The 116,074-nt window shown below is 39.5% G+C and overlaps 19 protein-coding genes across 19 annotated transcripts; 9 read left to right on the top strand and 10 right to left on the bottom strand.

The window, feature by feature from the left end:
• Window positions 1-2,988: 2,988 nt before the first annotated feature.
• Window positions 2,989-3,633, top strand: GCK72_011083 (uncharacterized protein; the record flags this gene model as incomplete). Its single annotated transcript, XM_053728202.1, has 2 exons — window positions 2,989-3,039; window positions 3,433-3,633. The coding sequence occupies 2 exons, from the start codon at window positions 2,989-2,991 to the stop codon at window positions 3,631-3,633; spliced, it is 252 nt and encodes an 83-aa protein (XP_053587779.1).
• A 3,654-nt stretch (window positions 3,634-7,287) lies between these two features.
• On the top strand, window positions 7,288-8,761 carry GCK72_011082 (uncharacterized protein; the record flags this gene model as incomplete). The annotated part of the gene is made up of 4 exons (XM_053728201.1): window positions 7,288-7,397; window positions 7,455-7,579; window positions 7,634-8,131; window positions 8,175-8,761. The coding sequence occupies 4 exons, from the start codon at window positions 7,288-7,290 to the stop codon at window positions 8,759-8,761; spliced, it is 1,320 nt and encodes a 439-aa protein (XP_053587778.1).
• A 2,023-nt stretch (window positions 8,762-10,784) lies between these two features.
• GCK72_011081 (uncharacterized protein) lies at window positions 10,785-11,559 on the top strand (the record flags this gene model as incomplete). The annotated part of the gene is made up of 3 exons (XM_003097179.2): window positions 10,785-10,835; window positions 10,945-11,397; window positions 11,476-11,559. The coding sequence occupies 3 exons, from the start codon at window positions 10,785-10,787 to the stop codon at window positions 11,557-11,559; spliced, it is 588 nt and encodes a 195-aa protein (XP_003097227.2).
• Window positions 11,560-29,128: 17,569 nt separating this feature from the next.
• GCK72_011080 (uncharacterized protein) lies at window positions 29,129-29,416 on the top strand (the record flags this gene model as incomplete). Its single annotated transcript, XM_053728200.1, has 1 exon — window positions 29,129-29,416. The coding sequence occupies one exon, from the start codon at window positions 29,129-29,131 to the stop codon at window positions 29,414-29,416; it is 288 nt and encodes a 95-aa protein (XP_053587777.1).
• Window positions 29,417-29,722: 306 nt separating this feature from the next.
• On the top strand, window positions 29,723-31,642 carry GCK72_011079 (uncharacterized protein; the record flags this gene model as incomplete). Its single annotated transcript, XM_053728199.1, has 3 exons — window positions 29,723-29,920; window positions 31,125-31,204; window positions 31,249-31,642. 3 exons carry the CDS (start codon window positions 29,723-29,725, stop codon window positions 31,640-31,642), a joined length of 672 nt encoding a protein of 223 aa, XP_053587776.1.
• Window positions 31,643-31,847: 205 nt separating this feature from the next.
• On the bottom strand, window positions 31,848-32,379 carry GCK72_011078 (uncharacterized protein; the record flags this gene model as incomplete). The annotated part of the gene is made up of 2 exons (XM_003097193.2): window positions 31,848-32,064; window positions 32,324-32,379. The coding sequence occupies 2 exons, from the start codon at window positions 32,377-32,379 to the stop codon at window positions 31,848-31,850; spliced, it is 273 nt and encodes a 90-aa protein (XP_003097241.1).
• Window positions 32,380-33,253: 874 nt separating this feature from the next.
• On the top strand, window positions 33,254-35,872 carry GCK72_011077 (uncharacterized protein; the record flags this gene model as incomplete). Its single annotated transcript, XM_003097174.2, has 4 exons — window positions 33,254-33,424; window positions 34,064-34,188; window positions 34,240-34,422; window positions 35,308-35,872. The coding sequence occupies 4 exons, from the start codon at window positions 33,254-33,256 to the stop codon at window positions 35,870-35,872; spliced, it is 1,044 nt and encodes a 347-aa protein (XP_003097222.2).
• Window positions 35,873-41,881: 6,009 nt separating this feature from the next.
• On the bottom strand, window positions 41,882-45,139 carry GCK72_011076 (uncharacterized protein; the record flags this gene model as incomplete). Its single annotated transcript, XM_003097187.2, has 5 exons — window positions 41,882-42,007; window positions 42,531-42,965; window positions 43,531-43,620; window positions 43,856-44,299; window positions 45,035-45,139. The coding sequence occupies 5 exons, from the start codon at window positions 45,137-45,139 to the stop codon at window positions 41,882-41,884; spliced, it is 1,200 nt and encodes a 399-aa protein (XP_003097235.1).
• Window positions 45,140-45,454: 315 nt separating this feature from the next.
• On the bottom strand, window positions 45,455-53,605 carry GCK72_011075 (uncharacterized protein; the record flags this gene model as incomplete). Its single annotated transcript, XM_053728198.1, has 14 exons — window positions 45,455-45,556; window positions 46,370-46,525; window positions 47,242-47,268; window positions 47,325-47,394; window positions 47,452-47,657; window positions 48,069-48,310; window positions 48,870-49,071; window positions 50,175-50,609; window positions 50,957-51,049; window positions 51,474-51,758; window positions 52,541-52,706; window positions 52,768-52,848; window positions 53,376-53,524; window positions 53,567-53,605. 14 exons carry the CDS (start codon window positions 53,603-53,605, stop codon window positions 45,455-45,457), a joined length of 2,253 nt encoding a protein of 750 aa, XP_053587775.1.
• A 3,223-nt stretch (window positions 53,606-56,828) lies between these two features.
• Window positions 56,829-57,908, bottom strand: GCK72_011074 (uncharacterized protein; the record flags this gene model as incomplete). The annotated part of the gene is made up of 5 exons (XM_053728197.1): window positions 56,829-57,012; window positions 57,059-57,206; window positions 57,255-57,481; window positions 57,556-57,786; window positions 57,832-57,908. The coding sequence occupies 5 exons, from the start codon at window positions 57,906-57,908 to the stop codon at window positions 56,829-56,831; spliced, it is 867 nt and encodes a 288-aa protein (XP_053587774.1).
• A 5,462-nt stretch (window positions 57,909-63,370) lies between these two features.
• On the bottom strand, window positions 63,371-68,307 carry GCK72_011073 (uncharacterized protein; the record flags this gene model as incomplete). Its single annotated transcript, XM_003097177.2, has 9 exons — window positions 63,371-63,625; window positions 63,674-64,081; window positions 64,408-64,747; window positions 64,793-66,108; window positions 66,207-66,362; window positions 66,436-66,624; window positions 66,705-67,035; window positions 67,744-68,128; window positions 68,190-68,307. 9 exons carry the CDS (start codon window positions 68,305-68,307, stop codon window positions 63,371-63,373), a joined length of 3,498 nt encoding a protein of 1,165 aa, XP_003097225.2.
• A 586-nt stretch (window positions 68,308-68,893) lies between these two features.
• On the bottom strand, window positions 68,894-77,485 carry GCK72_011072 (uncharacterized protein; the record flags this gene model as incomplete). The annotated part of the gene is made up of 8 exons (XM_003097185.2): window positions 68,894-68,986; window positions 69,037-69,232; window positions 71,770-72,013; window positions 72,872-73,253; window positions 74,315-74,443; window positions 74,486-74,735; window positions 76,220-76,407; window positions 77,357-77,485. The coding sequence occupies 8 exons, from the start codon at window positions 77,483-77,485 to the stop codon at window positions 68,894-68,896; spliced, it is 1,611 nt and encodes a 536-aa protein (XP_003097233.2).
• Window positions 77,486-78,643: 1,158 nt separating this feature from the next.
• On the top strand, window positions 78,644-85,308 carry GCK72_011071 (uncharacterized protein; the record flags this gene model as incomplete). The annotated part of the gene is made up of 7 exons (XM_053728196.1): window positions 78,644-78,718; window positions 79,119-79,369; window positions 80,389-81,007; window positions 82,111-82,248; window positions 82,296-82,649; window positions 83,896-84,209; window positions 84,975-85,308. 7 exons carry the CDS (start codon window positions 78,644-78,646, stop codon window positions 85,306-85,308), a joined length of 2,085 nt encoding a protein of 694 aa, XP_053587773.1.
• Window positions 85,309-86,109: 801 nt separating this feature from the next.
• Window positions 86,110-88,090, top strand: GCK72_011070 (uncharacterized protein; the record flags this gene model as incomplete). The annotated part of the gene is made up of 2 exons (XM_003097196.2): window positions 86,110-86,667; window positions 87,878-88,090. 2 exons carry the CDS (start codon window positions 86,110-86,112, stop codon window positions 88,088-88,090), a joined length of 771 nt encoding a protein of 256 aa, XP_003097244.2.
• A 32-nt stretch (window positions 88,091-88,122) lies between these two features.
• GCK72_011069 (uncharacterized protein) lies at window positions 88,123-91,118 on the bottom strand (the record flags this gene model as incomplete). The annotated part of the gene is made up of 7 exons (XM_053728195.1): window positions 88,123-88,279; window positions 88,986-89,372; window positions 90,217-90,331; window positions 90,376-90,440; window positions 90,485-90,606; window positions 90,655-90,709; window positions 91,081-91,118. The coding sequence occupies 7 exons, from the start codon at window positions 91,116-91,118 to the stop codon at window positions 88,123-88,125; spliced, it is 939 nt and encodes a 312-aa protein (XP_053587772.1).
• Window positions 91,119-92,050: 932 nt separating this feature from the next.
• On the bottom strand, window positions 92,051-92,410 carry GCK72_011068 (uncharacterized protein; the record flags this gene model as incomplete). The annotated part of the gene is made up of 1 exon (XM_053728194.1): window positions 92,051-92,410. The coding sequence occupies one exon, from the start codon at window positions 92,408-92,410 to the stop codon at window positions 92,051-92,053; it is 360 nt and encodes a 119-aa protein (XP_053587771.1).
• An 8,962-nt stretch (window positions 92,411-101,372) lies between these two features.
• Window positions 101,373-105,592, bottom strand: GCK72_011067 (uncharacterized protein; the record flags this gene model as incomplete). Its single annotated transcript, XM_053728193.1, has 18 exons — window positions 101,373-101,520; window positions 101,719-101,920; window positions 102,500-103,135; window positions 103,319-103,390; window positions 103,451-103,531; window positions 103,598-103,663; window positions 103,744-103,791; window positions 103,862-103,930; window positions 104,008-104,091; window positions 104,166-104,222; window positions 104,288-104,356; window positions 104,432-104,509; window positions 104,558-104,623; window positions 104,703-104,780; window positions 104,828-104,893; window positions 104,970-105,035; window positions 105,093-105,215; window positions 105,523-105,592. The coding sequence occupies 18 exons, from the start codon at window positions 105,590-105,592 to the stop codon at window positions 101,373-101,375; spliced, it is 2,079 nt and encodes a 692-aa protein (XP_053587770.1).
• Window positions 105,593-107,388: 1,796 nt separating this feature from the next.
• Window positions 107,389-110,210, top strand: GCK72_011066 (uncharacterized protein; the record flags this gene model as incomplete). The annotated part of the gene is made up of 4 exons (XM_053728192.1): window positions 107,389-107,518; window positions 107,724-108,917; window positions 109,335-109,506; window positions 110,000-110,210. 4 exons carry the CDS (start codon window positions 107,389-107,391, stop codon window positions 110,208-110,210), a joined length of 1,707 nt encoding a protein of 568 aa, XP_053587769.1.
• A 481-nt stretch (window positions 110,211-110,691) lies between these two features.
• GCK72_011065 (uncharacterized protein) lies at window positions 110,692-113,177 on the bottom strand (the record flags this gene model as incomplete). Its single annotated transcript, XM_053728191.1, has 4 exons — window positions 110,692-110,785; window positions 112,000-112,103; window positions 112,152-112,316; window positions 112,956-113,177. The coding sequence occupies 4 exons, from the start codon at window positions 113,175-113,177 to the stop codon at window positions 110,692-110,694; spliced, it is 585 nt and encodes a 194-aa protein (XP_053587768.1).
• Window positions 113,178-116,074: the final 2,897 nt, after the last annotated feature.

Here is a 116,074-nt window from a genome sequence, read left to right as displayed (position 1 = left end):
TTTTATTAAAAAATTAAATGGTATTTATGAAAAAAGTTTCAACAAAAGAATTCTGATATATCTGTAGAAGTTCCTTATTAAACTCCTCTTCCAACTCCTTCTCCTTGATATATACATCTAGATTGAAATTGAATTGATTCTCAGCGTGTTCTACCTGAAATCTCCTACCAATCCATTTATTGTCAAGGAATACTTCCGGACCATGCTCTGCATTGAACGGTGAAGATTTTTTGAAGCAGTGGAATCGATTTTCTTGTAGAACATATCCCGGAGCAATACCTAACAATTCTTCTTTATTCGTCTCCTCATTGAACTTTTTGACACTTCCTGATTTCACGAAAAACTTCATGTCTAAATTCAATTTTTGCGGTTTTTCTATGGTGACCACTTGCAATATTGTTGAACTTTTAGTGCAAAATTTTTTCAGGAGGCGTTTTTTTGAAAAATTTAGTACTTTGGGGAGGGCTTCTGGACCTGCACTGAAAAATTTTTCCACTAAAAATGTTTTGTTTTTTTGATATGTTGGTCAACTTGGAATCATCTAATGGCATATATACGTTTCAGCCAAATCGGTCCGGTGGGATCTGCTGTGAAGAAAACAGCTTTTGCACTGAGTTTTCGGGCTGGGGCGCGTTTGGCGCTTTTTTCTCACATTCGTTTGAAGACCCGGAAATTATAATTGACATGGGGAAACAGGGTCGAAGGCCCTGAATTCTTGAAAACCTATGAGAACAGGGCCGGCCCTGAAACTCACGAAGACCCTGAAACCATGAAAGCACCTGCGGTCCTTTGAATTCAGTTGAATGAAATTAGATTATTACCATGACGTCACATGTGTGCCCACAGGGTGATAGATTTACAGTTTAGCCGTGGTGGGTTTCAGATGTGTCCCCACAGGGTGATAACCCACTGATAAACTTCAGAAGCTTCGCACCTTGCTGCGCCCCAGCCTCAAAACTTTAAAACTGAATAACTCGGCTCACACTTGTCGTAGAACCTTTATCTTACTACCATTCGAAAGCTAATTAAATTCTGTTTGCTTCGGTTACATAACATAGAAAATCGCTCATAACTTGCTTCAAAATGGTCGTAGAACAAAAATTCAAAGCTTGCTTAGCACTACGCGTGGGGCGAAGCCCCACCAGAGCCCGCCGCCAGGCGGGGGACGCTAGTTCACCACCTTTTTTCCCAATGGGTAGCAGGATGGCTGGGCCAAAAGAAGTGGGCGGGGCTTAAGCGCGTGTAGATAATTTTGTTTTCTGCTTTGCCGTTTGTAACTTTGTTCAAACATTATATTTTTCAATAATTCTTTTTTAGCTGCTTAGCTAATAACTTTTTTTTGCTTTTTGCTAAGTTCTATATTTCTGGAGCCGAAAAGAGCAGAGTTGTACTCAAAATTCGGCGAAAAAAATGTCTCAAAATGTACAAATTTTGTCCCCCCTTTTGAACCATTAATAACTATCCCAATTCTCAGTTGCCCACGTATGAATACGGGGTGGTCGGGTTTCTTATCAATACGAGGACAAAACACGATTTATTACAATAAAATAATATTCTCTTTCCTCTACGCTCCGAGAGAATACGTTTTTCTGTTTCATCACTTCGAAAAAAGGGTTTATATCAGAGATGTTGGGAAGTGAAAATTTTCTTATCCGGAAGTCGGAAGTCGGAAGTTGGAAGTGATTTTTCTTATCAGGAAGTCGGAAGTCGGAAGTCGGAAGTAAAATTCCTTATCCGGAAGTCGGAAGTCGGAAGTCGGAAGTGAAATTTCTTATCCGGAAGTCGGAAGTCGGAAGTTGGAAGTGAAAAAAACCGGAAGTCGGAAGTCGGAAGTCGGAATTCCCAACAACACTGGTTTATATTACAGCTTTTATTCAACAAATAGCTTTAACGTCGTATAAGTAGGTCGTTTGTTAACACACCCTCATACTGAATTGTACACTTGTACGTAACCAAACACTAGAATGAAACATGATAGGAGAGAAATTTGGGGAGAAAACGGTCTGTAGGGATCCGTAGAGAGAAATGATACAGATGTAGAAAACGATAGAAATGATACAGATGTTCCAACGAAAACAACTAAATAAAAATAAATAAATAAATAAATAACTAACAAATTATTTATTATACTCGAATTCTTCGTCGTCCTCAACTTGATCTTCGAGCATCTCTTGGGGATGTGAACATCTTTGTGCCCGCGGCACATCTCTGATATATCTCTGTAGTCCGGCCAGCGACCTCCACCTTCCTCTTGTCTGAATCTGAAGTCTTTGCTTAAATTTATCTTTCAACATCCATAGTTTTCTTGTTGTAATTTTTCGAACTTTCACACCAACAGCAGTATTCAGGAAGCTGAAAAACAATCAATATAATAGAATTTAGTATAAAATACTTACATAAAATACTTACATAAAATATGGCAGCACATCCTGTTGACTGATTTTCCGATAATTGATATAAATATAATTCTTCTTTAGTTTAATTACATCGTCTGTGTTGTAAGCGTACTCTATCTTCATTGTTCGATGATTTCTTCTGATAAGCCGTAGAAATGTGTTATTGATTGATTTATTCACCAATCTAACATCCAAATTCTTGCTGAAGTCATCGGACAGATAACTGAGAATGTTTTCAAGAAGATGTTGATTTGTGAATACTTTTGTATACAGTATTTCAGTTACAGAGTTTTTCTTGACAGACATTTTGACAGAGAAGAAGGGGAGCAATACAGAACGAGAAAAAAGAGAAGGAGGAATGAGGGATTCCCCAAAATCGATTATATTTTAACAGGGTGTGCGTGTGTGTGGTGGGACCCAATTTGCACCAAATGTGTTCATGATTATACTCAATAGAACCGTTTCCCACTGTCCCCCCAATGTGGCTTTTCCGCAACGTGGCCACCGCCCATCCAATAAAAAGAATATCGTCTCTTCCCATATTTATTCTTACCTGTAATCGATTCAAATAAAAAAGAAAAGAGAATAGAAGATGGCTCGATATGGCCTAGAAGATATTGGAATGGATGATGAACTGGGACAGGTATGTATCAGAAAGTACAGTAATCCGATCGTGCCGAGACCAATTTAGTTAGATTCGGGGAGTTGAGAGCTTTCAGAAAAATATAGGCATGCCCCTATTCGGTGTTACTTGAGTCCCATTACGAAGCCATGTTCCTTTAATCAGGGTTACTGTAGTTTTCGTGATGAGACCCAATTTGCTCCAAATGAGGTCATGGTTATACTCATTCAATCCGTCTTGACGAGTTGAATCCAAACATTTTCGTTTTGAACGTTTTTGAGCACAGTCTGAAAGCTCGGAGCTCATTTTGAGTTTTCGAAGATTTTCGAAAATCGAAATTTCAACAAATTCTCAATGGATTTTCAGTTCAAAAATCATGAAATCTTCTGAAAAATTAACTAAAATTATTTCCAGATACCTCCCACACCACGTCGTGTCACGATCGACGAGGACCGCATCCGCCGCAATCGTCGGGATTCTGATGACACCTCACCATCAGCCACGGAACTTATCAATATTCCTAGGAGGTTGTTGGTTCAGATGAAAGTTCGGAGGAAGAGTCGGAAGATTCTGAAAATGAAGAAAGAGAAGGCAGTGAAGGGGAATCGTCAGTAGGGGAAGAGTTCAACGAGCACCAAATGACACTTCGTACGACGACAGGAATCAATGAATATTTTGAGAAGGAGGATTTCAAAGAAAATGGTCATAGAGATGCTGAAAGATAACAATGTAAGAGACAATCTCTGACTGGGGCCTACATGCCATGTTACACATGTACCAAGTTGATCCGTTTCGGCTGATTTTTTGATATGTTAGTACCCTGGGAATTCTCAGAATTTTATACCATACCAGACTAGGCTCCGCCCCCTTTTACCTACCGAAACGATCGATTGAAGTTGAAAAATAAACATTTTTATTTCGAAAGATAGAACCAAAATTCTTTTAGAAATGGATTGCCAGCCTCATTTTGTGCATTTTACAAGATAACTACTTTTTTCCAACTCTCCTGCATCATCTTTACTATTAACAAACGCAAACGGCTGCATGTTTGTCTGTCTGTCGCCGATCCTACCGCCCTCCCTACTGAACCGATTTTCTTCGAACTTGGACCAAAAGATCAGAAATTTCCACCACTCAATGCCCGTCTTTTTCTTTTTCAAAAATATCAAATTTGACGTCTTCTGGAGACGATGCCGATTTCAACAGTAAAAAGCGTTGAGAAAAGGTGTGTCCCGACAGGGTGGTAGAAAACTCATCAACCCTAATACTACTGATTCGGTGTTTCTTAACTGCACTCTCGAGAGCGCCCGGCCGCGCTCATTTTGTGTAGCGGTCTACGTAGATGACTCTTACGCATGGGGTGATGAGTTCGTTCCCGCCAGGTCAGAAATGTTTTTTGGTTTTTTGTTTTGAAAAGAACATAGACAATCAGTATATGAAAGTTGTATATAACTTCTTTACAGTCTAGATTTCGTAGATCAAAAGGGCTAACAGTGGCTGTAAGTGATTATCTGCATCAATCTTTTGACACTGTTCACACCGCTACGACTCCATCATAATGGGTTATAGAGTTCCAACTTTGACGGTGCTCAAAAATTAAAATCTCACAAAAACCGTGTCAGAAGCTGATGGTAGTTTACAATAAAACTTTTGTCCGCAGCTTCATATCAAAAACTTAAAAAATACAGTAAGAGCATTTTTTGAAGAAGAGAATAGGAAATCCGAATTTCTAAAAGGGGAATTGACTTCCCGTGTGTCTTGAGAATTCTCTATAAATTTACACCCCGATAGTTTCGAATCTGCTCTTTTGAATGATAACAGTCAAAAAATGCAAAACTCCCGGAAAGCTGGACATTTTGCTCCGGGGGGAGGGGGTCTAAAACTTGAAAGTAATACTTTAAATGGATTATATTTCTGGAGGTTTGAATAGGAAAGCATCCAAATTCCTGAGCTTCAGTAAAACCATGTTCAAACAGAGGAAAATATAGAAGAACAAATTCCAGCAAAATTATTTCGGTAAAGGTTTCTCGGTCTCAAGCCAAAAAAGGCATTCCCCGTATTTTGCTCAATTAAGCCTGAGACCTCGGATGTCCCACTAAAAAAGCGCCGTTGGCGCTGTTACACCCAGAAGCTTAGGAGTTTACGAAATGGAAGAATACTACTCAAGAAGTGGTGGTAATTTGTGAATAAGGAAATTTGTCGTAACTCGGTTATCTACAAAAAAGTGATCAATGATCCCTTCCCCTTTCGAGAAGTTACCAATATTCAGTTTTCTGTAAGAGTATTTTAAAATAGTTCCGGCAGAGGTGAAGTAAAAAATCGCTCATCCTAAAATCCAAATTCCTTCAGGATAGAAAAATTACTGAAAATCTGAATGATCACTCGCTTTTGAGAAGGGAAAAAGAAAACTTATAAGGAAATCAAAGGAAGAAAATCCCGATTATTAAATTCAAAAACCGTTCTTTCTAACTTCTATATTCCATCAGGATAGAACAGGTAATTGAGAAATTTTGTAGAATTGTAATCTGAAAAGATTTTGCAATTGTTCTCTCCCGGAACGGACAGCTCAGCTTACAAAATCTACCACCAAGTGAAGAGAAGTTTACGATCCAGATGTCGGTGACCTTTTAAATGCCCCGACTGTCTGAATTATTTAGGAAGCGCCGCAGGCGCTGTAAAACTGAGAAGGGTGGTGTAGGAAAGGAGGTTGAGCAGCCGTAGGCTGCGCCAACCGACTGGTATAGAAAAAATCACTGTTTTGAAAATTTTCTCATTTTTTTCATGTTTTTTGAATTTTTCGACTGGTCGAAGTACTGCGGTCCGAAGTAAGTTTATAATGATAAGATACATGTTTGTGTTGGCTATTTGAAGATGTAAAGATTTTCCAAAAGGAAAACTCTGCAATAAATATTTTCCCAAAGTTTCAGGTCAATCCGATCAATTTGAAAGAAATTATGACCGAAAAACCAAAACTTCATATCCTATTGAGCGGTACTGTAGATATCATGATAATTCGCTCTCCTTCCTATACCGGCAAATTATTGATTGCAATCGACCTCTAGTGTATCCCAGCCGATGGAATCACGACGAAGTCTCCGCTGAGAGACAATATAAATACAATCTCTGTTATGATTCTGGAATTTTTCCGCCCTACTTCTTGATATTTATTTATTTATTCTTGTTAAAACATTAGCAGACTTCCAGCTAATTTATAATTTCCGCTCGCACACCTTCCCCATGTTATTCTCTTCATTCTATTCACTTCAATATTCTTTAAAATATACCCATATCCCTCCGCTATAACCAGCCCGCCTCTACAACTACAACTGAATTAACTCATTACTGTTCTCATTATAAATAAATTCTTCTCTGCTTCAATTATAGAGTATTTTATCATTTTAATTCTATCTGACTTTATTTCCCTCTCCCCAGAACATGCTTCAATTTTAAAAAAAATTCAAAAGAAGAAAGTGGAGCAAAAGTTTTCTGGCATTCCAGACTAAAAAAACATCTATGTAGTTTGTAGTTTAGAGATACTGTGGTTCAGTATTAGATACTGTCGGTTGGCTAGGGGTACTGTAGCAATGGATAGAAATGTGGTCACAATCGCTTCTGCTGAATCCGTCCTAAAATCTTTTAATACGTCTTCTGACGTCATCTAGAATGTCGCAGCGCCAGAGCAGCACACCAGCATCCTTTCCGCAACACTTACGCTACAGTACCGCAACATACTGTTCGCGCATCGCAAATCTTAATGTGTCCTTTCGATTTTTCCACAATTGATGTCAATTTTTTTTTCAGTTTTTATTGATTTTTTTCAACATCAAACGAGGTTTTCGGTAAATAAGAAATGAGCGACTCAACCAATACATGAATAAGGGATCACCACACAGTAATAAGGATTGGATTTGGTGATGGAGGAGGATGAGAGTAATTAGGGTGTGAAAGGGTCATTCAAATATCCATCTGTACCCTGGGAAACTGGCCGTGTTGAGATAGAATCGATTGCGGACAATCCCTGATCGCCTCATTCCTCCTCCTCTCTCTTTTTCTCATTCTGTAATGCTCCCCTTCTTCTCTGTTTTAATGTCTGTCAAGAAAAACTCTGTAACTGAAATACTGTATGCAAAAGTATTCACAAATCAACATCTTCTTGAAAACATTCTCAGTTATCTATCCGATGACTTCAGCAAGAATTTGGATGTTAGATTGGTGAATAAATCAATCAATAACACATTTCTACGGCTAATCAAAAGAAATCATCGGACAATGAAGATAGAGTACGCTTACAACACAGACGATATAATTAAACTAAAGAAGAATTATATTTATATCAATTATCGGAAAATCAGTCAACAGGATGTGCTGCCATATTTTATGTAAGTATTTTATGTAAGGGTTGGTGTACTATTTCTGTGATATTGATTCTTCTTCAGCTTCCTGAATACTGCTGTTGGTGTGAAAGTTCGAAAAATTACAACAAGAAAACTGTGGATGTTGAAAGATAAATTTAAGCAAAGACTTCACGACCTCATTCATTCTCAACTGATTGGAACTAATGGTGAGTTTACATCTAAAACTAAGAACTGTTGTATATTCACTTTCTACATTACAGGTACACACATCCAAACATTGATTGGACTGGAGGAAGCATGTGATGGGTGTGAGAAATGTTCTAATATTGCTCAGAAGTGTCTAGAGTATGGTCCATTGCGATTTAGTACACTACAAACTATGATTTATTCAAAGAACTACAAAAAACTGCATGTGACAGATAAACTGTTCGAAGACATTGCAGAGTACTGTTTCGCTAAGTCAAAAAACAAAGAAGAATGTTACAAAGAGCTGGATGAAACTATTCTCTCAACCATCTCTTGTGATAAACTTGCTATTTGGATTAATGAGACCAGAGTACTCCCAAATGATGAAGAGAACCACATGCATATGCCTCGAGAGGTTATAGATATCATTCTAAGAAAATGGAATGTGAAATCGATAAAACTCAGTATGTTGCACAAAACGAATGAATACGTGTGTCGTGATGAATGGCTACGGTATGACTACTTTACTCGAGTCAGATTGAATGATCCATATTCGAAAACTAAGCAATCAGGTATAGCTGTTAGCTCTAACTTGATTGAATTCATAATTTTCAGATTTGAAATTCAACCATGTCGAAGTGAGTTTGTCCTATTCACAAGAGTGTGTAAGAGGCTTGGGAAACCTCCCTCCGGAATCGGAACCTCCGGGAGGATACGACAATTTTATTCCGAATATCAGAAGAATATTCCCAACGGATAGAATAACGATGGATCTGTCACATTGGTTTGCTGTAGCCAGAAAGGATATTGAGAAGAAAATGTCAACTATATTGCAAGTGGTCACTATGGAAAAGCCGCAGAATTTGAGTTTAGACATGAAGTTTTTCGTGCAATCAGGAACTGTCAAAAAGCTCAATGAGGAGACAAATAAGGAAGAATTGTTAGGTATCGCTTCGGGATATGTTCTACAAGAAAATCGATTACACTGCTTCAAAAAATCTTCACCGTTCATTGGTGGAAAGGGTCCTAAAGTTTTCCTTGACAATAAATGGATTGGAAGAAGATTTCACATTGAGGATACTGTCAATCAATTCAATTTCAATTTGGATGTGTATATCAAGGAGAAGGAGTTGGAAGAGGAGTTTAATGAAGAACTTCTACAGGAATACCCGAATTCGTTTGTCAGACACTTTTTTGCTTGAAATAATAAAATTTAATCATTCTTATATATGAAAAGCGTTTGGGCTAGTCAAATATATATACAAAAACTAATACTCGCTGTAATTGGAATCTTCTTGAGAAGTTCAAATCCATGTTCTTAAACTACTGCGCTTTCACTATGCAAAAAATGAAAGCTATACGCAAGTCTTCAGTTTCAAACGATCAAAAAGTCCACCACCTCCATTATGTTGCTTATCCGCATGTTGCATAACCGACGGCGAATATTCTCACCTAATTTTCCAAATTAGTTTTCGCTTACATAAATTACAGTTCTAACCTCCCTTTAACCGATTTTTATATGTTCGGGGTATTTGAGTGCGCTACCGCTGTACAGGACTTCGAAACATGAAATCAAATAAAAAAATGGGTCAAAGTTGATTTTGGCTTGAAAACTTGACTTATCGGTGTCGATCAATCTGGAAAAAAATGAAGCGTTTTTAATCCTCTTTTTTCTGAATCCGAAAATAACAAGAAATCTTTCTCTTCATCCACGTTCGGAAACTTCTATTTTTCAGAACCAAACTACAAAAAAAAATTAAAAACCTTTCTCGTCGCCCGCGGCACGAACCAACTAACTGCAGTCAACGACGCATAACTTGCCAGATCGGACGCGGCGACACACCGACATCAACCACACAGGTAAAGCGCGATGGATCCATTATGGATGAAACGCGGATCGCGCGCGGATGCTGTGGGTATGTCAGATGGATCCATTATGGATCCATATGGATCCACGCGCGGGCGGCATCCATTTTGCACCCACGCGCGATCCGTGGTTTCTTTGATTCGATTGGGTTCATACCACCACATATTGTGGCTGTTTCGCATACTAGAGACTTATTCTTTTGCAACTATAAGTTTCTTAAGGTGTGTATTGTGTTCTATCTATTGTTTTTTTCAAGTTCCGTTTTCAGATCTCGTCCAACTCTGTTCGTCTACAAACTTTTCTCCGTTTCCACTCACTTTTCATCAAAAACAAATTATGGTTTCACTTTTATGTAATTTCAGTATACTAAATATTCAATTTTTGTTTTTCAATTGCCAAAATAGTCTGTAGGTTTTTTAAATCCAGTTTACACAAAATGAGTTCAAGTAATACCCGGAAAGAAGAACACTTCTACAGAGAAAAAGTCCCGTTTTTTTCTTTTCGGAACGACAGAGACTTACCAATTTACCTTTTATTCCACCTGCAAATGTATTTTATCATGTCGTTCCGAAAAGAAAAATAGTGGAAACCTTTAACTTTTCTCATGAAAATAACCATAAATTTCCAAAAAATTTCTCAATGACATTACCGAGTTTTGGTGAAAAATAACAGAAATTTGTTTCGGCAATAGCTTAATTATTTTTTATTCAGTGAACCATAATTTATTTTCAACAAAAACTGTCAAAAAATTGGTGAAAACTCTGGAAAACGGAGAAAATTTCGACAAACTCCTAAAAAATAATTCGCCTCGATTTATTATAAACAACACGCAAAGCGGAATATCGGATTATCGTTGGAAAGTCAGATCGGGCGTGGATTGAATATGGATCCTATATGGATGCACGCGCGATCCACGGAAATCCGAGGACGACCGACATCCTCCCATCCATATTCCATCCGCGCGCGATCCGCGTTTTATTTGTGGACGCATTATGGATCCTATGTGGATCCATATTCGATATGGACGCATATGGACCCACAATGGATCCATCGCGCTTTACCTGTGCACGCGGCCCACCGAAAATGTAAGCCGGCGCGAGGAAAGATAAGACGATGGTTCGCCGACTGTCTCTCCCTCTTCTCCATCTTTCGATTCTCACGTGCTTTTTCATTCTTTTTTAAAATTCAAAAATGTTCTTAATTTCATAATTTTCTTAATTCTTAAAAACGTGACCCCCCAGCTCTATCCCCATTTCTCCCTACGTGGCCTCCCCCACCAATAAATCCTCGATTTTCCACCTCCACAATTATTCCTACCCGTTATCGATTCAAAAAAGAACGGAAAAGCAAACAAAAGGATGAATCGAGTTGAGCCAAACGATTCAGGATTGGGAGCGGATGAAGAACAGGTATGTTTCTGAAAGTACAGTAACCCGATGGTGGTAAAATCCAACGGTTTTCTGTAATTTTTAGCTCAAAAAATATAAAATCTTCTGAAAAATCAAAAAATACTTCCAGACACCACGTGTCCGTATCGCTGAAGACCGTCTCCACCGTAGTCGTCGTGGTCCGAATGGAACGATGTCCCCGGTCACTGATGTCATCGATGTCCCAATTGGTCACGCCCACTCGCCAGTGGATAGCGAAGAAGATGATGACGATTCAATGGATTACGATGATTCGGAGGAAGGTTCCGAGGATTCTGAATCATCAGAATCTGAAGGTGAAGAATGCAATGATCATGGCATGAAACTTCGCTCGACGCGTGTTGTGAACGGATGTATTGACAAGGCGGAGTTCAAGGAACTCGTGAAGGAAATAATAGGAGAGGAAGTGCGCGAGGATGGAGGAAAGTTTAAAATCCGTTTGGATGCACTCGACGTGCTGCAGAAGGCCTCCGAGGACATGTTGGCGGAGTTGTTCGGAAAGGCGAACGAAGTGGCGAAGATTGGGAAAAGAGAGAAAATTAAGGTGAGTTTTTAGGACTGCCTGCGTTAAAACTCACTAGGGAGTAGCCTCGCTGCAAACAAATTTTCATTTTTGTTCCAGGCCACCGACATTCAAGCTGTCCGCCTCTGCGAGTACATCGCGAAGCAGTCAGGAAGTGAGCGGAACCCTCCGAGAATCGAATAAAACTCCGTTTTCTTACAATAAAATGTTCAATCAATACTATGTTTTTTAAAAAGAATTCACAGGAAGGCACACACACAATGCTAAAAGACATGTATCAAATGTACAAAAAAGAAGTGAATTACGTTGTTTTAGGGGGGAAAGGAGGCGGGGTTTCGTTGAAATTTCAGAGGTTTTTTTTGGAATTGAGCAAGTATAAAATAATTTGATTTAAACAAGAAAAAGGGGGAGCACTTATATATTCTGCCCGTAATACAATCAATCATCGGCAGAAGGGATTTGGAAGAGGATATTCTGAGAGGGAAATGAAATAAGATCAAAGGAAAGAAATTTTGGCAAAAACAAATCATTTGAAAAACTACCGTAATCTACTCGTTTTGGGTCTCGACACGAATTTAAAACAAGAAAGAATTAAAAATAGGGAAAAATTTACAAAAAAATCATCGTCCAGTCGGTTTCTCCCGCGTCGAATCCACATTTCGTATGAGTTCGGTTTGGGCGACACCGGAAGTTTCGTCCTGCGAGAAGGCGAATCCATCTGAAAATATATGTCTAGAATCCCAAAAAATGGTCTAAAAATGGCCTAGAAACCTTCAAAAACCCCTCCCGATGCGAAATTAAGAAAGCAAAAAACGATAGGTTCCACCGAGATTTGAACTCGGGTCGCAGGATTCAAAGTCCTGAGTGCTAACCGCTACACCATGGAACCAACCGGGAGACACGGTGCGTTAAGTGCGTAGAGGAGAGTGCGGGCGGGCGGCCGGCGGCGAGAGGAAATGGGAAGGAGGACGAGGAATTTTTAGGGTTCTTAGGCTCATTTTAGGCCGTTCTAGGCTCATTTTAGGCCCCTCCAAACTCACATCTGGTCTGTTCGGCGAGAGCCAGCGACGCTTCTGAAGCGGTCCTCGATCGAGATCCGCCAGTGGTGCTTCCACGTAGTGATGACGTCAGAAGTCGCATGTTTTCGAGAACGTTCGATGAGTAGCTGAAATTTTTTAAATTTCAGATATTTATAAGAAAAACCCAAAAATTAGAAAGTGTAGTAGTAGCTATTAGCTGCTATTAGTTCAATTGGTGCTGGAAAGTGCGCTCCATTGATAATTTATCAATAGAGCGCACTTTCTGAGAGAACTGAAAAACTAGTAGCTGTGCAAGGGATTGAAACTTAAAAGGAAATCGATGGGAGAAGTTGGGGGATATATGGACAAACAGACACACAGACAGACGCCTTTTTTTCTGAAAAACTCAACGCACAACGGCTAAAGCTCACACTATAGGCATAGAAAATAATGAATTTGCCTATTTTGAGTCTTAAAATCCTATTTTTTGGCTTAAAAATCGTAAAAACTACGAAAAACGTGGTTATGGTGGTGTAAAATGTCGTAATAGCCCTAAGAAGGGCCTGAAAATTCTAGAAAAGACCTGAAAAGCCTAAGAAAGGTCTAAAGAGCCTAAGAAGTGTCTGAAAAGCCTAAGACGGGCCAAAAAAAGCCTAAGAAAGGCCTAAAAACTCTAAAATGGGCTTGAATCGCCAAAGAAAGACCTGAATCGCTCGAAAAGGACATAAAAGCCTAAAACGAGCCTGAAAAGCCTATGACCGCCCAAAAGCATACTTGCAACGGGCCGGGCCGGGCCGGGCCGATTTGAGAATTTTCACCGGCCCGGCCCGGCCCGGCCCGGTCGGCCCGGGTCACAGTACAAAAATTTGAAAATTTGAATTTTTTTGAAAATTTTTTGATTTTTTCGCAAAAAAGTCGAATTTTCGACTATGTTTTTACATATCGATAAAACTCAAGTGTACATAGGATTTTTGACTATTTTTGATGAAAATTTCAAAAAATTTTGTGAAAAAATTGTGCTCATTTTTTGACTCCGGGCCGACGGGCCGAGCCGGGCCGGGCCGATATTTTGCAAGTATGCCCAAAAGAGTTATCGACAGCTTGATGAGCCTAAAATGGGCCTGAAACGCCTATGAAGCGCCTGAACCGCCTGAAACGGAGGCACGAAAAGCCTAGTTGGTTGGAGCTTAAAAATGACTCAGAAACAGTCTAAAATTTGCAATTTTCAGCCCAAAAGCCTAGTTGAGCCTAAAATCCTTTTTGTGCATGAAAAAAGCCTATTTGAGCCAAAAAGGACCTATTTAAGCCTAAAAAAGTCATATTTCAGCCTAAGGAAGGCCTATTTGAGCCTGAAAAAGGCCTACTTGAGCCTGAAAAAAGCCTATTTGGGCCTGAAAAAAGTCTATTTGAGTCTAAAAAAGACCTAGTTGAGACTGAAAAAAACCTATTTGAGCCTAAAAAAGGCCTATTTGAGCCTGAAAAAAGCCTATTTGGGCCTGGAAAAGGCCTATTGGAGCCTGAAAATCGCAGTTTCGCAGCCTAAAACCCTCAAAATTGGTCCTGAAAACTCCAAAATCTTGATTTTAGAATCAGTGTGGGTGTGTTAGAAATCAGTGGAAGGGGGACATTCGGACACACAGACACACAGACACACACATGCGACACACAAAAACGTACACATTGAGACGAGAGAGAATACGGTAGTTTTGGCAAATGAGATGTATGGCATACTGTAGATTACTGTAGATTTATGCGGGTTACTGTAGAATATGGGGGACCAATGTAGTCACTGTCATAATCGTGTCGTTCCACCACGTGGATCATCTGAATCCTCGTTGACGACGATTCGAGTGACGTTTCTCGTCTCTCCACCGTCGAATCCTCGATTCGTATACGATGGATTCTTCGAAGGGATTCTGAATTCCACGTCATCAGAATTCTGATGACGTGGAGGATTCTGAGACCACGTCGACATTTCAGTACTACCGTAGTCTGGAGACCGGCGGCCACGCCCATTCGACTTCTTCTTCTCATTGCTTCTATCACTTGAATTCGTCAACGACGAGTTCTCAAAAGCGGCACGCGCCGGTGGCACGCCAGCCGACGTCGGCTGAATCCGTTTTCGAAGGCTGAATCGATTGGAAAACACGTGAGCACCCTCTTTTGTCGGCTCTTTATTTGCAGCCCAGTTGCTAGAAAAATTCTAGATTTTTTTGAGATTTTTGGAATTTTTGAAAAAAAATTGAAAATTTTGAGAAAGAGAGAAGAGGAAAATGGAAAAGAGAAACCACCTGGACACAACAGTCACAACGAGAAAAAACAGAAATTGGGAGACAAAAACACGACGTGATATAAGATACGATACACATTTACAGTACACGCTGACGACAAGGTGGCAAAACGGGGAAAATTGGTTTTTGGCGAAATTTAGGCTCGTTTTAGGCCTTTTTGGATTTATTTTAGACTAGATTAGGCGGATTTCTGGTCAGCTTAGGCTAAAATTAGGCTATTTTAAGGCATTTCTGGCGTATAACTCGCTTAAAACTCAATTATATGAGCTGAAAAATATACCAAAATGTAGATCTCGACGAGTTCTATGTCCGTGATCTAATACGGGACGGATATCCAATTGTTAATGAGCAGCGGGCGGGATGGTTTTTGGACCATTAAGGCGGTTTTGAAACTTTTTCAATAATTGGGAAATCTTGGCCAGGTCCGCAATTTTTTGAAATTTTTATCAAAAATTGTCAAACGCCTTATGTACTTTCCAAAAAATGTTCGAAAAACTTTTTTTTCTAACATTTTTGCTGAAAAACCCGAAAAAATCGAAAAATGTCAAGAAACCTGTCTGAAAAATGAGTTTTTCGGAGGCAAAAAACTTGAATTTCTGTAGAAACTGTAAGTTAGACTTGCAACGAGCCAGGGCCATTTGAAAAGTTTCACATTTTGAATTTGTTTTGAAAAATTTTCCGATTTTTTGAAAAAACTCGAATTTTCGACTAATTTCAGACCGTTTTCAGCTCATTTTCTATCAGTTTCAAGCTCATTTAGACCTAATTTAACGATAATTTCGATATTTCTTCTAGACTACATTTTCAGTTGAAAATATCAACCTGATTAGCCTCATCTGAAAATGTAAATGAGCATTTAAACGACAAATCGTTAAATCTATACAAAAAATAGAAAATTTCAGGTCTTTTCCGGTCTAATTCAGGCTCTTTTGAAGCATTTTGAGTCTAGAAAAACAGAATTCCAGATGATTTTTATGCGGTTTTCAGGCTCCAAAATCTCACCCTTATCACCATAATTAAGGAAACTCAAGATCTCTTCTCTCTTTCTTCTTCTATCTAACTACAAACTACAAAATACAGTAACCAAGTGCAGAAACAAAACATCACACACATCACACACACACACGCATACACATTCACAATGCATTTCACACACAATAAAATATTCGAGTCCAAAACAAGCTCCGCCCCTTAAATGGGCGGAGTTTATTGATAGATAGGATTACTGTACTATACGTTACACTATTCAAGTCACAGAGAAGGAGGCGGAGTCAGATGCAAGTGCGCTCCATCGACAACTTCAGTCGCTTTACAACTGCGCTCTATCGAAACCCAAGAAAATTGTGTGCGAAATTGAGAGACTCAGAGAGAAAGAGACATTTTCCAAGGGAATTTCGGTGGAGCGTATTTTCAGCTAGATTCTCAATAGAGCGCACTTGTACAGACTCCGCCTCCAGAAAACGATACCTAAACCCATTCGCATGCGGCTTTTAACCTGCGTTCAATGGCTACTAGTATTGTATGAAGGTAGACGGGTTTTCTGTAATTAATTAATTGAGCAATTAACTAATTAACTAATTAATTAATTTTAAGAAGAAGTGAGAACTGAAAAGTGATTGGTGTGTTTGTGTGTCTGTTTGTCCAGGTGTGTTCAAATGAGAGAAAATGAATTGGGTTAAACGTCTCCGTAATATCGGAGTATCGTATTGAGACAAAGAGAAAGATGACGTCAACAAGTGCGCTCCATCGAGAGTCCGATAGAGCGCACTTTCTACAGGTTTTTGTTCGTTTTCTGTCGATTAAAAAGGTAAAAAAGAAGAAGCGCAAGCCAACCTGGCTAACCGTTCGAATCCGTTGAACGACGTGTTCCGTTTATTATACATTACTGCCAGTTCACGTGGTGTCGGCATCGCGATTGTGAAGAGACTGAAATGAGGGGAAATTTGAAAAAAATGAAACTTTTTGATAGCATTTTTGAGCTAAAATTGGTAAATTTCAGCCAAAAAATGATGTTTTTGAGCTGAAAATTGATGAAATCAGCCAAAAATGATGATTTTGAGCTAAAAATCGGCCGTTTTGGATTTCTCTTGTCTGAAAATGGTCGATTTTCAGCATTTTCAGCCAAAAATAGGTCGTTTCGTTTTTTGTGCAATTTCAGTCTATTTCAGCCAATTTTCAGTCATAAAATATGGGATTTTTCACAACATTTTATTGAAATCAAGACTTTTCTCGAATTTATCAAAACTCAATTTTCGATTAAAAAATTAGGCTCCGCCCACTTTTAGTTTGCAAACTTGCGGCACAGTTTATCACCAAATCCACTCGAAGCTCCGCCCCCTTTTAAGATAAAAAATCAGAAGTGGACGGAGCTCAGAATTCTGCTATATTTTCGTTAAACGAGTTTAGGCTCCGCCCATTTTTATAGTTTTTGAAACACCTAAAGTCTTGTGGGCGGGGCTTAGATTTTTATTAGCTCCGCCCCTTCTCCAAAGTGGGCGGGGCTTACACTTCAGCAACGTGTTTAAAAATCGATCTTAAACTCCGCCCCTTTTCTGAAATCTAGCAGAAAAGTTGCAGAAGTAGGCGGAGTTTCATTCAGTACGGAAAAAGTTCAATTTTTAGTTTTTTCGGAAAAAAACTTTTTAAGGCTGATTTTTTGTAAATTTTGAAGGTTTTTAAGGAATATACTTGAGAAAAATTAAGAAATTTTTTAGAATTTTCATGCGGCAATATAGTAGGCGTGTCCTCTCACCTCTTGATGACTAAATCCCACATGAGAGTAGCGAGGGGAATGAATAGAAGAGCCAACCAGAATGTCCATGAAGACATCATAATATATGCCATTCCAGCCATATCCGCACCGATTCCACCGACATGAGGGAATACTTGAGCATAGACGATTACGAAGATAATCCATAAACCGATTGAACCGAGACACGCGACGACGACTGGCCATGTCCATGAATCACATTCCAAAAGGGCTTTCAGACAGACTGTCGCCACGACGAACTGAAAATGAAATGAAGAAATTAGAGAGAGAAAGGGGGCGGGGCTATTACCGTATATGCACAATTACCAAGCATCAACCATCCACCAGTGAGTCCATTATCCCAAACGACTTGATGTTCCATTGTTGCGTATGTTAAGAAGAATAGAGACAGTGAGTGAATGATGGCCATCCCGATCCACAGGGAGAAATTCTGGAAATTAGAAACGAAATAAATTTCTATTGTTTTTAAATCACGTTTTCAGTCAAAAATCAACCAAACCTATTTCTAAAAAACTAAAAAATTAGAGCAATTCTCGGCGAGAATGATGCTGTTTTTCCAGTTCTGTTTGTCCGGATTTCCAAATGTCCAGACGAGGAAATACAAAAATTGTGTGATTTTTCTTTCGAAAAATCAGGAAAAATCAGTTTTAGCCTAAAATTTCCTGGAATGTCTCTCTGTGTTTCTATTTTTTCTATTTTCATAAAAAATGTGAAATTTTTGATGATTATTCATAATTTCTTCTAATTCTGAATTCTAGCTAAACTTTTGACTTTTTCGTTAAAAATTCAAAAAACATTTGACGCCAAACTACCCGGTTTTTAGTCGGAGATCTCACTTACTCCAATACTGAATGCTCGATTCTGGAAACTGGCATATAATGCGGGATATTTCATAATTTGATCAGCTGGAACTGGATGATCGAATAGTCCGAGGACGACGGGCGGCCACGCTGTGAATATCACATTGAACATTCCTGAAATAACCATAAGTTGTTGTAGTTTGTAGTTTGTAGGTTGCATATGCGCTCTATCGCATTTTCAATTAAGCCACGCCCCTTTTACATTATCACTGGTCAAAAATTAGTTTAAAAATGATTTTTTCTAAAAATTTGGTAAATCAGGCTCCGCCCATTTTCGTAATTTTCTAAAAAATCGTCTTAAAATAGGCGTAGCTTAGAATGTCTATTGGAATTTTTGTCAAAACAGAAGCTCCACCCACAATTAAGCCATGCCCACTTTTTGGAAATTCTGTATAGAGCATCCAATTTTTCTGTATTTTTTTGTTTGCTAAAAGTGGGCGGAGCCCAATAAATTGTGCGATAAACTTGCTAAAAGTGGGCGGAGCCTACTAAATTGTGCGTCACTTTTGCTAAAAGTGGGCGGATCCTAAATGTTGGAGAGCTTTGAAATTTAATTTCTAAAATTTTTGTAATATATTTTCTAAAATTGAATTCTTTTGGCTTCGCCCATTTTTATGTTTAAAAAACTAAAACAGTTAGAAGTGGGCGTGGCCTAATTCAATTTTTCTGAAAATCTGTACCTCTAGGTTTTCAGACCTTCTGATTCTTCTGAATCTACTCTTACCTATAGTCCATCTCTCAAAAATGGTCTGTCCAGACCATGCAGAGAAGATAGCAAACCATAACTCAATAATATAAAGACAAATGTTTTTATAGAATGAGTATAGTATCACTTTGACACTTCTATCATGATTCCATGCTCCATGAACCAGCAGAAGACGTCGAAGAAAATGGAATCTGGGAATCGCGTAGTCAGAAGCCGACGCCGCTTGAAGTCCCTCCTCTCCAGATATTCCGACACCTACATTGGCCGCCTGAATCATTGCGACGTCGTTGGCTCCGTCTCCGATGGCCAGGACGACGTGGCGAGCGAGTTTTCTGACCATTTCAACGACTTCCGCCTTCTGCATTGGACTCATTCGACAGCAAACGACTGCATGACATCTCAATGCGAGATCTCCGAAATGTTTTCTGGATTCTCCAGTCAATGCGTGAAGAAGAGACTTCCCATCGATTACCAATGCAAACTCTTTTTCTTGTTTCTCTAATTCTTGAGATCTCGTTGAGAATTGTTCCAATTTCTGATATGTTTCCTCATACGTCGTCTTATCAACTATCAACAATTCAGTATTCTGATGGACGAGAGCACACGAATGAGCAATATTAATTGCCGTCTCTCGTTTGTCTCCTGTCAACATCCACACTCGGATATCGGCTGCCATTAGGGCTTGAATCGTTTCGGGGACCCACTGAAAAATGCAAAATTTTTGACTGAAAATGATCGATTTTTGACTGAAAATGATCGATTTTAGACTAAAAGTGATCGGTTTTAGACTAAAAGTGATCGGTTTTTAACTGAAAATTGTCAATTTTTGACTGAAAATAATCAAATTTTGACTGAAAATTATCGATTTTTGACTGAAAATGATCGATTTTTGACTGAAAATGATCGATTTTAGACTAAAAGTGATCGGTTTTAGACTAAAAGTGATCGGTTTTTAACTGAAAATTGTCAATTTTTGACTGAAAATAATCAAATTTTGACTGAAAATTATCGATTTTTGACTTAAAATAACCTTTTTTTTAACTGAAAATGGTCGATTTTTGACTAAAAGTGATCGGTTTTTAACTGAAAGTTGTCGATTTTTAGCTGAAAATGATTGATTTTCCACAAAAAATAACCGTATTTTGGCTGAAAATAGTCAATTTTTGACTGAAAATTAAATTTGAGTCTCTTTTTTTTTAAATACAAAACCTGGAAGTTCGGACATCCGGAAATACAGACAGAAGTATATCCGGACAAACTTCACAGCTCAGCGGACATCTGGATGGACAGATACACTTCCGTACATAATAAATTTTTGGAGTAAAATTGGAATTTTAGTCGAAAAACTCCAATTTTTGTCTGAATTTCAGAGTTTTCAGTTGAAAAGTCAAAAATCGACCGTTTTCACTCAAAAATGTATAATTTTCAGGTAAAAATTTACCATTTTCAGTCAAAAATCGGTAATTTTTTGCTCACCTCCTGCAACTTATCCTCTATCGCCGTGGCTCCCACCAGAACCATATCCCTCTCCAACTTCTCCGCCGCCTCCGCCAACAATTTCGCCCTATTCTCAATAGCCAACACCGCCTTCTTATACTCCGGTGCCCATTGTCCATACTCCTCATTCGACAGTTTTCTCACTGCAAAACAAAGAGTACGGTATCCAAACGACGCATAATCCTCCAAGTGTTCAGTACAGTAATCGATCATCTGTTGGGATTCAGGAGTCTCTCGGAGCCGTTCAAATATTACAGTATCGGCTCCTTTGGTGTATAGTTTGATCTCATCTTGATCCCTCACAATCACACTCATTCTTTTACGATCCGAAGTGAAATCAATCACATCCAGGATCTCAATTGTCTCATCCTCTCCAAACACCTTCACAATCACTTTCTGTGGTTGTCTGGTATGGAAAGTGACCTTCTGGGAAGCGGCTCCTCTCACCAGAGCAGCCTCATCAGGACTAGAACTCTGATAAATGAGTTCATCACTCCCATCTTCCTTCTTCTCTGGAACTACAGTATGACATACTGCCATCATCTTCAACACTTCCACAATACTCTCCGAATGCTCATCTCCTCTCTCCACGTCTTCCATTAATTTCGGATCATTAAACTCATCATCTTCATTATTTCCGTAGTTTTTCGATCCAATCGATACTCTCTTAAACTTCATCACATTCCGTGTCAATGTCCCTGTCTTATCCGACATTATATACTTGACTTGTCCCAATTCCTCATTCAGATTCGATGTCCTCGCAATGGCACACGAATCACTGTTCACATCGTACATTTCAATGTCATTATTGATATAAATCGCTTGGAAGAAACGGACGATTTCCAGGGTCACTTGAAGAGAGATTGGAATCAAATTGTTGTAGAGAATGAAGAATGTCAGCACACCCCACAGGAAGGATCCCTTTGGATCGTGTTCTGTAAATTATAGTGTGAAAATTGCAAAAGTGGGCGGGGCCTAATTGTGGATTTTTCAGTTTTTATCGAAAATTTGACATGTTTACGAAAGGTTTTCAAAATTTCACAAAATTCGAAAAATTTTGAATTTCGGCGCCAATTATCCGGGAATTTTGATAGACTTTTTGACTGGAAATTTGAAATTGTCTCGAAGAAGCTCCGCCCATTTTCAAAATGTGATTTTTTTTTTGTTCTAAAAAAACAAAAAACTCGCTATTTCATTTCTCGAGAGATTCTTATTCAAAATTTGTCATTTTTTTTCAATTTTTCTGAAACTCTTGTGTTCAAACATTATCAAAAAATGGGCAGTGCCTATGAACCTTGTCAAGCTCCGCCCACTTTTAGCTGAAGCTTTCAAAAAGTAGGCGGAGTCTTGTAATTCTATTTTGAAAATTTGTGTATTATATTGTATAAAATTGTATTCTTGTAGGCTCCGCCCATTTTTTATGTTTAAAAAAAGAAATGTCTGAAATGGGGCGGAGCCTAACCTATTTTTCCATCATCGTAACAGGCTCCGCCCACTTTTCGGAAAATGTGGGTTCCTCCGTGTCAAGCCCCGCCCAATTTCTTCCCAGCAACAGAAATCAGAAATAAGCCCCGCCCCTCACTCTCGGAAAGCTACGTTGTTTTCATGATTTTCAGAAAATATCAATTTTCGTCGGAAAACTACATTTTTGGAGATTTTCGGTCCAAAAGTCTATTTTTCAATCAAAAAAATTGGAAATTTGACATTGTCTCTAACAATTAAACAATCAAATTTAAATCAATTTCTCTTCAAAATCTCCATAGTTGTCAAGGCCCGAAGGCAAAAAATGACCCTTTTTTTCCAATTTTTTCAATTTTTCATCGAAAATGTGACCATTTTCGAATATTTCTCAGAATTTCTTCTAATTCAGAATGACAGTCAAAAATTTGACTTTTTCGCGAAAAAATTTGAACATTTGACTTTCGCGCCAATTTGCCTTTATGATGAGAAAATCTAAAGTTTTCGGTGTGAAAACCCGTAAAAATATGTTTAAAATTCAAATTTTTATCCATTTCTCTTCTTCTTCTCACCTAAAAACGAGAGATACCAAGCCTGTGGAATATTGTGTCGTCTCCATACTTCCGATCCAGCCGCTGATATCAAAGCGAGTGCGACGAGAACAAAAAATAGAAAAATGATACGGTAATTCGTCTGCACATCGATCGTTCCACTCTTCAACGGTGCTCTTTTCGAGTTCATCAGCAGTTTCGAATCGTGTCCCGTGTAGATCACAGCACCAAATATCCACGCAGTATTCTTCAAACGGGCGCCTCTTAACAGTAGTTGATCGATACCGAAATGTCTCGTTTCTCCATTAATTTCAATATTTCCATTGAATTCATTCACATGTCTCGATGGGGATTCACATGTTATATCGGACTGAAAATGGCTCAATTGGTCAGATGACGTCATTGATGCAGTTATATCGAGTGCTTGTTTGATTTTCAGATTAGTTTCTCCATCTAGATTCGATGTCTCAATGTATGCCATTCCTTGTTGTTCTGAAGAGGAGAGAAGCAACAAATCCGCTGGGAACAGGCTATCGTTGTCGATTCGAATGAAATCACCCACTTTTACCTGCAAATTGAAGAGAAAATCAAGTGAAATGAGATGAAATTTGAAGTGCTTCAGTTTTTTGGAGAAAAAGTGATTTTCAGACAAATAGCAAAAAAATCTTCCGAGAAATTTATTGAAATTCTCAAAAATTAAATCAAAAAAATAGTGATTTTTCCATTTTTTTCTAGTTTTCTACTCAAAAGCAGGAATCTGAGCTCTTCCTTGAAATACTTACAGTTTTCATACAAATTCAAGATTTTTGCTCCAAAAAAATCCTTTTTTCAGACAGTTTTCTTGATTTTTTTCTCGATTTTTTCGGTCAAAAATTCTCGAAAATATTTTAGGTTTCTCTGTACGCTTTTTTTTTAAAAGTGATTTTCGAGCAAATTTGACTGAAAATTGGCACTTTGTATTACAATCATTGAAAAATGCTATCTGCCTGTTTGTCCAGATGTCCGGAGGTTGCAAACATAATTTTTTGATCAAAACAGAAAGAAAATGAGAAAATTGTTCCTTTTTTCCTAGAAAAATGCGATTTTGTCGGTGACTTTTTAACCTAAAATTACCTCAAAAACTGAAAATTGGTGTATTTTTACTGCAAAATTCTTAAAGTTTTCCATCTGTCTGTGTGTCTGGACTTCTGGATGTCCACATTTTTCGTTAAAAAAATCAAAAAAATTGTCTGCACCTCTGGATGTCCACTTAGGCAATATTTCAGTAAAGAATCGATATTCTGAATACATTTTTGTGCATTTATCTGTCTGTGGGTCCCTGTATCCACATGTCTGTTCGTATGTCTGTCAATCCGGATGTCTTTAGCTTGAAAAAACTTTAAATTTGAAATTACAGACATTTTTGTGCTGAAATTTTGAAGATCTCTATTTTCTGTCTGTCTGTCTGTCAGGTCGAATGTCCACAAAAAAAGAAAATCGAGAAAACATTGTGTTTATACTGCCAAAAATCAAGGGAAAACATGAAATTTTTAATATTTTGACTGTCTGTGCATCCAAATGTCCGGATGTCCGGAAGCGCAGTTTTCGGTTTAGTACGAAAGTTTTCATTTTTTCAGATTTTTAGAACAAACTCGAAAATTTCAATATTTTGACACTAAAGACCGTCTTTTCTTTCATTTTTACAAAACTTTTTTCCGATTTATTCTCTTTTTCCCATCTATTTCCAATAGAAACTCACATCCTTCCACTGTTTCTCAACCCATTGTCCATCGACTAGAATCTCGACAGGAAATGCATTGACTTTATTATCACTCCGCCGTCTTTTCACATCTTCAAATATCTCTTTTAGTGCAGAAACTGACAGAATTATGAGAAATGGGACGGCCGTCGTGTATCGACCAGTCGGACTCACATCCGGAATTTGCTGGAATTAACAAGAGAATTAATTATGAAGAAAACCGCGCGGCAAAACTGCAAAATGTGGGCGGAGCCTTGATTGACTCACCTGTAACAATGCGATGGCCAAGAAGAAAATGTTATTGTATCGACGGAATTGTTCATAGAGAAATCGAGGGAGAAATGAGAATCCATTGTATTTGCATGTACTGAAAATATGAATATATTGGCCAAATTTTTAGCAAAAAACCTGTTTTTTATGATTTCTCACCTAATCCTATTACTACAAAATCTGTGTGCATGATGTGGATGATCGTGTGTTCTCAATTCACCAAGATGAATATGTCGATTATTGTCACGTGATGCCTCTGTGGGCATTGTCGGAGAAACGAGTGATCTCCGATGCTGATTGATTTTTTCTAGAGGTTTGTCTGAAAATCGTGAAATTATTAGCATGTTTGGCCCGACCCGGGAAGACCAGACTTCAAAAAATGAATCAATTTTTTGAAATTTTTTCAATTTTTCATCGAAAATGTGAGCATTTTTGATGATTTTTCAGATTAAAAAAAAATTATTTTTCGTTAAATGTGGCTTTCCTGCTATTTTTTATTTTTAGAAAATTATTATTAAAATGGTTATTTTGACAAAAAATTGGAGGTTTTTCCAGCTGAAAACCCGTTTTTAGCAGAATTTTTCGATTTTAGAAAGAGAAAAAATAATGAAATTGGAATTTTCTCACAGAAAATACATTTTTAATGAAAAATTTCGTAATTTTCATGAGAATGTCGATATTTTTGGCGTTTATTTTCGAAATGTTTAGAATTCAAATCGATGTTTTTCCTAAAATGTCTAAAAATTGCGAAAATAAATAAATTTTTGTCAAAAATCGAAATTCCGCTTTAAATTAACAAATTTTTCATTAAAATGTAATTTTTGTCAAATTTCTCAGTAAATTAGAGGTTTTTACTCCTAAAATTCTGTTAAAAACTAGTTTTTCACCTCCAAAATAATCAATTTTCGCATATTTTCTAACAATTTTTAATCATTTCACCTCGAAAAAATCACAAAAACAATTCTCATGATTTGATGAAAATTCGTAATTTTCATTATAATTTCGATATTTTTTAGATTATAAATCAATCTTTCAAGCCAATTTTCACAAATTTTTAATCAATTTTAATCACAAAAACACATTTTTCTCGTGATTTGTTCTCTAACTAACCAGTTTTCTAATATATTTACTCTGAAAAAGTCAATAAACTCACTCAAAAAAAAGCGAATCCTATCGATTATCGATCATAAATGACGTGTATTGAGAGGAAGAGAGACACGGCTTCCTGTCAAAACGAACTTTTGTTTATTTTCACATTTATATTTTTTTAGTTTTTAGTGCAAAAACATAAAATATTTATTAAAAGAACACAAAAATTGTTGAAAATCGTTGAAAAAAGTGGAAAAAGTGAAAAAAATGAACCCGGAAACTCATTTTCTTCGTCGGGGAAGGGGGGACAAACCTATACAAATAATGTTCGATGAGAGACGAGAGAGTGTGTGAAAATGAGAGACGCAGACATTCTCTCTTTGATTCTGACTCATCGATTTTCGCTTTTTCAGATAAAAAAGGACCGCCCGTTCCCTCAAGAAATGAAGAAGAAGAAGCTTCTCAATTTTCCAGAGAGGAGGCGAGAGAGTGTGTGGAGAGAGGAGGGTGGGCGAGAGAAAAAGAGAAAAAAGGGGATTACGTAGAAGAAAAGAGGAGGAGAAGGGACGTATGTCGTGTGTGTGCATCTGGACATGAATAGAAGAAAAAGAAAAAAGAAGAAGATATATGTCAGAGGTTTTTTTTCGAAAAGTCAGGAGAGGGGTGTTTAGATGACGTATGGGCTGAGCGGAAATTGGCGGAAAATAGCATTTTTGAAATTTTTTTTGAAGTTTTCCAATTTTTCTTTTAAAATGTAGAAATTTCAAATGATTTTTCAGAATTTCTTCTAATTCTGAATAATATTCGAAAATTTGACTTTTTCACGAAAAAAAATTCAAAATTTTGAATTTTGGCGCCAATTATCGGGTCCCTAATTTTGCTGAAAAGGCTCGGTGTATGTATGAAAAAAATTGGACGGAAATGACACAAAATTGAGTTGGTACGGGATGAAATGAACCAGATTTCAACTTAATACACCGAAAAATCTACTTTTTCATATCGTGGCCTAGAAAACTCAATCTGGAAATCTAGGCCACTTTCACGATCTCAAAATTGAGAACTTTTAACTCGAATGTGGTTGACACTGACTAAAACGTTTTCAGAAACGAAGATTTTTGTTAAAAATCGAGTCATTTTGGACCACAACTCGTCAAAATTAAGATAAGAACGGATTCTGAACTAATATTTTCACAGTGTGGCCTAGAAAATCTTTGTTGAAAAACTAGGCCACAATCTCTCATTCAAAAAACCGAAACCTTATTGAAGTTTCTATTCTAGAAAATTCTATAATCCAGTGGCCTAGAAACCCGGAGCAAAAACTAGGCCATACTTTATTCTCTTTGTTTCCGGAACCTTCCTATCTATATGTGTCCCGTAGTCACACAAGTCACAAAACACGCTGATACCTACATAATAATATCAGAGCGAACATAAACCATACACACAACATAAATACCTTATGGTGGTGCCATTGATAGACTAGATAGTAGTACTATAATGATAAGAAGAGACGACTCTCTGATGATAGAGAACTTTGATAATATAAACACTCAAATCAAAAATTATGAGAGAGACATAGACAGTTAGAGGTATCAGATTACTACAAATACAAAAAAACACTTTTTTTTGGAAATTGGAAGAGAAATTTAATTTCTGGGGTTTCTAATAACACGGCAGGCTTCTCACAACCGCGCTCTACCGAAACCGAAGAAAATTGTGTGCGAAATTGAGAGACTCAGAGAAAAAGAGACATTTTTCAAGGGCATTTCGGTGGAGCGCAGTTGTATGAACAGTGCTGAGGTAATAGGTTAGATAGTGGACTAGAAACCTCCGAAGTAAGTTTCTCTTCCATATTTCCCTTTCAATCGGGGACAAAAAATGTTTTTTTTTAATACGAAAACATGTCTAATAAGACGAAAAGGAGAAGGGGGGTGGGACATGTTTTTGACAGGTGTGTCTACTCATTTCTCTAATTTTCGATTTCTGATGAATCAGAGGGGGCGGGGAGAGATTATTAGGCGAACGAGAAGGCCGAGGTTTGGGGTTCTAGGCCACCGGTACTGGAGGCCTAAGTTTTCAATTTCTGGATTTCTAGGCCACATTTTCTCAAATCGCTATGTGACTGATCAGATATGGTGGCCTAGCTTTTCACAGTGGACGTTTCTCGGTCATTATCCAGAAAATCGGTAGCCTAACTCTCCGAAATTGAATCTCTTGGCCATGGTGGCCTAGAAATCACAAATTCCGTCACAATGAAACATGAGCAGTTGGGTCGATGAGAATGATTCATCGGCGGAACTTCCTGAATCGTGATGGCCTAGAAATCCGAATGGAAATTTCTAGACCATAAGATGAATTGCCGAAAAGTGGAAAAAACAAAAAAAGATGATGGCCTAGAAAACCAAAATCTTGGATTTCTAGGCCTCTAAATGAAAAAAGCTATAAAAATTTCGCAATTGATTCTTTTTCAACTTGATGTAAGAGGTAACCTGTGTGTGTGTGTCTGTGATCGGGTGACTGTCTGTTTCTTTCTCTGCTTCTCTGCGTCTCTTCGTCTCTTTGTATATATTTACACAGCGCCAATAGTCTATTCTCTCTCTTTATTCTCAACACGTATTTTGTTTTGAGAAGAAGGGGGAACTTTTCGAGAGGAAATGACGAACAAGTACTGGAAAAGGGGCGGGGCTTAGCAAGATTCAGCAAAAGTGCCGCACTGGAGTTGTGGACATCTGGACAAACAGACAAACCGACAGACTTTTTGGATTTTTTGGTAATTTTCGACCAAAAATCTAACGAAAAGAAACAAAATCAGCGACCAAAACGACGTATTCTTTGTGTATCTCTTCTCACAATATAGACGATTAAAAAGGGGAGAAAAAACGGGTTTTTATGGTGTTTCTTTCGTTGAAAACGGGCGGACTGATAGGGTTAAACAGGGGGAGAAAAAGTGAAAATTAGTACTCGATTTGAACTTGGCACCGTGCCAAATCGACTGAGAAATTGGTCGAAAACGGATGACCTTCAGATGAGAGAGGCGATTGGAGTGAACAAATGGGAAAAAGAATAGAGGAAATCGAAGGAAAATGAAGGAATTCGGAGGGAAATTCGGATGAGAACGGAAAAATAGGGGAAAAACGAGGATTTTAGAGAGATTTTATAAGAAATTCGATGGATTTTTCGAAATTTAAACGATATTTTGAACCTAGAACGCAAAAAAAGCTATGAAAAACTTAACATTTTATAAAAATTGGAAAAAAATAATTAAAAAACTAAATTTAAAATTCCGCCATGAGGGTCTCGACACGAAGAACTGAAAAACTCTAAAAACTCCATGCGCCTTTAAATTCTACAGTAGTATTTTACGGCGGGAGTTTCAAATTTTAACCGCGAAACGTTAAATTTTGTGATTTTTATCTCAATTTTCGACTATTTTTTCTAGTTTTTTTGTTGTTTTTCCGTTTTTTCTGCAAAAAACTCGAATAATTCCCAATTTTCCAGCTAAAATGGCTCATCCGAAGCCAATTGGCGAGCAAATGGCCGCTCTCAACACCTCCGACGACACATCTTTCGCCGCCGATCGATCAAACGGCGTTTTGAATGCGACGTGTCCGGCGAGAATTCAGAATACATCATTCGGACGGAACAACATGTCACTCAACGAGTCAACGGCATCGTCTTCCGGTGGAAAATGGTTGAAACCGAAGCGTGAGGCACTCAAATCACTCCATTGGCACAAATTGATGAGAATCCGCCAGTCACAAGGAAATACGTGGCGCCGAGGGAGAAAGTAAGGCGACTTTGAAAGTTTTTGAGTGGAAAATTCGAAAAATTGAGAATTTTTTGACTGAAAACAGTGAATTTTTCATAAAAATCGCTTCCCAGAGACCATTTTTGAGCGAAAAATTCGAAAAAAATGCGAATTTTTCATAAAAATCGGCCCCTAGAGACCACTTTTGCTGCGAAGTTTTTGGGATTTTTTGACTAAAATTTTTCAGCGTTCCGACTACAAAACGCGTCTGTGTGATGCATTCCGCCGTCACGGATATTGTCCATACAACAATAATTGTACATATGCACACGGAGATCACGAACTTCAGATGCCTGTTATGAGAAGACCTTTGATGGAATATTCTGGAAGAGACAGTAGTCGACAGAATCGAAGAGACAGTAGAGAACGACGGGGAGAGAGAAGAGGCGATTCACGGTCGAGACGGGGTGGAGATGAGAGAGATGGAGAGACGTCGTTCAGTAGAAGAGGAGAAGATAGAAGAGGAGACAGATATCATCGAGATGATGTATGAAATTTCGACAGGGACGGGGAATTCAGGGGGAAAACTGAAACATCCCGGTTTTCTAAAAAAAATAATTTTTTTGAAATTCTCAATAAAAATGATATACCGAATAATTGGTGCCAAAGTTAAAAATTTAATTTTTTTGAATTTTTCCGCCAAAACGTCAAATTTTCTACTATCGTTCAGAATTCGGATAAATCCTGGCGTGACTTTGACGCGTTTTTATTTAAAATTGACAAATTTCAGAATTTTTAAGGAACAATGCACAACTTTTGGCTATTTTCAAATGTCTGGCGTGCCTCTGGCGCGCTTTCGTTTCACAATGTCTAAAAACTTCAAGATTTTAACTGTTTTCGAATCAATTTCATGAATTTTCGAATTTCGAATTTTTAAGCTGGCGTGCCTCAGGCGCGATTCGGAAGTTCCCAAATTTCTTTTTTTTATAAAGCAATTTTTGCCTTATTCTGTTGTAAAAAGCGGCTAAAAATGGTTAAATTTCGTTCTTTTTGGTAAAAACTGATATCTTTGCCGCAAAAAATTTCTGAATTCGAGAGTTTATGAGAAAAATGTGCCAAAAATTGCATTTTTAAGTTCAAAACGCCTTTTTGACTGAAAAATCGCAATTTTCATAGAAATAATTTTAAATTTTGGCTGTTTTTATGTGTCTGGCGTGCCTTTGACGCGTTTTTCAGAACGTTTTTTGAAGAACTTAAAGATAAAAATCAGTTTTCCGAACGATCCGAATTTCGGCTAAAAAGACGCAAATGTTCAGGTAAAAAACGTAAAAAAGAAAGAAATTTTGTGAAAAAAAAGTCAGAATTTCAGATTTCCGTCATTTTTCGCCTTTTTTACCTCTAATTTCAACAAAAAAACCAATTTCAGGGATTTCTTCAAAAAACTTGCCAATTTTCTAAATTCCCACCAAAGATAATGCAATTTTTCGAGCACATTTTCGCTATTTTGCCAAATTTTCGATTTTCGACATTGAAAATTTGACGAAATAGCGAAAACAATCTGGAAAAATTGCATTTTTTCAGGAGAAAATGGAATTTGGCAAGTTTTATTTTTGAGAAATTCCTGAACTTGGTGTATTTGTTGAAATTAGTCAGGATTTCACGGAATTTGACTTTTTTTCTTTTTTTGAAAATTTGCGTCTTTTTAGTCTGTTTTTGCAATCCTCCCGCCCTAAATCCCTCCAATTTTCCAGCAGAATTGGAGACCATCATCATCGTCGAGTCGCCAAATTTGCCACGCATTTCAGCGAGGAAATTGCAGATTCGGCCCGAGGTGGGTGACTCCGCCCCCTCATCTCCCCTTATTTCCATTTCCAGATGCCGCTACATTCATCAGGAACAAATGCAACAATTCAATGCGAATGCGACAATGTTCGCCGCTCCTCCGTCGTCCGATTCGATCGCCTTCTATCATCATAATACCACTCAAACCTATATGATGCCATATTTCATCGCCCCGCCCTCTTCTCAAGCTCCGCCCCCTCAATTCATGCAACCATGTGATCTGAATCAATCGATTCCCGTCTATCTATCGGCTCCGCCCCCTCATCAAATGGGAACCACCTACTATTGCGCCCCGCCCCCAATGTCACAGACGCCAGTTATGGATCAGAGCATGATGATGATGGATCAAAGTATGATGATGGGTCCCGCAACGACGACTACAGTATTCCCAGATTTCTCATTGCCACCGCCACAACTTATGTCATAATTGTATTTTCTATATTGTATTATTCTCAGATACTAACCTGCTCGTTTCCTGCTTTTCGCCTTCCTGTAAATGAAATTGATTCGAAACATAATAATTTACTTATTTTGGTGGGAGCGAGAAAAAAAAAACATGAGAAAGTGGGAAAAGGAAACAGGTGAAAAAGAGAAGGGAGAGATCAATATCACACTGATATGTATACACGAATTTATGCTTCTTGTTGAGCGGCGTGGATCAGAGTGATATTGTCGCCTTTGAGCAGAATCCGGCCGATCTTGTTGCGTCCTTTGGTCTTCATGTTGACCTCTTCGGCCTCGTCGAAGACGACGTTCATGAATTCGTCGAATCCGATGATGTATCCCTCAAGACGGTGGGTGATGTCCTCGTAGAGCCAGATTTGGACGCGTGTGCGGTTTTGGAGATATCTGGAATGGGAAATCGGTGGTTGGTGAAGAGAAAAAGGCGGTTTTCATTCAAAATTCGAGCGAAAATCCTCATTTTACTGTTATGAAGAGCTGAAGATCGCCGAACTAGTGAAATTGAGTACTAACTGCAATTTCTACGATAGAAAATCGATAACAAAGCAATACCACAGGTTTATGTACAGATAAACTGCCACAAGGGCATCAGAACCCAATTTTCTGTGTAAAAACCTGTCTTCCAGGAATTTGCCTTGCTACTCACCTGAAGATGAGGTTCACTGGCTGAACCATGACCTTCTGAAGCTTTCTTTGCGACATTTTTGGTGTTTGAGGTCTGAAAATTGAGAGAATTTGGGGGAAACATAGACAAAGAGTAAAAATCAAAAAAGGATGATAAGAAATCATGAAAATGAACTTAAACAAACGCGAATTAAGATTTAGGAAGCTCAATGACAACGAGACAATCAATAAATGGGATTTGCTGTGCAGAAATGAAAAAATGTCAAAAATTATTTGAAAAATGTTGAATTTTCGTGATTTTTGGTGATTTATCGGTTTCATCAAAGTCTGAAAGTGCAGTGAACTGATCAAAACAACCGAGAACTTGAAAATTTCCAAGAAAAATAATTTTCTGGCCAAAAATTCAAAACTTACGATTTCCCACCTAATTTTTCACAATTTTCAACAAAAAAACAGCTTATTACGATTCTGAAACGTCGATTTGTGCTATTTTTCAATTATTATCCACAAAAAATTGGCATAAAACCATAAAAAACAACAAAAGCGATCTCGATTAATGCCCACAAATTTCGAAAATAAATCCGCGTTTTCTGGTACGTAAACACCGCGACGCACAAATGCACACATTGCTTACCGTACCCCTCATGAAAAAATGCATTTGAAGAGCAACAAATAGTGCAACGAAGGGCAAAAACTAATCAGAAAAGTTTGATTCAGACTGAAAAAATGTCGAAAAATTGATAAGAAATCGTTATTTTTAGTGTTTTGACTCAAAAAATCATCAAAATGACCCATTTGGACTGTCAGGGTGTCTCCAGATGGAATTCCACCGTACCACGTGCTGAAAACGTACTATTATCTTAAACTTCCACTCTAAAACCACACTAAAAATGGAAGTGAAAATTCGGTATAAAAGTTAAAGGCGCATGACTGGAAATAGGTCATTTCAGTCATGAAAAATTGTATTATTTTGCTATTCTTCTCACTTCTCGGCTCGGTTTCCACTGGAGTCATTGCTAAAACTGATGAGAATTGCTTAAATTGTGTGTCACGTGGCAAGGAATGGTGTAGTTCGATGAAATCTTGCGATGTGTTATGGTGCCCTTCGGAACACTCAGTTTTTGTAAGTTTTGAGGGAGAAAAGTTAGGCCACGACAGTCGAAAATAAGAAATTCGGATTCAGTGTGAGGAGAGCTTTCAGAAAAGTATAATCATGCCCTGGTTTGAGCCAAGTTGGATCTCACCACGAAACTACGGTATGCGCCTTTAAATTCGGTTACTGTAGTTTTCGCGGTGAGACCCAACTAGGGCATGATTATACTTTTCTAAAAGCTCTTGAAACGGTGATTTCAATGCTTTACGTTTCATGAAAATTGGAGTAAATCTTACCTAGTTACATCACAAAACATGTTCGAAATATCTTAATTTTACAAAAACTACCATAACTTCAACAGTTTTACATCAAAATTGAAGATACTTATATATTTGAAATCAGCTCATCGAGACGATTAAAATGAGTATAATCATGCCCGACTTTGGATAAAGGTGGGTCCCACCACGAAACTACGATGTGCGCCTTTAAATTTGGTTACTGTAGTTTTCGTGATGGGACCCAATTGAAAGCAAGAATAGGCATGATTATACTTTTCTGAAAGCTCTCGTCACGCTGAATTCCAAATTTGCACTTTTAAAGAGGCTAGAGATCTTCTCATAAAATTAGGACAAATTTTTAAATTTTCAAATTATTTTTCTTTTTTTCCAGAACAAAATCAACTGTCCACAGGAGGAGCGTGACTCGAAATTTGAATACGATGATGATTTTGTGAGGAAGAAGGTGCTGATTACAACGGCAGCAGTGAATTCGAACGATCCGCAGTTTTGTTTTGAGTAAGTGTTCAGTAGAGCGCGTTTGCATCACTCCAAAATTCAAATTTCCAGCAACCAAATGCCCACTATGAGAGTATTCAACACATATGACGTCAATTGTTCTTCCCTTCCACCGGCAGTCCCCTGTTTCGCTTATACTGCTGTGGATCACACTCAAAAAGTCATTGCATTGTCGTTTAGAGGGACTCAAAATAATCTTCAACTGGCTGAAGAGCTGATAACCTACTTTTACAAGTAAGTTTCATTTTGGTGGCCCTAGAAAGTAGGAAATTCGGATTCAGCGTGACGAGAGCTTTTAGAAAAGTATAATCATGCCCTGATTCGGTGGAAGTTGGGTCTCACCACGAAAACTGCAAATTTGGGTTACTGTAGTTTTCTTGGTGAGACCCAATTTGCACCGAATCGGGGCATGATTATACTTTTCTGAAAGCTCTCAATGAGCTGAATCTGAATTTTCAAATTTTATCCGTTTTGAAACATGAATAAGTGGGTTACAACAGTTTTAGGGAATTTCGGATTTTAACAAATTTAGAAAGAACATGTTTTGTGTTGTAACTCGGTCAGATATGCTCCGATATTCATCAAATATGTGGTATTGGAATCAGTTTGATGAGAGCTTTCAGAAAAGTATAATCATGGCCCTATTCGGTGCAAGTTGGGTCCCACCACGAAGGCTGCAAACTTGGATTACTGTAGTTTTCGCGGTGAGACCCAACTTGCACCGAATCGGGGCATGATTATACTTACATCAATCGTTTCAATGAGCTTATTTCGAAAAAATAGATATCATCCGTTTTGAAGCAAAACTGTCGGAGTTACGGTGGTTTTTGTGAAATTAGGATATTTCGACCATGTTTTGGGCTGTAACTCGGTCAGATTTACTCCGATTTTATAGAAAGTTGTAGTTTTGGACTCAGCGTGACGAGAGCTCTTAGAAAAGTGTAATCTTGTCCATGTTTGAGCGCAGTTGGGTCCCACCATGAAAACTACAGTAATCCTGTTTAGACCGATTTCGTGGTGAGACCCAACTTTCACCGAATCGGGGCATGATTATACTTTTCTGAAAGCTCTCGACAAGCTGAACACAATGACATCAATCAAAATGTGTTATTTTTCCAGTTCCCAACGGAAATTCTCCACGCACGGCGCCATCTTCTCCTTCTTCTACGACGCCTTCTTCTTCATCTGGGACGGCGGTCTCCACGTGGATATTCTGAATCTTCAGAAGACGTATCCAAACTACGAGCTATGGATAAACGGACACTCTCTGGGCGGTGCATTGGCATCAGTCGCAGCGAGTCATTTGGTAGATCAAAAAATATTCCGAGCAGAAAATATCAAGCTGGTGACAATGGGACAACCACGGACAGGCGACTACGACTACGCTCTCTGGCATGATCAAACATTTCCGTATTCCTTCCGAATCGTCCATAACAGAGACATCGTCCCCCATATTCCTCCTCAATTGGGTCCCGGATACAGTCTATTTCATCATCGGACTGAAATCTGGTATCCGAATGATATGGAAATGGGCGCCCCGTTCCAGAAATGTGAATCTGCCGATGGGTATTACTGTAGTGCCACGTTGGATTTCAATTTGAGTTATGAGGATCATGGATTTTATTTTGTGAAGGAAATGCCGGCGTGGGGCGGGGCGGGGTGTCCTACTTTGTGGTTAAAGTAGACTGTATTTATGATATTTAATTTGAAATCAGGCACCTTTTTTGTACTTTGTGATCTCATGTGTCCTTTGAAATAAATGTTTGTAATGAAAAATTCTGCACATTTTGAGCTAAAAATCATGAAAAATTATTGGAAAATTACAAAGTTACAGAATTTCGAAACATTTCGTAAATTCGAAAAATCACAAAAACTATCTTAACCCGGTCAGTTTTGATTCAATCTCAACGAAACTTATATATTCGAATTCAGCTCGTTAAGACGCTTCGAATGAGTATAATCATGATCAGGTCGGGTCCCATCACGAAACTACGGTAGGCGCATTTAACCGGGGGTACTGTAGTTTTTGTGGTGGGACCCAACTGAAGCCAAATCTGGGCATGAGTATACTTTTCTGAAAGCTCTTGACACGCTGAGTTTGAAACTACAACTTTCTTAAAAATCGGAGTGAATCTGACCAAGTTACAACAGAAAACGTGTTCGAAATATCTTAATTTCACAAAAACAACCGTATCTCCGACAGTTTTGCTTCAAAACGGATCTTACCTATTTATTCGAATTCAACTCATTGAGACAATTAAAATAAGTATAATCATGCCCTATTTCGGTGCAAGTTGGGTTCCACCACGAAACTACGGTACGCGCCTTTAAGTTGGGCTACTGTAGTTTTCGTGGTGAGACCCAACTTTCAGCAAATCAGGACATGATTATACTTTTCTGAAAGCTCTTATCAAACTGATTCCAAAACTACCGATTTAATGAAAATTGAAGTTAATCTGATCGAGTTACAACACAAAACATGTTTTTAACATCTAAAGTTTACAAAAAGTTATGCAACTTTGTCCCTTTTGTTTCAAAATTTATTAAATGTATTGTTTTAAAATCAACTTGTCGAGAGCTTTCAGAAAAGTATACTCATGCCCTTATTTACTCCAAATTGGGTCCCACCACGAAAACTACAGTAACCCTGTTTAAAGGCGCATACCGTAGGGTCCACTTCAAAATTTACGTGCATTATTGAGAATCAGACTGCATAGAATCGAAACATGTGTGCTCTTCTAGATTTATATTTTGTATACCTTCAAGTCAACTGATATAAAATCAAGATGTTTGTAGGACAACAAAAAACATACAATTTTAGGATTCCAGTCTTCTCATTTTCTCATCATTTTTTTCTTAGACTCCGAGAATTTTTATTTTATTTTTTATTTCATCGATTGTGTCTGGAGTGTGTAGATCACAAGTAGACCTTCATTTTTGTAGTTAACAACTTTTTGTTAGCTCCGCCCACTTATAAGATATGCGCCTTTGAAACCGGCAGTGAGAAACATCGTGTTTCAAGGACTTACAATCTTTAAATGCGCATATCTCAAAAGTGGGCGGAGCTAACAAAAAGTTGTCAACTACAAAAATGAAGGTCTAGGTTTGATATGTATGACTGAAAAATTGAAATATGACATATTTTTGGCCGGTAATACAAAGATTTTATGGTTTATAAGAACAGTTGCTTTTTCCCACTCCAACTACATTATGTCAGAACGTCACTTCTCTTTCCAAGACACCCCAAAAAACCAATATCCTTTCTTTCTTCTGCCTCCTTGCTCCCCATTCATTTGACATCCGAACCTAATTCGTCTTCTCACTCTTCATTCTTCTTTTTCTTTCGTTTAATTCCATTTCTGACACGTGGATTCCCAAATGTATACGTCAATCATTTGTCCCTTTTTTTAATATCCGATTTTTTAATTTTTTTGTTATTTGCCTATTCGAGGAAATCTAATTGCACGGCACGCTTGTTACAACCGCGCTCTACCGAAACCGAAGAAAATTGTGTGCGAAATTGAGAGACTCGAAGAAAAAGAGGCATTTTTCAAGGGGATTTCGGTAGAGCGCAGTTGTAATAACTGTGACGAGCCAATTTGGATAAGAATAGAAGTTGTCTTACTGTAAAAACTAATGTTCGTAGTTTATTTTTCTATTTTTCCGATATGTTGGAAACCACAATGTTTTAAAAAGTGAGAAAACGAGTAATTGAGCAAAAATCTTGTCCGAGAGGAGTACACGGCCTCCCGGAAAAACTCTTCCAGCAACGAGACGGTATGTGAAAGCGTCAGTAACCCATTAGCTTCTTTTCCGAACTCTATTAGCTCAGCACAGTTCTTACAACTGCGCTCCACCGAAATCCCCTTGAAAAATGTCTCTTTTTCTCTGAGAGTCTGAGTTTCGGTAGAGCGCGGCTGTAAGAAGCGTGCCGTGCTAATAAATGTCAAGATTTCCCGAAATAGACTTTAACTCTATTCCCCCACCCATTACAAAATACCATTCATTCCTTTCTCTCTCTCCATTTTATGAGCTCTTCCTTTTTGTTCTGACAATTGCTGTACAACTTTAATGTGATTTCATTTTCTCACTTTCCCATTTCTTCCCTTCTTTAATGAATTGTCCCAGAGGGGCGTGTTTATTAGCAGCAGTTTTTGTTTGAACTGATGTGAGCCACTTTCCTTTTTTTGTTCTATTCAGGAGGACATTGAATACAATTCTTACACCTTTTTGTGGGTCTGCAACAGACTTTGGAACTGTTTTTCGTGCGGTCGTGTAGTCTCGGACAAGATTTTTTGGATTTTCAAGGATTATTGATTTTTCAGTTAAAAAATCACATTTTTGGCCGAAAAATCGGTTAAAAACAAAAAAAAAAGCACCCAAATTTAGCCAAAATCTGAAAAATGCAAATGCGCTCCATTGATAATCCGCATAAAAATTTGAATTCTCCGCGGGAATTCAAATATTTTTAGCTTTTTTTGGTGGTTTTCGATGAGATTCTTTCTCAAATGGAGCACTTCTTCTGACACTTTTTGAATCAATAATGCAAGTGTGCTCTATTGAGAATCAGTGGAAGGTTGGGCGGAAATTCGAATTTTAGAGCGATTTTTTTTTAAATTTTGGTAGATCACGGATTTTTCTACTCGTTTTCAATTGAAAACTAACTGTAAATATCCCGATCTCTATGTCCAGTACTGTATCCCTTGATTACCGTGGGAAAAAGAAATCTGCGTACATATTATTTTCTTCTTTTTTTACTGAACATGCATCTTGATATACATCTCGGCAGAAACCCGCATCAGGCACGCAACATTTACACGTTGAGCATCAGGCGCGCAACACTGCAGCATCAGGACTGCATCATTTACACGCGTTTCGTTTTCGGAAACGCGTCGGCAGCACGTGTGTCGCAACTAGGATGAGGCCGCATATCCGCAACACTGCAGCAGCAGATCCGCTACTCTTCAGCAGCACCTAGGCAACATTCAGCAAGTACGCTCCATTTTTTTTCAGTTCCGAAAACTTATGTTTTTATTCACTTTTCTCCTATTTTCCTGTTTTTCATACCAATGTTTTCTCTGGATTTATTTTATGAAAATAACTTTACCCGCTTATTGGAAGAAAAATATATGTGCCTATAGAAACAAAAAAATCATATTTCAGCTCTCAACTACTAAAAAGACAACATCACCGCCAGTCAAGCCAAATAGGATTTCAGGAAAAATTAAAAGGTGAGATTTTCTCAATACTCTAAATAAGTCTTACGTCTTTCTTTCAGAAATTTGAACGGTAGGAAACGACGAGGATTTCGAAGCAAGCTGAATGCAACATCATTGAAAAATAATTCATAAATTGTACTGTTTTTTCACATTTCCGTGAATTGTACTATGTTCAGATTTAGATATATGTAGTTGTATTTAAGGTTTGTAAATAAATTTAATTTAATAACACACTGTTTTCGTTGCAATAAAATATAGCAAAGGCGGCAGCGGCCTCATTTTAGCAGCGCCAGAGCAGCACAACAGCGACCTTTCCGCAACACGTACGCTACAGTACCGCAACACCACAGCATCAGGCACGCACTCTACGCTTGCCTGCTGCTGGACTGCTGCGCGCCTGATGCGGGTTTCTGCCGAGCATGTCAATAACAAAATTATGGGTACCTCTCTCTGGGGGTCACTGTGACCAGAAATTTTTTGGTGATGATTTTGTTGTTTGTATTATTCTTTTTTGTACATGTAGTCGCTGTAGTCTCTATGCTGGTGCGCCTTGGACTCCTTTTTTTTCGGCGCAGTTCTTACAACTGCGCTCCACCGAAATCCCCTCGAAAAAATGTCTCTTTTTCTCTGAGTCTCTCAATATCGCACACAATTTTCTTCTGTTTCGGTAGAGTGCGGTTGTAAGAAGTGTGTCGAGCTAATAGTACACTTATTTTCCAGAAAATATGTCTGCTCCTCCAACTGAGACACCTGAAAAGGATCAACTAAAAACCTATTGCAAAACAACAGCCGCATACATCAACAAATTGGATTTGACTGAAACAATGTCACGTGAACAAATGCTTGGCGAGGGGATGACTACTCAAGTCTCACCGTACTCTTACCGTGTTGGCAGGTGAGAAGCTATGTCCAAAATTAGACACTTTTTGATGAAAATCATGATCAGAAAGGAAAAATTCAAAAACAAAAAAGGAAAACCTCAATACGCTGCGAGCAGGATTTGAACCTACGCGGGCAATGCCCATTGGATTTCAAGTCCAACTCCTTAACCACTCGGACATCGCAGCACGATTCTCTCTACTCTCTCAATGTCAACACATAATCGCTAGTTTCTTGTTTTTTTGGTTCATTCATATCTCCGCAGGAAGAAGAGATATCAAAAAACTGTCAACTAGTAAAATGATCTACTTGAAATTTTACATATTTTGTTAGTTGACAACTTTTTGATAGCTTTGCTGGTTTTAGAGATGTGCGCCTTTAAAAAATTGTAGTAGATGGTGGGAGGATAGAGCCTTCAAAGACTTGTAACTTTGTAGGGAGTGGAGATATAAAAAAATTGTCAACTAGTAAAATGATCTGCTTGAAATTTTACATATTTTATTGGTTGACACCTTTTTTCTTTCTTTCCAATTAGCAGAGTTATAGCAGTTTTAAGATTATAAAATTTCCAGCCTCGCCCTAGCCATGGACCACGCGGCGTTCTGCACAAATCGTCGGTGCTGCCGTGGATTCTGTTTCAGTCTAAAAGGGATTCTGAAACATTACGCAGACTGTTTCCACTTGGATTGTCTGGAATGTCATCGATTCAATCCAGTAGTTTTTGAGCATGTTTTGTTTTGTGAGGACAATCGGAATTGTCGGATTCCGGGCTGTTTATCGATTGCAAGAGCGACTGGAAGGATTATGGAGACTGCTAGTGAGTTATTGCAAGTTTTTGTAGGTTTTGAAGGGGAGAAGTTAGGCCACGGATAAAAAATTCGGATTCAGCGTGACGAGAGCTTTCAGAAAAGTATAATCATGCTCTGGTTTGAGGCAAGTTGGGTCCCACCACGAAAGTAAGGTATGCACCTTTAAATTGGGTTACTGTAGTTTTCGTGGCGGGACCCAAATAAAAGCAAACCAGGGCATGATTATACTTTTCTGAAAGCTCTCGACGAGCTGATTTCAAAACAACAACATTCTTAATAATCAGAATAAAGCTGACCAAATTACAACACAATACATGCTCGAAACACCAAAGTTTACAAAAACCACCGTAACTCCGACAGTTTTGATTCAACACTAATGACACTTATTTATTGAAATTCAGCTCATCGAGACGCTTCAGAAAAGTATAATCAAGACTTGGTTTGAGGCAAATTGAGTCCCATCACGAAAATACGGTATGCGTCTTTAAATTGGGTTACTGTAGTTTTCGTGGCGAGACCCAACTTACGTCAAACCCTTACATGATTATACTTTTCTAAAAGCTCTCAACAAGGTGAGTTTGAATATCTCATCCATTTTCCAGTCGAACCCTGTTCATCCGAATCCGAGGAAGCCGAAACCAGTGTCTGATTTTCTTCTAATTTGTATATACTTAATTTCCTTCCACTGTCGCTGAATAGCTTTAATTTCTTTTCATAATTAAATAGAACATCATTCTTTCCAATAAATGTATTTATATTTCCATAGGAAACATTAATAGAATTAGTTCAATCATCATCCGACAATGAATCTATTGGCGGTAGTTGTAGATCAGTGAGACTCGGTGGCTCGTCAGCGTCTTCATCTCGAGACCGCCCGTATTTCGGGTAGTAGACGTATTTGGGCGTGAGTTTCTGGAAGAAGAAAAATTCTGCATCTTTTGAACCAAAAATAATCAAAAATTATTGGAAAATAACAAAGTTACAGAATTTTGAAACATTTCGAAACTTCGAAAATTCACAAAAACCACCGTAACCCGGTCAGTTTCGTTTCAATCTCAATGAAACTAAGATATTCGTATTCAGCTCGTCAAGACGCTTCGAATGAGTATAATCATGACATGATTCGAGGCAAGTTGGGTCCCACCACGAAACTACGGTATGCGCCTTTAAATTTGGTTACTGTAGTTTTCGTGGTAGGACCCAACTGAAAGCAAACATAGGCATGATTATACTTTTATGAAAGCTCTTTTCACGCTGAATCTGAATTTTTAAATTTCATCAATTTTGAAGCATGAATAAGTGAGTTACGACAGTTTTAGAGATTTCAAGGGTTTTCGAAAACTTTCGAAAATCTGTAGCTTTGTTCGCTTTTGACGATTTGTGTTGATTTTTCATTCAAAATACCCAGAATTTTATGAATGTTCAAAACACTCACCTCATCCACCGACATCATACTTCTATGAGTCAACGCTGAGAACGTGGCGACCTCCTGATAAGTGGGTGTTCTCGGAGACACGTTCTCATCTGCCAAAGGCTTTGAACCGATAATAATGGGACACTCGGCCTTTACAGTATTCCTGATTCGACATTTCACTTGTAGTTTGACGACTACAAAATACTCCACATGGATGAGAGTACTGTCGAATGTTGGACACGTGCATGGGATCTTCAGACGCATTTTCGATTTATGTTCAGTTCTGGGATCGATTTGCATTTCATGGATTACTGAGACTATTTTGATTTCGTCTCTCTTCCTCGACAGATATCTATCGTTTTCCGAGAGAGAAGAGGATCGACGTCCATCTGTTGGTCCAGCGATACCATAGCGATAGGCAAGGAAACGACATTGTTGGATTAGGTAGCATTCCGCCTGGAAAATACATAAAATTTGAGTAAAAAATGTTTCTGGAGCGAACAATGACGTCAAAAATCTAAAGAAAAAAAGAGAATCCTCAATCCGCTGCGAGCAGGATTTGAACCTACGCGGGCAATGCCCATTGGATTTCAAGTCCAACTCCTTAACCACTCGGACATCGCAGAACGACTTTCACACCTCTCTCAATGCCTACAGATACTCGCTAGTTTCTTGTTTTTTTAGGTCATTCTCTGGGGGGAGTTGAGATATCAAAAAACTGTCAACTAGTAAAATGATCTACTTGAAATTTTACATATTTTGTTAGTTGACAACTTTTTGATATCTTTGCTGGTTTTAGAGATATGCGTATTTGAAGAAATGGTAGTAGATTTTGGGAGGAAAGAGTCGGAAAACGCTTGTAACTTTGGAAGGAATGGAGATATCAAAAAGTTGTTAACTAGTAAAATTATCTAATTAAAATTTTACATATTTTTTCAGTTAACAACATTTTTCTATCTTTCCAATTAACTGAGTTATAGAAGTTTTAAGAAAACGAAAACGAATTGTAGAGCTCCCTTACCTTCAAAATCGGGCGTGAAGACGCGTTGTCAATGTTCGTCTCGATGTAGATAGTCTCTCCAGGCACATAGCCTTTCTTCGGGATTCGAATCTGAAATGTTTTTAAATTTCGAAAAAAAAAATGGAATGAAGCTCTTTTACAATATCCACCAAGCTCCCTCAAAACCTGCAAAAACCGCCGCCTCCTCACCACCCTCGAGGTTCATCTAGACTTGTGGTGGTGTGGCGCAGGCGGTAGCGCTTCCGCTTTTGGTGCGACCACACCAAAGTTCGGTTCCTTCTCCCGTCAAATATTTTTTGTCTCATTTTTACATCCCTTAACTCACTTGCAAATTAACTTTCCCATATCGGAAAAGAAAGAATCCGACTTTTTTCGACTTCCAACTGCTCGTCTCCTCCCCAGCGGTCACTTCCTTATTCAAATCTTTCGCCGGTAAGACACTCAAATATCTCGTCACTGATCGATTGGTTTTCCACGGTCTCTCTACAGTAGCCTTCAGATGATACCGTATATTTCCGTGATCTCCTTCGAAACTCGGCGGCACTCCGGCGGGAATTTGAAATTTGAATGGATACACGTGGATTCCGGGGAAAACGGAGGATTTCGAGTGACCCTCCGAAGGTTTCCATACCATTTGATCTTCGTCGAGATACGTCACTTTCGCGGAATACGAGACTTCTCGAGACCGCCCGTGAGAGGATTTTGAACTTTCAGAGAGAAGCCATTTGGTCGTGGCAAGGCCTTCGGCAGAGATACGGATCGCTTTTACCTGTAACTTTTCGAATTCTGCTTTAATTTCAACAAAACCAATTACACTAGAATCAGAGTGTCAAGAGCTTTCAAATGAGTATAATCATGCCCTGGTTTGCTTCTAATTGGGTCCCACCACGAAAACTACAGTAACCCAAGTTTGCAGTATTCGTGGTGGGACCCAACTTCCTTCGAATATGGGCGTTATTATACTTTTCTGAAAGCTCTCGACGAGCTGAATTCAATGCGCAGAGTTGTTTTGTCGGAAAATTGGATTTGGTGCTAATTTTGAACTTTTTAAAGAAACAATTTATAAAGGCTAGAAACTTATCTTGAAATTTAGTCACACTTAATTTTCCTGAAAAATTCAAGAAATTTGCGCATTTTGACCAAAAAATCAACCCAAATCGTCAAAAGCGGACAAAGTTACAGATTTTCGAAATTTTTCGAAATTTGTTCAAATCAGAAATTCCCTAAAACTGTCGTAACTCACTTATTCATGTTTCAAAACGGATAAAATTTAAAAATGCAGATTCAGCTCATTGAGAGCTTTCAGAAAAGTATAATCATGCCCCGATTCGGAGGAACTTGGGTCTCACCACGAAAACTACAGTAACCCAATTTTGCCGTTTTCGTGGTGGGACCCAACTTGCTTCAAATCGGGGCATGATTATACTTTCCTGAAAGCTAAAAACGAGCTGAATCTGAGTATGCAACTCATTTCTAATTCATACTTCATTTTTGATCTACATACCTTAATACTCTCCCTCAAATCAAACGTCACATATCCCTCAATGGTGCCGCCCGGTTCGAAGATTTGTTCACAATTCGACAAGCCGACGGCCAAGTGGAAAGGCATCAAGAATTCAGAAGGGGGGGAGACACCGGAAAAGTAACTTCTCGAAATAAAATTCCCGGCGGCGGAATGAAATTCGAAATGTGAATCGAAGCGAGAGATAATTTGAAAATGGACCGAATAGAGGGGAGGGTGGGCGTGGCTTGGGGGACCCCAGGTGTCGCCGAGTTAGTCACTTTTATTTCCATTTTATTGGGATATGACAAATTTGGTGTGGAAAACAGAGAGAAAATTTGAAAATAAATGGGAAAAAAGGCACGAGGAGAGGGGAGACAATTAATCTCAATAATTATATAATTAACTGCAATTAAGATCCAATTAAGATTGTTCCTGAGATTGTGGACGGACTTGTGATAAGCAGAGTAGTCGGTTCTCACGCGAGAGACGAGTGTTGTCGGCGGTGAGTGTGTCCACGGTGCTCTGCAAGGTCAACATTTTCAAAACGAAAAATGGTACAAAAATTCAAAATCAGCGTGTTGAGTGCTTTCAGAAAAGTATAATCATGCCTATATTTGGAGCAAATTGGGTCCCACCACGAAAACTACAGTAACCCAGTTGGCGCATACCGTATTTTCGTGGTGGGACCCAACTTTCACCTAATCGGGGCATGATTATACTCATTTGAAGCGTCTTCACGAGCTGAATTCAAATAACTAAGTTTCGTCGCGTTTGAAACGAAATTTACCAGGTTACGGTACTTTGTGATTTTTCGAATTTCGAAATGTTTCGAAATTCTGTATCGTTGTTATTTTCCAATAGTTTTTAATGAATTTTGACTCAGCATTTGCAGAAGTTTAGAATTTTTTCTAGAAAAATGAATTTACCCAAAAATCACTGGGCTAGAGACGCAGAGTGTCTGGCTTCTCTGGATTCTACCCTCCCATACTAGAACTACCGTAAACCGGTCGGATTTGCTCCAATTGGCAAGAGAAACAGATATTTGGAATCAGGAGAATTAGAGCTTTCAGAAAAGTATAAGAATGCCACTATTCGAAGCAAGTTGGGTCTCACCACGAAACTACGGTATGCGCCTTTAAACCGGGTTACTGTAGTTTTCGTGGTGAGACCCAAATTTTTTCGAATAGAGGCATGATTATACTTTTATGAAAGCCCTTGATGTGAGGAAACCAAAAAATGCAGTGGCAAACATCTTCTGACAGAGTTACGGTAGTTTTTGTAATTCCAGATTTTCCTAACTTTGAATCATCATTTTCTCAACTTTCCGTAACGTACCCTCATACAAATATTCCGTTGAATGACGTCTTCTAGAACGGCCTGAAGACGTGAATTCACTTCCGTCAATATTTGAGTCTGCTTCTTCTCACTGCCGGAAAGAGTGAACATGGCACCCATTAGAGCGTAAGCACTACTCTTTCGTAGCACTGGAACCTGAAAATGAAATCGAATTGAAAGGAAAGAGAAGAGAGAAAAGAGAGAGTTTTCGGAAATGTCATGTCTGGTCTTTGGTGGTCTAGAATAGGTGGGTTCAGGGAGATCAAGGTGTTGGTGGTCGAGAAATTATTTTCAGGAAGAAAAGTATACAATGAAATATAGTTAGTTGGATTCACCGTGACGAGAGCTGTCAGAAAAGTATGAACATGCCCCGATTCGGTAAAAGTTGAGTCTCACCACGAAAGTTACAGTGACCCAATTTAAAGGCGCATACCGTAGTTTTCGTGGTGGGACCCAATTGGAAGCAAACATAGGCATGATTATATTTTTCTGAAAGCTCTCGACGAGGTGAGCTTGAAAATAAAAATTTCGTCAGGATTGGACAACATTTGAACGAGATATCTGACAAATTAGGCTGAAAATGCAAAATCTGTAGTAACATGTCAACTCAAACTTCAGTAATCACGAATTATTTTTCTCAGTGTTTATCTCGTTTTTAGCTTTCAGAAAAGTATAAACACGCCTATGTTTGCTTCCAATTGAGTCCCACCACGAAAACTACAGTAACCCAATTTAAAGGCACATACCGTAGTTTCGTGGTGGGACCCAACTTGCCTCAAATCAATGCATGATTACACTTTTCTGAAAGCTCTCGATGAGCTGAATCTGAATCTGACGCTTATCAAATCACATCACAACATTATCCAACTTACTTGCACAAATTCGCAACTAGCGAATAGCTGAAATGGATCATTTTAAATTAAAATCAAATCAAAACAAAAAAAAACCGACAAACCTTCTCCATAGACTCTTCAGAAGGCATCAGAAGAGAGGCTTCCTCACGCAAAGCATAATGTTGGATTATTCTGGAAAATTTCAAAAAAATTCAACTTGAAATTCCAAAACCTGATTCAAAAACTCACTTTGTCTTCTTCTGTAACTCCTCCAGACACTGTCTGACATGCTCTTCCAAAAACTCGCATTTCTCTGTTCTTCGTGCCAATTTCCTCTGGAGAATCACTATTTTATCAATCATGACCTGTTGAATATTCTGTTTCTGCTCTTCGTTCTCCTGTCGTCTCGCTTCTTCGCCGGCTGCCGAGCTGGCATCTTCCTCGCGTGAGTTACTCTGAAAAAATGGGATTAGAAGAAAAATTATTAACTGTAAAGTTGTAGAAAATGAAATTTGGCCCATTTTTGTTGTTAAAATTTTTACGATAGCTATTTTAAGTCCGGAGATATAGCGACTGAAAGTCAAGAGTAGGTAGAAAAACTGAAAACGTCTGTAGCTCAAAAACGTGAAAAGCTATGAAAAAGTTGATCACTACAAAATTATAGCTTTTAACATTTTCTACATTTTTGCAGTTGAAAACTTTTTTGTAGCATTTTTAGTTTTTGAGATATAACGATTCAAAGTTGGAGTCCCCCACGGATACGAGAGAGAGAGAGAAGAGAGAGCGCGCAGAGAAGCTAGACGGTCTCGTTTCTCTGCGCCCTCTCACCTTTCCCTTCTCCCTCGTCGTCCGTCTATTCCACTTACCGTAACCCGATCAATACTAGTAATCGAACTATTCCTCGATCTCGACGACATCGATGGATCAGAAGACGTCGGTGGCACCAGACCCCCTCCGCCGTGACCCCCATTTCCAGAATCTCCATGTCCATTCGTCTTACGGTACCCGGATAACTCGGATTTCAACTCTTTTAGTGATGCATTTGCTTTCTTTTTATACGCGGAGAAGTTGTTCTTCTCCTCGGCAAGTTTGGCTTCAATTTCTTCTACTGAAAAATTGAGAAATTGAGGGATTGTGGGATCGGGCTTGATTTTTATAAGTTGAAAATATGATTTTTGAATTTAGCGTGTCAAGACGGCTCAGAAAAGTATAATCATGCCTTGTTTCGGGAAAAACTGGGTCCCACCACGAAAACTGCAAACTTGGGTTACTGTAGTTTTCATGGTGGGACCCAACTTTCGCCGAATGGGGGCATGATTATACTTTTCTGACAGCTCTCAACAAGCTGATTTCGATAAACTAAGCTTCGAAAAGTTTACGAAACAGTGAAAAAAATTACGACTTCCTTTGTGCTCTGAAACTTTTTGTGAACAGTGAAACTGCCCTACTTAAAAATATTCGAATTCATCTCGTTAAGTGCTTTTAAAAAAGTATAATCATGCCCCGATTCGGTGAAGGTTGGGTCCCACCACGAAAACTACAGTAACCCAACTTTGCCATTTTCGCGGCGGGACCCAACTTGCACCGAATGGGGGCATGATTATACTTTTCTGAAAGCTCTCAACGCGCTGAATTCAAAAATCACACTCATTTCTTTAAAAACTCACATTTTTTGGCGCATTCTTCGTATTTATCCCGATAGAAGTTCTCTTCCAAACTTTCTAAAGTGACCGGTTTTGACACTTCCAATTTTAAATTCTCTAATTCTTCCATAAATTTTTGGCTTTTTTCTTCAAATGATTTGCACGTTTCATAGCTTTCGGTGAGTTCAGCGGTGAGCTTTTCGATAGTGGAGTTGGAGGTGGTCACCTGGAAATGGAAGGAAAGATTTATTATTCAAATAGTTTCATTATCTGGTAAAGTGATTAGGATAAAGCAACGCTAAAAAGCAAAAAGAGGAGAAGAGAGAGCGCAGAGAAACGAGACAGTCTGGCTTCTCTGCGCTCTCTCTCTTCTCTCACTCTCTCTCTCTCTCTCTCTCAGTAAACTTTGAATCGTTATATCTCAAAAACTTGAAATGCTACAAAAATGATTTCAACTGCAAAAATGTAGAAACATTTAAGAGCTATAATTTTGTAGTGAACAACTTTTTAATAGCTTTTTAGATTTTTGAGTTACAGACGTTTTTAGTTCTTCTACCGACTCTTAACTTTAAGTCGTTATATCTCCGGACTTGAAAGAGCTACCGTGAAATTTTATTCTATGAAAATATAGCAAATTTTATTTTTTACAACTTCACAATTATTAATTTTTTCTATCAGCCTTCTCCCTACCTAATCCTAGTTTTTCAGGCAGTCAGCTCAATAATATATCCATTTTGCACTGAAAAACGGTCAACTTTGCAAGTGTATCACGGCTTTACTTTTAGCCACACAATATTGATTGTTCATAAAATGTGTAGATCAAAAGAAAAACTTTATTTTTGCAGTTGACAACTTTTTGTTAGCTCCGCCCACTTTTGAGATATGCGTATTTGAAACCGACAATGAGGTTTTCTTGCTTCACGGACTTGCCATCTTTAAAGGCGCATATCCGAAAAGTGCGCAGAGCTAATAAAAAGTTGTCAACTACAAAAATAGAGCTCTATTTGTGATCTATACACTCCATAAATAATTAATATTGTGAAACCATCAGGAAAGCCGTCTCACACTCTCAAGGTTAACCATTTTCCGTCAGTATTGCATGTCACAGAACTACGCTAAATAGTTCGAAACTTTGTTTAACGAAATCAGCTTGTTGATTGCTTTCAGAAAAATATAATTATGCCGTGGTTTGCTTTTATTTGGGTCCCACCACGAAAACTACAGTAACCCATGTTTTCAGTTTTCGTGGTGGGACCCGATTGGAATCAAACTAGGGCATGATTATACTTTTCTGAAAGCTCTCGACGAGCTGAATTCGAATTCACTCACCTTATCCTCTTCCAGTTTCAGCTTCATGTGCAATTCCATATTTCTCTCCGTCAGCTCCTGTGTCAGTTTCAGCATGTTCTCCACTTGACTCCTCATTTCAGACGCTTCCAACTCTGCCTGCTCCTTCTCCTCCTCCGCTGTCATCTTCTCTTTTTCGGTCTCTTCGATTCGATGACTACTACTTTCCACAAAACTCTCGACACCTTTTAATCGCTCTATCTGCTCCTCACACAATTTCCGTCTATCCTCTTCTAGACTCAGCTGATCCTGAAGAATATCGATTTTTGACAAAAGATCCGTGTTCTCTCTCGAAGATTCTTCAAACTTCGTTGCCATATCCAATTGAGAAGTACGCAATTTCTCCAAGTGTTGATCGGACTCTTGGAGACGTCGTTCCAAGTCAGCGGTGCTTGTTTGCAGTTTTGTTTCGTATTGCTGAAGAAATTTCATGAGAGTTTATAGGGAAATGAGTAAGATATTCTAATTCATCTCATCGAGACGCTTCGAATGAGTATAATCATGCCCAGATTCGGTGAAAGTTGGTCTCACCACGAAAACTACTGTAGCTGTGGTTACTGTAGTTTTCGTGGTGAGACCCAATTGAAAGCAAACCTGGGTATGATTATGTTTTTCTGAAAGCTCTCGACAAGCTGAATTCAAATTTGTAACTATCAAAAGATTTGGAGCAAATTTGAAATAGTTACGATATTTTAGAAGGAGTCAAAGTCTTCAAAGAAAATTCAAAATGTTTCTCGATTTTATACATTTTTCAACCGTCTTACCTGAATCAAATGCTTATCATCTTTTGCATTTATCAATTGCTTTCTTAAGACGTCTCCTTGTTGCTTGGTTTCGGTAAGCGTCGCTGTGAGAGTCTGAAAAAAGCTTATTTTTGAAAAATTTATGAATGTGATACTCTTTGAGTAAAAATTTTTTTAAAAACCAGTTTTAAAAATGAAAAATGTTTTGATTTGAGGGGTCTTCTTTTTTCATCGAAAACGACGACGTAAAACTTTTTCTCCATAAAAATTCCGTTGATTTGAAACCCATATTGATAGGTTTCGAAAAATTTCGGTGGATTCTGGATTCTGAATTCCAGAATTCTGAATCTTTTGGAATATAGTCAACATGGGTGTCAAATTAACGGAAATTTTGAAAGGAAGAAGTTTGACGTCGGCATTTTCCAAATTTTCCATAGTTTCGGCCAGAAATTTAGGAATTCTGGATTCAGAAGACGTCAGAATATCTAATTCAGAAAAATGTCTCATATCAAAGGATTTTTCATGGTGAATATCTCACCTCCACTCTCTTCTCCGCAATTTTCATCCGATTCTCGAAATCGAACCGTTCATGTTTCAACTTTTCCATTTCCACTTTCAAATTCTGCACCGTTTTCTCCAATTGATCCAAATTCTCTTGACTCTGCGCCCGTTTCGCTGCTTCCAGTTCCAGTTTACACGCTTTCAGATGTCCATCTTTTGTCTTGATCTCCTCTTTTAACTTCATCATTTCTCCTTCTCTCATCGCATATTTCACCACTGCCTCGTTCTTCTCCTTCTCACTTTGATCCGCTTTTTTTGTCGCCTGGAAGAGGGGAAAATTTTGCACATTTAAGTCAAAAATCAGTTAAAATTATCGGAAAACATCAAAGTTACAGAATTTCGAAAAATTTCGAAATTTCAAAAAATCACAAAAACTACCGTAACCCGGTCAGCTTTGTTTCAATCTAAATGAAACTAAAATATTCGAATTCTGCTCGTCAAGACGCTTCGAATAAGTATAATCATAACCAGGTTGGGTCTCGCCACGAAACTACGGTATGCGCCTTTAACCTGGGTTACTGTAGTTTTCGTGGTGGGACCCAATTTGATCCGAATAGGGGCATGATTATACTTTTCTGAAAGCTCTTGACAAGCTGAATTCAAAATTGTAATTTTCAAAAGATTTGGGTCTGATTTGAGATAGTTACGATAGATGGAAGTCAAATTCTTTGAGAAAAATTCTCGATTTGATACAAAAATCCCAAAAAAATTCCACCATCTAATTTAATTCGATTTTTATCATTTTAAATGGTTGGAAAGAGCAAATTTTGGAATATATTTTTGTAGTTAACAACAGTTTCCGCCCACTTTTGAGATACTCGTCTTTGCAGTGAGACAGTGCGCGTTAATCTTTAAAGGCGCATATCTCAAGAGAGGGCGGAGCTACAGAAAAATGGTCAACTACGAAAATGTAGCCCTTGATTTGATCTACAGCATTCCATTAAACATTTTTGAAAAAAAAACCATTCCTGGCACTACACTACGCTCTCAAAGTTACAGAAGTTGATTTTTTAAGCCTTTTTCCAAAATCTCTCCCAAACCAACCTGCTGAAGTGCACTTGTATATTTCTGTGTCATTTCTTTAGTGGTTACATTAAAATGTGCCTCTTGAGCCAACGATTTATCCGTATTTGATTTCAGTTGAACTTCCAGTTCTCGAATTCGTCGTGTCTGCGTCTCCAACTCTTTTTTGTGCTGGTTTTGGACATTTCTGGAAAATTTAAAAAGTCTGTGTGTCGGTTTGTCCAGAGAGCATTGCCCAGTGAACTTACTTGAGCAGTTCCTCATTAAGATCTCGTTCTCGGATGGTTCGCAGTAGTTTCTCACGGTATTCAGCGTTTTGGGTTTCTAGTCTGGAAGAAATGTAAATTTTCAGATTCAGCTCGTCGAGAGCTTTCAGAAAAGTATAATCATGCCCCATTTTTGATGAAGTTGGATCTCGCCACGAAAACTGAAAACTTGGGTTACTGTAGTTTTCGTGGTGGAACCCAATTAGCTCCGAATATAGGCATGATTATATTTTTCCAAAAGCTCACAACACGCCGTTTCCATAACTACAATTTTTTAAAAACTAGGAGTAAATCTAGCCAAATTACAACACGAAACATGTTTTCATAAACTGGCATTTACAAAAACTACCGTAACTCTTTCAGAACTGTTTTCAAAAGTTATGAAATTCTAATATTCGGTTTCAGCTTAACAAGAGCTTTCAGAAAAGTATAATCATGCCCTGGTTCAATCTATGTTGGGTCCCACCCTGAAAACTACAGTAACCCAATTTTGCAGTTTTCGGGGTGGGACCCAACATAGATTGAACCAGGGCATGATTATACTTTTCTGAAAGCCCTTTTCCTCCTGAATCCAAAAATCGTATTCTCACCTCTCCATTTCCTTCTCCTGCACCACCGCATTACACTTGGAGTATAATGAATTCTCGACGGTTGTCGTTCCACAAATGACGTCATCTATGACATCACTATGAGCGCTCGGAGACGCCACACGAACAGGCGTCCCATAGGTTGAATTTGTCTGCAAATTTCAGAGAATTTAAGAAAAAGGGGCGGAGCTTACTGGTGTCTGCTCACAAGAGTTCGCCACGTCTTCTTCCATTGTTTGAGAATTTATGGAGAGAAGATTCTGGAAAATGAAAAAATAAGAGGATTCTGAATCATCAGAATTCTGACACTTCAGAATCCGTCTCATATTGTGAATATGAGAAGAATCTGAGATTCTGGGAAAAAACGGATTTCCAGAGCAGAAAAATAGAAAAAAGTTAAAGAAGAAAGAGACTCCTAAATTTTGAATTTCTAGTAGGGAATCAGAAGGGGGTACGAAAAGTAGAAAGACTACAAAAAAAGAATTGGAGCTACCAGAGGAAAACGGAGAAAAAGTAAATAGGAGAATAGGAAGAGGAAGAAAAAAGGGCGGTTTGGAAAAGGAAAAAAAGGAGAAAAAGTAGGGAAAATGAACAGGAAATGGAAAACGAAACAAATAAAGAAAAATAACATTTATTCTCACACAGAGCTGAGGAAAATGCGGTTTTTGAAATGGCGGTATGAAAAAAAGAGCCAAAAAGCAAACGACAGAATGATACAGTACCGCTCAAAAATATATCATATTTTTCCTTTTTCAATTGAAAATGGTCAACTTTGAGAGTGCGTCATGGTAAAACTAACTGTCCCACAAAATTACTTTTTATGGGATCAAATAGACCAAAAGTTGAACTTCATTTTTATAGTTGACAACTTTTTTGTACGGGCACATCCTAAGAAGTTATCAATCGTCAAAGTAAACAGCTCCAAAATTTCTCTTTTTTGCACTGAAAAAGGGCGAAAATTGCGAGAAATTTCTTTGACGATTGTTAACTTTTTAGGATGTGCCCGTACAAAAAAGTTGTCAACTACAAGAATGAAGCTCTATTTGTGATCTACACACTCCATAATCAACCAATATTGTGAGACTATCAAGGAGGCCGTGTCATACTCACAAAGTTGACCATTTTCAACTAAAAACTGCATGTGTCGCATTCTTTATGGCCAGTACTGTAGGTAGTTTTGTTGCAAAAAAACTTTTTTTTGAATATCAGTAAATTCGAGTAGGCGAACAAATTTCTCAAACTGATATCCTCTAGGAGGAATTCCGCTCAAACATATTTCTCACATTATTCATTTTTCTTAATTTCGGTAGAGCGCTGTTGGAAAACCGTCTGATAGGACAATCTGAAAGAGAATTTCAAGGGGGACTTTGATTTTTCAGTGCTCTAAGCTCAGACACCGATTTTTGTTGAATTTTTCGAATTTCCAATTAAAGAACTTGCATTTTTATTTGAAAATGATGAAATTTGAAGGTTTTCGTTTGAAAACGCAAAAAAGTCACTATCATTCTAGAACCCCAAGACTTTCCAATTAAATTTATCGGTCATACACCAGAAAACCAATTCCAGAAATTCTATAACTCTCTTTAAAAGTAATCAAGTTATTCATAATTCATGACATGTAAAAGTCTAATTTCATACATTTTTCCTTATACACTAACGTCGAAACAATATTTTTTACAAATCTCAGCTTTTTTTGCATTTTCCGACATGCTTATATAGAAAAAACTGTTCAAAAAGGGGGATAAGTGTAGAAAAATGGAAAAAAGCAGACTTGTCACGGGCCGGGCCGAAACCAGGAAAAATTTTGGACCGGCCCGGCTCGGCTCTTTTGAAGCATTTTGAGTTTTTTTTTTTTGGAAATTTTTTGAAATTTTAGAATAAATGTGAATGTGTATGATAATTTAAGCATTTTTACTCTATTTTTTCGAAAAATTTCGAATAAAATTTGGTAAAAACGGGTTCCCATTTTTTGAAATCAGGAAAAATTTTGGCCTGGGCCGAACTCAAGATTTTTGACAAGTCTGGAAAAAAGAAATACATTTTGTCATAAATACCACATAAGAAAAAAAGAAAACGGTAAAATAAGAAAAAAATAGAAAAAATAGGAATTTCTCATCTAAAAACTCATTATTTCAACATTTCGGGGAATAAAAACACCATATTTTCAACAAAAACCGGCAATATTCTTAAATCCACTTAAAATTAAAGCTGCTCTCCATGAGCCGAGCACATGCTCTCTCCGTGAAAAGAGCCATGACGTTTCTGAGTGTCTGCGTCTCTCATTCCATCGATTTTTCTCTTTTTGGAGAGAAGAAGAGGGAGAAAAGAGCCGTCTCTTTCCCCCCACCCGACTCATTTCCTTTTCAGTCAATGTGCTCTATGCCTGAAGGCAATAAAGAGAAAAGGGAGGGAGGGGGGGGGGGGGGGGGGGGGAGGATGTTTTAAAGTCTCATTATGCAAAGAAGAAGGGAAAATAAGGAATTGCTGGAAAACAGAAAAACAAAGTAAAAAGGAAAATGAAATAATGAAGTCAGAGAGAGGAATTGTTGGGTTTAACATAAAATACCAATAAAAAGAGCAATTTGGATACCTGACTCGAGTAAATTGAATATGAACAACTTGATTACTTTCATAGAAAAGTTATTGAATTTCTGGAATAGGTTTTTAATTTTTTGGCAGTCGTGTTTTCATTCATGTCTTCTTCTTCTGATTTCAGAAAAAATGAGATTTTTTTCGATTTTTTCTGAAATTGTTTCTAATTTTGTACTGAAAAACAGGTTACTGGAGGTCTATATTTACAGTTTTCAGACAAATTCAAGATTTATGCGTCCGAAGACTTTTTTTTTGAATTATTTTCGAATTTTAGTCAGACCGCTTCACTGAACCACTGAGATATATGAATTTTAAGACATTTTCATCTCAAAAATTGCATTTGTCAAGAGACTAAAAATCAATTTAAAACCAGAGATGTGGGAGAAATTTTCGTACAGTTTTCGAAAAAAACGTTCGAGAAATTTAGATAATTTCTCCTGAAATTTTCAAAAACTAGGAAACAAAAGTAGTGATTTTTCGATTTTTCCTAATTTTTTTTAATAATTTTGTACTCAAAAACAGGTTTCTGGGGGGTCTCTAATTACAGTTTTCACCCAGATTCAAGAGTTTTGCCTCTGAAAAACTCAATTTTTCAGACAGTTTTCTTGAATTTTAATTTATTTTCAATTTTTCGCCCAGGCCTGTTTCTGGAACTTTGGATTCAGAAGACGTCGGGATTTTGGATGTATTCGAAGTTTGACAATACGAGTATGAGAAGCTTGGGGAAAAATTATGTTATATGTAGTTGAACAACAAAAACAATCAAAAATTCCAAAAGATTTATTCAAAAAGTAAATCAACTGAAATAATTATAAAGCTAGTTACCTGAATATAGGAAGAGTCTGAAACTAAAAGTAATGGGACTTACCTGGGGAGGAGATATGTCTTCATTCGAGTGACTCTCCAAATTCTTTGAAACAAGAGATTCTTTGGATTGGAGAACAGTTTGGAGACACATTGAAGTGCTTGAACCATCTCGTTCCCACGGACACTTCTCGCTGGATTCCTGGTGTCAAAAACGTCTTGAATAAAGATTGGAGCATTGTCTCTGTAATTAGGAAGTAGTTAATTAATGACCAATTAACTTCAATTACCTTTCTCCTCTTGTCTCCAACATTCCCGAACCCATATCCAATTTGCAGCAATTGATGATGATATTGTTCGAGTATTGAGTTGAGAAGATGTGCAGCAATTGGGCAACACTTAGGGTATTGGTACTCCGTTGTTGGTGGGCGATAACATCTAAAAATGAATGAATAGGTTTCATTTCTAAGATATTTTGTAACTTACCAGTCCATTCCAAAGGGTACATTGATTCCTCCTTCCATTCAAAGTCGAATAGATGTGGGTGTGTCTCGTGAAGATTCGGCATGATTCCATGCCATTGCAACACGTGAATGAGCATCAGTATGAGGGAGTACGAGTTGGGAAAGTCTCGCATAAAGTCCGTGTTGCTCAGCTCCGATTTCATCCACGACTTGAGGAAGATGACCAAAATTGTGAATCGCTCATCCAACCTGGAAAAATGGAAAATTTAGGGATGAAAGAATATTGGAGAGGTATCTCAAGAGTCTGACCATAAGAAACTTACTGGCAATATGCATTGATGAGACGGGCGGCCAGGACACTTTTAGGTGGGGAGATGATGTCGAAACTGACACTCATGTCCACTTCGACTCCATTCATCTTGAATTTCAGAATTGGGACTTTTGCCGTCGAAATGAAGACGAGATCCGAGACTCCTTCCAATCCAAAGTACTCCTTTGCATGGTGGTTGTGTTGGAGGTCTTCATAGATAGCTTGGAGGATGAAGGCAGGAGATCTGGATGAATAAACTATAATTTGAAATAGAGAATTCGTGACTTACGATTGATAAGGACCAGAATAAGAAGCACAGATACAGATGTCCATATCGCTTTCTCTGGTGGCACAATGGGTTGCCATACTTCCATAGAGACCCAAATGATTGATTTCATACTTGTCACGGGCCGGGCCGGGCCGGGCCGATTTCCAAATTTTCACCGGCCCGGCCCGGGTTGGCCCGGTCGGCCCGGGTGAAGCGACTTTTTTTTCGAAAAACATGTTTTTTCAGCAGTAATTTTTGAAAAAGTGGTTTTGGGGGCATTTTCTGCAAAAATTCGACTGAATTGATGATTTTATAAGTTCTACAGTGAATTTAGTGATAAAAAAAACACTTGAAAATTATTTTTGGGGTGCAAAAATTGTAAAAAATTTTCCACCCGGGCCGACCGGGCCGGGCCGGGCCGGCAAAATTTTTCCTCGGCCCGGCCCTGGCCCGGCCCGGCCCGGCCCGCGGGCCGGGCCACCCGGGCGGGGCCGGCCCGTCAAATGACAAGTATGATTGATTTGAATCCCATTTCCATGCAAGTATGCCGTCAACTCATTGTCCGATGTGAGGTACACTTGGAGCAATTGGATATAAGTTTGACGTTCGGACATCATCTCGGGAGTCTGAAAATACAGATTGAAGATTCAAAAGGTGTTCGTGTCTAAACTTCCTAAATACCCTATCCAGATACTCACCAATCTCATTTTTTGATAAAACTTGACGAGATCCTCATCCAGTTTCTTGAAATCCGGGTACTCCATCGGTACCTGCTCCACAATCTTGGCGAGGTGTTCGGCAGCTGGCTTGGTGAAGATAATTGGCATTTTCTAGTCTGAAAAGTTTGGAATAATTATTAAGAAACACTGCTAGAGCTGGAATAAAAATTGAGAGTAAGGAGGAGAAAGAGATAAAAAGACACCAGTTGGGGAGGAGTGTGACAGTATGATTGACCCAGAATCCATGTACAGGTGCATCCGGTGGGCGGAGCGTTCCAATTTACACCCAAACTGTCAAATGTGAAGATAGTGTACGGTAACGTGAGAATCTGAGAAACACGGGAAATTGCTCTGGGAAGAAATGGGAAAAAAGAACAATGGATCAGCCATATTCCCACAGTGTGTCACTCCCCACCCATCTGAAGTATTTCCCGTGTTTCTCAGATTCTCACGTTACCGTACTCTATCTTCACATTTGACAGTTTGGGTGTAAATTGGAACGCTCCGCCCACCGGATGCACCTGTACATGGATTCTGGGTCAATCATACTGTCACACTCCTCCCCAACTGGTGTCTTTTTATCTCTTTCTCCTCATGACTCTCAATTATTATTCCAGCTCTGGTAGTGTCTCTTAATAATTTGAATAATTTCAGACTAAATCATGCCAATTATCTTCACCAAGCCATCTGCCGAACACCTCGATAAGATTGTGGAGCAGGTACCGATGGAGTATCCGGATTTCAAGAGACTGGATGAGGATCTCGTCAAGTTCTATCAAAAAATGAAATTGGTGAGTATCGGGATACGGGTCTTTTGGAAGTTTAGACATGAACACCTTTTGAATGCTCAATCCTTGAAAAGGCTACCTTAATAGACACGACAACCTCCCTAATATGCATTTTCAGACTCCCGAGATGATCGCCGAAAGAGAGGAATATGTGCAACGGCTCCAATGTTACCTCACTTCGGAAACTGCTCTGTCTCATTATCTTGGTGAGAACGGCGTCTGGATCAGGAGCATCGTCAAGTATGGGAGCATGGGCACCAGGGCTGTGCGGCAACAGTTTTTTTCGGCAACTCGGCAACTCGGCAACTAGCCAATTCATGCTTCGGCAACTTTCGGCAACTCGGCAATTTGCCAAAATTTGAACTCGGCAACATTCGGCAACTTTCGGCAACTTTCGGCAACAGTAGTATTTTTTTTACTAAAGTCTCATAAAAAGTTATGTTCACTCAAACCTAATAACAAAAATCTACAAATGAGACAAGAAATCATAAAGAGAACTTGTGAAAACACTAAACATTCTTAAAATCAACTATTTTCCATTAATTCTATGGTTTTTGTCAAAATCAGGACTTTTTTGAAGTTACCGCCGAAATTCGACTACAGTATGTTAAATTTGCATGGCTAGTTTTTTTTCCGCGGGTCTTGCCCAGATTAAGTCTTTTCACTGATTTTTTCTGTAAAATTGCAAAAATTTATCACGAAAAGAAAATTTAACGTTGTTGCCGAGTTGCCGAAAAACTGTTGCCGAAATTCGGCAACCTCAAACTGTTGCCGAAACATGAGTTGCCGAATTCGGCAACGGCAACTCGGCAACTAAAACTTCGGCAATTTCGGCAATTTCGGCAACCGGCAACTTGTTGCCGCACAGCCCTGATGGGCACACACTGTGCCACCAGAGAAAGCGATATGGATATCTGTATCTGCGCGTCTTATTCTGGAGCATACCAACCGTAAGTCTATCATTCAAATTCATACATATATTTTCTTCTTCCAGATCTCCGACCATCATCCTCCAGGCTGTTTATGAAGACCTCCAACACAACTACCATGCAAAGGAGTACTTTGGATTGGAAGGAGTCTCCGATTTGATCTTCATTTCGACTGCAAAAGTGCCGATTCTGAAGTTCAAGATAAATGGAGTTGAAGTGGACATGAGTGTCAGTTTCGACATCATCTCCCCACCTAAAAGTGTCCTGGCCGCCCGTCTCATCAATGCATATTGCCAGTAAGTTTATTATGGTCTGACTCTTGAGATACCTTTCCAATATTCTTTCATCCCTAAATTTTCCATTTTTCCAGGTTGGATGAGCGCTTCACAATCTTGGTCATCTTCCTTAAGTCGTGGATGAAATCGGAGCTCAGCAACACGGACTTTATGCGAGACTTTCCCAACTCGTACTCCCTCATCTTAATGCTTATCCACGTACTCCAATGGCATGGAATCATGCCGAATCTTCACGAGACACGCCCACATCTATTCAACTTGGAATGGAAGGAGGAATCAATGTACCCTTTGGAATGGACTGGTAAGTTTACAGATAGCTGAGAAATGAAACCTATTCATTCATTTTTAGATGTTATCGCCCACCAACAACGGAGTACCAATACCCTGAGTGTAGCCCAGTTGCTGCACATCTTCTCCACTCAATACTCGAATAATATCATCATCAATTGCTGCAAATTGGATATTCGTTCTGGAATGTTGGAGACAAGAGGAGAAAGGTAATTGAAGTTAATTGGTCATTAATTAACAACTTCCTAATTATAGAGACAATGCTCCAATCGTCATCAAAGACGTCTTTGACACCAGGAATCCAGCGAGAAGTGTCCGTGGGAACGAGATGGTTCAAGCACTTCAATGTGTCTCCAAACTGTTCTCCAATCCAAAGAATCTCTTATTTCAAAGGATTCTTCGAGTCAGTCGAATGAAGACATATCTCCTCCCCAGGTACAGTGCTGGCCATAATTCTATCCCCTTCTGGTTTTTTCAGCATAACTTTTTTATTAGTTATCCGATTGATCTGAAACTTGGCAGCAATGTGTATAAAGGTAAAAAATATGTAAAAACAAATTGGTTTTAAAATATTTTTAAAAATTTTAAAAATTTCATCTTTTTTCAAAAAACCAAGAAAATCAACAAAAATAAGAGATCGGCTAAATAGAGTCACGGAAATGAAAAATAAAAAAGAAAATGACCAGAAACAAAATTTATAAGTTCAATACTTCGTTGCGTATCCACGAGAATCAATAACGGCTTGGCAACGTCTCGGCATCGAGTCCAGAAGCTTGTCGATCACCGACTTCGGGATTGCCATCCAGGCGGCTTCGAGTTGCGCGAATTTTTGGTCCGCATTTGTGGCTCTAACTCCAGATAGTCGACGTTCGAGCTCTTCCCACATATGTTCAATCGGATTCAAGTCCGGACTTTGGCTTGGCCACTCCAGAAGATCCACACGACGACGTTGAAACCACGAGCGAACATGGAGAGAAGTATGCTTCGGATCGTTGTCTTGCTGGAAGACGTAAGCTCTGCCGACATTTTGAAGTGCCCATGGTCTCATCGTATTCTCCAAAATATCTTCATACTGGAATCGATCCATGATACCAACGATTCTTCGTAGAGGACCCATGCCTTGGCTGGAAAAACATCCCCAAACCATGCACGATCCACCCCCATGTTTGACTGTCGGTGTTTGATACTTGGGATCAAATCTGGTTCCAATCGGACGACGAATCCATGTGTTTCCGTCGCTGCCGAACAAATTGAACTTGGATTCGTCGGACCAGACGTGTTTTGCCCACTCCTGACGTCCCCAGCTCAAATGAGCTTTTGCCCACTCAACACGGCTTCTGCGATTCTTCTCACTGATGAACGGTTTTTTGACTGGACGCCTTCCATGAAGTCCTTGAGCTTGGAGACGTCTTCGGATTGTTCTTCTGGATGGTACTGGTTCATTCGGAGAAGTCACGACGACTTGGATGTCCGTTGAGGTCCTACGAGGATCCTCTCTTGACGCTCGGATGATGTTGCGATCCATCACATGGGTGGTTTTTCGAGGTCTTCCTGGGTGTTTTGCCAGCTCAAACGTGTTCTAAACGTTTGTATGATTTAAACAAGTGTTTTTTAACATTTACCTGATCAAGACACCTCTTGATAAGTTTACGGATTCCTGAAGGTGAGCACTGAAACTGAGCAGCAAGCATCTTGGTTGACTGTCCATTCAGATGACCACGAAAGATGGCGGTCTTGACAGAAAGCGGGAAGTTCTTGTTGTTTGTTGGTCTAGTCATACCTAAACATCAACTTTCAAGTCAGAACATGCACTTTGGACTTTTCAGAAAAACACAAATAATTAAAAACTGGAAAAAGTGAAAAACGTGAAAAAGTGAAAATATCGAAAAATCGAAAAAAAACGCTAAAAATTTTTTATTGGATGATGCAATTTCTGTCTGCAATCTTGCGTATAGATGCTTACCGTAGGCTGAAAAATTTTCAGATCAATCGGATAACTAATAAAAAAGTTATGCTGAAAAAACCAAAAGGGGATAGAATTATGGCCAGCACTGTAAGTGTCTCATTTCTACTTCCAGACTCTTCCTATATTCAGGTAACTAGCTTTATAAATATTTCAGTTGATTTACTTTTTGAATAAATCTTTTGGAACTTTTGATTGTTTTTTGCTGTTCAACTGTTACTAGAGATGTTTTTCCCGTTTCATACTTCCTTTTTCGGGTTTCCTACCTGCACCTCCACTATATTTATTCACAAAAACAAGCGAGAAGAAGAAAGCGAATCAAGATGGGGGGCAAGCGGGGGAGATGAATTCAGTGTGAAGTTGCTAATAATTTGATAAAAAGAGTCATCGTCATAGGAAGAAGACATGAATGAGAGGAATTAGGAAAAATTCACAGTGATTACTTGTTTAAAAAAGACATAGAAAGGGGGTAGAGAGGGGGGATTACCTACAAAAGAAAACAGAGAAAATTAAAAAGAAACAGAGACAAGTGAACATATTAAAAAGAGAATCTCAAACAAATCATATTACAGAAATTCTACTGAATTGGATTTCTCCACGTGCACAACTGTCTCGATGTCGAATTAATGACGGATAGCCACTTCTGGAGGTCCTGGGTCGTGTCGGCGGCAAGCATCACTCTCAATTGCATTATTCCACGTGGCTCTTCTGGATCGTCTTTCGGCGCCCACACGTCGATATGGAAACTATTGGGGAATGGGCAGATGTCGTTGACTGTCGAAGCACCTTCCGACCGGCAACACGTACTCAGATCCATCAGGACTAGGTAACCCTAGAAACATTTCAATTCATCACTTTGGTTTGTATACTTCATTCTCACCTTGGTTCCCTCATCCTCCGGCTGCCTCCAGAATTTCATCTCCCCGTTCTCGAGTACACACCAGTATCGTGTCCACGATCCAAGTCCCTCGTTCGTTCGTTGATACATCGAAAGGAATCCACGGAAGAGAATGTCCGCTCCGTCGACCGCGTGCTTCTTTACCTTCATTTGAACCTCTCCGGCAATCGGGTAGACCGTATTTGACAGTTTGTACACATATTTTCCGGGGCACGTGATGTCAAACGAGAACTCGCCGAGTAGTTGGAAATTCGTCACGTTATCGTTGGTGATGGCGTTCGTCGAGTTGCCGATTGGAGGAGCGGCGTAGAGACTTTGATTCGCTGAAACTGCTGCAGCAGCGGCGGCTGCCGAGGAAGTGCTTCCACCACCAAGGAACGTACCACGACTCTGAAAACTTCTAGATAAGTTGGTCTTCAAAAGTACATGGCCTAGAAACCCGTGCGTATTTCTAGGCCAAGACAACACAACAAAGGACATACATGCAACTTTCTCCACAATCTACACGGTAATCCAATAATTCTTTGATTCTGGCGTCTCTCATCGGCTTCAGCAGCTGACGCTAGCCTCGAGTCGTGTTCACTTCTATCAACATAATAACACCAATCATCGACATTCTGTGGGGGCGGTTAATATTAGGAGGACACACGAGGGGGTTAGTAAGTGGACATACGGACACACAGACAGACAGACAGACAGACAGACAATCAAGTTACCTTCGGCTTCAACGTCGAACTTTTCAGCTTGAATTTGTCCTCGTGAGTCGTCGATTCCCGCATCGATTGTTGTCCATAAATCTCGACGGAAGCACGGAAATCCGACGGAATTGCAGTGAGTTTCAGAGGAGTCGGGAAGTCGAGAGTGCCACGTCGATTGAGTCCACCGTCGGAGGTGACCATCTTGGAGACGTCGACTTGTTCACCGTACTTGAGTATCGCTATGAAATAGAAGACGTCTTCTGACTTCTTGGCCGAGGCGATGTGTTGGGCGACAAAGTTCCGATCAATGTTAACAGTGAGTTGAGTGATTGACACAGTGCCTCGCGGACCGTCGATTCTGAAATTTAAGCCTTTTTAAAGAAATCTACCATATTTCACTCACATCTTAACTCCTTCATGCTCGATTCGTCTCATCTCAATCGCCATCGCTCGGTACTTTTCCATGTGCACCAAATACGCTCTCTGAGCTTCGAATTCCTCTCGAGACCCACGGAAACTGGGTTCTTCTCGGGCACGAGCCAGTGCTCTCTGCGATTGCGTAACGAGTTTATCCTCGATTTTCATCGCACCTTGAAGACGTTCCATCGCTCCTTTAACGGTTTCGACGAAGCGTCCAGGCGATGAGAAGTTTCCGTTTTGTCCGTTAGAAGACGTCAACTGTCTCAACTTTTGTGGAGACGTCAGTGATGCGACGGGGGCTGACGGAGATACAGATGAGAGTGGTTGTGCTCCAGATGACTCGCCGACACGATCTCTTTGTATCTTCCGATAGAATGAGACAGAATAGGCGAGTTGAGAATCATTCTGTCGGTACACTGGCGGCTCCTCCTTCTTCTGCTGTTCTTCGTATCTACGTGGATTCGGTACTTCCGTCACGTCTTCTTCTGAATCCTCTTCAACCGGAGGCTCTTCTTCTTCTTCCTCTTCTGGCTCAGAAGACTCCACCTCTTCTTCCTCAATAATTTCAGCTTTTTGTCTCAACGTCTTCAGTGGTGACATCATCGAATTATCATGAGAAGCCAATGGAGCATCTCTATAAGGAGACGGAGTGTCTGTCCCAGGTCCCTCAATGAATCCGAATGCATGATCAATGAACTTCGAGGTGTCTGCAACATCTCCAGTCGCCACATTATCGCCAGACACCGAATCTTCCTCCACAAACACATCATCATCGTCGTCATCCTCCTCCTCCTGATACCCATCATAATTCCTATTCTCCGCCTGATTCTGTGAGTGAATCGACGATGCAGACGGTCCTTTTCTCCCCGCCGGCCGGAATCCAATCCGTGTCGGAATCGCCGTCTCCTTCATCTTGATCGCAGTGGCAATGAGCGAGTCCTCCGTCGCATCCGGATGTATCGGGGTGCCCGTCGCCGATGAGAACTCCCATCGAGACTTCAGATTCTTCAACTTTCCAACTGAGGCTCCAACAAGTGGAACTGTTCCAGCCGTCTTCTCATCGGCACGTGCTCCCTGTACAACCGGAGTGTTCGCTTGTCCTCTCCATTGAGTTTGAACGGGAAGGGGAGCTGTGGCGACGAGTGGTTGTTGAATAGGAGGAGTAGTAAGAGGAGTATATGAGATGGGCGGTTGGGAGAAAAGATTCTTCTTTTGTTGAGGAGCGTGATGATAGTGTGGAGTATTCAAGATAGGGGCAGATACAGGCGCCACGTGACGAGGTGTAGGGACAGGAGCAGTCTGAAAATTAAGAATTCAAGAAGCGCCAAAGGCACGCCAGAATCGAAAGCTCTCAAAAGCAGTTAGTCACATTCAGCCAGTTTCAGCCAGTTACTCACATAGTTAGCACCACTATTTTTTAGTTTCTCCTCGAATTGCAACCGTCTCGTCGTCGCCACCGACCCCTCGAGAGCCGCCGATTTCGATGGTGACATTACAGATTCGGTTGGGGGCGGGGCTTGTTGAGTCTTCGGTGATGATGTACTTTTGGGGGTCTGGAAGAGAAAAAGCGAGGGTCAATTTCACTAAGTTTTCAGCCAAAAATCACTCATAAAAAAGCACACTCACAAAGTGAACAGGTGAGAACATGCTCCGCCCAATTGCGTCTTTCGAAAACGGTTTAGGCGACGAGACGAGTGTGTGAATGTTGGTGGGTCGTGAGAGAGGTACTGTAGATGTCGTCGTCGTCGACGTGGATGTGGATACGGTAGATGATGACGTGGCTGCGGTGGTCGATGTGGGCGGAGCTTGTACTTTCTATGGAATGATTAGTTTCTGATGGGTGAGTGGAAGTGAGTGTGAGAAAGCGTGCAACACAGGCTCCGCCCCTTTTTTACCTTTCTCATAAAAGTGTGTGCTCCGTACTCGTCGTTCTGCTCCGCGAGCCGTCCCTGTAGAATCGCCTCTCGATTATCACAAGATTGAGCATTAATTACAGTATTCTCGTGAGTAATATGTTGATTCATTGACAACTCTCCACAACTCAACGAGGACGTCGTCACATTCATCATTTCAGCAGAACCACCGAGAACTGTCGACATATCGTTGACTGATGAGCCGCCGGAGAAGATGGACGACTCGTTGGGAAGGTAATTGACATTTACTATTGGTTGAGCGAATTTTATGCGGCGAGCTTCGAAATCCGAACGGCCCAGGGCGATTTCGGGTCTGAAAATAGAGGATTTCAGAAATTTTGAACTAAGAAAGGGAAATTGAAAAATATTTGTTTAGTTTTTCCAGTCCAGAGAGTATTTATGACGGAAAAAATCCGACTTCTGTCTGATTTCAAGTAATTTTCAGCATTTTCAAAATAGGAGACTGGCGTGGCTTTGGCGCGATATTTAGTGTAAGTCTCTTAAAACCCTCCTAAAATCCAGAACATTTGTTTGGCGTGCCTTTGGCGCGTTTGAGTTCAATTTAGTGGCTCAAAATGCGAAAATGAGGAGGCTGGAGTGCCTTTCGCGCGTTTGAGTTCAACTTAGTTAAAAATGTAAATTTTCAGGGGCTTTTACTGAAAATTATTAATAAATTGGCAAAAATCACGATTTTTAGTTGAAAAGGTGTCAAAAAACGGGGGTTTGAGGTCGAAAAACCCACAAAAATCGTAAATTTCGTAAAAAACACTAAAAATCACGCTTTTCAGCCCCCGAATCCAGTAAAATCCAAAATTTCTCAAAATTTCTGTTTTGGATGCCAAAAAACAGTCAAAATTGAGTGTTCTAGCTTTTGAATCATAAAATATTGAGCTTTAAGACTGAAAATTCCAATTTCTCAGCTCCAAACCATCATTTTCAGATCCGAAAGCATCAAAAACTATTTTTCAAGGTAAAAATCGCAATTTTCGACTGAAAACTATAAATTTCCATCACTCCGTACCCATTTTTCGACACTTCCGGAGCACTTTTCGACGATTGAGCGATATTTGGACTTCTTAACGAAGCAGCGCCAGCTGGTGTATTCAATACAGATGATCGTGTCTCTCCAATCGACATTCTCGGTGATCTTCCCTTCATAAACGCCTCTTTTGGCTTGTTGTATTGACTCTGATAGTCGTATTCGTAGTCATCAATCTCTTGAGCCAACATTGAGAATCTCGACGGCTTTTTCGTGGTTGACGATTGATTTTCAGAGTTTTCAGTGTCGTGAAACGTTGATGAACAGTTTGGAGTGGATTCCTTGGGTGCGGGTTGTCGGAAATTAACTGGAGACTTTTCGGATGCATTTGAGGAGAGACCGAACACTTTTGCGGGGGGTGCCGGATCTGAAATTCAATTTTTACTTTAATTTCCACAATTTCCAATCAAATTCATTCAAATTCCAACCTTCCTGCTTCAGCACCGGCTTCCTCGACTGAACTACATTCTCTTTCGCCTCCTCGCCCGTCAACTCTGTCTGCCGGGCGCGGATTCGATTCATTATACTGTCAAACTGATCGTCCATCGTATGTACAGTGTAATTCTGCAATTAATTTTATATATTACCTATGGGAAGATGTAAACTTGCGAACAATTTCGATAAATTCGTAAAAGGACGAAATTTTGTCGTTTTCGATGAAATTCAAGGGTAAAATGACGTAAAATGACTCGAAAATCGTTTATGTCGTGGATTCTAGAAGAAAAAATAAAGAAAATCGCAAAGTTCACGCTGAAAATCGTCAAGAAATCGCTGAAAATGCCGAAAAACAGTTTCCAAAATTTGAAATTCGTTGTTTGGCGGCAACATGTGGTCCGATCGTGGCGGGACCCAATCGAGAAATCCCATGCGCCTTTAATCCCGCGCACCCTGCGTTTCCTCGTTTTGTGTACTCTCTCGCTGGGTGGCATTTGAATTTTCTCGATTTTCTCTCGCTTTATCTCAATTTCGATCGGGAAAACCGGTTTCAAGGTCAAAATAAACACAATTCAATCATTTATATACAAAACAAGTGCCAATAAGTATTCAAAGCACCATATGCAACCTGTTTCAATTAATCCTTTCCACAAATTATCAAAAAATATCACATGAAACGAATAAAAGTTAGTAATTATTAAGCCAAAACCACATTTTCTTGAGGTTCTACGGGTTCGATTTCGTCTTCATCAAGCACAAGACGACTGTAGTCTTCCTCGTCGGCTTGGCGCTGAAAAATCCAATTTTTTCGATTAAAAAATATGAAATCGATAAAAATACCGAGAAAATGATGATAACAACAAAAACGGCAAGCCAACAGATGAGTCCAAGTGATAAACTGATGACTCCGGCGATGAATGAATAGTGTTTTGCGTTGAAAATTGCGGAGAGCTGTTCGCGAGTTCCCTCGTCGAAATCGGCGGTTTCGTTCATCCAAAGTACAGGGACGATAACGTTTGTCGTGTTTTCAGTTACGCTGGAAATAGATTTTAATGTAAAATCCCCGAAAATTCGTGGTTTTCACTGTGAAAAATCTCGAAAAATCGCGATTTTTACAAAAAAAAACCTCCAAAAATCGGGATTTTTGCTGGAAAAATTCCGAAAAATCGGGATTTTCACTGTAAAAACCTCTAAAATTTTTTTCTGTAATAAACTCGAAAAATGGAGATCTTTTAGTAAAAACCTCGAAAAACAGATTTTTTTGTAAAAACGGATTTTACATCCAAAATTGCTGATGTTCAGTCACCAGTCGGTTCACGTCGCCTAACGGCGACTAAACCTCCTTTTCTACACCACCCTTCCGGTTGTTACAGCGCCTCCAGCGCTTCCCGAACGGTTGAGACTGTCGAGGTCTCACAATTCTCTCCAACTTCTGGATCGTAATACTTTTCTTAGCTTGTTAGTAGTCTTTTAGCTGTGAGCAGGCCGTTCCGGAAAAGCACAATTGTTAGATCTCTACTTTTCTGATACGATTTCGTTCCCTTACTCCTCTATTTTCTCTAAATCAGGCGAAAAGAAAAAATCTTCCACGTCTCCGGGACAAATCCAAAGTACTACAGTCAACGCTGCCTAACTTGCCAGATCGGATTCCTAAACGCATTCACCTTCACCATTTGAACGTCGAATTTAGCCTTGAAATATAGCGCCTCGCAGTATGGATAAATCGTTCTCATGTAGTGAGGATCTGGTTGTGCATCAGTAACACCTACTCGAAAAACATTTCGTTGACGTGGCGACATCCGAACTCGATGTGGTCTGACCGTCTCTTTCACTTGAGTTACAGATGTTCTAGTAGTATTGGCTCTCGTTCTTCCCGCCGTCACATCTTCGGGGTCTTCTGATAGCAGCCTGGGAAATCTTTGAAGCCCGTCTAGATCTCGTTTGATAATCGGGCTCATTTTTCCTGTTGAGTTCAATTTCGTTCGGAACTGGTTCTGTTACCGTTTGACTGTCGACTGATCAGTGTCAGATTGTAGAAATCGTCGGACTGATGACATAAATTTCAAACTCAAAGATAGTAAGGATCCTGACAATCTTGGGTGCCTGAAAGCAGTGCCCGACGTCTCCTTTTTGTCGATGTTTTTTACCGGCTCTTGTGTCATCAGCTGAGTCCCCTCGATCCCATCAATTCTGTTAAGTTCTACGCTCACATCTGAATCCGAGCTATATATCCGTTTCCGTACCTATATTCATCTCGTCTCTTTCTGGCGACAGGCCAACAACATTTGCTATGGAATTCTGACAATATCGAGTCCGGATAGCTTCACCGGATGTCCTTTTCTTGTCGATCTCTGTGTCGTGTTCTCTACCCCATCAATTTCTCCGAGCTCCACTCTCCCATCTGATTTTGATCGATGGAACGCACCTTTATCTATTTCTTATTCTGTACTCATCAGATTTAAACCATTCGATCCAAAAGTGGGACGATCACGAAGCCGTGGAACAGCGTGCAACGTGGAGCTGGTATCACCGGGAACAGGAGAAGCAGCACCATGAGTATCTAGCGAATTTTCGGCGGGAATAGTAGCAGTTAGAGAAAGTGACGTCATTAAGGAAAAAGGAAAATGATAGTAATCAGCGGTCGGAAAGAACGGGTTTTATGTGGCCCATGTCAGGATTTCACGCAACTTCCGCTCGTTATATTTAAAAAAAATGGGCGGAGCGAAAACAGTGAAGAAGAAGGGAAATGCTGGCCAAAATAGCTATCAATAATTTTTTTAATGTGGACCCATATGGATCCATCACATGTATCCTGAAAACTGCCCATATCTATTTGTGATACCGATCAACTTGGAAGCAAGCGAACGTTTTTTAGAACTCAATTTTTTCTGAATTCGATGGAAAGGTTCCGCATTTGTTCGCGACGTATATCTCGCTGGAAACAAACGACACATTCCGGAACCTCTACTTTTCCTAACTATCAACAAAAAAAAAGAACAAAGAACTTTTCGTCTCCACGGGATCGAACTAAAAACTAACTGTAGTCAACGACGCATAACTTGCCAGATCGGACGCGGCGACACGCCGACCATCACCACGCGGCACACGGAAAATGCAAACTGTAGAATGGAAAGAAATGACGACGTTTTAGCCGACAGTTTCACGCCACTGTTTCCGTTTTTCATTCCCCTATGCTTTATCAGTGTTTTTGGCTCAGAAGGCGTCATTTTGAGAATTTTGAAAAAAGAAAAAGACGGGCATCATGCGGGGGAAATTTCTGATCTTTTGGTCCAACTTCGAAGAAAATCGGTTCAGTAGGAAAGGCGGTAGGCTCGGCGACAGACACACAAACATACAGAATCTGGTGTTTGTTAATAGTAAAGATTTTCAGCCTATTTTCAAGCAAAAATTACAATTTTAGTACATCTTAAACGGATTTCCGCCGATTTTTCTCAAATTTTTGTCAGTGAATGGGAAATTAGAATTCTTTCGAAAAAAAAAAACGGAAAATTTTAGAAATTTTTTTGAATTTTTCAGTACTGAAATTCTGATTTTAAGCATTTGTGTACTCACCTCAAGTCTCCCTTGACCATTCCCACATTAATCTGCATAATTCTTTTCGCTTGGGTCGGCACTCCGGCTGTTGGCTCCAAATCGACAAAAGTCAAGTCATTGGTCGGTGAGGGGACGGAGAGACCACTGACAGCATGCCATACTTCCATTGGAGAATTATAGAAATGGGGATTCGATAAATAGACACGTGGATTACCGGATTGACAACGGGATAGGTCGATGAGACCGGCGGGGAGACAGTTTTCTGGAAAATTTTATTTGGAACTTGAAGAAATGTAAATTTTCAGACTCAGCACGTCGAGAGCTTTCAGAAAAGTATAATCATGCCCCAGATTGGATGAAGTTGGGTCCCACCACGAAAAGGGCAAACTTGGGTTACTGTAGTTTTCGTGGTGGGACCCAACTTGAAAGCAAACATAGGCATGATTGTACTTTTCTGAAAGCTTTAATTCTCCTGATTCCAAATTTCCAAGTCTCTTGCCAACTGGAACAAATCAGACCGGGTTACGGTAGTAGTTTTAGTTGGGGAGACTAGTGTCCAGAGAAACCAGACACTCTGCGTTTCTAGATCAGTGATATTTTGGATAAACTATATTTTCCAGACAAATTTTAAAACTTCTGCACATTTCAGCCAAAATCATAAAAAATTGTTGGAAGATCAGAAAGTTAAAGAGTTTCGAAACATTTCGAAAAATCACAAAACTACCGTAACCCGGTCAGTTTTGTTTCAAACTCAATCAAACTTATATATTCGAATTCAGCTTGTGAAGACGCTTCGAATGAGTATAATCATGCCTATATTCGATTCAAGTTGGGTCTCACCACGAGAACTACAGTAACCCCTAAAATTAAATACACATACCGTAGTTTCGTGGTGGGACCCAATTTGCTCCGAATATAGGCATGATTACACTTTTCTGAAAGCTATTGAAGAGTCCTTTCTAATAAGGGCGGTTTGGTGGCCTCGTTTTGGGATTCTAGGCCATTAAAGCAGGTTTTCTAGGCCATGTCTCGTCATTTTTGCACCAATTCGGTCCAGATTTAACGCCATTCAGGCCATTTTTGATCATTTTTAGGCCATTTTCAGACCATATTTCCTTACCAATCTGTACCGTAGTGTTCTCAAAATATCTGGGAACTCCGGCCTTATTACAGAATCCTTGATTCTCTGGTCTCTTCGGATCATATAAATCCTTCGGTGGCACATATCTCCACGACAGAATTCCCTGAACAGACACATCCCGTGAGTATTCCATTTGAACGGATCGACAGATTTGTGGAACGAAAAGAGTCAGCCGTTGTTCTCTTTTCAACATCGGACTGAATAGTTGTCCATCGGTTCCATTCACCATTCGAGCGTATACAGTATCCCATGTTCCTTCGGGCATTACTGTCATGTTGTTCCACGTGTAGAGGTGACCGATCTTATATGGAGATGGGACGCCCGTATCCACTTCATAGGTGCCGTCGGTGGTGCCATTTTGCTGAAAATAAGAGGATTGGTGGCCTAGAAATACTCAAAACTCGGCAGTCTCGAAAACTACAGTAATCCAATTAGGGTTAGTTGAATTCAGCGTGAGGAGAGCTTTCAGAAAAGTATAATCATGCCGCGATTTGGTGCAAGTTGGGTCCCACCACGAAAACTACAGTAACCTATTTCATACCGTAGTTTCGTGGTGGGACCCAATTTTCACAGAATCGGGGCATGATTATACTCATTCGAAGCATCTTGACGAGCTAAATTCGAATATCTCAGTTTTATTGAGTTTGAAACGAAACTGACCGGGTTTCGGTAGTTTTTGTGATTTTTCGAATTTTCGAAATGTTTCGAAACTCTGTAACTTTGTTATTTTCCAATAATTTTTAATGATTTTTGGCTCAAAATAAGCACAATTTTCGAAATTTGTCTGAAAAAATGATTTTAAAAAATCACTGTGCCTGGTTTCTCTGCCTCTAGCCTCCCCAACTAAAACTACCGTAACCCGGTCGCATTAGTTCCAATTGGCAAGAGACATAGATATTTGGAATTAGGAGAATTAGAGCTTTGAGAAAAGTATAATCATGTCTATGGTTGCTTCCAGTTGGGTCCCACCACGAAAACTACAGTAATCGATTTTGAAGGCGCATACTGTAGTTTCGTGGTGGGACCCAACTTTCACCGAATAGGGGCATGATTATACTTTTCTGAAAGCTCTCGACGTGCTGAGTCTGAAAATTTACATTTTACAAAAAAATTTCAAGTTTACAAGTTTCAGGCCATAAAATTACGATTTTCTTCCAAAATGTGAAAAAAAAGGTGACCTAAAACCCCAAAAAAGCTACAGTACCCAAGGCTGTCAAAAAGGCCGTGGGCCGATTCTATATCTCAGTTCCCAGCCATGGAAAATTTTCGCTTCTTCAGGCGGCCTTGTAGAGTACCAAAAGATTAGTCGATGTACAAAAATTCAGCCCATTTGGTTAATCCGCGGCCTCGACGGCCCTAAAGGCCGAGGGCCGCGGCCGGCCGTGCGACAGCCTTGACAGTACCCCAAGGCGCATACCGTACCCCATAGAAGAATCCGATTCTCCTCTGAAGACTATTCGTCTCGCAAAGGAAACTCAAAATCTTATTTTTGCACACCAAATCGACGATCGGATCCTCGTATCCATCGAACAAAGCATCACTGATTTTCACCTGAAAAAAGTGTCTGTCTGTGTGTCCGGATGTCCTCCCTACCGTAATAAACGGTGCCTCCGACACCATTTTCAGCACTGATTCAATGGCAAATTTGATGCGAACTCCCCAAATTGTCACGTCGGCGGCGTCGACCAATTTTTGGAAAACGATATTCGGAATGGTGATTTTCTGTGACAACTGACACTCGGAACACGATAAATTCGTATTGAAAAAGTATAATTTCTTGTTTTTATAGAAGATTCGAGTGTCATTTTCATCCCAACGATGGTAGACTTTTTCTTGGATTTCACTGGAAAAATGAAGGGATTTTTGGTGGGAAACAAGGAGATCTCGGGATATACAGATGGACAGATGGACAGAAAAACCTGAATTTTTAAAATTTTAATGAAACTGCAAATTTCGACCTCCTCCAATCCAAAATATGAAAAATTTTCTAATTTTTTAAAGCTTTTAATGAGAAATAAATGGAAAATAGCATAGTTGTCAAGGCCCGGGCCGGCCCGGCTTCAAAAAATGACCCTTTTTTTCCTAATTTTTTTCTCGAAATTTTTTCAATTTTTCATCGAAAATGTGACCATTTTTGACTGTTTTTCAGATTTTCTTCTAATTCTGACTGATAGTCGAAAATTTGACTTTTTCGCAAAAAAATTCAAAAAATTCGAAAAAATTTGAAAAAATTTGAAAATTTCACTTTCGCGCCAATTTGCCCGGGCCTTGACAACTATGGAAAATAGGAAAAAATCAACGTCCGAGCCATTCCGAAAACCTGAATTTTCGTCGTTTTTCCCGGATTTTTGACAATTTTACACAATTTTTGTTTCGAAAAAACGAATTTTATCTAGTTTTCAGTCTTATTTGGGTCTGCTTGTTCAGAAAGTTTTGTTTTTTTCAGGTTTTTCACTGAAAAATGTAATTATTCAGGAAGATTCGTTAGGAAAGAAAGATTTCAAAACTTTTGACCAATTTTAAAGATTTTTAAGCAAAAAATTTGAAAATCGTCAATAAAAACGTCAAAAACTCAAAATTTCAGCGCTCGAAATATGTTGAAAAACGGGCGAAAATTTTGAAAAATGGACAAAAATGCAGTTTTTCAGAGGCTCAGACACCGATTAAAAAAAAATTTAATTTTTAGAATTTTCAAATAAAAAACTTGCATTTTTAGTCGAAAAATGACAAAATTTGAAGGTTTTCATTTAAAAAAGGCAAAAAAGTCATTGTTTTTCATAGTTGTCAAGGCCCGGGCCGGCCCGGCAAGGCCCGAAGGCCCGGGCCGGGCCGGGCCGGGCCGGGCCGGTAGAAAATTTTCAAGGCCCGGCCCGGCCCGAAGGCCCGGCTTCAAAAAACGACCTTTTTTTTTCCAATTTTTTTTTTCCAATTTTTTTCAATTTTTCATCGGAAATGTGACCATTTTTGACTATTTTTCAGAATTTCTTCTAATTCTGACTGATAGTCGAAAATGTGACTTTTTCGCAAAAAAATTCAAAAAAATTCAAAAAATTTGAAAAAATTTGAAAATTTGACTTTCGCGCCAATTTGCCCGGGCCTTCGGGCCGGGCCTTAAGCCCGGCCCGGGCCGGGCCTTGACAACTATGTTGTTTTTGCCTTCAAAGAGCACAGATGTCTGTCTGTGTGTCACTCTGGTTTTCCGGATGTCCATTGAAACTTTTTCCTAGTTTTCCGGTCTTTTTTGGCTTTTTTAGTTGAAAATCTCACGAAAAACATCTGTAAATCTGTGCAACTGTATGTCCAGATGTCCAATATTTCAATTCTTACTCAAAAACGAATGGTCCAATCTCTTTGAGATTCGGTTTCTCGTGTCTTTTGAGTATTCCGTCGACATTTGTCACATTGAACATCCAGATATTCAACTTCATTGAATACGGTGGTTTCAACCATGACGCCGTCATTTGATTCGGTATTTCTGTACCATTTGAGTCACGTGTGAAGCCGAGGTAGTCTTGCTGAAAACAGACATTTCAGAAATTGATGAGTAAGTGGGGTTTCGATGAGATTTCTGATAGAAAAAAGAGTTTTTAGCAGTTAAATCATCACGAAAATGTCAATTTTTTGAATGATTTTCCAGAAAAACACACTTTTCGATTCTAGAAAGAGTGAAGAAGGAAAGAAATAGCACTGTTTAACGATAACTTTTGCAAAAAAGACCGATTTTTTCATTTAAAAAAAAACTATTCACAGTCTCCAACTCTGTGAAAAAGAACTGTGAAGCCGATATTTTCCCGTTTTAATTCAATTCTTTTATTTTTTGCACTGAAAATGCAGTATTTTCAGATTTTCAAGCGTTGCAATCGATGAAAAAAGGTCCCATCCATTAGAATTGTGTAAAATTTTTTGAGCCAAAGAATGTGAATTTTGGTCAAAAATTGATTTTTTTGATACAGAAAAACAGATTTTCAGAAAAATGAGATTTTCAGCCATTTCAGCAAATATTTCTCATACTCATCTTGCTGAATATCTGTTTTTCTGTATTAAAAAAGTCAATTTCTCACCAAAATTCACGTTTTTTGGCTCATAAGATTGAGAATTTAAATTTCCACAATTCTAATGGATGGGGCCTTTTTTCATTCAATGCGACGTTTGAAAATCTAAAATACTGGATTTTCAGTACAAAAAATGAAAGAATTGAATTAAAACGTGAAAAAATCGGCTTCACGTTTCTTGCAGTTCTTTTTCGTTGTGTGGGAGACCGTGGATAGTTTAAAAAAAATGAAAAAATCTGTATTTTTTGCAAAAACTCGTTAAAGAAAAATGTCTCGTTGAAAAGTGCTATTTTCTGCCTTTTTCACATTTTCTAGAATCGAAAACTATATTTTTGGGCATTTTCGTGTTGCTTTAACTGCTAAAAACTTATTTTTCCATCAGAAATCACATTTTTTAATCGTTTTAACTCACCGCAATAACCTGTCGATTGACAATTCCATCAATGGGAATCCCAATGAGAAGAAGAATTCCGGTGACGGCGAGCAGTATTCCCGCGACTATCGCCGAGCCGAACAGACACGGCGCTTTTTTGATGATCATGCTGGGAAATTGAGTGATTTTGAGTGATTTTCACGAGATTTAACGGGAAAAATTGAAGAAACTATTCAAAAAAAGCAAAAAATGTCTGAAAATCACCAAAAAACCATCCAGAATTCGAATTGTCATCAAATTTCGCAATGGCAATAAAAAAAGATGAAAAACAACATGAGACATCACAGATTTCTTTTTGTTTTCCGCCTTTTTCACTGATTAAAAATCAAATTTCTTTCAAAAATCTTCTAAAATAACAAAAAATCGATAACTTGTCCCATTTGTCAGAAAGAACGGGAACAAGAAATAGACGTTTTTTGAAAGATTTTTTCTCATTTTTTTGCCGAAAAGACAGAAAGTGTGAGTCAACAATAACCGGAGGCTACAAACTCCTTGTTTATGTGGTGTGGTGTAGATCACGACACGTGACCGTGGAAGAGAAAATGGAGAATGTTAGGCCATCAGGGGAAAGTCCAGGTGTTCGGTTTTTCTCGGAAATGTATATTTTTTTTCTTTTTTCGAGTTTTTGTGTGAAATTTGGAGTTTAAAAACTAATATAGTAGATAATTTGAAGTAAATATTAATAAAAACACTTATTTCAATTGAAAAACCTTATTTTTATTCTATTTTATTCGTTTTTAGTTGGAAATTTGCTGAAAATCTTTAAAAATAAAAATAAAAATTGCAAAAACAAAAATAGAAATTGCTATCGTTGCGAGACCCGCTTTTAAAATATTGTCATGCACCTTTAAAAAATACAGTACTTTTTTAAAGTCTGAAATTTGTTTTCAGCGAATTTCCGGTATTCTTGTAGTTTTATCTCAATATTTTTTCTTAACTATTGTAAGAAAACACTTTTAATAATTGATTTCTTCTTTTTTAAAGCAAAAAATTGCAAAAAACCTTTAAAATACACAGTTTTATCACAATCGCTCCGAGACCTCACTGCCCAGAATTTGCAATGCGCCTTTAAGATTACTGTGTTTTCTTGGAAAATTTTTCTTTCATTTTTGACTGCAAAAACTTCTGAATTTCGACTCGGAGAAGGTATATATATTTAAGCGGAAAAAAGTTTAAAACTCATAAAAATTCACTCATTTATCTTTTATACACTATTATATTGATAATTTCATTATTTTCCTATAAAAACAGTCATTTTTCTTGTAGATGCAGGCACTGCAGAGCCGTCTCGAACAACTTGAAAATGCTACTGGTAGTGATATTTGGGAGATTTTGAAGGCGGTAAGAATTTGTGATAAATTTAAGGAATTCAGAGAGAAAAACATGAAAAATTGTGTTTGAAGTAGAAAATTTGTGAAAAAATTAACAAAAATTCTATAGAAATATTGATTTTTAAGCAAAAAATGTATAAAATTTGATAGAAATTCGAATTTCTGAGCATAAAGACGAATTTTCGCACTAAATTTTTTTTTGAAAAACTAAATCCGTATTCAAAAACCCCAAAAAAAGCATAGAATTCAAATTTTTCCGATTTATGTGTTTTTGTCTGAAAATTCACATTAAGAAGCCGAGAATTATAGGAATTTCGAAATATTTTGAATTTTCTGTCATAAATCCTCAATATTTCCAAAATTTCCCTATTTTTCCACCCAAATATTCATTAATTTCTCTTTTTTTCCAGTCAGAACAAGACCTCCGCCAAGATTTATCGACACTCAACACACTGAAAGAAGACAAAGAGAAACGGACATTGAAAGCGCTGGAAGCTATAAAATCGAAGAAAAAAGAGCTGAAATCATTGAGAAATGAGATAGAATCACTTCAGAATGAGTATAAACAATATATTATCTCTGTTGAGGAGACACTGAAATCCAATGGATTAGATATGAAACAAGTTGTCGGAGTGTTCCAGAAAGTTCTCGAAGATTCGTTGTGAGTTTAGATAAATCCATTGGGATATACAGATAGATGGACAGACGATAAGATGTTTGAAATTACAACGAAAAAATTAGAAACTCGTTAAATTTAGCAGCTCAAAACTGAATATTTCTACTAATTTCAGAAAAAATATCACTTTTTTCAGCTTGAGATGAATTATTGAAAGTTTTATTCCAAACATTTGACAAAAATTGATATTTTGTGAAAATTTTGTGAAAATTTATTTAGGTTTTTCAGCTGAAAATGTATTTAAAATTGACAAAAATATCAATTTTTCAGTTAGAGATCATTAATTAAAAGTTTTTCTTCAAAAATTCAACCAAAATTGATATTTTTGTCAATTCAGAATACATTTCCAGCTGGAAGACCTAAAATTTTTGAAAAAAAAGGTCAAAATCGATTTCCAAGCGTCCAGAAGCAGAGACAGAATACAAAATATTGGAAATTTCTGTTAGACTGGCGCGCCTGGGACGCGTAATTCAAAAATCTGAATATGAATACACGGAGGAGTTGTGATCATCTTTGGGGATTTTTATAACGCAAAAATGAAAATGCTCGTTAAAAATTGAACATCCGGACATCTGGACACACAGACAGAATGAAAAAATAGCGAAAAATATTGAAAACTGATCGAAAAATGAGAATTTTCGTTAAAAAAAATGTGTTATAACTTTTTGGAGATGTTTTCACATTTTCTAATTATGCGCCCCAGGCGCGCCAGCCTAACGAAATTTTCCAGTATTTTGAATTCTGTCTCTGCTTCTGGAAGCTCGGAAATCTTTTTTTTTTTAATTTTAAGTTTTTCAGCTAAAAATGCATTCTGAATTGACAAAAATATCAATTTTCGTCAAATTTTTGAAATAAAACTTTAATCAATTAGAAACATCGAAAATGGGGAGAAATATGTCTGTAGGTTTGTCCGGATGTCCAGATGTCCTCATCCGACATCTGGACATCTGGACACACCGACAGACTCATCTTAAACCACATTTTCTCTCATTTTTTGTTTTCAGATCCGAAAAGAAATCGGCGATAATCGCAATCATCGAATCCATTGAAATCTCGTCGAAATCATCGATTCAAGAGCTCCGCGAGCCAATAAAATCAATAAAATCCCTGATTTCGGATGATCAAAATCAGGTGGAATTGAGGAATTCAATTGAAAATGAACTCCGAGATCTCTACGATTCGTCCATTGAAATATTCCGTTCGAATCTTTGGTCTCTATTCCAAAAACAAGGAATTCCTATTCAAAATTTGGAAAAAACGCAGAATTTTCCGGATTTCTTAGAAAAAATCTCTGAAATTTTCGAATTTTCGAGTGATTTAGATGAGATTTTGAGTGGAAATCATGCTGAAACGACTGGAAATCTGATTGGTTCTTCTTTCGGTCAATTGACTAATTTGTGTTTGGATATGATTGAGAACGAGAGAGAAAGAGACGCAGACTTTGAGTGGATTCTGACGAGTGCCACGAAATGGGCGAAGAATTTGAAGGAAGTTGTGGAAAAGGGAATCGAAGGAATGAGTGGATTAGATGAGAAATACAAGAAGGAGGAGGAGGTGGAAGAGAGGTTTAATCAGACATTTTTCCAATTTATTGGCATGATTACGAAGAAATTCGTCAAAAAGGTAGCGTTTTTTCGAGATTTTAATGTGATTTTGAGTCATATGTGTTTTTTTGTCTGGAATTTTCCACAAAAATACCATTTTCCAGCCTAAAAACCGTCGAAATCTTCGATTTTTGACTGAAAATCCCGTTTGTCAGCTCAAAATCGTCAAAATCTTCTATTTTCGACTGAAAACTCCGTTTTTTGGATTAAAAATCGTCAAAAACCGTGATTTTCAGCCCAAAAACCGTCGTAATCACAAACCCGCTGGCGCGCCTTCGGCGCGTTTCGGAATTTCCTCGGGGCACCTTCGACGCGATTTTGGGTGAAAACTTCTCGATAAAATCGTATTTTTCAACTGAAAACACCTCTTTCCATACTAAAATCCGTCAAAATTCTCGATTTTTGACGAAACATCCCGTTTTTCACTTCAAAAACCGCCTAAAATCGTGATTTTCGGTTCAAAAACCGCTGGTCCGCCTCCGGCGCGTTTTAGAATTTCCTCGGGGCACCTTCGACGCGATTTTATGTGAAAATTTCTCGATAAAATCGTTTTTCCTCTGAAAATTCCATTTTCCAGCCTAAAAACCGTCAAAATTTTCTATTTTCGAATGAAAACCCCGTTTTTGGCTTAAAAACCGTCGGAATCGCAGAATCGCTGGCGCGTCTTTGGCGCGTTTCAGAACATTTTTTTGAGTCAAATTAGCAGATTTCTGAGCAAAAATTGCTTTAAAAAACCACTTCCCATACTAAAAACCCCCAAAATCTTCGATTTTCAACTGAAAATCTTGTTTTTCAGCTCAAAAACCATTAAAAACAGTGATTTTCGGCTCTAAAACCGTCGAAATCACACTTTTTAGGTCGGAATTTAATTTTTATGAAAATTGGGGGCATTTTCTGTTCGATTCTACAGAAGTTTTCTATTTCTAATATCAAAAATGCCGTTTTCAGTTTAAAAATGAAAATAAAAATTGACTTTTTCTAGTTCGAAATGCAATTTTTGGCAATTATTTTTGTTTTCCAATGAAAAAAACCGTTTTCAATGCTAAAAAAACGGAAAAGTAGTGATTTTTAGTTTTCTGAGCGGAATTTAGATAAAAAATCTACAAAACTCATCTTTTCCAGAATCTCAAAGACCCAATGATCTTCTCCAAACTGGCAATTCTTCTCCATCGATTCGAGGAATTGTGTGAATTCGATATCTCGAATAAAGACCTTTTCGAGCCCCTCTACGAGCCAGAAATCATCAGTAAATGGGTTCTAGTGAGTCTGGCGTGCCATCGACGCGTTTTCATTCATTTTTTTTGCAGTTAGAAGTGGAACTCTTCACGATATCAATCAATAAACTGCTGTCCTCCTCATCCTCATGTTTCACTCCACTTCCAGCAATTTTCATCGGCGGAAATTCGAATTCCAGAACTTCTCAATGGGCATCTGAAATTACCGTATTCCTGGAACAATGGATTCATCGAGTCGAAAAAAATGTGGAATCTTTCGGAAATTCAGAGATTCAGATGATGTTTTACGAGTGTCAACACACACTTTGGATCGATTTATGCGATAAAATACGGGCGGTCGCTAATCGATTGTATTCTGAATCCACGTGGAGCAATGACGTTTATTTGGTGATGAATTCCGTGTGGGAGTTGAGACGGATTATACAGGTAGGGGAGACATCCGGACACGAAAATATGAACAGACAGACGGGAAAACTGGTTTTTACCAGAAAATGGGTAATCTGGCGCGCCTTTGACGCTTTTGACGCCAAATATTTTGAAAAAATTGAACCTTCAAACGACTGGCAGACTCAAACACTGAAAATTCCGCTAAAAATCAACAAAAATGAGAAACTGGCGTGCTTTCAGCGCGTTTTTTAACAAAAACAGCACTAATGAGGAGCTTAGCTGGCGCGCCTGAAACGCGATTTTCCGATTTTCCATATGAAACGACATCCGGACAAATTTCCTGGCGAACAGACAAAATCAGATAAAAAATGTGTTCTCTGGCGCGCCGTCGACGCGTTTTTAAGGCGAGACTTTCTGTATCACATTTTCAAATTATGCGTCCCAGGCGCGCCAGCCTCTAACAAAAATTTTCCAATATTTTGTATTCTGTCTCTGTTTCTGGACGCTCGGAAATCGATTTTTTCAAAAAAAAAAATCAGGATGTTGAGCTCAGTTTTTGGATTTGCGATATAAAAAAGTGAAAAAAATTATATTTTGGCTGAAATTGGTAGAAATATTCAGTATTGAGCTGCTACATTTGACATATTAAAGATATTTTTTGTAATTTTTAGCTTTCGTCTGTCTGTGTGTTCAAGTATCCGGATGTCGTGTAAGGACATCTGGACATCCGAACACCTCAGTTTTATGATTTTCGGACATTCGGACACACAGATTTGAGAAGTTTTTCCCCCCAAAAAACTCTCATCTGCAGACATTTCCAGGGTTCAATTTTCTTATATTGTTCCGTTTAAAAAAATCCCCAATGATGATCACAATTCCTCATTGTATTCATATTTTCTAATTATGTGTCCCAGGCGCGCCAGCCTAAAAAAAGTCCGATATTTTGAATTCTGACTGCGCTTCTGGGCGCTCGGAAATCAATTTTTTCAAAAAATTATAGGTGTTTCAGAGGAAAATGTATTCTAACAAAAATATCACTGTCTGTCGGTGTGTTCAGATGTCCAGATGTCGGATGAGGACATCTGGACATCTGGACACACATATTTTTAGATTTTTCCACCAAAAACGCATTCCTCAATGTATTCTATACACATTTTCTAGTTATGCGTCCCAGGCGCGCCAGACTAACGAAAACTTAGATTTGGGGACATTCGGACACACAGATTTTTGCATTTTTCCCCATTTTCCCGCTCCCAAAACGTCCTCATTCATTTCTACTTTCCAGACCCAAACAATCGCATGGCCAATCGGATCATTCGAAGTGGAGAGAATATACGAGAACGAATGGAATCGTCTGAGTGGAATGATTGTTGAATATCTAAATGATCTGATCGATTCAATGGATCGAGGAATTCGATCATCATATCAGGGAGAGAAGAAGAAATGGATGATGGAGACATTCTATCATATTCAGAAATGTCTGAATAATTGCACTGTGAAGGCGAGCAGACCATCCAGGAGTCCGTTAATGAATGTGCTCACGGAGGAGTTATTCAAGAATTTACAGACGAGATTTGACAAGTGGAAGACGTGTTGTAGGTGAGTTGGAACAAAATATTGAGTAATCTGGCGCGCCTTTGACGCTTTTGAGCCGAAATAGATGCACAAACAGACTGGAAAACTGGACATTCGGGTAAAAATCAACAAAAAAGGGTGAACCGGCGCGCCTTTGACGCTCTCATTGAAAATGTGGGACATCCGGACGCAAAGAAACACAGAAAGACGGGAAAATTCCAAAACAAAATTAAAAAAAACTGTCTGAAAATGAGTTGAAAAATGAAAAACCTGAAAATTGTTGAAAATATCTCCTGAAATTTTCAAAAATTAGGAAACAAAAGTAGAGAATTCTCGATTTTTCCTGAATTTTTTTCTAATTTTGTACTCACAAACTGGTTTCTGGGGGTCTTTTTTCACAGGTTTCATACAAATTCAAGAGTTTTTCCTCCGAAAAACTCTTTTTTTTCAGAAAGTTTTTTTGATTTTTTGGTACTTTCGGTCAAAAATTTTCGAAAAATAAGGTTTTTAGTGCAGCTTTGATCCAGATGTCCTGTCTGTCCAGGTATCCTCGTATCCGGATGTCCGTACGCCCTAGCTCTTCGGATAGGACTATGGAATGCTCTCTTGTCCATCTGTTAGTCAGGATATCTGGAAGCCCGGATGCCTGTCTATCCGCATTTCCAGTTGCCACTTTTTCAGTCAAAAATTTTCGAAAAAAATGTTTTTCAAAAAATTTTCGAAAAAAGTTGTTCGAACATCCCTGACAGACACACAGACTGACACTTCAGAGTCTCATTTCATTTTCAGCATCGAAATACTCGGCTCTCTCTACACTCAAATCTACTCGAATCTCCTTCCCCAACTCGACGAATTCGAACGAATCGGACACTGGACACGTGGAAATGCATCTCGATCGGAGATGTGTCGACTCGATGCTCTCATGAAAATGGCGGCGAATTGTGATCCATCCGGGGAATTGGTTCGTATTGCATTCCGATCGATTGATGAGGAGCAAGTGATCAAAATGCTCGCAGAGTTGGGAATTCATTCGACAAGTGATCACGCATTCCAGGATTATCAGATTTTGGCTGAAAATTGGAACAAGATTGAGCAGAAACAATTCGATTATGGCGATTTCTAATTTTTTTTTTGTTGCTTTTTTTCTGAAAAAAATCACTAATTTTAGCCCAAATATTGTACTTTCGTGGTTTCTTTGTATGTCTGTTTGTCCGAATGGCCGTTTTCCTGTTTTCAAAACGAAAAGTTTCAGAAATAACAGATTTTGAGACTTTTAACACCGAAAAAAAGGTGCAATTTGAGAGTTCTAGAGAAAAAGCGTCAAAAATTGTTTTCTTTTACTCGGAAAAACCGGATAAATTTCGAAATTTTATGTAAAAATCTCATTTTTCTGAAATTTTCTGAGAATAACGTTTTTTTAAACTTTTTTTCTGAAAAACGCTCAGAATTCCGTTTTTTTTTTCTTCTATTGCATCCTCCTTCCATATTAATTTATTGTATTTTTATTCCTGCTTTTCGGGTTTTTTTCTTTTTTTCTGTCCCAAGTTCTAGTTAGAAATGTAACCGCGCTCTAGCGAACTTTTCGAGGTAAGAAGTTCAATAGAGCGCATTTTCATCTCAATGTGTAAAAAGTATGTTTTTTAGAGTAAAAAGTGTTTTTTTTTTCTAAAAATTCTCATTGTTTTCTGAAAATGGCATAATTGCAGCCCACATATTGTACTTTTCTCGTTTATTTGTATGCCTGTTTGTCCGGATGTCCGCTTGTCTGTCTGTGCTTCGGTTCGTCCGGACGGCCTTTTTAAAATCAGTTTTTGAAACTTTTGAAAACAAAAATTTCTGAAAAAACTTATTTTGAGACTTTTAAAAGCTGAAAATTGAGATTTTCAGAAAAAAAGTCAATTTTTTCACGATATTTTTTTTAGAAATGTCGATTCTTCTCCTCTTTATGGGTCTCCCTGCATCCGGCAAGTCTTCTCTCCGACTCCGCCTCCAAACCGCCCATCCAGAACTCATCGAATCCACGTCATTCGACGAATTCCGAATGACGATGATGCAAACGTGCTCCACGGCGAATGCGCGCGAAAATCGAAAAGCATTTCAACGAGACGTCGAATCTCGAATCTCCGCCCAGTCTCCCGCCGACAAAATATGGATAATCGAAGACATTTTTTATCTGAAGAGTATGCGACGCCCATTCTCCAGAATCTCCAGACGACGTCATCTGAAATATGGAGTCGTGAATCTGAAGGTGTCTCCTTTTGAAGCGATTCGACGGAATTCTGGAAGGAATTCTGATGAAAAACAGAGAGAAGAAACGATTTGGAGGGTTTTTGAAGAGATGGAACCACCGGAACATTCGACTGAAATATCGATTGATTTGGAGCATGAGGAGGCGGGGCTTATTGGGTTGGAAGAGGTGTTGGGGAGGTTGGGAATAAGGATGAATGAACGAAAGGATTCTGAGGAATTGGAGATGAAAAAGGTAGGTGGACATCCGGAAATCCGGATAGACAGACATCTATTAGCTCGGCACAGTTTTTACAACTGCGCTCCACTGAAATGCCCTTGTCTCTTTTTCTCTGAGTCTCCCAATTTCACACACAATTTTTTCGATTTCGGTAGAGCGCAGTTGTAAGAACTGTGTCGTGCTAATAAGCTCCTGTTCGAAGACCTAGGACACACGGGCATCCGCATACGAGGACCTGGACGGACAGGACATCTGGACATAGGGATATCCGAACAGACAAGAAAACAGACATCCATCTTTTTTCGATAGTTTTGACAAAAACTGTCTCAAAAAATGAGTTTTTCGGAGGCAAAAATCTTGCATTTTTTCATTTTTTTTGAAGATTTCAAGGACCGACCTCCAGAAAACTGTTTTTGAGTGCAAAACTAGACAAAATTTCTGAAAAATCGTAAACCATTCTGAAACCAGGCGATACGAAACCGTGTCATTTCGAAACCAAACATGGAAAATTACTGGCACTTTCTATTCAATTTTTCCGAAAATTCCTCATTTTTCAGTATAAAATTTCAAGTTTAATCTCAAAATGGTACGGTTTCGAAACGTCCCGGACCCACCTGCCGTTCCTTTAGCGTTTTTTTAACCTTAAAACAGCACAAAAACTAATGTGTAGCTTATCTGGCGCGCCTCAGACGCGATTTTTCAAATGAAAAGACATCAGACCTCCTGACAAACAGACCAAATCAGAAAAAAGTTGTTACCTGGCGCGCCGTCGACGCGTTTTTAAAGCAAGATTTACATGAACTGGCGCACCTTTGAGGCTTTTCCATGCAGGCAGATAGACGCCTTGAGTTTTTTTTTAAAAATTCTGAGACATCTTGACGTCTGGATGTACAGACAGACTTAGGAATAGCCAAATTAGTCGAAAAATGGAAATTTGGGAAGATTTTTGCTCGAAAATGATGACTTGCAGAAAATCAAAAAATCATCTCAACCTCGTTTTTACGCGAAAAATTCGAAAATTTAACTGATTTTTGATAGAAATTCCGGGAAATTCTGCGTTTTTTCCAAACTTTGAATAGGAACTCCTTGTTTTTGGAATAGAGACCAAAGATTCGAACGGAATATTTCAATGGACGAATCGTAGAGATCTCGGAGTTCATTCTTCTTCACTCGTCTGTCTGTCTATCCCAATTTCCAGATGTCCGTTGGAATTTCTACTTTTCAGAATCCCCCGACGTCTTCTACTGTCCCATCACCCCTTGAGATTCTCGATGTTAAAACTCGTCGTCTCGTCTCTCAACTAATTCAAAACGATCGATTCCTGGATGGACGGAAACTCAGTGTGGCGAGGAAAATGCTCATTTCTTCTTCTGATTTAAATGATCTGTCTGATGTAGAATTGAAAGAGAAATTGTTAGATTTGTATGATAAATTATAGATTTTTAATGTAACTTTATTCAAATCAATCAATTATGGACATCCAGCAGCTCCCCAATCGACGAAATTGATTCCGAAATACCAGACATGATCCTCTGCACTGTAGTCTAGTTGTCTTGCACTACAATAGAGACCATCTGCTTCCGCGCAGAGGGTATACGGTTGTCCGATGGTCATGTTGTTGTTGTACCTGGAAAATGGAAGGGATAATTGAATTCAGCGTGTTGAGTGCTTTCAGAAAAGTATAATCATGCCCATGTTTGCTTTCAGTTGGGTCCCGACACGAAAACTACAGTAACCCAGTTTAAAGGCGCACACTGCAGTTTCGTGGTGGGACCCAACTTTCACCGAATATAGACATGATTATACTTTTCTGAAAGCTCTCGAAGAGCTAAATGCGATTCTGACAATATATTCATAAGTCTCACCGCGAAAACTACGGTATGCGCCTTTAAACTGGGTTACTGTAGTTTTCATGGTGGGACCCAATTTGCTTCGAATAGGGGAATGATTATACTTTTCTGAAAGCTCTCGATTAACTGAATGCGATTCCAAAATTCCAATAAAAGACAAAGTTGTGGAATTTCGAAGTATTTCGAAATATTACGAGAATTTGAAATCTCTCACATTTTGTTCATTTTTGCTTAAATTTCAGTTTTTCATGTTTTTTGAATTCAGCTTGCCGAGAGCTTTCAGAAAAGTATAATCACGCCCTGATTCGTTGCAAGCTGGGTCCCACCACGAAAACTACAGTAACCCAAGTTGACAGTTTTCGTGGTGGGATCCTACTTGCACCAAATCAGGGCATGATTATACTTTTCTGAAAGCTCTCGACGAGCTGAATTAGAATATCATGTTCATATCATTTTCCGGAGCCATCAGAAAAAAGAACTCACCAAACTTCGGTCCTATGATGGAATAGTTCATCCTGTCCCTCCATCGGTGGAATATGTGCAGCAATATCTCTATGATGTACAATTCGGAATGAATAGGGAAACGTGGCGTCATGCCACTTGGCAAAATCATAATCTCCGGTTCTCGGCTGTCCCAAAGTGACTAATTTGATTTTGTCAGCAGTGTACAAACCGGATTTTACTATATAAGAGGCGGCGATGGATGCGATAGCACCGCCCATCGAATGACCAGTCACCCATACTTCGTAGTCAGGATACTTGTATTTGAGATTCCGCATATCCTGGGAGAGACCGGCATTCCATTGGAAGAGGAACGCGTCGTAGAAGTACTCAAAGACACTTCCCGAGTCGAAGAACGCCTTCTTTCCGCTGAAAATGAATGGAGTAGTTGGATTCGGGGCGTTGAGAGCTTTCAGAAAAGTATAATCATGCCTATATTCGGTGAAAGTTGGGTCCCGCCACGAAAATACGGTATGCGCCTTTAAAGTTGGTTACTGTAGTCTTCGTGGTGGGACTCAACTTGCACTGAATGTGGGAATGATTATGCTTTTCTGAAAGCTCTTGACAATCTAAATTCAAACATTTTGATGTCATACATTTTGAGGCGATTCTGACAGAGTTACAGACTTGTTTCGGTACAATCCAGATTTTCAAAACATTGGTTCCTGGTGTAACTCGGTTAGATTTACTCCAATTTTTATGAAAACTGTAGTTTTGGATTCAGCTCATCGAGAGCTTTCAGAAATGTATAATCATGCCCCTATTTGGTGAAGTTGGGTCCCACCACGAAACTACGGTATGCGCCTCTAAACTGGGGTTCTGTAGTATTCGTGGTGAGACTCTAGCTGGGCATGGTTACGCTTTTCTGAAAGCTCTCAATAAATTGATTTTAAAACTACAAATTTCAAAAAATTTGGGCTAAATCTGACCGAGTTACAACACAAAACATGTTTTCACATCTAGGGTTTACAAAAAGTGATGCAACTTTGTCAGTTTTGTTTTAAAATTTGTTAACCCTACTTTTTTGAGATCAGCTGGTTGAGAGCTTTCAGAAAAGTATAGTCATGCCCCGATTCGATGCACGTTGGGTTCCAACACGAAAACTACAGTAACCTAATTTTGCAGTTTTCGTGGTGGGACCCAACTTCCACCGAATCGGGGCATGATTATACTTTTCTGAAAGCTCTTGACGAGCTGAATTCAAATATCTTACTGGAAAAAGTCTAAAATCTCTTCAGTCAACTGAGTGCCTCCTTCAGTTCCTCTGAATGTCAGCGTGATGACTCTTTGAGTTGTGTCGAAGGCAGTGAATCCGAAACACATTGCTTCTGAAAAAGAGTTGTAGATCAAAAGTATTCATTCGAATTCTCACTTGGTCCATATCTGTCACAATTGACATTCACTATCTTTGACACCTTCATTGTTGGCATTTTGCTTCTGGAAAATCTATAATTAGGCTCCGCCCACTTTTCCAGACTCACGTAAAACACTTTTGTGGATCCATATTGTAGGCAGCGGAATGTGTGATAAACACCTTATTCCTCATAAATCCATCGTCATAAGCGTGAGCTTTATCCGGCAATTCTGGACAGTTTAGGGCTTTCTGGAATTATTTGAATTTTCCGCCAAAAAGAGATTGTGATCTACTTACAGTAATCGTGGTGACACATGGTGTAAAGCCGCAAGCATTCACTGTGACGCACCAACTGAAAAAAGAAATCGTAGATCGATACAGGAGGTGCGTAAATCTACATTTCCTCTATTTTTTTTAACCTGAGCTACGGTTTTTTCTGGTAAATCCAGACTAGACAAGTATTCCATTAATTACTCATACATTCTAATTAAAAAAAAACAATGTGGAGGTGGTGTCAGGTGTTGCGCGGAGGGTGAAAGTAGGGATGCTGGATGGGGGTTTGGTTTCGGATGAAATCAACAAAAAAATTTGCAAATTTCAGAATTTCATGATAAATTTAAATTCAGCTCGTCAAGAGCATTCAGAAAAGTATAATCATGCCTATATTTGGTGCAAGTTGGCTCCCACCACGAAACTACGGTATGCGCCTTTAAATTGGGTTACTGTAGTTTTCGTGGTGGGACCCAACTGAAAGCAAGCATAGCCATGATTATACTTTTCTGAACGCTCTCGATGAGCTGAATCCAAAACTACATTTTTCATGAAAATTGGTGTAAATCCAATCGAGTTACACCAAAAATCAATGTTTTGAATATTTGAATTTAACAGAAACAATTCTATAACTCTGTCAAAATCGCCTCAAACTTTATAACACCAAATTTTTTGAATTCTGCTTGTCAAGAACATTCAGAAAAGTATAATCATGCCCACATTCAGTACAAGTTGGGTCCCCAACTTTCACCGAATAGAGGCATTATTATACTTTTCTGGAAGCTCTCGATGAGTTGAATCCAAAACTACATTTTTCATGAAAATTACAGTAAATCCAACCGAGTTACACCAAAAATCAATATTTTAAAAATCTAGATCATTAGTAGGTAAGGCTAATCTCACCCTCTCCTATCCCCTCCTGGCCAGGTTTCGAATTTTTTCCCCGCTAATTTTTTTTCAACAATTCCATTTATTTTATTTTCCGATTCAAATTTTTCCTTCAATGTACCTGGATAAAGAAACTAACACAAACACAATTTGAATCATTTGGAATTTATTAAAACTAAAAAACAGAACAAAAAATAATTAATAGAAGTTATTTTAGTTTGTTTCGGAACATCTATTCAAACGATTTGAAATCTCTTATCAATCCGTTTTCTGCATGAGTTTCCCTTGGCTTAGGTAGAGTTGACCCGATGGATGAATGGGCAATCCATAATCAATTGGAGAATTGGGCGGCAATGCGCATTGAAGATGATCAATAAAACAGTTATCTCGTGGCTCTTCAAATACGGCTTCAAAAGTTCGAGAAACTTCTTTTTCCTGGCTTCACCGGTAGGTACTTTAGCCATTCGTGCCATTTCCCACTACACCCAATTCATGTTTACCGGCCAACAACCTTCAGGGAAAAATGGGAGATCCGTCACATCTTGTATTGGAACATCTGCTCGAACAACTTGAAATCTCCTATTAATCCATTTTCAACACCGAGGGCCAAAGCACCACTGTAAAATCGCACAAGTTTCCCTTGGCTTAGGTAGAGTTGGCCGGATGGATGAATCGGCAATCCATAATCGTCTTCCTGAACGGGAGAATTGGCGAAAATATGCCCTCTGGTGAAGTCAATCGTACTTAAATACCAGTAGTACGACGTAATGATTGTCCGGTGTACCTCTCCTTTTCTCGATTTCGGTTCCACAAATGGGACTGATCCCAGAAACTCCAAAATTGCTACATTCTGTTCGGGATCTTTTCCATGTCGTTCGTACTCTTGTGTGAACATTTTCCGAAATGGCCTTCTTAGTGGCTCACCCATATTCGATGAGGTTAAGGGTGTTGGTTAGTTGCATTTCTAGAAAAAAGAATAGTGATTAAAAGAAATCTGGAAAAAGAAAAAACTGATACGATCACCTAAATTGGGAAACGTTGTCTCATCCCGTTTTTTAGCCCTCCATTTTATACTTTGGGTCCGGAAGGACACCTACAGTCCCGCCTTCTTACAACAACACTTTGACAAAAACGTACCTTACACTTGCCTTGCAATCCATATACCAGTAGCACATAGAAATGGGGGAAAGGTTGTTATAATTCAAAAAGAATCAAAGGAGAATAGGGGGCGACCAGCCATACAGTAGGCAGTCTGGAAAGGCAGAATGAGATGGGAGATTGTCTATGACTTACGTCAAGTGAAGACATACTCTGCGCATTGACTCCTGGGAAGAGTGCGCACCATTTTTGGGTCATTGCCCTAGAGTTTTCCCAGGAGCAGTGAATATGGTGCGCGCTCTTTCCAGGAGGCAATGAGCAGAGTACGCAGATGTGTCTCCACTTGACTTAAGGCATAGACAATCTCCCATCTCATTCTGCTTTCCCAGACTGCCTACTGTATGGCTGGTCGCCCCCTATTCTCCCTTGATTCTTTTTGAATATTAGTTCCTCTCATATTCCCCTTAATCCTCTGTCCTGTATTCTACTGGTATTCTTATGGAGGAATCGTATTGCAAGACGAATGCAAGGTATGTTTTTGTCATATTGTTGTAAGAAGGCATGGATCCGCCCCCGGAGGTATAAAATGGAGGGCAAGAAAAACGGAGTTTAGATGATCGTCTCAGTTTCTTCTTCTTCCAGTCTTCTCTTACTCACTAATTTTTTTCTAGCAATGGAACTAAACGCGGCGCTTAATCTTATTACACCCCAGTGCCGCTATCGAGATTGCATAAATGCCACACTGATGGGCTTGGGACCCAGAACTCTTGTGGTTCCGGCCCGAGAAGGAGGAACCCGCACCGTCCGCGGAACGTAAGTTTACATTTTTATTGTTATTCGTAGTTTGTTTTTTTGTTTCAGGACGTTCATAGAAATGGGGGCCATGAAATGCCGAGTGTGACAACACACTTCCTTCGGGTGCATGGCATCTGGGCGGTATTGAAAAAGAAATTGTAAGATTTTCAAGCTCATCAAAACCTACAATTTTCGACTCAATATAGAGGAGCCATTGTATAATGTTGTGCAGGATGTGTTGATGCTGGATTCGGAGAGGGTCTACTAGACAATGTTCACACAAGAATACGAACGACATGGAAAAGATCCCGATAAGAGCAATTTTGGAGTTTCTGGGCTCAGTCCCATTTGTGCAACCGAAATCGAGAAAAGGAGAAATCCACAGGACAATCATAAATGCTACTTGAGGACATTCTATTCCTTTTTTTTGTTTAATTTTTTAATTTTAATGAATTCTGAATGGCACAAATTGTGTTAGTTTCTTTCTCCAGGTACATTGCAGGAAACATTAGAATCGGAAAGTAGAAAATGTAATTGTTGAAAAAAAAGAAAAATTTCATCCGAGATCGAACCCGTCCGTCTTCCACCCTACGCGCAACACAAGACACCCTTATCCAGATATTCAAAATATTGGTTCCTGGTGTAACTCGATTAGATTCACTCCGATTTTTATGAAAAATATAATTGCGGATTCAGCTCATCGAGAGCGTTCAGAAAAGTATAATAATGCCCTGATTCGGTGCGAGCTGGGTCTCACCACGAAAATACGGTATGCGCCTTTAAACTGGGTTACTGTAGTTTTAGTGTTGGGACCCAACCAGAAGGAAACATGGACATGATTATACTTTTCTGAATGCTCTCGATGAGGTGAATTCGATAAAAATAAACACTTTTTTTTTTTGAAATATGAAATTTTTTTTGATATCATCCGAGATTGAACCCCCATCCAGACCCAGGATGGGAGAGGGGAGGGCGAAATTATCGCAACCTACTACTTCTATCTGATTATCCAAATTATTTCTTCTTTCTTTCAAATGTTTCTCATTCTCGTGTCCTTGTGTTTACTGAGAAATGACTAATTCTTTGTTTCTCTCTCTCTCTCTCTCTCTCTCTCTCTCTCTCTCTCTCTCTCTCTTCTCCCACCGAAAAGACCTTGCTTCGCTTTTTCGTCATTCTTGCCTCTTAGTTGTCCTAACGGAATGGGCAACAAAAAATATTGTATATAAATTGATTTTTATTGAATACTAATATTTCCTTTTTCTCCTGGTCCAAAAACCTCAGACGATGGGAAATGGTGAAGGCAAGGTAACCAACTAAAAATATTGTTGAGTCATCAAACTTTTCAATTTTTTCAGATCTCCCTAAAGGCCAGTCTTCTCATCGGAGGCCGACATCAAATTGACTATTTATTGTCGTCGTCCGCAAGTACGAGTGCCATGCACATCGCCGCGATGACCACATCACACGCGAGGCTCCACCTGTATAGGTTGATGGAGAAGGTGGGACCAGACAATTTGGTCTACACAGGTAAATTTATAACTTTGAAAATTCCTTCACTAATTTATTTTTTCAGACACAGATTCCCTCATCTACACGGTCGCGGATGGAGAAGTAGACCCACTGAAGGACGATTTGGGAAAAAATATTTGGGAGACCTGACCAGCGAATTGAGCGGCAAAATGAAGGAGTTTGTAACTTTAGGCCCGAAAACATATAGTTACAAACAGGAGATGGAAAGTGGTGAAGAAAAGGTAAACAACCAAAAAATATATTCATCAAACTTTTCAATTTTTTCAGATTTCCCTAAAGGCCAAGGGATTCACCATGACGTCGGTCGCGAACAAGATCGTGACATTCGACAACATGAAGACGATGGTTGAGGAGGTTTTGGAGGAAGTCACACCGCGGACCATTCAGAAGGTACCCCAATTTACCATGAGGAGGGATCGAGAACACAATGTCTACGCCAGGGATATTGAAAAACATATATCAATGCCGAAGGGAAGTAAACATACACACAGACAGACGGGTGATGATGAAATAGTTGAGAGAGAGAAAAGTCCGCAAATGCCGCAAAGTGTACTTGCGGAAAATTCATGAGTTTCTCCAGTAATCATAAAAATAGCAGAATTTTTTTTCGCATCGAATGGAATGAAAATGAAACAAAAATATTCAAAAAATTATTCATTTATCATGGTTAAGCTAGCTTGGCAATCTACTATTCTCTTGTTGTTGGTCCAAGCGCGGTCAAGGAAAAAGCACATTGGCCCAAAAAATTGTGGATCAACGGAATACAATTTTGATGTGGACAGTAAGATTTGCATTTGGTACTATGACACTTTCAAGAGTGTACCCGATTCTATGAAAAACCGGAAAGATATTATTTTACGCGAAGATCTACCAAACCTCGATGGATTGATGAAATATAAGAAATATCAAGATATGGTGGTAATTGACGATTTGATGACGAAAATCGACGAAAAGTCTGGCATGGACTCACATGGACTGGCTCATCACTATGATATGACCGTAATGTTCCTACATCACACCATTTTCTATTCAAAACTTTTTATATAATCCCTACAAAATTATGTCTTTTTCCTTGTTGTAATAGTCATAGTTACATTTTCTTTGTCTTGACCTCTTCAGTTTACCGCTCTTTGATGGTTCACCGTCTGGCTGAATCATCATCTATCTTCTTCTAACCTATTATTTGTACTAATATCAGAAGATCCGTCTCCACGCTTGGCATAAAAGCCCAGAGGAGAGAATCTATTTTATCTTCCAATAAATATCATCATAACTTCCAGCTGTTCTCCATACGATTTGGTGCTAGATCAACCCACTCGTTTAGTAAATCTACAGTAGCCTTCCGTAAATCCACACATCTCCCCCCGTAAATCCTCCCTCTACAGTAACTCACTGCTTCCCTTGCGCCAAACAATCTGAGCATTTGTCGGCCGTGGCGAGACCCAACACAAGAAATACTCCCAAAGTTTTGAGCATCATCTGGAATTTTTTTCATTTTAAAGAAGATATGAAATTTCTTTCAAAAAAAAGAGAGAATTATAGTCTGAATCACTTAAATAAGAGAAAAGTATAGTCTAACCCTGTCTAGTAAGACAGAAAAAAGAAATTAAAAATTTCAATTTTTATCAGAAGATGACAAGGAATAGAAACGGGCAAAGGTTGGGGGTGTTGCATGTCTTCTTATCGCCTGATTTTTTGTTCTTTTTTCATAAATTTTAGTGATAAGCGAAGAATTGAAGAAGCCGCACGTTTCTATTAACTGATTATCATTACGAAATAAAAAATGATGCTGAAAATTAAAAACCCTGAAAATTTCCTTTTTCAAATAATAATCTGAAACTGATAATAAATTTGAATTCACTTCTTCAAGAGCTTTCAGAAAAGTATAATCATGCCCCGATTCGGTGAAAGTTGGGTCCCACCACGATACTACGATATGCGCTTTTAAACTGGGTTACTGTAGTTTTTTTATTAATTAAACTAAATTTACATGTGAAGGAATAAATAGAAAGTAGAAATTCATAAAGGAAGTGTAGAAAATATAGGTGACGAACGGTCTGCGGGAAGTTTGAACGGGTCGTTGATGACGATAGTAGATGACCAATGGAAAACGATGATGAATAATCTGAAAAAATAGGTTAAGGGATGGAGTTTCTACTCCAGTATATTCTTTGTTACTTGAGTGTTACTCTGTGGCGGTTACTTCTTGTGAATCCACGGGATTCAAAACAAACTGGACATAATACACCTTTAAAAAAAGAAAATAAACTTACCGCTTTTTGATTTTCCTCTCTCTCCGAACTCTGTCTCCACCATCATTCATGTGTTGTGGGAGGACGAGAAGACATTTATCTAGAATCCAAGGCTTTGCAGAAATCGTATTCCTCCTCCATCAGGGTCTTGAAAGGCAACAAATGTGGCCTTTGTACTGAAGATGAATCGCCCTCCAGTACTTGTTCACGAGAGTATCATCAAAGTTGGAAATTCTCTTCTCGTTCATCGTCATCCTTGTGGTACTCTTCTGGAGACATCTCTTCCGTTGACGGTAACACTGCTTGATGCTTCTCTCCGACTTTCACCATTTACCATCCATTTTCTTTGGTCTTCGGTTTTTCTGAGACTTCCACCCATGTTCCATCATGTAAATAGAAAAAAAGCCGGGGTGTGGGACTCCAGCATTCGATAAAGGACAACTATTTCATCGGCGGAAAACTCGGGGAAGCCATAACTCTGTAAAATCATCGTGTGTAACACTATAATGCATCAGGCTGCCAGACTTACCTTTCTAATAGACAGAAAAAGGGGGGATCAATATGTAAAATACCAGATTGCGCCTGCTCTGTATTTTAACATTTCTGTCTGTTTTAGGTACATTAGTTTAGATTGCAATCTTTATTATTCCCGGTATAGCAAGGAGAAGGACTGGCCGTCCTTCTCCCGCACCAGTTTAGAATAGAAACTAAAATGTAAAGAGGAGAAAAGGGACTCTCGGCCGGCCGGGTGGTTGCTTACGCCCCGCTACGCCGAGAGTAATACGTCATCTCATTTGAGGGAGAACCCGAGGAAAAGAGAGTAGAGACAGGTCAGAGACTGGCCTGTGACAAATAATTCTTAAAAAATCAGAATACAAGGGGAACGACCAGCCATTCCGATAGGCAGTCTGGGGGACAATGAATAATAAGGGACTGTCCTTCTCTTACGTTGAACACATACGCAGGCAGCGACGCGCGTTCGTTGCGAGACCCATATGTGCACTGTCCCGACCGTACCGCAATGGTACATCGTCGCGGTCCCTACCACTGCCTACTGCTCGTACATTCATCAATAGAGCGCACTTGCTCTTCTCTAACAGGTTCGCACATCTTCCTGGAGACTTGTTCAAAAATGGGTCTCGCAACGAAGTATGTGTTCAACGTAAGAGAAGGACAGTCCCCTATTATTCATTATCCACCAGACTGCCTACCGGAATGACTTGTGACCAACTTGTTTATTGATTCTATGAGACTAGCGTCCCTCACCTCCCGGTGGGCCCCGCTAGGCGGGGCTTCGTCCCACTTTTGGAAACTCTACGACCATTTTGAAGCCAGTTATGAGTGTTTCTCTATTTTATGTGACCCAAGTATGCAGAAATAAATTCAGTAGCTGTCGAACGATAGCAAGATGAAGGTTCTACGACAATTTGGAGCCGAGTTAGGAGGGTTTGAAGTTTGGGGTGCCGCGAGACGCGAAGTTACAGTTGAGCTCTGTGGTGACACCTTCGAGTGCCGCCATGGTTCAAATGTAAATCTATTCCCCTGTTTGGATACATGTGATGTTATGGTGAAAAATTTTGTAGAACGTGACTTTAGAAACATTATTATTTTAAAAATGTACTAAAACAAAGAATAATTAGAAAGAAGTAAAAAGAAGTTAGGGATAGTATTTCTCCAAAGCGATTGCATTGATGTTGATGGCACTCAAATTCACAGTTTTTTTCGATGGATTTATCGCACACGCAGATTCAGCAGGTTCCTGATTCGAATCCAGGTCTTGTAAACTTTGGCTGCAACTCCTGTTCTCTTATCGATGTTTTCCTTGACCTCAATGAAAGCAGCAGTTCATTGCAATTCAATTCGGTGATTTTAAGGTTAAGAGTCTCTGGCAAGTTTAGTTCTAAAATGTCATAATCAATGTGAAGTTGATTCGCAATTATGCTCGATCGCTCTCCAAAATAATATTCGTTCACTTTTTCGCGTGTCTTTCTAACTCCGGTCCGCTTATCAACTTTTTCTTGACCTCGATGAGCTCATAGTCTTGGTCCAGGATTGGCTGTAGTGTCCAAGAATTTGGATTTTGCCTTGGGGTCCACCAACAGGATCAAGTGGGAATTGCTGTTATGGAGTCTCTTGATGTATCCATATTGGTTTTTTCCGTGGCAACGTTTGCACTCGTGATCCGGATGTCTTCTTGGCTGCAAAGTGTTTTCAATAGCCATTTGGAAATCGGCGGCAATGGAACCGAAATGACAGTTTCCATCGTTGTCTCCTCTTCGTCACTACAATCATGGCATTTCAACTACCACTCCGTCACCATATCGACGTGGTCGTTGTTCTCTGTTTGGAGTCGCTGAAATATATTAATTTAGAATGTTTTTCAATAAAATTTGAAATATTACCTCCACGAGTTTTCTGGACATTTCGGCTATGGTCTTCTGGCCGTTGTGATACTCATCTAATTGACTCGCATTTGATTGATTGAGCACGCATTTGAGCATTGATTGCACGAATTCTACGATTGAATCATCCAAAATCCACGAAATTTCCAACGAAAAACCATCCTTTTCTACATTTGACTCGAAAAGTCCACCAAAAACGCTCCAAAATGAACCGGAAACTTTGAAAATTGGATTACGGTAGGCGCGGCGGTCATCGAAACCTTCCCACGCTTATAAGCTGAGCAATGCGCATTCTCAAGCTTACCGTCTTCTTGCCGTTGTGATACTCATCTGGGAATGAGTCCAATAGCTTTACGCAATCTTTATCTTCTTTTTTTGAAAATGGATAGCCAGGAATAAGTGATTACAAGCAGGGGAGAAGGGAGGGAGATCAATAATTCTCAAAGAATCAGAATACTAGAGGGTCGACCAGCCATTCCGGTAGGCAGTCTAGGGGATAATGAATAATAACGGACGGTCCTTCTCTTACGTTGAACACATACGCAGGCAGCGACGCTCGTTCGTTGCGAGACCCATATTTACACTGTCTCCGGGAAGATTGACCGCATCGCTTCGCTTCTGCGTGGAGGTCACTATCTTATCATACCTGCCTACTGCTCGTACGTTCATCGATAGAGCGCACTTGCTCATCTCTAACAGGTTGACACATCTTCCCGGAGACTTGTTCAAAAATGGGTCTCGCAACAAAGTATGTGTTCAACGTAAGAGAAGGACAGTCCCTTATTACTCATTATCCCACAGACTGCCTATCGGAGATCGTCCCCCTAGTAATCCTGATTTTTTGAGAATTATTGTATTCCCTTTTTCTTTCTAATGGATTGATATAAGGTAAGTCATCCCGATTTTAGGTTTAAAGACGTATAACATTTTGTAGTGGCGTGCTGGAAATCAGAGGGAATGTCAAAAACGACATCCTCTTGGACTAGGATCATCGAGGTCCCAGCCAGACCCTTCGAGGAACAGGCACCCCAGAAACTTTGACAGTGTATTTCGATGTCACCTGATTGTCCGATAAACTCAATTTTGTATGAGTTGGACAGAGCCGAAATAGCACATCCTTTTTGTAGTTAACCATTTTTTGTAGGGACACTACCATGAAAGCTAAATGTTGTAAATTTCAATTTTTTTGTTTTACTTTTTAAAATTTTAATGAATTCTGCTGTATGGTACAAACTGTGATGTGCTAGTTTTTTCTTTATCCAGGTACATTGCAAGAAAAGTTTGTATCGGAAAGTAGAAAAATTCCATTGTTGAAAAAACGGGGAAAATGCTTTTAAAATTTTAATATTCATCCGAGAGGCAGGAGAGGAGAGGAGATGGTGAGATTATCCTTACCTACTATTCCGGATTTTCAAAATATTGGCTCTTGGTCTAACTCGGTTAACTTCACTCGCATTTTTATGAAAAAAGTATATTCAGATTCAGCTCATCGAGAGCTTTCAGAAAAGTATAATCATGCCTATATTCTGTGAAAATTGGTCCCACCACGAAACTACGGTATGCGCCTTTAAATTGGGTTACTGTAGTTTTTGTGGTGGGACACAATTACCTCCAAACTGGGGCATGAGTATACTTTTTTGAAAGCTCTCGATGTGCTGATTGTGATGGTAAAAATAAATTTCTGAAAAAAAACAAAAAATAGCAAAACCAAAAAAAGAAGAAGATTCATTTCAAAGACATTCCATAGCTTGTTTTCAACCGAGTAAACAGAGTTCTCTCTCTATTTTTTCTTTAATTTCTTCGGATGTTTAATCAATTTGGTGATTCCTTTCGCATAGTCATACGCCAGGAATGAGACAACATAGGCGGCAACACTGGCCACAATCAACACGGAGCACGTGCCGAGCTCGAAGGCGAACAACTTCTTTCTGCAAAAAATAATTAAAATATTCGGAATCAGCGTGTTAGAAAACGCCGAGATATTGATTTTCAAGAGGTTTGAAACATTTTTGAGCAATTTAGCAATTTAGGCTCCGCCCACTTTTTGCAAATTTGCCGCACGCTTCTTAGGAAGCTATAAACGGGGGTTTTCAAGTACGCTGAATCTGAATATGACAAAATCTCACTTGAATTCTTCCTCCTTCAACAACTCCTCAGCAGTCTTCTCTGTTGTTCCAGTTAATGCGGCAGCTTCCGGCTTTCCAAAAGGTTCAGACGCATTTCCAGAATGTTCTGGAGTAGCACTAGCATCAGGGGTCTTTGGTGGCTCGGTAGGTTTATCCTTAGGTGGTGGTGGAGTTGGTTTCGGTTGTGGAACAGCGGGGGTAGCTGGAAATAAGAAAAGATATTTTCAGATTCAGATTCATCTCGTCGAGAGCATTCAGAAAAGTATAATCATGCCCATATTCGGTAAAACTTGGTCCCCACCACGAAAACAACCGTAGTCAGGGTAGGGTTACTGTAGTTTTCGTGTTTGGACCCAACCAGAAGCAAACATAGCCATGATTATACTTTTCTGAAAGCTCTTGACGCACCAATTCCAAAACTAAAACTTTCTTAAAAATTGGAGCAAATCTGACCGAGTTACAACACGAAGCATGTTCAAAATATCTTAATCTTACAAAAACCACCGTAACTCCGACAGTTTCGCTTCAAAATGGATTACACCTATTTATTCAAATTTACCTCGCCGAGAGCTTTCAGAAATGTATAATCATGCTCCGATTCGGTGCAAGTTGGTTCTCACCACGAAAACTACCGTTGTCAGGGTTACTGTAGTTTTCGTGGTGAGACCCAACTTGGACCAAATCGGGGCATGATTATACTTTTCTGAAAGCTCTTGACAAGCTGAATTCAACTATGTAAGTTTCAAAGGGATTGGATTAAAATTTAAAAAGTTGCACTCACCTTGAGGAGCTCCGGGAACTCCTCCCGGTGGAACTCCTGGATCCTCGGTTGTCGTCGTCTCCTCAGGCTCCGCCTCCGTTGTCTCCTCAGGCTCCGCCTCCGTTGTCTCCTCAGGCTCCGCCTCCGTTGTCTCCTCAGGCTCCGCCTCCGTCGTCTCCTTGTCATCCGGCACAGTAGTCGGTTCCTGTTTTCCGGGTGTCTCCGTACTCAGCGTCACCTTCGGAATCCCTTGATCTACCGTAGTCGTCTCATTGTCTTCTGGTCCTGGTTGGGGTACTGTAGATGAGGATACTGTAGGCTCCGTTGTTGTATTCACAGAATGGACGACTGTTTCTACAGTAGTCGTCTCATCTTTCGGTTTCTGGGTTACTGTGGATGAGGCTACTGTAGTGGGCGGGGCCTTTGGTGGAGCACCTTTTGGGGGTACTGTAGGCAAGGTTACTGTAGCCTCTGGTGCTACAGTAGTATTCGTTCCGTCATCGTTCGGTAGACCACCAACACCCGGTTTCTGGGTTACTGTACTCGAGGATACTGTAGTGGGCGGGGCCTTTGGTAGTGGGCCACCTCGTGGGGGTACTGTACTTGACGTCTTGTCATCATCAGGTATTCCTTTTGTTGGGAGAGTTGTGGGAGTTTCTGAAAATAAAAATAAACACATTTTCAAAAAGTGGGCGGAGCTTATTGTCAATATTTCCAAAAGAATCAACGTGTCGGAAAACGTCGGGGTATCACTTTTCATCAAAATCGGACCGCATCCAAGGAAAATAGAAAATTAGGCTCCGCCCCCTTTTTGCAAATTTGCCGCACATCTTAACATACCTGCCGCCGCCGCAATCGTCGTCGGTGTCGTCTCTCCGAGTGGATCTTTCGGATCATCCGGCACTTTTGGATCTGAAATTTATTGAATGTCTGTCTGTGTGTCTGTCCGGATGTCCGGATGTCTGTCCATACCTTTCAAAGTTGAGGATACTGTAGGAGGCTCCACCGTCGTCGTTGATTCGCTTTTTCCGCCGACTCCGCCCATAGGTGGAACTGAGAACAAAAATTGTCAGTAAAAAATGGGGTGGGGCTTGATTCAGTTAGGCTCCGCCCACTCACCTCCTGGTTGAGATCCTCCTGGTGGAGGCAACCCGCCTCCGGTTCCCTTTGGCGGTGGAGTTGGATCTACAAAAGAAAAATCTTTTTTGAAAAAAAAGGGGCGGAGCTTAGCACTCAGAAAGCTCCGCCCATTTTCAGCAGCTTACCAGGTTGTTTTCCGTTTCCATTAGTCTTAGGTGGAGGACCATTTGGACCTAAAAATTTTCAAAGTTTTGAGAAAGAAAGTGGGCGTGGCTTAGAAATAATTAGGCTCCGCCCACTTACCTCCTGATCCCTTTCCTCCTGGTGGAGGCCCTCCGTTCCCGTTTCCATTCACTGGTGGTTGGGTTGGAACTGTAATGATAATTGGTTGTTCAGAAAAGGGGCGGAGTCTGAGAGTACTAGGCTCCGCCCATTTTCTAATCACTCACATCCTTTTCCGTTTCCTGCTGATTGACCACTTCCGTTTCCTTGTGTTCCATTTCCAGTTGTATCAAGTGATGTATCTTTCGGATCTGAAATATCATTCATGTTGAAAAAGTGGGCGGGGCTTAATAGCATTAGGCTCCGCCCACTTTTCAACACTCACCTGTTTGACCTGCAGTGCCTCCTGGTGGAACTTGTACATTCGGTGCTGGGGTTGGTTCTGTAATAAAAATTGTTTGCAGAAAAGGGGCGGGGCTTAGGGATAATTAGGCTCCGCCCACTTACCTCCTGATCCCTTTCCTCCTGGTGGAGGCCCTCCGTTCCCGTTTCCATTCACTGGTGGTTGCGTTGGAACTGTAATAAAATGAATTTTTCAAAAAAGGGGCGGGGATTAGGACACTGAGGCTCCGCCCACATTTCATCACTCACCTCCTGATCCCTTTCCTCCTGATGGAGGCCCTCCGTTTCTGGTTAGCGGTTTTTTAGTCGGTTTGGGTGCTTTTGGATCTGAAAAATAATTCGATATTAGGCTCCGCCCATTTTTCTGCAGCGTACCTGGTATCTGGCCTCCGCCCCCTTTACCTCCAGTTGCTTGTTTCCCATCATCCGGCACTTTTGGTTCTGAAAAACCTCCAATTTGCTCTTCAAAAAGTGGGCGGAGTTTAGGACACTGAGGCTCCGCCCACATTTCATTACTCACTTCCTTTTCCATTTCCAGATGGTTGAGACCCTGCGTTTCCAGGTAGCGGATTTTTCGTCGGTTTGGGTGCTTCTGGATCTGAAAAATAATTCGATATTAGGCTCCGCCCATATCCTGCAGCGTACATGGTATCCGGAATCCGCCTCCTCTACCTCCAGTTGCTTGTTTCCCATCATCTGGCATTTTTGGTTCTGAAAAACAATTTGCTCTTCAAAAAGTAGGCGGGGCTTAATGAGAATAGGCTCCGCCCATTTTCTAATCACTCACCTCCTTTACCGTTTCCTTTTCTACCTCCTTTTCCAGTTTTTGTATCAGTTGGAGGAGTCGGATCTACTGAAAAAAGTGGGCGTGGCTTATCTGACTCCGCCCACTAATTTCCCCAAAACTTACCATTTTTATCATCTGCGACTCCGCCCTTTTTTGTGTCATCATCGTCGTTTTTTCCCGTTGCTTTCTGATCTCTCTTCACTCTCACTACCGTATTCTCACTGGCTGCCGGATGGGCGGAGTCTTCTGAAAATTAAAAAAAGTGGGCGGGGTTTGGAACGGGTTCTAAGAAATCTGAGCCTAGAAGTGGCGGAGCCTAATGGAAGGCAATGCACGGTGGGCGTGGCCTATGTCACTAGTTCCGCCCATATTTTCAAAGTTGTAAAGTGGGCGGAGCCTATTTCTCATTTCTGACTTGCTAGAGCCCACTTTTTTAAAAGAAATTAGCAATTTTTGGCTCCGCCCACTTGTAGACCGGTGACCTCAGGTTTCCAAAATTGCTGAATCCAATGCTCCGCCTTATTTTAAGCCACGCCCCTTTTCCAAAACTTACGAGTGAAGGCGTCGAATGAATAGAGAAGAAGTAGAAGGAGAAGGCAATGAGAAATTGGAAAAGACCTCATTGATATCGAGACACAAAGAATGAGATATCAGACTTGTTGAATGTCTGAAATTGGGATTGGGACGGTTTAGAACTGGGGGACGTTTGGGAACCAGGAAAGTTGCCAAACGTCTCAGTTAGCTATTAGCCCGGCACGCTTCTTGCAACCGCGCTCTACCGAAACCCATGAAAATTGTGTGCGAAATTGAGAGACTCAGAGAAAAAGAGACATTTTTCAAGGGATTTCGGTGGAGCGCAGTTGTAAGAACTGCGCCGAGCTAATAGTTGCGAAACGTCCCAGGTTTCATAACGGCATAATATTATGATGGAAATATGTAAGACGTTTTGAAACCGGGGGACGCTTTGGAACTTGCAAACCATTTTGGTTTTCAGACGTCATGGTTTCAAAACGTCCCAGTTGGGACGTTTTAGAATTGCTTTGAAACCAGAACGTTATTATATAACTTCTTAATTCGTGGTTTCGAAACGTCTCAGTTTCAAATCGTCCTGGTTCTTAAATAGGCATGAAACGTCCACGTTTCATACAGCCATACTTATATTGGGACGTTTCGAAACCATGACGGTTAACAACAGTTTCAAAACGTTCTGGTTCTAAAACGTCCCAACATAAGTACGATTTTATGAAACTGGGACGTTCTGAAACCAAAATGGTTAGCCTGCTGCGGACTTTAGACGATCCGAAGCTGGTTACGAAACGCCATGGGACGTTTCACAACTTTCCCAGTTTCGAAACATCCCTGGTTCCAAAACTTCCAGGTTTCATAATGTCATACTTATATGTAGGGACGTTTCGCAACTTTCTTAATTTGTGGTTGCGAAATGTGTCAGTTTCAGAACGGGCCCAGTTTCGAAACGTCCTGGTTCTAAACCGTCCCAGTTCTAAAACGTACCTTTATTTCTTCGTCGAGGAAGTGTTGTCGATGAGTGAGACGAAGTGGAGTGGTTTACGTGGATTCGAAATTCGATATTGATTGATTTTTGATTTTTTTCGTTGGAAAATTGAAAAAAGAAATTAAAAAATTGGAGTAGGGGGGAGAGGCCGGTCAAAATAAAAACAAAAATTGGAAAACTTTAAAAACAAAAATTCAAAAATTCTCACGTGACCCCTCCACCCTCATTTTGTTTTCCAACTTGAAATTTTTCAGTTCGAGAAAAAAAATCGACCAAAAAAGGTAATTTTCAGTGTAGATCAAAACAAAATTCCAGAAATTTCCAGAGGCATTTCGAAAGTGATCCCATTCGGATAGATATCAATGAGGTCTTTTCCATTTTCTCAATGTCTTCTCCTTCTCTGTTCTCTTCATCAATTCAATGCTCAGTTTGGAGGTCAGAAAAGGGGCGGGGCTTAAAATGGGCGGGTAATTTGAATTCAGCATCCTCGGAAACCCCCGGGACATGATTTTCCCAGAAATTGGCACATTTTCGGCGTGGCATGAAAGTGGGCGGAGCTCAAAAGGGGCGGAGCTAAAATAGGACCCGCCCCCTTGATCTGAAAGTGGGCGGAGCCTCAGAGGGGAGGCTCCGCCCACTTTTGTACACAGTCAAACTGCTTGAAAGTGGGCGGAGCTTGTTAAAAGGAAAGAATAGTTTTCATAACCCACAAAAACATTGAAAAATTCCAGAATTTAGGATCCGCCCACTTTTTCAGGCGGTCTGAAAGTGGGCGGAGTCTAATTGACCAATTTTTCAGTACCGAATGCTACGGAAACTACTACAGTAACCGAGATTCCTGAGACTACGGTAGCGGAAGATTCTACAGTATCCACGTCCACCGAATTCTCAGCTACAGTACTCCCTATGGGAGGAGCTACAGTACCCAATGCAACTACCGTAACCGATATATCGATGTCTACAGTATCCCCAACTACAGTAACCAATGAAAAATCTGAAGAGCCAACGACTACAGTAATCCCAGAGATGTCAGAAGGTGAGCAACTGCGCTCTGTCGAACACAAAACTATTTTCAGTAGAGCGCATTTTCTGTGCACGCTTCTTACAACCGCGCTCTATCGAAACCGGAGAAAATAGTGTGCAAAATTGAGAGACTCAGAGACAAAGAGACATTTTTTCAAGGGCATTTTGGTGGAGCGCATTTGTAAGAACTGTGCCGAGTTAATACATTTGAATTTCAGCACCCACCGATCAACCGACTACAGTAAGCACCACTGTGGATCCGAACGGTGACGTAACTACCGAAGCAACTACAGTACCCAGTGATGAACCGACTACAGTAACCACTGTTGGGGAGATCACCACGCTAGAACCAAATGGTAAAGTTGTACCTGCTACAGTACACAATGATAACGAAATTACAGTAACCGATGTGGCAGGAGCGGGAGAGTCGACTACTACTGTAGATTTGAATCGTCGTGTAGTGGTGACTGAAGCAACTACAGTAACCGACGACGAGGAGCCTACAACGATACCAGAGACGACTACTGTAGAACCGATTGCTACCGAAGCAACTACAGTACCCCCCGCTGGAATTCCGGGTGAAGAGCCGACTACTGTAGATTCAAATCGTGTTTTAGTGGTGACTACCGTAACCGATGATACCAGTGAAGAGTCTACGACGGTGCCAGGAGCGGGAGAGTCGACTACTGTAGATCCGATTGGTGTAGTGGTGTCAGAAGCGACTACAGTAACCGATGATACTACAGTAGCGGTGCCTGGCGGAGAACCAATAACTACTGAAGATCCGATGGTAGCTACAGTACCCACTGGTGAAGCGACTACAGTGATCGATGACGTGCCAGGAGCGGGAGAGCCGACTACTGTAGATTCGAGCGGTGGCATAGGCATAGTTACCGAACCGTTTACAGAACCCAGTGGCGAGCCGACTACAGTAACCGATGATGTGCCAGGACCTGGAGTTCCAGATGACGAGCCAACTACAGTAGACCCTAATCAGGTGGTGGTGAGTACCGACGCAGCTACAGTACCCAATGATGAAGCGACTACAGTAATCGATGATACCGGTGAGAAGCATACTACAGTACCAGGAGCGGGAGAGCCGACTACTGTGCATCCGATTGGTGTAGTGGTGACAGAAGCAAGTACTGTAACCGATGATACAGGGGAGGAGCCTACAACGGTGCCAGGAGGAGTGCCAGGAGCGGGAGAGCCCACAACAGTAGACCCTAATCTGGTGACCGATGAGCCCACAACTATCGTCGCTGAAGTAACCGACGAGAATGGGGAGGTCGTTACAGTACCACCCATTCCCGAGCCGACAACTGAACCAGACTATCCAACGGACACTGACGAGCCGACTATAGTACCACCAGAAGACGATGAGCCGACTACAGAGGACCCGGATAACTTAGGTACAGTAATCTCCATTTTCAGATGAAAATGTCCAAGTGTGTCACGGTCTCCCTGATAGTCCCACCCACTCAGATTGTGTATGGACTATACAGATCAAACCTAGAACTCTATTTTTGTAGTTGACAACTTTTTGTTAGCTCCGCCCACTTTTGAGATATGCGTCTTTGAAACAGGCAGTGAGAAAAGCGTGCTTTGCGGAGGTTTCATCTTTAAAGACGCACATATCTCAGAAGTGGGCGGAGCTAACAAAAAGTTGTCAACTACAAAAATAGAGTTCTAGGTTTGATCTGTATAATCCATCTAATATTTTTGTAATGGGTCAATTAGGGGTGCCAAGACAGCCTCTCAAAGTTAAACATTTTTCACTAAAAAATCTAAAAAAAATTTTTAAATTCATAACTTTACAACTTTTCCAGTGACTCCCGGTCTCCCACCAATCCCCAATCCAACAGCTCCAGTTGCTCAACCGACCGCTGCCTCGGAAGCTCCGCCCACCCCTCTTGAAACCACACCGGCAGCTCCTGAAGCGGCAGCATTGACGGGCACGGAACAGACACCTGAGGAGAAGAAAAATGAAGAGGAATTCAGGTAAAAAATTAATTGATTTGAGAGGAAGGAGCGTACTTGACACTCTAGAAATAGTTATGCGGCAAATATGCAAAAATGGGCGGAGCCTAAATTTCCAACTCTCCGAAAATTGACTCAAACTTTATGAAAATGAAGTTCCCGACGTTTTTCAACATTCTCAACACACTAATACACATAAACTTTAATTTCTCGCAAATTTAGGAGTTCATGCGGCAAACATGCAATAAAGGGGCGGAGCCTAATTCGCTAACTTTTCGAAAATTGACTCAAAAACTTTGAAAATTGATATCCCGGCGTTTTTCAACCTTCTCAACGCACTGATGTAAATGAAATCTATTTACACACAGTTTTAGAAGACTATGCGGCAAACATGCAATAAAGGGGCGGAGCCTAAATTTACAACTTTGCGAAAATTGACTGAAACTTTATGAAAATTGATATCCCGACGTTTATCACAACGCTGAATTTCAAAAATCACAATAATTTTTTTTAGAAAAAAGATCTTCGCCTTCGAAATGGGCACCTGTGTCGTCCTGCTGGCAACGAGTGTAGCTGCTTACGTGGCATCATTCATGGCATTCAATCATGTGAAGAATATGATAAAAACGGAGAAAATAGGAGCGAAGAATGGGAAAAAGGGCGGGAAAACGAATGGAAAAAAGACGGGAACGAAGACACCGAATAAGAATTTGAAGAAGAAATAGTAGATCATGATTTGATCTACTTTAATTTATTTATTTCGTAATAAAGATTACTGTAAGAGTGTCCCTCTGTCTGTTTATCCAGATATCCAGATATTTCTAAATATTTATCAATTAGTAGTTACACTTTTCACTCTCACTACATTTATCACTTTTTTCTTAAAAAAAGGATTTTTCTTAAAAAATGGATGAGTGAAATAGAAATAACAAGTGATAACATGTGCCTGAGCATCAATAGAATACGGGCGGATCAGGTAGACATGGAAGAGAAAATCGTCGAAGAATTCGAATAGAGCGATTGAGACATTGATAATGACTGGAATTAGGAGGAGAGCCATCGTCACGGTAAACACTTTTTCCGCTTTTGAGTCATGCTTACGGCTTGTTATCAGGGATCTGGAAATTATGCATTTTATTCGAGGGAAAATGAGGATAGAATAGAGAGGAGGGTAGGTGATGTTAGAGAGACGGTAGAATCTTTTAATTACTCATTCAGTTCATTAATCGTGTCGTTAACTTCTTTTTGGTTTCTTGCTAGAGTTTTCATTGCATCGCGAGGATTAAGGATCGCAAATTCACTGAATGAAACTATTTTTGAGTTAGTTTGGAAAGGAGGACTGATGCCATATTTGGTTTATTGCAGATTCAGATACTTCAGACAATTCTAGGAAATTCTAATTATTGACGCATATTTATTTATTTATTTATTCGCTCTAAACGGTACAATTCCCGTTCTGTTCTGACTCAAAATAAGCTTTGGTGGAAGAGTTTTCCCACGCAGCCGTGTAGTCCTCTCGGACAAGATTTCTGCTCAATTCTTCGTTTTCTCGTTTTTTCAACAAGCTTTAGTAGATTTTTCAATTTCTTCAAGATATGTTAAATATGAAATAAAATGTTTCTGTGCAAGGAAAGATCGCCCCCACGCGGTGGCCACCTCCACTCCCATTTTAACGCTGCGTTCAATTTTTGTGTGCAATTGGGCGAGCGTTCGTTGCACAGAAAATTTCATTTCATAACATATCTCGAAGAAGTAGAAAAAAACTACTAAAGTTTATTGAAAAATGCGGGGAAAGCTAGGAATTGAACAGAAATCTTGTCCGAGAGGACTACACGGTCACTCGGAAAAACCAGGGTTGGGAAATTCCTGAAAAATTTCTCTCAGCCCGGCCCGGCTCCTGTAGAAATTTGAATAGTTTTTGAAAAAAAGTTACTTTTTATGAATATTTCAAAAAAATTATGAAGGAATTGTGCACATGTTTTGAACCCGGGCCGGTCCGGAATTTCCCAACCCTGGGAAAAACTCTTCCACCTAGGTTCATTTTGGGTAAGGAGAACGGGAATTGTGGCGTTTAGTGCAATTTATAGCTTATACTCGATGAAAGTTTCTATCGGTATCTGAAGTTTAGAAAAAATACTTCAGTCCTCCTTTAAAACGTGAGCGTGTTGTGTGTATCCCTCTCTTGAACTTACCCATCCTAAAACTATCCCTTAGAGTTATTCACATTCAGAAAAATTGTTGAATCAAAAATTATGTGTCAGTTTGGAGATATGGGACGTCACCTATATCATTGGAAAGCTGATAAAACGCGGATTCCAAATATGCACTCAAGTTTTTCCCTCGAGGCATGGTATTCGAAAAAAAATAGATCAAAGTTTGTACCGCTGACAAGGCATTACTTTCCAGATGATTGAATCTTACTAAACGTTACTTACTATTAGTTCTTTGTCAAACTTTACATACATTATCGTTTTAACTGTTATATTTCACAAAAACTGAAATTGAATAACTTACAACTGTCGGCTCTCCCTCAATTTCAAAAACATAATAAAGTTCAAGACACTGATTGTAATCACCACAAATGGGTTTATAACCACTTCAATGATAAACGACAAGGGCTGTAAAATTCTTCATCTAAACATATTTCTGCATTATCATTTACTAACCATTTTCGCATTATGCCTAATCAACGACATGACCATAATTGCTCCGTGGGGAAATGGGTCTCCAAGTTGAGAACAGGAAGCATTTTCCATGTACCGTGGGAGAGCAAGGAGGAAGGCGACGGAAATGAGGAAGGGAGTCAGGTAGGTTAGGTAGAAACCTGCTTTCTGGAAATAAGTGGAAGATTGAAACTTCTGTGTGGTAGACATAAACTTTAATCATTTCGCAACTACGACGTTTCGAGACAAGTCAATTTGTAATACATTAATATCCTTATAGCTAACCTTATAGTTATAGTAAGGATGCCGGGATTAGAGCATAAGTTGACCACAGCACGCGAGGAGTAAGGTCCGCAACGAACAGATTTGAATTTTTTCCGAGTAGCGTTGCGTGCGCGGTGCGTTATATATTGAAAAATACGGCATAAAAACGTGAAAATCCTTGGAACTCAGCTAAGTTTTTTTCCGTTCCAATCGTTGTGCGACGGGGCGCGTTTCCGCATCCTTACGGGGCGCACTGCTATGGTTGGCAATGTACGAGAAAATTTTTTTAAATCATACTTCCCAACCGGACCGAGCCGGACCGACGGTTTTTCTTACATAACGTTTTTCAGAAAAGGCGATTGATAGCTCAAAAGATGGGTATTTTGAATAGGCATCCATTAAAAGTAATATCAATTTCCCCAAAAAAATTACGCGAGTTAAATCGATTTCGTCTTGAACGAGCCGAAGGCGGTATTGGCTCGTTTGTTTAAAATTATTTAAAATAGTTCCATTGCACAAACGAAACCTACTTGACAACCTTACCTCTTTCAGATAGCTCGAAGTTGTTAATAAAAACACTCTCATCACACAAAATAGAATAATCGAGAAGTATTTCGAATAGATGATTCCAGAATTCAAGAACATCAAGACCTTCAGAATTCTCTCTGGCTTCCTGGATGCACACCACACCGTCATCCATCCGGTATCTGGGATACGAATTACAAAAAAAGCAATGAATACGTGCAATAGACACAGTGTTTGCATAATTAAAAACTGACGGAATAGCTCCGGATGCAGGTTATTTTGACTGAGAACTTTGTGTTTTCTCACATATAAATAGATCATTTTTAGAGTGATTATGATAGTAGGAATACAATATATGGCACTGATAATAGCATATGCAGAGAAATAATTAAAATGATATATAAATTTTATATATTCTTTTTGACCGAATATCGAATGTTTTTCTTCTTCGTGATCGTGTTCTTCAGACATACGAGAAATTTTTTTTTAATGAAAAAAAGAAAGAAAAACTGAAAACTGAATAGAATGTCTGTCTCACAACTTGTTTTTTTCGTGTTTTAATCAGAAACCCGCTTCTTTTTCTCAGAATTTCACCTTCTGACTAGTCAGTTCTGATGAAAAAAATGAAAATGTTCTCGAGAAAAAATAAAATTGTATGCTTTGATAGACGGGATTTGTCGAAAAATGATGGGAGATTTTTCACTATTGTTGTGCACTTTTAGAATATGACAATTGCTTTTTAGATTTAATAGTTTCTATTTATGTGATTTCCGCAAAGTACGCTACGCGTTTTGCAGATTTCTGATATTGATAAAGTTTCTTGGTTTCCAATGGAATTTAATTAGGTACAGATATTTAGGGGTACCATGGTACTGCGAAAAAATAGAGTCCCATCAAGAATTTTCAAAAAAAATTCGCGGGAAACGCAAGTGCGGATGAAATTCCACAGGGGTGCGAGACGTAAGGTCCGCACCGAAAAGTTTTGAAATTACCGGCCGAGTCGCGTTTTTCATTAAAAGATACGAAAAACACACGCTAAACTGGAACTTCGCACTCAGCCATGTCTTTTGTTCGGCACCGTTTTTTAACGCGCAGCATAAAACTTCAAGATTAACTCGTTGATTTAACATACTTGTCAAATGACGGGCCGGTTCGTCAGGCCCGTCTTGTCAGGGATATGGGATTTTTCAGAAAAATTTTCAAAATTTTTTTCAATTTTCAATTTTTCATGCGGAAAAATTGACAAAAAGACACTCATATTGTAAGGTATTCGGATGAATCCCTTAGGCCTGCTCGGCTCTTTGTCTAAAGCCCACAGTTGTTTCACCAAATTTGACACTTTCAGAAGTCAATTATTTCGCGTCGAAACTGCTCGCCTCCGCTCACAGTCTCGTCGCCACAATTCCTAGGCCTGCAACTGTCATCGCCGCCGTCGTCGTGTCTGCCGTCTCTCTCGTCGCCAACGCTCTCTCGCCGCCACCGCCACAACGACACACCGCCACTACGAGGACTGTTTGACCTGGCGCTCAACCGCCATGGCGCCAACCTATGGATTTACTAACTCCGCCCCCTTTTCACCGCTATATAAGCTGAGAATTCCCCCTCTCTAGGCAGTTCTTACGGGTGAACTTGCACCAGTCCCTATTTCTCTTTGTAACCCTCTTTCACCCTTTCTCTTGTAACAATTGAGTAACTAATAAACTAGTAATTGAGTATAAAAGTCTTGCGTTGCTTACTGGTAGCAGCGACTTAGGTTTTTCTTAAATTTTTTTAGATTAACTTATAAAGACCCACCCACGCTTCCCACCCTTTGTATTCTTCTTACTCTTTTATTGATTTTGCCTCTGGCTCGGGACCATAACCCGATTTTATCCTCTTTTGTTACTCTCCTCTCACTCTCTTTTTCTAGACAGGGCCCGTTTAGTTTAAGTTCCTTTTGTGTTAGGTTAGGTGTTAGATGCTTAGATTATCCATGTAGGGAATTAGGGCGTAGGACTCTGTTTATCTATTGTATGCCTCTACGTTAATTTCTGTCACGTATCTTTTCGTAGCCGGCTCCCTAGATAGCAGTGAGCACGGGTTCTAAGACCTGTGCGCTGTCGAAGGAGTGCAGGTTGATAAATTCACAATACTGTTTTATCAAACCATTTGCCCCTTCCCAAAAACCCGGTTTTTCGACCGATATTCTCTCAAATCGGTCAGCACGGATCGACACTCTTCATGCTCCTGGTTCTCGAGGAATTTTCTGGAAATCCCGTCGCGAAGGATCTTCTGGATGCCGTCATCGAGTGACAACCATGGAACGAGCAACAATTCGGGAGAGAGCTGTTTTGGTCGTCGGCAAGCTGGGATCGTTGGTTTCGATGCTCAAGGAACACGTTTTCGAATTTGGAGTCGCCTTCAATCGACTTGGAAACTTTTAGATGGGGATCAAACACGCGGGTTCTGAAACCTGCGCGATCGCCTCTATTAGTGTGTTCGTGCTGCATTGGATTTTCATCCAACAAAACCATATCAGGTTAGCGAATCTATTCGCGAAGCCGCTTCATTTGTCAACTGCTGGAGTTGGCGATGTCGATAGTGTGAGTATGCACACTCACTGGACGTCTTCTACAACAATGGCAAAGACTACAACGTCTCCGAAACATCGGGAAAATCGTGACGTCTAAGAATTCGACGGCAGTCAATTCTGGACCAGGAGCAGTGCTGCAACAAGCTGTCTCCGACAAGCAATCTTGGACGGTCTCTCGCAAACCTCCAGAAGAAACGGAAGGTCTCTCGTAAACCTCCAGAAGAAAACGGAAGGTCTCTCGCAAACCTCCGAGAAGCAGACGGTCTCTCGCAAACCTCTGGAAATGGACGGTCTCTCGCAAACCTCCAGAAGAAAACGGAAGGTCTCTCGCAAACCTCCGAGAAGCAGACGGTCTCTCGCAAACCTCTGGAAATGGACGGTCTCTCGCAAACCTCCAGGAAGAAACGGAAGGTCTCTCGCAAACCTCCGAGAAGCAGACGGTCTCTCGCAAACCTCTGGAAATGGACGGTCTCTCGCAAACCTCTGGAAATGGACGGTCTCTTGTAAACCTCCGGAAGAAAGAAGGTGTCTTGTAAACCTCTGAAATTGCGGATCAAAGTATGGA

The sequence above is a fragment of the Caenorhabditis remanei genome, chromosome III, assembly GCF_010183535.1.
Source record: "Caenorhabditis remanei strain PX506 chromosome III, whole genome shotgun sequence".
NCBI classification, from domain to species: Eukaryota; Metazoa; Nematoda; class Chromadorea; order Rhabditida; family Rhabditidae; genus Caenorhabditis; species Caenorhabditis remanei.
This window is presented reverse-complemented; position numbering and strand designations above follow the sequence as displayed.